The sequence below is a fragment of the Adiantum capillus-veneris genome, chromosome 1, assembly GCF_014529385.1.
Source record: "Adiantum capillus-veneris isolate H3 chromosome 1, ASM1452938v2, whole genome shotgun sequence".
Taxonomy (NCBI): domain Eukaryota; kingdom Viridiplantae; phylum Streptophyta; class Polypodiopsida; order Polypodiales; family Pteridaceae; genus Adiantum; species Adiantum capillus-veneris.
Window position 1 is genome coordinate 147,361,962 of NC_140931.1, and position 144,179 is coordinate 147,506,140.

Consider the following 144,179-nt stretch of genomic DNA (forward strand, 5'->3'; position numbering starts at 1 on the left):
AATTAACATGTCATTATGACCATCCCTAGGAGGCTATAGTAATAGACCACCATTGTTGATGGATTGGCGAGATACTTCGATTACCAAACTAATACTAAGGCAAAAAATAGTGGCTGTTGTATATGTTCAAAATTGCTCCATCTAAAAATTACTAGAGAAAAATTAAGATTCCTACTTGTAGTTGAAGCACCCACAACAAATACATATGGGCCAATGAGCAGAAGAAGCAACTTACTATTTTGAACCACTTCAAAGTCAAACCCAAGCATGATAATGAACCATCAAACAATCCTACCCGTATTACAAGGTTTATTATCTAAGTAGAGAAGGGTTGACGATGTACAAAGAAGAGCACTACTTGCACACAAGTAGTGTCTAAACTTCCAAGCCAAGTAGACCATAGAGAGGTTTTCTTTTTCAATGGTGGTGTAACCTTCCTATGCTTGATTAAACTATCAACTCAAATAGGCCATGGGAAAATTCATGTTACCCTGCCTTGGCTCAGCCAAATGGAGCCATTAGTACAGAGACTTTCCAAAACTTACAAATGAGCTTGGAGCACACCCCAAAATCCACCTAAACCACACATCAATGATTTTCATTTACCTATGTAAATATAATGGTGCCAAGAAACATGTATTAGCAAGCGGGTTTCATGAATCACACTACACACACCTAAATTAACATCTGAACTACTCATGCATTGTCTACTTTGACCTTGCTAAGATATAATGGCATTCCATACCACATACTATAATCTGAAAAAAAAAAGGGGTGTGAGGAATTAGGAATATTATGAAGTGAAACCATAAATCATAAACATCAATGACTTCTCAATCTAGCATATCACCTACACATAGCAATGCATGCATTTTCTACACTACTAACATAATTACTCCTTTCCACAAGCCCATAGTCAAAACATAGAAGACAATATTAGGCATTAAAAACTTGCACGCACATCTCTCGCCTACTCTACACAGACCTAAATGCTCCAAGAAAAGTGAACGAGGCATGCATAGCAAGCAATATAGCAGGATCTTAACACATTATACGAACAAAAATCACACTCTAGTACTAAAATATGAGAGCATTGGAAAGAAAAGTATATCCTTAAATTGACTAAACCAGTCACAAGCGCATGAGAAAGCTCCAGGACTGCACATGTAGGCAACATACTTGCAGGAGAGCATAGAATGGTCCATCATACAGTATGCTTATATCTTTACAAAGCTCCTATGCATAAACTTTTTGATTGAAAATGTTTGGACACCCCATATCTCCATTGCTCTAATCCGGAGTACAACAAACCCACTCTCAAACCAAATAAGTGCATGCCTTAACTTCATTGACAAAACAGCTAGTCTCTTTGATAGAGTCCATTCAGCTCTGGCATCTCCCATCAATAAGTTTATTATAAAAAGTAATAGAGATGTTTAGCCTCAGCTGTTGTCCTAAAGTGCCCGGCTTGATAAGCTACATGCACATACCTAATTCCTTGTTTGCTTGAAGAGTTGGAGATTCAAGAGAGAACAAACTTTGGCACCTTCTGGTGTAAAAACCAGTGACTTTTCTAAAGAGTTCAAACGAATTGAAAAGTCTACAACTATGTCCTTTTCTTGCAGTAGATCGTTACAAGGTCTTTGGTGAGCACTACTTTCATCTTAACGGATCATCTGTCCATGTGATCCACAGCATTAGTGTACTTCCTTCAATTGTAAAGAGAGGACAAACAGAACCACTTTTGCTCTTCCATTAACATAAATCTCTCTCCCTTTCTCATAATACAACGAAAATAGACAGCTTCCCTTTGTAAGAAAACACCTTCATTACTGCTGCTAGTTATGCTTTGCTTACAACTTCTTGGTATTGAAACGGGACATGGAAAAAGACTTTCCTAGGTAACACAAGCATCAAGACCAACGCAACTAGCTGCGGCGCCACGGGGGGAAGCAGGTCTAGCTAGGCAGCTTTCCCTAGAGGTTCCAACCATAATATGCTAAACAAGGAGTAGGTCTGTACAATTTCACAAAATAAAAGAACCTTACAAAACACCTAAAATGCAAATATGAAGGGTAATGGTCAAAATGAAGAGACTTTTGAATTTTCTTCATCTTTCGCTTAGTCGTTTTTTCTCCTTAAGAGTTTTTCCTTGGGAGTAAAGGAATCAGAATATTGTGGAAGTAGAGAGTCCATGCACAAACTGCATGTGACATCCAGTCTTATTTTACAATGCATTGAGCATGAGGGGGAGTGTTAAGGTATCTAGATCAACACATGGCACGCCTGGATGGCTGCTTGCCCACATTGCTCAATAAAATGCTTCTATCTGCTTTACTTGCTGTTTGTACAACATGAAAGCTTTCCACATCATCAAAGAGAAAATCAACTCCATATGAAAACAAGAATGTCAATTGCCAAAAAGACCCCAATCATTAATTTTGAAGGTTGCAAGCACAAGGTGGAAAATCTCGCTGGCAGGCATAACTCCAGCGGCTTCAGCAGAAACTGCAACTCCTGCACCAACCACTTTTGCACTCTCACTCTCTTCACTGTTTCAGGATGATGTTTTGTTAGTCAATCATTCACGTTCTAAAGTGAATGCAGTTTTGCTTTTATCAGAGAGAGAGAGAGAGAGAGAGAGAGAGAGAGAGAGAGAGAGAGAGAGATGGCCCATAAGCATGCGAGTACAAAGTGATTACAAAGAGTGGCAATTGTTGCAGCTAACACTGCATGCATTGTCATCTAAGGGAAGCCATCGAGGATGAAACATAGAGCTGATCCTAAGGAGTCTCATGCGTAAAAGTGGAGACAGAGAGAGAGAGAGAGAGAGAGAGAGAGAGAGAGAGAAGGGGAGGGGGGGGGGGGGGGGGGGGGGTGGGGGGAGAGAGAGAGAGAGAGAGAGAGGGGAGGGGGGGGGGGGGGGGGGGGGGGGGGGGGGGGGGGGGGGTTGGGTTGTTTGGGGATTTCCATTAGCATGCAGGCACAAAGTGATTATAAAGCCATAAAAATGTTTCATCGGCAATTGTTGCAGTTAGCATCGCGTGCATTGCCATCTAAGGGAACCCATCGAGGATGAACATAGAGCTGATCCTAAGGAATCGCATACATAAAAGCTAACATACTATTTCGCTTGATATCCATACACCTGCTATTCAAAAAAAGCACCATAAAAGCAATAATTTACCTTATCAGTAAAGGCTCGTTAACTGTTACAAGAATATCTGTGTTGACATTGGGCAACCGTATGTTTGCAAGATAAACCTGCAAAGTTTTACAATAACAGTCAAATAATCATGACCTTCATGCACTTACAAACTTTGTCCAATAGTGAGTTTGACAGCTTAGGCACCAATGAGCTCAGAAAATTGATGCAATAATAGAGGCCAGCCTCTTTATTAACAAAGGTGATTCTCGCTGTGCCCCCGTCTTCTGCTATGCACTTCGACATACTGCAGGCCACCTAACAAACTATAGCAGTGAGGATAGAAGAGTCGAGCGTATTTCTCATGAGACTGCCCACTGCCACCTACAGGAGATCCGAGCGCATGAGTGACCGTGGGCTGAGATGGGGCCTTGCCTAGCCAGAGAGTTCATGGTAGCGAGAGTCTCAGCTGAACCGGGAGTTTTTTGAGCTTAAGAAGCGGTGTCAGAATCATATATTTCAATGCCATGCTTCACAGTCGAATCAAGTGGATGATTGGATCACTGGTGTGCTGTTTGAGATCACAGGACCTAGGGACCCTCCCTCAGAGATAAGACATCTACGACGTTAGAATGATTCACTGGAGATTACAGAGATTGCGACAACATTTGACAGTGCTCTTCTATTGGCAGAGAAGTTTTCAGAGAAGCAGGAGCCCTATCGGACACAGGTACAGATGCATGCGAGACAGGGTGTTGTTGGAATTAGGGTTGCAGGGAAACACAGCTTGGAGAAGACGAATGAATCTCAAGGCACACAACAAAGAGTGTATTACTTAGTGTGCAATGGAAAGATAAGATAGCCCTAGAGTGATGGGCATATATACAATGCACAGGGGGAAAAACCTCCTAGTGAGGGAAAAAATGCCCCAGCAGTCTTAAGTGTGTTCACACACATCACTACCACATGTATATGGTAACAAATCCCCCCTGGGAGTGATGCGGTGAATGAGAGCTGGCACATAGAGTAAAGCAAAGTGCCATGCCCTATCCACAAAGGGGAGTAAGCCCAAAGATTTGCGAAAAGCTTCAAAATTCTCACAAGACAATGCCTTTGTGAAAAGATCCGCAAGGTTGTCCTGTGTTGGCACATAAGCCAAGCTGATCCCTCCTGCTGAGAGCCTCTCCCTGACAGTGGTAATGCACCTCAATATGCTTTGTGTGAGCATGAAAAACTCGGTTCCTAACTGCCAATGCGCTCTGACTATCAATGAAGATAGTGTTGGCAGTGTCCTATCCAACACCCAAATCAGCCATAAGGCGTCTGAGCCATACACACTCAGCCGTAGTTGTGAAGACTGCCATGTACTCGGCCTCACAACTCGAAGTGGCCACAATAGGTTGCTCCTTGCTCAACCATGATATGCATGAACTGATGAGCATGAAACAAAAACCAGTCGTGGACACTCGCGTGTCAAAACAACCAGCCCAATCTAAAGCATGGAAATCTGGCGGCAATGATTCCCTCTTGGGATAAAACAAGCCACGATGTAAAGTGCCACTCAAGTAGCGTAAAATCCTCTTGACAACATGCCAATGCTTAGACCTTGGGCTATGCATAAATCTACTAACCTGTGAGACTACAAACTGAATATCCGGCCTTGTGTTGCATACATAAATAAGGTAGCCAACAACAGTTTGGTAAATAGTGACATCGGTAGCATCACCAGCTCATGAAGACTCAATTTCAAACCTGTTTTCATGGGATTGGCAATAGGTTTGCAATCCTGAAGTCCAAACTTACATAGCAATGTCTCTATGTAACTTGTCTGACACAAGGCAATACCACCATCACACTGCTTAAACTGTACACCCAAGTAATGATGCAACAGCCCCAAATCTTTCATCTTGAAAGTAGCATTCAAATCAGCCTTAAATTCAACAATAAGTCTCTCATTTGGTCCAATGATCAACAAATCATCCACATAGAGAACGACAATGAGAACTACATCACCCTCACGCTTTACATACAATGTGCTTTCTGTTGGACTGTTACGAAAGCCTCGTTTGACCAAATGAGTATCAGCTTTCTCATACCAAGCACGAGGAACTTGCTTCAATCCATACAAAGCTTTCTTACATTTGCACACTTTATCCTCTTGTCCTTTCTTGACAAAACCGCGAGGCTGCGTTACATAAACTTCCTCAAATATGTCACCATTCAAGAAAGCAGTAACAATGTCTGATTGATGTACATCCCAACCAAAATGAGCTGCCAATGCACATAGAAAACGCACAGTGGTCATACGACAAGTGGGAGCAAAAGTCTCTTCATAATCTATGCCTTTTTGCTATGCATAACCCTTTGCAACAAGTCGAGCTTTATAGCGATCAATCTCACCATCCGGCTTGCATTTCAACTTGTAAACCCACTTCGTACCAATGGCCTTTTTTCCATGAGACAAATTACATAAAGTCCATGTGTCATTTTCTATAATTGCATCATATTCAAAGTGCATGGCAGCCATCCAATTTTCTGAATTTTGTGCTTCATGAAAAGAGAGAGGTTCCTCAACATCACATAAGCTACACACACCCAAAGCATAGCAATCTGATGCATAAGATGCATGGCGAGGAAAAAAGCTTCCAAGCTCGCACCTTGGAAACGCTCGCCGTTGTTGCTATCGCGCATGCCATCGCTCCCCTCCCCCCCTGCCTCCCCTCGCGTTGCCCTATCCCTGCCAGCCCGCCTCATCCCCCCCCCCCTCCCCCTCTCGTGATGCCCTCGGCTGCCCGCCCGCCCGTCCCCTCCCCCCCCCCCCCCCCCCCTTTCTCCTTGTGCTGCTCGTAGCCTGTCGCCAATCCCTGACTCCCTCCTCGGTACTTGCTTCCTAGTGGCATCGACTCGCCCTGCCACTTCACCTCGCTCTCATCGACGCCTTTGACTCCACTTCGTTCGCCTTTGCAGCAGCAGATACAGATGGAAGATTATAGCTCCGCCACAGAGGGACTTCATTGAAGCCCCCTCGCCCGACCCGCAGAACCCACCATCCAACTTGCCCTTTCGCCGACAGAGCAAGCGAGCTTAGAGACAGAGGTGGCGCGCCTTCAGGCCACCTCTGTTATCTGCAAGATTCTCAGCACAAGACACAGCAAAGGGTGAGGCATGATCTCCTCCAGGCCCGCCTTCTCGTAAGGGTGGGCAAGATCCTCGATGTTCAACTTCTCCAACGTGGCTACTACTAGATAGAGTTTGAGACTCCCGAGATGGCGTCCAAGGTCATTGCGATGAGCCCCCTGGCCATCCGAGCAGTTCGAGCTCATTTTCGACAGTGGCACCACGATTTCGACCTACCTATCGATGTTCTTGTCGAGGAGGCAGACCTTCCCATTTCGGTATGTTTCCCTAGCTTGAGGAGACAGTACCTTCCGCTCCTACCCAAGATTGGCTCAGAGATTGGGACTGTCTTGGAGACACCTCGAACGGCAGCCTTTGTAGCTGCCAAGGCAGCTAGCATTCCCACAGTACGTGTTCTGGTTCGGGACACCCACACCCTCCCGAAGGTCATTCTACTACCTCGGGTGAGTGGTGGTTGGTTCCGCTAGAGCATGGAGTATTCAGGCATTCCGAATCATTGTTTCATTTGTCGACAGATGGGCCATCTACCGAAGGCCTATCCACGGAGGAGGCCCCAACCTTCACCTCAGGCTCAGCCCCAGCCTCCTAGAGCTGGCCAGCAGTAACAGACAACCACAAGGCACTCAGGAAGACTCACCCTCCAAGCTTGGGGCTTAGGCAGCGAAGGGTTGACAGTAGGTTCGTGCTCGACGTCGACAGGGGCCACAACGTCAGCCTGGCCCTCTGGGTGGTCGCCACCCCCCCCCCCCCCCCCCCCCCCCCCCCCCCCCCAACCCCCCCCCCCCCCCCCCCCCCCCCCCCCCCCCCCCCCCCCCCCCCCCCCCCCCCCCCCCCCCCCCCCCCCCCCCCCCCCCCCCCCCCCCCCCCCCCCCCCCCCCCCCCCCCCCCCCCCCCCCCCCCCCCCCCCCCCCCCCCTGCTTCCTCATCTTCCCCCGCTTCTACCTCGTAGCCGACCCATGGGGTAGGACCTTCCTCGGCTGCTAGGAGATCTCTTAGTAGTGCTTTTGCCACGAGTCGCTTGACAAGAGAGGGACAGCCTTTCTTGCCAACCCCCCTTCTGATGCAGACGTTGAAAAGGGGGAAATGGGAAAACACCCAACACACAATCTGACTGCCTCTCTATAGCCCAATGATTCCACAGCACCCCTATCCTGTCACGTGCACATCTAACCCTGTGTGTACGTGGACAAGCTACTTCATGACTAGGGTTCAGTTCAGTTCAGATAGCCTAGCTTAGGAAGTGTTCTGGCACTTTTGTGAATCTGTTCGCAGACCGTGCATGTCCAGGCACTTAGAGTAGATGCATATCCTCTGGTTGCACACAACATGATCATCAACAATACCATCAGATTCCATCAGAAGCATTTTACAGTGCAGAAACTGGGTAGGGCAATTTTGACAAGCAAGTATATAAGAAAAGCTAGCGCTAGCACTTTCTGGCAGAAGAGGCAGCAAAGACCCAACGTCTGACAGGCATCTTCTCAGCAAGACCCCAACAAGATCACCTAGCGTTTTTACAGCAGACATCCCTAGCGTTTTTTGCAGCAACAGAGTTAGCGTTTTCATCAAGATCAGCCCCAGTGTTTTGCAATTGTAGATCAGCCGGCGGTAGCAGATTCGCAGCAGACATCCCTAGCGTTTTTGCATCAAGCAGCAGATCGGCCCAGCATTTGTGCAATTGCAGATACCATCTGCGTTTTGCAGATTCCCGACGACAGAAGTCCCCTTCGCATCAGCGTTTTGCATTTTTAGCAGAAAGACACCGCAGAATAGCCCCCGAACCTCGCAGATCTCACCTTCCCGCAGCAATTCCTCGCCGCGCGGTCAAATCAGCCAAAGTTTGCAGATTCAGCCTGCTATTCGCAAATTTCAGCATCTGCGTTTTTAGCGGATCGTCGTCGCGTCGTCGTCATCAGCGTCGTCGCCAACATAGAGTCATAATTCAGTAGATACAAGATTTGCAGATTTCAGCCATTAGCGTTTTCAGGTTTCAGCCCGTCTCGTCGCCGTCCTCATCATCGTCGACATTGTCGGCAAGTCCATTGAATTGTAGAGATTTGTGCAATCAATAGTAGACTGCTCTCGCCATAGAAAGTGGGGCCTTCGGAGGAGGGTTTGACAACATTCTCGTGCCATATTCTTCTCTCTATCTCTCAGTCTCAATACTTTCATGCACACTGTTTGCCCACTTTGTTTGTGATCATTTGCACTCTCTCACTATAAGAGCGGAAGGCTCTCCCTTCCGTAAGTAATAGAAACCCTTGAGCACAGTTCGGAGCACTCATCTTGAGCAAAGTTCAACATTCACTTCCGCTACACCTTACATTGGTATCAGAGCTTTGGCAGTGTTTTGTATCACTCAAGGAAATTTTTTGCTTGTTGCGGTCGCACGTAACCCAAGTCCACTGGGGCGTGTCGATTCCTAATCGTGTTTTTGAAGAGTGACAGGAAACCCAAGAAAGAAGGGCTTGTCCAACCTCCCCTTGTTTCTCTTTTCACTCATTGAGAGCGGACCGTGCACTTAGCGGCCGGCCAATCAACGTGGGGTAGGAAAAAGCAACCTTGGTGTGAGCGCAAGGCCGCCAAGGGGTGCGCCCGCGGGAAAGAGAAGAGCTCGGGTAAGAGAAGATCCTTCTCTAACACAGATTACAAGCTAAAGAAAGAACCTCAAGTCCCCCAAGAACCACAAGAACCCCAGTTCCTCGGGAACTTCAGAACCCAAGGTCTCAGTGTATGGTCATCACCCGAAGCGGAATGGATACTTTGCATGAAAGTGATGAGCGTGAAGGAGGTGAAGAAGAATTTTTCCCACCAGGAGGTTTTTCCGACCCTCCCACGGTTTGCACCAAATCCGATGGAGGCTTTGGCCAAGGCGATGATAGACATGATGATACAACAAGAAGCACAACGTGCCCCCTTGGAGCGCAAGCGCCAAGAAAGACGGGCATCCTTGGATCACGAGCGTGAACAAGCGCGCTTGGCGGCCGAGGAACAAAAAGAAAGAAAAGCAGAAAGAAAGGCCGACTTGGAGCGTGAGCGCGAGCAAGCACGCTTGGCGGCCGAGAAGCAAAGGGCAGCCTTGGAGTTAGAGCATGAGGCGCAAAGAGACGAACGCATGCAAGAGTTGATCCTACAGGTCCTTACCTCGGAACCCGAGCCGGTCAAAGATGTTGGTGGTTCATCAAGCGGCGCAAGCCGAGATTCGGACTCCAACAACCCCGTCACCGAGAAGTTGACATTCAATAAGTATGACAGTAAGATGGATGCCAATGTTATTCATTCTTGGTTGCATCAATTTAATTCTTATTTTGCAACAACTAAGAAGACAGGAAATAGCAAAGTTTTGACGGCAGCCATGTATCTTGCCGGAGATGCCATCAATTGGTATCAAGCATGGCAAGAGGAGCAATTGGCCGACACCTAGAGGAAGCCGAGGTCGGCGTGTCCCTGTCTTTCAGTTGGGCCGACTTCCAAGACAAGCTCAAGGCGCGGTTCTTGCCACCTCAGTACCTAGCGCGATTAAAAGAAGATTGGCACAATCTTAAGGAGAATGGTACTCCAGTCATGTCTTTTTCTAACCGTGTTTTGTAGCTTGGCACCCAATTACGCAAATCGGATGCGAAGCGCAAAGAGGCTTTTATGTTCGGGTTGGACGACTAAATCAGGTTTGATGTCAAAGTCCTCGACCTCGTAGATCTCAAGGCCATTGCTCTCGCACAGGAGATGAAGCACGACAAGGGAAAGCCTAAGGAGGACAAGACTTCGCAAAGTACCTCTTAGACTTCTCAGAACCCTCAGAACGGTAAGAACGGTAACTCTTCTAACCAATCTTCCTCTAGTCTCTCAGGAAAAAACTCTCCAAATGAACCCAAGAGTAAAGCAAACACAATTGCTAAACCTAAGCTCACTCCATATGAAAAGGCAGAACAAGGAATTTTAGGAGGATACATCACATCGGAAGAACAAAGCAATTATTCTAAGGAAGGTCGATGTTATCATTGTCACATCAAGGGTCACATAAAAAGAACATGTCCTAAGCTTGAATCTAATGAATCTAAAGAACACACAGAACCCACGTCCTCTATCAATGCAATAAATGAAAACACGAGTGTGACTCAAGTTTCTCACGATCCTCCCATTGATGAGTCTCTCAATAAGTGTTATGGTCATGTGAAGGGTCAACATTTTGTCATATTGTTTGACCCAGGCAGTATGCATGATGTGATTAGTGACTCTCTTGTCGAAAGAGCCCGCTTGGAGGTTAGCAAGACATCTCCTTTCGCGGTGTCGAGCTTCGTTTCCGGTATGGACTCTCTCATCACGCAAGAGTGCCTTGATGTTTTGTTCACTATTCAACAAGCGTCCTTCCGCAAAAAATTTGTAGTCTCTCCTCTCTCAGGATGTGATATGCTTTTAGGCATTCGATGGTTTCGTAAGCATAACCCTCTCATTGATTGGGCAGCTAATACTTTCACTTTCAATGCCAAAAGTGACTCTCCCATTGTCATTCGTGGGGAGCAAGTTGTTCATTCTTCATCTCTCATTTCTAATGTGCAGGCGAAGACTGAAAAGAATCAGGAGAAGGAGACTCTCTCACTCTTGTCTTCTTCAAAGCACGACACACATGATTTGCATGATAAAGATGTGATTATTCACGAGCATGATGATTTGCATGATCAAGATGTGATTATTCACGAGCATGATGATTTGCAAGATAAAGATGTGATTGTTCACAAGGATGATGGTTTAGTTGATACTTTGTCTAGTGAAGCTAACCTCATTACAGATTCGATCAATCACGGAGAACCGATCTTGGCTCTCGAGTCGAGGTCCAAAGAACCCCCACAGGAAGTATTATGTGTTCATATGATTAATCAGCACGCATTGTTCGAGTGTTTCATTCATGATGGTTTCCTGTATTTTAGTCACCGTCTTTATGTGTTCCCTTTCCATAGGCAAGCCATATTGTAAGATGAACACGATTCACTCATGAATGAGCACGGATATGCGGATTACTCATGAAAAGATGAAATGTTTGCACCCAGAGGGCTACAACAACCATGGTGGGAGACTCTCCCAATGAAAAAACCAGTATATGTACAATGGGGCTAAATCAAGAAATGGGGGGAGGGAAGAGCCACACAGGTGGTCGGTAATGCCGTCGGAGTACACCCTGGACTATGGTGTAAAAAGGCCCAGGACGCCAGAGTCGAAGGAAAGCCTTGCGGCGCTCCCGCATGCGGTCGAAGCTGCCCTGTAGTCCCTCAAGCTGTCCTCTGAGAGCATGGATCAGCTCTAGCCAAAAATCACGAACAGTCTCTGCTAGTGGCACAGGGCGAGCCTCAAAATGCGGAAGCAACGGGCCCGCCAGATGAACCAGAGTGTCAAGCCACTAATGAGCTCCCAACACTCCTCTCTCTCACTGCACCACTCCTGTGGAGTAAGCTCTGTAGCAGGCTGGAGTGTAGGTCGCCCCTCCTGCATCACTATCATCCTACTGGTGGAAGATAGCTCAAACTAAAGTGCCGGGCCCGTGAGGGTGGACCAAGCCGCTGCCCCCCAAGTGTATTGTCGAACCGTGGAGAGAGCAGGCATCGACCGAAGAACTCATAGCCACACCTGCTGGGCCGAGGGACAGTCCCATAGACACTGACGCTGACTCTCCACCAAATGGTCACATGCGACCGAGAGACCACTATGCACTAGCCAGCTCCCTACTGCTGTCGCTCTGTGTGCGACCAGCCACTAAAAGAAGGTGACTCGCCTCGACTGTCTGGAGTCCCACAGCCTCTCCCAAAAGGCTGCCAAGAACTCAACTGTGAGACCCTCCTCCTGCCAATGAGGTGCTGCAGCGGGGTGGGCCTCTCTCTGTGCTGCTAGTATATGACGTCCCAGTCGAACAGTGTACTGAAAGAAAGGGACTCCTAGGTGGTCTGCAAAAGAGAAGGGGTCCCTCCATAGCCACTCACCAAGATCCCACTGTACTCGTGCCAGTGGACAACACTCCCAAGCCCACAGCCTCCAGTGTCCAGTCTCGAGCTGCTGGGTCAGGGTCTATGACACAAGTCCTCCCACAGATGCCCACTACTCGAATCCTCTGAAAACAGCACTCTGCTACCTGCGGGGCCTCTACTGCAACTCGTTGTAGGCGTCCCCCACCCTGAAGCTTGAAGAACAGGGCTGGGACAGTCTCTGAGCAGGCCCTGATTGAGATGAGAACCTCCAGTCGTGTGAAGGCTCCCATCCACCGGGGCGCTACTGGCTCGAGAGGTGTGAGCCACTCAGATGGAACTGACTCTAAGATGTCCTGACACATGCTCTGCACCCCTCTCATGCCCTGTAGCTAGAGCCCCTGCACCTCCTCTAACAAACCTGTGAACTCTAGCCAGTCACCTAAAGAACGCGCTGGACTTGCTGGCATGGGGACCCAGGAAACATGAGGCCGACTACCAACCAAGTGGCCTCTCTGAGTGCTAACCATGGGGTTCCAGATGAGGGGCTGCCGTAGGCGCTCCTCCATGCACGTAGGTTGTCTCTGCTCCAAGCCACGCCGTAAGAGCTCCCAAGATCGAAGCAAACTCACAGCAAAGCGGTCCTCCAGTCTCCTGCTCAAACCAACTCTGCGCATCTCTGTAAAGATCCATCTGGTCGAAGGTTACCAAGGGCCTCCTGACTGAGGCACCCTAGCACGAAGCCCCTGTAGCAAGAACTCCTTCCAGGGCTCCTCACCTGGAAGAAGTCCTCTGACGATGAACTTCCCAAGAAGGGCTTTGCTCTGCTGTGCTGGATCAATGATCCCAAGCCCTCCATGTGTACAAGGAAGAGTGATGACCTGCCAAGCCACCTTGGCTCGGGCTATCTAAGTGTCACGTCCTGACCAAAGGAAGTTCCTGATCAGCCTCTCTACCTGGCTGATACAAGAACTCGAGAAGATCCAGCAGAAAGTGATGTACCACATAGTCACCAACAACACCTGGTTGGCAACTACTACTCTGCCAGCCAAAGAAAGTCGTTTTGAGCTCCAATGTAACAACTTTCTCCTAATAGACAGGACAAGGGGAGCAATCTGCTGCTCGGGAGACAAGTCCAAACCAACTTGAGAGCCCAAGTAACGAACTGCAATCCCTGGGGGAATTCACCTGAAACCCTCTCCTGGCATCCAATTTGGCACAGGAGCACTACCAACCGAGAAAGCCACTGTCTTTCTCCAATTGATCAGTGCACCCGATGCACAACAGAAGGTCTCCAGAGCCTGCTCACATCTGTGAAGGTTGGCCTCCTGGCCATCTAAGTACAAGGCTGAGTCGTCGGCAAACCCAGCGTCCAGTAGCTCATCTCCCCGAATAGGGAATGCTAAGCCCCGTAGACCAACCTGCTGCGACACCAAAAACCTGCTCATCACCTCCGCATAGAACAGAAAGAGGAAGGGGGCAAGACGACAGCCCTATCTGACCGAGCGAGTAAGCATGAAGCGATCACCTCTATCTCCTGCCAAAAGTACCTGACTATGAGCCTATCTGTACAAGGCTGACACCCCTCTGATCCAAGCATCTGAGAAGCCCATCCTGCGTAGAGTGCCCTCTAGAAAGTCCCAGTCAACTCTGTCGTATGCCTTCTCAAAATCAAGAAGAAGAATCATGAGGTCCTCACCACGGAGCCGTGCCATGGCAGAAGCCTCCCAAAAAGTAAAGATGTTGTCAAGGATACTGCGTTCCTTGAAAAACCTGTCTGGGTCCCATGTATAAGGATCTCTAGAAGTGGCTGAATCCTCGAACTCAGAGCCTTGGCAAGAATTTTGTAGGCTGAGTTGAGGATGGTGATGGGGCGCCACTGTCGAATCTCATCCAAGGAGCCACCCTCCTTGGGAATGAGGTAGATCAGGCCCTCACTCATGCTGTCAGGCATCACTCCTGTGTGCAAAATGTATTGAAAAGCACTACAGATATCTGGACCAAGCAGGTCCCAGTACTCCAAGAAAAAACTGGGAGTCAACTCATCCTCACCTGGACAGCTACCACGGGGGAGGGCCCTAAGAGCTGTGTGCAGCTCCTCAAGCTGAAGTGGCAGCTCTAACCTCTGACGCATCTCCTCAGTCACAAGACAAGGCATCTGTGCACAAACCTACTCCCTACATGCATCCTAACGCTCTGACTGGGGCTCTGCAGGCAGTAACTCACGGTAAAAGTCAGTAGCAACTACACGCATATCATCGGGCTCAAAAGCAACTGACTCGTTGGGCCTCCTCAATTGACTAACCTTGGCATGTGAGTGCCGAGGTCCCACTGCCTCAAAGAAAGCACCAGTCACTCTGTCGCCCACCTGGGTCCACTGAGATGCCTGCCGGTGCAAAACAAACTCATGTCGCCTCTCCTCTATACTAGCAAGCTCCTGTCGAGCCTGCTGTAACTGCTCCTCCAACCAAGGACTGTCAGGATGCTGCTCCTGCATCCTCTGTAACGAAGCAATGCCCCGTCTGAGACGCTGCTCCGCCTCTCTCGCTGCAGCCTGGCGAGCCAGAGACTCCTGGAGAAAAAAATGGCTAATCTCAGATTCTAGCTAGGCCTAAGGACACTCTGTCAGCAGGAGAATCCTGCCTGTCCATGCCCTCTGTCCAGAGAGACTTTTCCCTCTCTCTGAGTGTTGAGTCCAACAAGACCCTCTCTGAGATGCGAAGCATCGTGCTTCCACTCCTCTGCCTGTCTGCCACTGTGAGGATCACTGGTGCATGGTCCGAGAAGAAGGTCCCTGCCAGGATGACCACTAATCCTCCCAAGTCACTGAAGTGGTCACTAGTGTAGAAGCGATCTATCCGCGATAGATTCACTCCTCCCACTCTGCGGTTCGATCGAGAGAAGGCAAGACTGTCTCATAAAACCAGAGTGCTACCACGCATCCGAGACCCTCAGTGTCATACAAAACCTCTCCCAAGCTGCCAACTCAACTCCATGCACAGTAGCATGGCTACCACCAATCCTGTCAGAAGGGTCCTCCAACATGTTGAAGTCCCCTTCTATGCACCAATGTTCTACCTGCGACAGAGACTCAACAATCTCTGACCAAAACTTTGCACGAGCACTCGCCACATTGGGCGCATAGATGTTCAGGAAACCGACTAGGCTACCCTGAACCTGCATAATAATCCACTGCGCCCTGCCTGGCACAATAATCCCTCTACCCACAATGGCCTGCTGCAATGAGTCCGCAATAGTCATACATACCCCACCCAGGATGCCTCCAAGTCCAAAAGCAGCTGACCAAAAAGTATCATATCGTCCACGCAAAAGCTGACCACAACGTCTAATGCGGCTCTCACACAGATGGTGCTCCTGAAGCATAAGGAGATTAATCTCTCCTCCCACAAGGCAAGGCTGAAGCTCCTGACGCAGTCGGCCCCGCTGACACTGAAACTGGGGCCCACCTAGTCCCTGCACGTTCCATGAGACGATCCTCATGGAGAGGGAGAGAGAACAGGTGTTGCAGCAGCTAGACGGGCTATCTCCGAGGCTAGCTTGGATGGAAAGTAATCCGCATCCAAGCGTCCTCTAGAAGGCCGTGACTGCAACGAGTGCCTGGCCCAAGCCCAAGCAAAGCGAGCCGTACGTAAAGCAACCTCCTCTGTCCAGGAGTCCTCATGAATGTATACATAGCATGGCAAGCACTGTGTATCAGCAAAGAAGTAAACCACAATATGCCTACATCCTGCTGTGTCTGGAGGTGTCACTGCAAACTTGGCCAATGGCCACAACGTCTGAAGCTGTCTGTAACTCCTAGTTCTCCCATGTGGCGGGAGAACTCTACGACCTTAGTGTGCAACCATCCCAACACTGAGTCGAGAGTCCACTCTGTTTGGACCCTGCCGCAAAGGGGGAAGGAGAAACCAACTGCTGAGTCCAAGGCCTCTGTCCCCCTAGCGGCAAGGAACAGAACATGGACCCTGAAGCAGGCTGCCTCATGGTCTGCTGAGGGGTCACCGAGAAAACGAGTGAATCCGTAGTCGAAGAAGTCCCATCGGCGCCGGATGTCAATGCTCGTCAAACCTCGAGAGATAGCTGCAAGGGAAGATGTCTTCACCTACAGAGGGGGCCGTAAGAAAGGCTGACCCTCTCTCGCTAGGCGACTCATGGCAAAGGCGTTGCCAAGAGATCTCCTAGCCGCCGAAGAAGGCCCTGCCCCCTGGGTCGACTGTGGAACTGGAGCAGGAGGGGGGGGAGGAGCTGGGGGAAGCGGTGGAGAGGAGGGGCGGGAGGGGGGGACAGAGGCAGAGGGGCGGGGGGAAGAGGCGGCGGGAGCAGGAGGCGAGGGGGAGGATGAGGAAGAGGGGGGGGGAACTCTGGGAGGGACAGGGCTGTCGAGGGTGAAGCTGGGGTGGGGGCTGGAGCAGGGCCTCCTCCTGCTCAAGAGGACCAAAACGGTTCCCCGTGGGAACCCACTGCTACTGAGTAGGCGCCTGAGGACCACTCTGAGTGCCAAGCTGACATTGTGGCCCCTGTCGTCATCTACCACGGGCCTGCTGCCATCCCTCCTCCGCTGGAGCCCTAGGCTCAGAGGGTGGCTCTGCATGTGTGCGTTGTGTCTCTGTCTGTGGCTGCTGGCCAGCCCTTGCAGGCTGGGATGACAGATGCTTCAGATCGTGCTTCTGGTGGCATATTAATGCAAAATGACAGGTTATTGCATTCGATAGCAAGAAGTTTACTGCTATACAGATCCGTTATCCAATCTATGACAAAGAGTTTATAGCCATTGTCCATGCATATCGTACATGGAAACATTACCTTTTGGGAGCTGACTCTGTTGTCAAGACGGATCATCAATCATTACAATATATTTTTACACAACCAGTAATGAATCCTCGACAAGGACGTTGGGTGGAATTTTTGGCAAATTTCCACATGGTCATTGAATACATGCCATGACTTCAAAATTCGGTAGCAGATGCACTTAGTAGAATGCCTCAAGCTACGAATATGGCGATATCTACAGTTACATTCGATATTCCTTATTGTTTAAAGAATGAACACTTGATTGATCGAGATTTTGCTGAAGTTTTTCGAGTGCTTCGAACAAACACTCTTACACAGGTAGAAATGAACTTGGTTGCAGCATATACAATAGAAGATGATCTGTTGTATTATGAGGACAGAATTTGCGTACCACATATTCGCGTTTACGAAAGATGATTACTCAAGAACATCATGAAGTACCTTATGTTGCTCATGCCGGCATCAACAGAACGTACAAACTATTGACAGCTGTTTATTACTGGCCTCAAATGAAGCAAGACGTGGTGAACTTTGTCAAAGCTTGTCACTCTTGCCAAACTATGAAGGCGTCACGACAATTACCAGAAGGATTGTTATAGCCTTTACCAATTCCAAATGAACGATGGGAAAGCATCAGCATGGACTTCATTACAACGTTGCCCAAAATCTTCAAAAGACAATAATCAGGTATTGGTGATAGTGGATCGATTTTCCAAAATGGCACATTTCATACCTTGCAGAATTACTGCTTCAGCACTAGATATTGCTCCATGGTTTACCAAAATCAATCATTTCAGATTGAGATCCAGAGTTTACAGGACATTTTTGGACCTCCTTATTCAAATCGTTGGGAACGAATCTTTTATTCAGTTCAGCTTATCATCCACAGATTGATGGGCAAACTGAACAAGTGAATCAAATATTGGAGGAAATGTTACGACATTATATACAGACTCGGCTTAATTCTTGGGAAGAATATTTGGCATTGGTGGAGTTTGCTTACAATAACTCCTTTCACTCAACTATTGGCAAGACTCCCTTCCAAGCAACTTTCGACATACACCATTGATTCCTACAAATTTTGCGATACAACATAAGGTTGCTTTGGCAAATCGATTGGTAAATGAGATGCAATAATCAATTCTTATTCAAATAAAGGACAAGTTGGCACATGTTCGACAGACTTATCAAAAGCAAGCAAATAAACATCGTCGCCATACAGAGTTTCAAGAAGGTGACTTGGTGATACTATATGTTGCTTCGCATCGATATAAGACAGTGAAGTCTGTCTTTCCAAAATTACGGCCCAAATATTATGGTCCTTTCAAGGTTTTGAAGAAGTATTGTACAGTCAGTTACAAACTTGAATTTCCACCAGCATGGGGAAAGATTCGTCCAACATTTCATATTTCTTGGCTAAAGAAATATATTCAAGGAGATTCAATTATTCCAGATGTCTCATCCTATGTTCCAAAAATAGAACACCACTTGATTCTAGTTCCAGAACTTATTCTTGATGTTCGTCACAAGGAGACAAGACGGAAGATTACTACAGAATTTCTAGTCAAATGGATGGATCTTGATGAATCAGATTCTACACGGCAGACGGATGAAGAGATGCAACAATACCCTCAGCTTCTACAAGAGTTCTTTGATAAACGAATGCCTATAATTTAATACACATGGTTTTATTTTAAATGGGAGGGAGTGTCACAATTGTGACGTATTCTATATGTTTGTATTACCTTCCTCGCTTGGTTCTCTTGCAGATACGAAGACGTATCAGATCAGAGACCCCTATTCTCGAAAGGATGTGTCTCTTCGCCCAAGAGTCGCACCTATTCGGCAAATAGCCATGCCTCTTCAGCAAATGGTTGCACCTCTACACCGAATGGTCGCGACTCTACAACAGAGGGACACGACTATTGGCCTAGAGTCATGTCTTTTGACCTATGGTCATGTCTCTTCATCGTGTCTCTTCAGATTCTATATAAGAACGCCCTTGTAACACATTTCAATCAATCTAACATATTCAGTCTCTGAGTCTCCTGTTATCAAGTTCTGTTCAGTGTTCAGTTTTCATCTAAGTTTAAATATGAATACACACACATAGTAAGCGTGTTCTTCACAACTAGTTGCTTGGAGCAACTATGGAGTGTGTATAGCCACATTGCCTCTAAGAAGAGGAATCTCCTTGGGGTCGAGAGGGCCAATGATTTGGTGTTTGTGAGCGCTAACTTGCACATGCTTTCCAAGAGCGTCACACACAATCCCTTCACTGAGTGGGAGATGGCACAAGAGAATCCATCTATGGCCGAGACACTTTTGGAGGAGCTAGAGGAGGACTGCGAGCCTCACGAGGCCTCATATGTCGAAGCAGGTGTAGAATGGGCTTGACCATGGCCTCAAGAGTCTTCACCTCCTCCCACCAAGCGGCATCGTCGGCCCATTCTCGGCATTTCAACCATGTTGCTGATGTAGACTCCGGTATGGCATGGAGCTCATCACTGAGAAAGACGCCCCTTAAGGCTCCGCCACATGTAGACAAGCGGCCTAGCATAAGCCAATTGAATACAAATCTTGTCTCTGAATATTTGAGCAAGGACAAGTGGCTCCTCTTTGAGAACTAGTCGCGCACTTTTTGATGGTTGAGCACAAAGGACACAATTTGATTGGCGTCACTAACGGTGGGTGAAATTCATGACAAGTTCCCTATGTCCTTGAGGAGGTTGTTGAGGCAATGCACCATGCAAAATGTGACATGGATAGTGGGATACATGCCCTCAATGATAGCCCCGGCTGCCCTATTTGACGCCTCTCCATCTGCAACCATACAAAGGACATTCTCCGGGCCGATGATCTCTATGGTGCTTGTCCACTCCGCAACAAGCATCTCTGCGGCCTTGCCGCTGTCGGATGCATCATGTGACTCCACAAAGTACATTCCCCCCCGAGAGTAGGCCACCACTCCGTGGATGGACCGCTTGCAGGTGTCGTTCCATCCATCTACGAGGAGAGAGACGACATTGGTTTCCCACAAATCCTTTGTTGCTTGGGCCGCTTGCTCCATGGCAAGCTTCTCTTTGTCAAGGAGGGTGGTGCGAAGCCTCCGATGAAGATGGCACATAAGAGAGCCATATTCCCCTATTTTTGTAACCATGGTTCGAAAGTATGGAGACCTATCCACACAAAAAAGAGCATGTTGTGTTAGTATGGAAACCCCATAATGAAGTACAAAATGGGAGATTGCAATGTGCATATGCCATAAGTCACAATGCACACTCACCGCGAAGCATGGAAGGCAATGTGGTCATGGAAGAAGAATCGGGCAACCGACTTATCCACCTCTTCCTTCAATTTAGTATTCCAATTTTCGTTGAGGGAGCTTTGGTGATGCGCAATGGAAGCCCCCGATGTAGATGCATTTGTCTCGAACGCTTGAGAGGTGGAGCCAAGGTTGGCTTGCCTTTGCTCTCGCAGTGTCGCCGTGGCAGAGGGATCAACGGCAACAAAACGGCCTTTCTTGGCCGCTTCCGCGACCTCATACACCGCGAGCTTCTCAAGAAGCTCCAACCTCTTCTCGGGAGTAATGCGTGGGCAAAACTTCACCTCGTGGCCGGGTTCATGAAGAAGATGGGCTCGAACTTTGTTTGTACGGGCATAGCTTGCATATCCATGGTCTTGCACCGCCACCTTGACCATGCCCGGTAGAGTCGACTTCATCCCACCACGACCATGTTTGCACGGCGAGTCTCCTTCAAGAAGAGCATGCTTGAGAAGTGGAGTTAGCTTGAGATGACATGATGGTGGAGAGTCACGAGTGTAGGTGGAGAGAGAGTAGAGGAGAGCTTGAAAGTTGAGAGGGTAGAGGAGGAAGAGAGTGGGTAGAGAGGAAACTCAAGGGTAGAGGTCCGAGCCTCGAGGAGAGGGTAGACTGTAGAGACGAAGCGCCGAAGGTACCCAAAGGGTGGCTTTTATAGCCACCGGGTTGCTTCAAAGATCCAAAATATGGCTGTTGGGTTTGCAACTGGCCGTTTGAAATGGTCGTATTTTCAAATTTTTAAAAAAATGACCATTGACCGGCCGTCTGTCCCCGGCCGTTCCCTGCCGTCCCCGGGATGTTCCTCTGCGTTTCGACTTCGGCTCTTTCGAATCCGTCGGTCCCCGTCCCGGTTTCAAAAGTCCCCCGTCCCTAGGCTCCGTCCCTCCGTCCCTTGTGATTATGGATTATTCCGCATCCAAGACGGCCTCGAAGATAGCGCAGTTAGCTACTGCTGCAGCATCAGTACTTTCTCGGTCTCCATGAGGATTGACTCATGGAACGTGCAGGGAACGTGCAGGGATTAGGTGGGCCCCAGTTTCAACGTCAGCATTAGCAGGGTCGTTTCCGTCAGGAGCTTCAACGATACTCCCAGTCGAACAGTGTACTGAAGGAAAGGGACCCCTGGATGGTCAGTTGAAGAGAAAGGGTCCCTCCAAAGCTGTAAGGTGCAACGGAAGTGAATGTTGAACTTTGCTCAAGATGAGTGCTCCGGACTGTGCTCAAGGGTTCCTTTTACTTACGGAAGGGAGAGCCTTCCGTTCCTTTAGTGAGAGAGTGCATATGATCACAAACAAAGTGGATAAACACTGTGCATGAAGGTGATGAGACTGGAGAAAAAGAGAAGAGAATACGACACCAGAATGTTGTCAAACCCTCCTCCAAGGCCCCACTCTCTATGGCGAGAGAGGTCTATGCTATTGATTGCACAAATCTAGTACAATGGTCTAGATGCAATGGACTCGCCGACAATGTCGACGACAATGATGAGTGCATATGATCACAAACAAAGTGGATAAACACTGTGCATGAAGGTGATGAGACTGGAGAAAAAGAGAAGAGAATACGACACCAGAATGTTGTCAAACCCTCCTCCAAGGCCCCACTCTCTATGGCGAGAGAGGTCTATGCTATTGATTGCACAAATCTGGTACAATGGTCTAGATGCAATGGACTCGCCGACAATGTCGACAACAATGATGACGACGATGAGACGGGCTGAAATCTGAAAATGCTAGGGGCTGAAATCTGCTATCTGCTAAATTCTGATTCTAAGTCGGTGACGACAGCCATGACGACGATGCGCTGAAAATGCAGATGCTGAAATCTGCGAACAGCAGGCTGAAACTGAAAACGCTGTCTGATCTAGCCGTGCGGCGAGGATCTGCTGCGGGGAGGTGAGATCTGCAAGGTTTGGGGCTGGTTCTGCGGAGTCTAAGTGCTAAAAACTGAAAACGCTGATGCCTAGGCTGGTTCTGTCGCCAAGAAACTGCAAAACGCTAGGGCACTCTGTTGTTGCAAAAACGCTAGGCTGATCTTCTGGAAACTGCTAACGCCAGGGCTGATCTGCAAATCTGCAAAACGCCAGGGCTGATCTGCTCTTGCCAAAAACGCTAGGCTGGTCTTGATGGCTGAAAAACGCTAGGTTGTCCTGCCGAGTCTTGCTGAGAAGGTGCGCCGCCAGATGCTTGGTCTCTGTTGCCTCTTCTACCAGAAAGTGCTAGCGCTAGGGTTCTTATATATTAACTTACCAACTTTACCCCACCTAGTTTCCCAACAAAGTCACTTATTAATAATAAGTGAAAAATGGATAAAATAGAGAAAATGGGTTTTGTGCACTGTTAAATGCTCATGATTTTGTGTTGGAAGTGGTTTCAGGAATTTTCCTCCTCGGAGATTCTTGAATAAGTGGACCTACGTCCATAGACGCAGTAGGACCATTGAAGCAACCACATATCCCTTTGTGTCGCTTTCGGCGCGGCCCAGAGAAGCAAGCGTTGCAGACCTTTATGAAGTTCAAGAATCGTACGACACACGCATCAGAGGATTCCAGACGCCGTTGGCGATCTCCCTCGACGCCATACAATTCTGTACCAGTACCTCACTTTAAAAAGGAGGGGAGTCACGTGCACATCTAACCCTATGTGCATGTGGACAAGCTACTTCAGGTCTAGGGTTCAAGTCAGCTTAGGAAGTGTTTTGGCCATAGTTACCTAGAACGAGAACGGGAGGGTCCGGAACGGGACGGGAATAAGGAGGAGAGAAGGGGGGGGGGGGGGGGGGGGGGGGGGGCGGAACGGTCCACCTAGAGTAAGGCTTGAATTACCTCCATTCAACTTAGTCCCAAATAAACTCCTAAGCAACCCCAAAACTGCCCCCTAACCTGCCCTCAAACTGCACCAAATATGTTCCCCGAACAACCCCAAATCTGCCCCCAAAAACCCACTTGTTTTCCCACAAATGCCTACTTTTGCCCGTTCCGCCTCATGTTCCGCCTTGTTCCCTCCATTCCGGAACACTACCGGAACACCGTTCCGGTTACACCGCGTTCCGGAACGACGTTCCGTTCCCATCTCTGTTTCGGGAACGGCACTCGTCCAAAACACCGTTTCGGAAAGTTTGGGCTGTGTTCCCCCCGTTCCCTGTTACACTGGTTTTGGCACCTTTGTGAGCCTGTTCCCAGGCCGTGCATGTCCAGGCACTTACAGTAGTTGCATATCCTCTAGTTGGCATGATCATCAGCATTACAGGGATACCAATGTAAGGTGCAGTGGAAGTGAATGTTGAACTTTGCTCAAGATGAGTGCTCCGAACTGTGCTCAAGGGTTCCTTTTACTTACGGAAGAGAGAGACTTCCATTCCTTTAGTGGAAGTGAATGTTGAACTTTGCTCAAGATGAGTGCTCCAAACTGTGCTCAAGGGTTCCTTTTACTTACGGAAGGGAGAGCCTTCCGTTCCTTTAGTGAGAGAGTGTATATGATCACAAACAAAGTGGATAAACACTGTGAATGAAGGTGATGAGACTGAGTGATAGAGAGAGAAGAGAATACGACACCAGAATGTTGTCAAACCCTCCTCCAAGGCCCCACTCTCTATGGCGAGAGAGGTCTATGCTATTGATTGTACAAATCTGGTACAATGGTCTAGATGCAATGGACTTGCCGACATCGGACAATGATGATGACAACGAGACGGGCTGGAATCTAAAAAACGCTAGGTTGTCCTGCTGGGTCTTGCTGAGAAGGTGCACTACAAGATGCTTGGTCTTTGCTCTTCTTCTGCCAAAAAGTGCTAGCGCTAGGTTTCTTATATATTAACTTACCAACTTTGCCCTACCCAGTTTTCCAACAAAGTCACTTATTAATAATAAGTGAAAAATGGATAAAATAGGAAAAATGGGTTTTGTGCATTGTTAAATGCTCATGATGGATACTGACTGTAATGCTGATGATCATGTTGTGTACAACCAGAGGATATGCAACTACTCTAAGTGTCTGGACATGCACGGCCTGCGAACAGGCTCACAAAGGTGGCAGAACACTTCCTAAGCTGACTTGAACCCTAGACCTGAAGTAGCTTGTCCACATGCACATAGGGTTAGATGTGCACGTGACAAAAACCACTCTCCAAGATCCCACTGCACTTGTGCCAGTGGGCAGCTCTCCCAAGCCCAAAGCCTCCAATGGCCTGTCTCAACAGCTGCCGGGTCAGGATCGATGACACAAGTCCTCCCGCAGATGCCGACTACTCGGATCCTCTGAAAACAACACTCTGCAACTGTCACAAAGTGATGACATGGCTACTAACAACAGAAACCCTAATTTCTGCCAGAAACCCTAATTTCTGGAAACCCTAACCCTAACTACTGGCTGAAACCGTAAGTGGCTGGAAACCCTAAAAGCTGGCGCCAGTGCCACGTGGCAGCAGTGTACGGAGGTCCTGGAATTTACCGGAAGCTGAAAAAAAAAAGCAAGCGACGTTTTTTTTGGCATGATTTTGGCTACGCAAGGGAGATTGAGAGAGAGAGAATTTGCTTTATTTTGCTCTCTTCAGAGAGAGAGAGAGAGATTGCTTTTGAACTGAAAGCTTTTGGGGCTCTGCTTTTGGGCATCCCTTGTAATCTTTATATTCGGTGAGGGCCTCACTTCTCAGAGCATCTGGACGCAGAGTCTGAGAGTGATATCCTAACCGCTCTTTGTACTTTGACATTGATTTACTACATGAAGAAATACCGAAAGGGGCGCGAGTCTTTGGGGCCAATATCTCTAGGCACGGAACTCCGCCGGGCCAGTGCAAATCTATTGTGATCTGTGAATTGTTTTGAAGTGGTTATTTGGTGTTGTTGCGATTGATTTTTGACTTGGAGTGTCCAAGTCTGTTACAGTGGTATCAGAGCACGCCGATTTCTCTTCTACGGAAATCCGATCCCCAATTTTCTTTTCCGCGGCACCTATGGCTTCACGCAAGGATCAATCGACTCCCTCTGCATCTGGAGATGCGGGCAGGGATACAAAGAAGATTCCGGCAGAGAGTATGGCCCACCTCGGCTTACTCAGGCGGAGCAAAGAGAGATGAAGCGTCGTCAATTGATCGGCGATGCAACAAAGATGATGCTCAGTTTTGCGAAGGATTTGAAATTGGCAAAATATATCAGCGAGACTTCTTTTTAGGAAGTGCATGCGCAGTGACAGAAAACCACTACACCACCCTTGAAACCCGCTCTCAAGAAACCTTCTGATCACAAACAGTATTCAGAGAAGGAATTACAAGAGGTGGTTGATGCACGGATTGCTCAGCTTTTTGATGCGCAAAAGAAAGCCAAAGAGCACGGCAAAAAGTAGAAGAAAGGCACTGACTTGCCGGGATATTTGGGTCGTCAGTCGACTTTTGACAAGCCGAAGAAACAGAAGAAGCGTGTTCGATTTGAAGGAGTACCCAGTTCTTCTTCTTCTTCTTCTTATGACAGTTCTTCTAGCTCTTCAGATTCGAGCGAAGAAGACAGAAAAGGTAAAAAGCGAAGCAAGAAACAAAGCTTCGAAAAGGGCAAGAAAAAGGCAAAGAAGGCTAAATCTCGCCCAGAGACTGACAATTCTACAGAGTACTCGCCTACAGACAGCTCAGATTCCGATGCCGAAAACTTTTATGCGAACAAGAAGAATTTTTACAAAGCCAACCAGTATGACTTTCTCGAAGATAAAAGCAAGAAAGTTCGAGAGTTTAAGGAAGGTGGCCACTCGATCAAGTTTGATACTTTTTCAGGATACTCGGATGCTTCGAAGGCTTTGTCTTTTATACAGCAGTTTGACATCGCTTTCGCGGGAGGACGCTATTCAGAGCACTCCAAGATTCAAAGAGATGTCTCTTACTTTAAGGGAAATGCTCGCACTTGGTGGTCCACGCTTCTTTTGAACAAGACTGCGCCAGTTAAATGGCTGAAATTTAAGAAGCTTTTTATTTCTTCTTGGTTGACGCAAGAATATGAACGAGATATACGAGCTGCTTGGAACCATCTTCGGATGACCAAGAAAGATACAATCAATGCTTACTGTGAAAGATTCTGGAGCTCTTTTCTACCCGTCTCTTCATTCAAGAAGATCTCGTTCACAAAACAGATTGAGCGGTTCACCTTGGGTCTACCTACAGAGATCCGAGATCGGTGCTTGGAGCAGAAGTCAGCTTCTATTCACGAGTTGATGAGCATGCGAAGCGGGGCTTTGCCATTCACTCTGGTAGTCTGACCTACCCCACAGATGAGGCCATGACACAACGAGCTGAACAGACTTCTGGGAATGAAAGTAACAAGAAAAAGAGCAACCAAGAGAAAAAGGAAGCACGACCTAAGCTTACTCCTCAGGAGCGAGCTCAATTCATCAAGGAGGGGAAGTGCTTTGGATGCCGAGAACATGGACACATCTCCGCGAAGTGCCCTAAAAAGGCACAGAAAGGACAGAATGATAAGGACGACGACAAGCCTGAGAGTCCGAGAGCAGCTGAGGAACGTGGACGAAAAGGCAAGATGAAAACGGGACTAGTTCTAGATTGTGTGGGTACCGATCCCGACACCATGGACGAGAGTACAGGACTTTGCCAAGCTTGGAGCAAAGTGAAAGATCAAGAGGCCCAAGGCCAACTTCATTTCACCGGAATTGGAGGCGCGGCTCGAAATTACACCCGATCGGATGGGACCACTTGCAGAGGCAGTTCTAGCGGCACCCGACAGGGACGTAGCCATTACAACTGTCATTGGCAAACTTTGGTTGCATTGTCAGGGGTATTTGGGACATGAGGACTTCTTCATAATGCCTTTGGAGAGTTGTGATGTTCTCTTAAGGATTTCATGGTACCACAAGAAGAACGCTGTGGTCGATTATCGGGCGAGAAAAGCGACTTTGACTACATAGAAGGGCAGAACAATTGTACTAGATATTAAACTGAAGGGCGAGTCTCTCCCTATAGTATCGGCTTCGGCCATTTCAAAATTAATGAAATCCAGTCTATTTGTTTACTCGATCTTTTTGAAAGAATTGAGCGATAAGGATAGGACAAATATGTCTAAACTTGATAAAGAACGCCAAGATTTTCTCCACTCTTACGCCGATTGCTTCTCAAAGGGCCTACCATGAGAGTTACCGCCTGCTCGTCCAGAAGATCATACCATTGATCTGATACCTGGAAGCACACCACCGAACCGGCCACCTTACCATGTGAGCTGAGCACAGAATGAAGAGATTATGAACCAAGTGAAAGACCTCTGGGAAAACAGTCTTGTCCAGCCTAGTACTTCACCGTATTGCTCTCCAGTGTTGTTGGTTTTGAATAAAGACGGATCTTGGAGGATGTGCGTCGATTATAGAGCTCTCAACAAAATCACCATCAAGTACAGATTTCAGATTCCTAGGATCGATGATATACTCGACACGTTACAAGGATCCTCGTGCTTTAGCAGGATTGACTTGAAGAGTGGATATCATCAAATCCGAATCGCGCCGGGAGACGTCTACAAGACAGCCTTTCGGACTACTTTTGGGTTATTTGAGTTTTTGGTGATGTCTTTTGGCTTAACCAATGCTCTTGCGACATTTAACCGGATGATGGACAGGATTTTTCGAGAGTACAGGCTATTTGTTGGCACTTTCTTTGACGACATCATTGTTTTCTTCAAGAATGAAGCAGAACACAGAGATCATCTGCTTCACGTCTTTCAGGCATTACGAGATCACAAGTAAGTGATTAATGCAAAGAAAAGTGAATTTTTCGTACCAGAGATACACTTTTTGGGACACATTGTCTCAGCAGCAGGAGTGCAAATGGATCCAGCCAAGATAGAGACTATACGTGATTGGCTCGACTTGAAGAATGTCCATGAAGTTAGAAACTTCTTGGGACTGTGTTCGTACTACACGCGGTTCATACGAAAGTTTGCAGAGGTTGCTTCCCCTCTGTATGCAGTACAGAGGGGAAGCAACCTCTGCAAACTTAGTATGCGGTACTATGGACCTTTCCAAATCACTGAAAAGACAAATGATGTCTCCTTCCGATTGAAACTGCCAGATACTTGTAGGATTCACAATGCATTCCATGTGAGTCTCTTGAAACCTTTCAAGGGTGATGTACCTGAAGATGGGGAGCCTGATGAGCAACCCGAAGTGGAAGAAAACGAAGAGATCCTTGTTCCTAAACAGATTTTGGCACATAAAGATATGAAGACTAAAGGTACAGTCCAAAGGCGGTTCTTTGTTAAGTTCAAGAACTATCCTGCATTGGATGCGAAGTGGATGGAGGAGGAGGACCTAGCAGATACTCCTCAGATTGTGAAACTTTACCTCGATGCTTTTGGTTTAGCATAGTCTACTCCAAACGGAACCCAGAATTCAGCTTGGCCGGAGATCTGGTGCAATGGGATGCACAATAGGGGAGTTACTCCGCTCCTTTGTCAACAGATGCCTTGATTTAGATACTAGAGTCACTGATGTCTCTTTGAGCTTCAGGGATACTGACAGCTGACAGTATTCTGTTGTATGACTTTGATGAAATGGAATTTCTGATTATGATACTGATTTGTTCTTGACTTCTCTTAAGTGCAGGAACTGATAGACGAAATGACTGCAGCATTTTGGTCTGATTGATCTCGAATAGACATGGTTGCAATAGGGGTTAGTCAATCGGACATCGATGAGGTCCCGATTGGACCTAGATGCGATTGCTAGCTACATTGCCGATAAATCATGGTCTAAGATCCAAATGAATGTTGAATGTCATGTGATGTCCTGTGATGTCTAGTGATGTCCTGTGATGTAGTGTGATGTGATTGTTGATTGGTACATGTGCTGGATGTGTGTTCCTAGTACGTAGGTACTAACAGTCACTGTCTAGTACATGTGCTAGATGTGTGTTCCTAGTACGTAGGTACTAACAGTCACTGTCTGCTAAAACGGTTTATGGCTTCTGTCGGTTTTGCAGGCGTAATCGCGGTCGATTACAATGCTTTCAAGAGGGGGGTATGTCACAAAGTGATGACGTGGCTACCGACAACAGAAACCCTAATTTCTGTCAAAAACCCTAAAAATCCTGCAAACCCTAACTACTCCAAAAACCCTAATTTTGCAAAAACCCTAATTTTTGGAAACCCTAACCCTAACTGCTGGCTGAAACCCTACGTGGTTGGAGACCCTAAAAGCTGGCGCCAATGCCACATGGCAGCAGTGTACGGAGGTCCCGGAATTTGCGGAAGCTGAAAAAAAAAAAAGCAAGCGACGTTTTTTTTGGCATGCTTTTGGCTACGTAAGGCAGATTGAGAGAGAGAGAGAGAGAGAGAGAGAGAGAGAGAGAGAGAGAATTTGCTTTATTTTGCTCTCTGGAGAGAGAGAGAGACTGCTTTTGAACTGAAAGCTTTTGGGGCTCTACTTTTGGGCATCCCCTGTAATCTTTATATTCGCGGTGAGGGCCTCACTTCTCAGAGCATCTGGACACAGAGTCTGAGAGTGAAACCCTAACCGCTCTTTGTACTTTGACATTGATTTAATACATAAAGAAATATCGAAAGGGGCGCTAGTCTATAACCAGCTTGTACAACGTAGAGGGCGGTACTATTTCAATTACCTGTTAACTTTACACAGAGCACTGAGAAGGGAAGAGAACACAGTTGCGTCCAGCGACTAGAATGTCACTGCGCACACGAGACCGACACCCTGTAGGCCCCAAAGACTGGCGCCCCGTTCGGTATTTCTTTATTCAAATTAAGGTAGACGATCCGACCACTTCGCACAAGCTTTCACAAAGCTGTCCAAACTTGGCGAGGGCTGAAACGCAGGTTTTCGACCTGATTTTGACAGCATAACGGTGCAAAAACACCTGTAGGTCAAAAGCACCTGTCTAGGACGGATTCCCTCGCTATCTGGAAGCTTTCTGGTGAGCTGTCACAGAAATTCAGCGGGCTGTAATTCCCTGTTTTTCACTGCCGGGTGCCCAAAAGCCTGTACACGCATCCCAAGGCTCTCACGAGGCTCCCCCGGTGTTCCCTTGCAGTTTACGTGCGGAACCCTAAACCTGCAGAAAAACACAGCAGGCTGTAATTCGCTGTTTCAGATCGTTTTTAGCGGAGCGAACACGCCTACGCGTGTCCCAAGGGCTCCCGCACGCAATGGGACAGTTCCCCTGTGAATTGGACGAGTTTTCACGCGAGAAAACTCTCCGAACTCGCAATCTTTCGCGATGGAACTGTGCGTACCTGTGGGGGATTAGCAATTAGCTAATCCGGTTCCTGTTCAGAAGGCTCTTGCCTTGGCAAACGCGCATAAACCCCCAGAACTGTACATGTTCAACTGAGTAGCGCAACTAGTGGGGCATTACCATATGTGCCAAAGGGGAGAGAGAGATGCACGAGAGCAAATCATCACGCTACATGAGACAAAGGAGAAGGCAAGCTTTCCATTAAAGCTGTAGACCTGCACCCACTACTCACACACACACTGTAGGTCACTTATGAGTCAAATCAGACTCCCCTCTCAAATTGGGCGCCCCCTCTTGCTGATGGAAGTGGAAAACTGCACCAGGAGCCGCCATGTGTCCAATTTGCCCCTTTTGAGTTAATTCTCTAGTTCCCACTGACTTATAAAGTTGTAAGTGACTTTCCGAGTGGCCCAGATTTCATTTGGCGCACACAGGCTTCCATACTCATCAGAATTCAATGCTAACTAGCCCGACCAGTCCCAGACTGACCGACCCAGACTCCTGCTGTGAGAAACCTATTCGGCCGTAGCCGTTTCACACTGGCCATGCAATGTCCACTTGCACCTTTTCAAGGGTTCCGAGGAAAACAAGTAAAAATAAAAATAAATAAAAATATCTAGTACTTATTTACGGAAGGCAAAAGGAAAAATACACCTCTTGGTGACACACCCCACCCTTGAAATACTGCAAGCGACCTCGCTTGCATGCCAATAATACATGCAGTATCTCCTCATATCACATAAATTCTATGATGGGAATCCAAGATATACATACTTCCGGAAATGTAGCTTTGGACGATTAAACAATCCCACCAACCTGGCTACGACACGTATATCAAGCATAGAAGCCTTCTAGTGTACTCTGAAGCACAAACTTCTCTAGCTAAATTCTGTATGGAAAGAGTAGATACAATTGCTTAACTACTCTCTTGAGCATCATGAACCATGCTCTTGCCTTGCTCCAAAAAGACTACATCAAGTCACTATGGGTTCCATCTGAAAGGCTTCAAGATACAATTGCAATAGCTGAGGTGAATCAAGCAATTCAGACTCTTCCATCCATTTGGCATCCAATGATGGATAGTTCTTGAACTTCACCAAATAGCGTCTTGCAACCTTTCCTCTAACCTTTCTTTCTTTATGTGCCAATATTTGTTCAAGAACAAGGATTTCATCCAATTCTTCCACTTCGGGTTGTTCCTCATCAAGCATATTCTCTGGCACATCACCAACAAAGGGTCTTAGAAGGCTGACATGAAAAGCATTATGTATTTTCCAGCCTTCGGGTAGCTTCAACCTGTAAGCTACATCGCTGATCTTTTCTGAAATCTGAAAAGGACCATAATATCGCATACTGAGCTTAGGAAACAAACGTTCCTTGCCTTTCCTTTTTCTTAACCTGGCCTTTTCAAAGCGCAAAAGTACCCAATCACCGAGTGAAAATACAAGTTAACGACGGTGACGATCAGCAGCTTTCTTTTGCTTAGCCTGAGTCTTCTCAAGAGCAATCTTTATCTTCCTGTATGTTTCATCCATATCTTGCACATACTTGTCTGCCTCAAAAATCTTGTCCTTAGTCTGCAAAATGGACGGGACTTTCTTCCCTCCTTCCACTATCTCAAATGGTGCCTTATCTGTTGACGTATGCACAGTGTTATTGTAAGCATATTCAACCAATGGAAGATGGTGTTCCCAAGTTGCCTTGTGCTCTGACACATAACATTTGAGCAAGTCTAGAACAGTAGAATTTGCCTCTTCTGACTGTCCATCAGTTTGCGGATGAAACGAAGAAGAGAACTTTAGCGTAGTGCCCATGTTCTCAAACAATGCCTTCCAGAAAAGACTCGTCATACATGGATCCCTGTCACTGACAATTGACTGAGGCATCCCGTGATATTTAAAGATATTGCTCATGAATATCTTGACCATGTGTTCTGGCTTTATCTTCTTCCTCACAGGAATGAAATGGGCCTGCTTACTGAACCTACAAATAATAGTCCAAATCCCATCATTGCCTGTTTGCGTCCTTGGAAGATCAAAGATAAAGTCCATTGCTATGCTTTCCCATGGCCTATCTAGGATCTGCAATGGCTGCAACAATCCCGATTGCTTTTGTTTGTCAAATTTGACTTTTTGGCATACTAAGCATGATCTTACAAATGTGTCAACATCTTGACGTAAAGTTGGCCAATAGAAGAATGCCTCAACCCCTTTCACTGTCGCATCAATTCCACGATGCCCAGCATAAGGTGCAGCGTGACTTTCCATCAAAATCTTTGGCCGTAACTGTTTAGTAACGCATAACTTTCCATGCATCATGAGAAAGTCATTCTTAAGCATATAGTGCTCATGATGTTGCCCATCAACAAGCCGGTCATAGATCCTTGCAAAATCTGAATCTTCAGCATATTGTGTCTTCATTTCGTCTAGTTCACAATGGTACGGAATTGACACTGCTGAAATTTGGGGCTTTCGTGACAACGCATCAACCACCACATTCTTTTTCCCTTGCACATGCACAATCTGAAAATGGAACATTGACAAGATGTTTGCGCATCGCATATGCTTCTCAGACAACTTCGTCTGTGTGAGAAAATATCGCAAGGTTTGATGATCCGTTTGGACAACAAAATCAGCCCCTAGCAAATAGTGTTTCCAACTAGTGAGAGCATGAATTACTGCCAGCAATTCTTTCTCATAGACTTGCAAGTTCCTTTCACTCTTCAAAAGAATTATGCTCTCATATGCGACTACTCGGCCATTCTGCATTAGAACTGCACCAAGACTATGGCCACACGCATCACACTGAACCACAAAAGGTTTTGAAAGATCTGGCAAAATGATTACCGGATCTGAAGTCAGCTTCTCTTTCAAGTGTTTGAACGCTAAAATTTCCTTGGCTGTCCACTTGAAAGTAACTCCTTTTCCTTGCAGTGCATGGAGTGGAGAAGCAATCTCAGCAAAATTTCGGATGAACCTCCTGTAGTAGGAACATAAGCCTAGAAAGCTGCGAATGTCATGTACGGACTTCAAGTCTGGCCATGACCTAATTGCTTCCACTTTAGTGGGATCCATGCGTACCCCATCCTTTGAAACAATGTGCCGAAGGAAGTGAATCTCTTGCAAAAAGAATTCACTCTTCTTCGCATTAATGAGTAGCCTGTTCTTACGTAATCATTGAAAACTACAGTCAAGTGATCCCTATGCTCCTCTTTAGACTTCGAATAGACAATCATGTCATCAAAGAAGGTACCCACAAAGTTTCTATGTGGTCTAAAAATTATGTCCATCATTCTATTAAACGTGGCAGGAGCATTTGTGAGACCAAATGGTATGACAAGAAACTCATAGAGACCAAATGTTGTCCTGAACGCAGTCTTATGGACATCTTCTGGCCTAATGCGTATCTGATAGTACCCACTCTTTAGGTCTATTCTTGTAAACAATGACGCTCCCTCAAGCCGATCAAGAATGTCATCTATCCTCGGTATGGGGAACCTGTTCTTGATGGTATTCTTATTCAAGGCGTGATAGTCAATGCACATGCGCCATGAACCATCCTTCTTCTGCACTAAGAGTACAGGCGAACAAAAAGGGGATGAACTCGGCTGAATCAGCCCCTTCTCTAAAAGCTCGTTGACCTGACTCATAATCTCTTTCTGCTTGGCTGCACTAACCCTGTATGGTGGTCTATTCGGTGGACTAGAACCTGGCACAAGATCTATGGTATGATCCTCAGGTCTCTCAGGAGGTAACTCCCCTGGCAAAGAGTCCGAAAAACAATCACTGAAACCACTCAAAAAAGTTGACCTGTCTTTATCTAAGGCATGCCAAACCTGCTTCCCTTGTCATACCCATCTCCTCTGCACGAATGCCCAACTTTGATGCCAATTCTGGTGATATGAAATTTGCACGGGCTCCTGGATCAAAGAAAACCAGCACTGTCTGGTCTCTAACTTTGCCCCAAGCTCTGCACAGCTCCGTGGCATCTGTGTTTGGCTGGTCTCCAACCAAACCTGGAACAAGTCCTGCACTTGGCTTTGGCTTCTTCCCTTTATGGTCTGACTTGTCATCCTTATCCTGTGACTTCTTCTGTGGGCATTCATTTGCAAAATGTCCTTCCTGTTCACAAATGTAGCATTTCTTGGCCTCCCTAAGAGCTTTCCGTTCTTCAAAAGTTTTGCCAGAAAAATGCCTCTTTTGTCCTTGTCCTCGTCCCGAAGAAGACTTAGACTGCTTCTTGGACGTATCACCTTCTTCAATGGAGGGCTTCTTTGTGGGAGGCTCAGAAGGCTTTGCTGCAACATTGCCCTTGGCTGAAAACTGTTTGCCCTGGGACCCTTTCTTGTGGCTATTAAATCTATCGGACTCTCCTTTCGACAGATTGCTGGCCACTCTTGCATTCTCTATCAACTGAAACATATTCATGACAGTAGTCTTTGTGCAGTAGTCCCTGATTTTCTTGGGCAATCCGCAACAGTACTTCTCAATCTGTTCTGACAATGGCACAAACCTGTAAGAGGTGACTGGCAACAGCGCGGCCCAAAACTTTTTATTGTACTCTTCCAAGTTCGCACACTGTTTAGCATTCAACTCGTGCCATTCTGTCATCACATCCACTTCAAAAATGTTCGTCAACCATGCAGGCGCAAAAAGCTGTTTGAATTGGACCCACGTTGTTGGGGCTTGACCCTGGTTCAACAATGCGGTCCACCATTGAAGCGCATTCCCTTTCAAGAAAGTGGCAGCCTTGCGTATCTTTGAAGATTCCGTGAAGTTTCCTCCAACATAAGCTGCATCGAACTGTTGTATGAAGGTCAAAGCCTTCAATTGATCCTCGGTTCCTCTGAAAGTTTCAAACTTCACTCCCTGCCCACCTTCCTTGTAATCCTTAAGCTGACTCAAAGGAGCCACATTATCATAAACAGGTGTCTGTAACAGTGGTGCTCCATGATTGTTCATTCCAGCACTCGCATCAACTGTTTTACCTGTGGTATCTGCATTTGGTACGTATGGCTCTGAAAAACCAGCCATACCAAATTGTGTTCCAAGCACTCGAAACTGGCCATAGGCACCCTGAAAACCCGGTTGGACACCCATGTTCGCGTACATAGGGTTACCCATGCCTGTTTGCATTGTCCCGAACACATTCCCTGGCATATAACCTGTGGAAGGTCCAGCCATAGCTTGAAACACTGAACCACCTCCAAAATAACCAAGATAAGTAATAGGTAATGGAAGGGTCTCACGCATAGCGTGTTCATTACTCCCTTGACCATTCACAATTGGTTCCTGTCCAGCTAAAGCAAGTTGCTTTGGATCATTGGACACCGCTAGTTGCTCAACCACATGGGCTTTCCCTCGAGCATCATGAGTCCTCTGCGCATTAGGAATCTCCTTTTCCTGCAACGGCTCAGTCATGCCCTGTGTAGGAGGCTGAAAACCATGTGTCAGCCTGTAAGAACTCCTACATCCTTGGGTTGTTAGCCAACAGCTGAAACATGTCCATGCAGCAACGCAGTTGAGTTCTAAACAACCTGTCCTCTTCTTGAAGAGTTGAAGGAACTTTCTCCGTGCCATGTGAGGAAGATCCCTCTTCAGGTACTTGGTCTCTCTTCTATGCCATAACGACAAGCTCTGTGTTGCTTTCACCCACAACAATCCACGCTGCACTTTTTGAAGAAAAAGTGACTATCCCGGCGATGGAACCATATAACCGGCCTATACAACGTAGAGGGCGGTACTATTTCAATTACATGTTAACTTTACACACAGCACTGAGAAGGGAAGAGAACAAAGTTGCGTCCGGCGACTAGAATGTCACTGCGCACACGAGACCGACACCCAGTAGGCCCCAAAGACTGGCGCCCCGTTCGGTATTTCTTTATTCAAATTAAGGTAGACGATCCGACCACTTCGCACAAGCTTTCACAAAGCTGTCCAAACCTGGCGAGGGCTGAAACGCAGGTTTTTGACCTGATTTTGGCAGCATAACGGCGCAAAAACCCCTATAGGTCAAAAGCACCTGTCTAGGACGGATTCCCTCGCTATCTGGAAGCTTTCTGGTGGGCTGTCACAGAAATTCAGCGGGCTGTAATTCCCTGTTTCTCACTGCCGGGTGCCCAAAAGCCTGTACACGCATCCCAAGGCTCTCACGAGGCTCCCCCGGTGTTCCCTTGCAGTTTAGGTGCGAAACCCTAAACCTGCAGAAAAACACAGCAGGCTGTAATTCGCTGTTTCGGATCATTTTTAGCGGAGCGAACACGCCTACGCGTGTCCCAAGGGCTCCCGCACGCAATGGGACAGTTCCCCTGTGAATTGGACGAGTTTTCACGCAAGAAAACTCTCCGAACTCGCAATCTTTCGCGATGGAACTGTGCGTACCTGTGGGGGATTAGCAATTAGCTAATCCGGTTCCTGTTCAGAAGGCTCTTGCCTTGGCAAACGCGAATAAACCCCCAGAACTGTACATGTTCAACTGAGTAGCCCAACTAGTGGGGCATTACCATATGTGCCAAAGGGGAGAGAGAGATGCACGAGAGCAAATCATCGCGCTACATGAGACAGAGGAGAAGGCAAGCTTTCCATTAAAGCTGTAGACCTGCACCCACTACTCACACACACACTGTAGGTCACTTATGAGTCAAATCAGCCTCCCCTCTCAAATTGGGCGCCCCCTCTTGCTGATGGAAGTGGAAAACTGCACCAGGAGCCGCCATGTGTCCAGTTTGCCCCTTTTGAGTTGATTCTCTAGTTCCCACTGACTTATAAAGTTGTAAGTGACTTTCCGAGTGGCCCAGATTTCATTTGGCGCACACAGGCTTCCATACTCATCAGAATTCAGTGCTAACTGGCCCGACCAGTCCCAGACTGACCGACCTAGACTCCCGCTGTGAGAAACCTATTCGGCCGCAACCGTTTCACACTGGCCATGCAATGTCCACTTGCACCTTTTCAAGGGTTCCGGGGAAAACAAGTAAAGATAAAAATAAATAAAAATATCTAGTACTTATTTACGGAAGGCAATAGGAAAAATACACCTCCTGGTGACACAGTCTTTGGGGCCAATATCTCTAGGCACGGAACTCCGCCGGGCCAGTGCAAATCTATTGTGATCTGTGAATTGTTTTGAAGGGGTTATTTGGTGCTGTCGCGATTGATTTTTGACTTGGAGTGCAGCAACCTGTGGAGCCTCTACTGAGACTGTGTAGTCGACCCTCGCCCTCGATCTCGAAGAACATGGAGGGTACAATCTCTGAGCAAGTTCGAGCTACGATGAGGACCTCCAGTCGCGTGAAGGCCCCCATCCATCTCGGAGTTGTCTCTAAAGCTGGTATTGCCTCTGTGATGTCCTGACACATGCTCTGTACCCCTCTCATGCCCTACAGCTAGATGCTTTGTAACTCCTCTGGCAAACCTGAGAACTAAAGCCAATCGCCTAGAGTGCATGCGAGTGCATGGAGGACCCTCCGGCATGGGACCCCAAGAAACATGAGGCCTACTACCAACCAAGTGGCCTCTCTCAGTGCTGACTCAAAGAAGGGGCTGTCTCAAGTGCTCCTTCGTGCAAGTGGGCTGGTGTTGCTCCAAGCCTCTCTGCAGCTGCTCCCAAGAGCAAAGCAGACTCATAGAAAAACAATCCTCCAGTCTCCTGCTCAGACCCACTCTACGCATCTCTGTAAAGATCCATCTGATGGAAGGTCTCCAAGGGTCTCCTGCCTGAGGCACTCGAGCTCTAAGCCGCTGAAGCAAAAACTCCTTCCAAGGCTCCTCCTCTGGAATCAGTCCTCTAACAACAATTTCCCAAGAAGGGCTCTGCTCTGTTGTGCTGGGTCTATGATCCCCAACCCCCCCTGAGAACAAGGAAGAGTGATGACCTGCCAGGCTACTTTGGCCCGGGCTATCTAAGTGTCGCGCCTTGACCAAAGAAAGTTCCTGATCAACCTCTCTACCAAGCTGATGTAGGAGCTCAAAAAGATCCAACAAGATGTAATGTACCACATAGTAGCCAACAACGCCTGGTTGGCCACTACAACTCTGCCTGCCAAAGAGAGTCGTGCCGAACTCCAATGTAGCAACTTCCTCCTGATGGACAGGAGGAGGGGAGCAATCTGCTGCTCAAGAGACAAGTCCAGGCCAACCTGACAACCCAAGTAGCGAATTGCAGTCCCTAGGGGAATCCATCAAAAACCCTCACCTGGCAACCAATCAGGCGTAGGAGCACTGCCAACCCATAAAGCCACTGTCTTTCTCCAGTAGATCAGTGCGCCTGATGCACAACAAAACGTCTCTAGAGCCTGCTCACACCTGTGCAGGTTGGCCTCCTGGCCCTCCAAGTACAAAGCTGAGCCATCTGCAAACTTAGCAGCTAGTAGCTCATCGCCCCGAATAGGGAGCCCTAAGCCACGCAAACCAACCTGCTCTAAAACCAAGAATCTGCTCATCGCCTCAGCATAGAACAGAAAGAGGAAGGGGGCTAGAGGACAACCCTATTTGACCGAGCGTGTGAGCATGAAACGGTCTCATTTGCCTCCTACCAAAAGCATCTGACTGTGTGCACGTCTGTACAAAGCTGACACACCTCTGATCCAAGCATCTGAGAAACCCATCCTACGTAGAGTGCCCTCCAAGAAGTCCCAATCAACTCTGTCGTAGGACTTCTCAAAATCGAGAAGAAGTATCATCAAATCCTCACATCGGAGGCACGCGAGGGCGAACGCCTCCCAAAAAGTGAAGATGTTGTCAAGGACACTGCGCTCCTTGACAAAACCTATATGGGTCCCATGTATAATGCTCTCTAGAAGTGGCTAAATCCTCGAACTCAGATCCTTGGCTAGAATTTTGTAGGTTGAGTCGAGGATGGTGATGAGCCGCCACTACCGAATCTCATCCAAGGAGCCACCCTTCTTGGGAATAAGGTAGATCAAGCCCTCACTCATGTTGTCAGGCATCTCTCCTGTGTGCAAGATGTACTGGAAAGCGTTGTAAAGGTCTGAGCCAAGCAAGTCCCAGTACTCCAAGAAAAAACTGGGAGTCAAACCATCCTCACCGGGACAACTACCTCGGGGAAGTTTCCTGAGGGCCTCATGGAGCTCTAACTGAAGAGGCAGCTCAAGCCTCTGGCGCATCTCCTCAGTCACAAGACAAGGCATCTGTGCCCGAACCTTCTCTCTGCATGCATCCTGACGCTCTGACTAAGGCTCTTCTAATAGCAGGTCACGGTAAAAGTCAGTAGCAACTGCACGCATACCCTCTTGCTTTGAAGCAGCTGACCCGTCAGGTCTCCTCAACTGGCCGACACTAGCATGTGCATGACGGGGTCCCATTGTCTCAAAGAATGCCCCAATCACTCTGTCACCCACCTGAGTCCATGAGACGCCTGTCGATGGAAAGCAAACTCATGGCGCCTCTCCTCTATGCTGGCAAGCTCCTGGCGAGTCTGCTGCAACTGCTCCTCTAACCAAGGATTGTCTGGACACTGCTCCTCCTCCCTCGCTGCAAAAGTTGACCACATCGTCTAATGAGGTTCTCACAAAGATGATGCTCCTGCAACGTAAGAAGATCAATCCCTCCGTCCACAAGGCATTGCTGAAGCTCCTGAGGCAATCGACCCCGCTGGCGCTGAAACTCGGGCCCACCTAATCCCAACACGTTTCATGAATAATCCGCATCCGAGCGTCCCTGAGATAGGCGTGACTGCTGTCACGATTGTGACTATGTTAACAGCATTACATCTACTCCTAGTTGCAGATACGCGAAGTGCCATGCCAAGGAGGACCCCTGCGCTTGGATGGTCACACCCCTTCGCCCAAAGGACGTGTCTCTTCGCCAAAAGCCACACTCCTTCGACGACTGGTCACCCCTCTTCGCTCTACGGGTGCGACTCTTCGCCCAATGGTTGCAGCTCTTCGCCGAAAGGATGTGTCTTTACGTCTAAAGTCGTGTCTCTTCACCAAGAGACGTGTCTTTTCATTTATGTCTCTTCGTCTCCTATATAAGGAGCCCTTGTATCACACATTCAATCAATCAAACACGGAGTCTTCTAAGTCTTGTTCTAAGTTCTGTTTCAGTTTCTTAAGTCTTAATCATGAGTTTAAGAACTTAATTAAGGATTAGCACCTAGAATCCTTACAGTGGTATCAGAGCAAATTTTTTCCCGGGACCCGAAGGTTGTGAGCCTCTCACCCCTCCGCTACCCTCTCCCCCCCCTTTCCCGGAGTTGTATGGAAGCAGCAGAAAGATGGACTACCTACCAACATGTATGAGGTAACCCGAACCCTTCTCTTATTAAGTACATAACCAAAGAGACAAATATGGGTGTGTATGGCATACCTGCTGAAAATATTGCCGGATGCCTCTTCGTCGAAAAGTGTCCCTTCGTGCCAAAAGGTAGCAACCCTTTGCTGGCAGGCACCCTTCCGCATCACTGCTGAAATTCAGCAGCCTTGCACCTTTTGGATGAGAAGAATTGCACCCCTTGGTGCTACCTCATCACTGGCAAACCCTTAGGCGATGCCCCTTCACTAGCGCACCCTTTCCCCAGGTAGCGGCAGGCTGAATTTTGTAAACGCTGGGCTAAAACGCTGCCTTCTAATTTGCAAGCGCTGGCTGTTTTACGCTGCCAAGAGACTTTCCCTGGACTCTTTTACGTCATCTGCAGGCAGCATCAGCGTTTTAATCTTAGAAACTACCTTCGATTTTAATTTGGGCGCCCAGCCCCAAATTTTTAAAAGCCCTCATGTGAACTTACATTACACATTAACCCTTCCCCAAATTCACTTACGAGAAATACATGACGACCAGTAGGCAGCATTACAAATGGGCGCATGTTATACTGGAAATTTCTCTCACCAACGCTGGCTCCCAGCTTGTCCTTTGGACGCCACGGGAATCGCACCCATGGTAGACGATGCATTCGGGGTGCCCATCCCTTATCTTTCATATATAACGAAGTTCCCAAAGAAGCCTTACCGGCGAATCCTCTACCTATAAACGGAGCTTCCGCAAGTGCTCCCATCCCAAAACCTGTTCACAGAACCTGCTCCTGCACTTGTTTGAGTTCCTTTTGAGGCGTAACCATGCCAAATTCTCAAGATGGAGGTGGTCAATCTGACGATGCCCTTACTCTTATCAAGGAGCAGATGACCACACTTTCCATAAGCCTCGCATCACTTCACACTCGCTTGGATGAGATGCACACGGAAAACACTTCTCGAAGTCGACCTGTTGTTTCTCGAACTACAAATGCAACATCTTCAACACCTTCTTCCGAAGCTTCAGTGGATGAACCCAACGAACCAGATCCAACTGAAGAGGTAGACAATCGCGAACTTCAATTACTTTATAAAATTTTTAATGCTACACAGAAGAAGAAGCTTGATGTTAAACTGCCGGAACCGTACACTGGTCGCCGCGACAAACGCGTGTTGGACCAATGGCTGTTCAAAATGGAGATTTACTTATCGAACACAGACTTGGTCGAGAGTAAAAAAGTTACACTTACTAGTTCTCTGCTCAAGGACACAGCATTTCTTTGGTGGCAACGACAGGTTGCTGATGGTAAACACACACCTTCTTGGGATAAATTCCAGCGTGCTATTCGCAAGGCGTTCGAACCTGCCAATGCGGATTTTCATGCCCGGTCCTCTCTTCGCCGCCTGAGCCAGACAGGTTCCTTGGCCGCGTACATCACAGAGTTCCAAAGGCTAACTCTGGAGATAGAGACCCTTAGTCCCTCTGATAAACTTCACAACTTTATCGACGGACTCGAACCCAACCTGAAGGATGATGTGCACAAATACAACCCTACCACTTTGGATGCTGCAATTGCCTGTGTGGAGCGTCTTGGCGATAATCGGTGCCCTACACGGATCTTCAAATAGCGCTCGCTTTTCACAGCGCGATCGCAGAGACAGCTATAGCCAAAGTCAGCAACATCAGTCTCAATTCAGACAGCAAGCAACGCAACCTTATTCAACTTCAAGGTTCTATTCTCAAGATCGACAATCTGAAAGCAGATCTTCTTCACATGTTCCTCCACTTGATCGTGGTAAAGGACGTGATTTTTCTCAAGATCAAACTTCCAATACTCAACAAGGCTCTTCGTCAAATGCATCTTCGACTTCAAAGAAGGAAGGATTATGTACAATTTGCAGTGGTGACCATAGATGGTATCAATGTCCAAAGAGACCAAATCCGTCTAATTCGAAAAGAAATTCCAACGCGGAAACATCATCGAATCTTAACAACCAGATTCTGCTAAGGATAAAGGAAAATCTGTGGTCAATACGATTTGTGTCTCAACGGATACGAGTATTCTTATGAAGCATGCTCAGTGCAATTCTTCAGTTTTGGAGCCTCTCTCAAAGCAAGTTTTGAGCCTTCTTGGACTACTCAATGGTCGCTCCATCAATATTTTGGTGGACAGCGGATGCTCGAATAACTTTGTCAGCACTCAGATAGTTCAACAGCCTGGCTTACCAACTCAGAAGACATCTCACTTATATGATGTGGAATTAGCAAATGGATCAATTTTGACTTGTGATCAGACAGTTCGACAGTTGCAGTTCGAGATTCAAACTTATGCAGATCAATTGGATTTTGAAGTCATGCCTTTATCTTATTACGACATGATTCTTGGTCAGCATTGGTTATTCCAATATGATCTAGCAATTAGTTTTCGAGGACATACTATCAATTTGTTCAAAGATGGACGTGAATTGACTTTACACGGGCTTTCTCATGCGGAAAGAGTGATTCAAGCCTCACGTGTACAAGTCAAACAACATGATAAAGTGGATTATGAAACTAATTTGATCCCCGATGCAGATGCAGATATTATTATTGATGAATTTTTTAATTCATTAACTTCTCGTGAATCAATTGATAAAGACAAAGATAAAGATATAGTTGCACAATCCGAGTCTGAAGACGAATATGCATTCTTTGATTCTTTATTGGCTGATGATATGCCAATTGCAAGTCATGAAGTGACAATTCCTGAAGATGATTCTGAAGAATTTTGGGATTCATTATTGGAAGATGATTACAGGCTCAAGCCAAAATCCTCTCCAGTGATTACTAAAGTTGAAGTTACCCCATCTGAAGAGTATCTTGAGAAGATTTCCTCTTCTCCAAATATTTCGCAGCTACTCGAAGATTTTGAACCAGAAATCTTACATCGCATGAAGAATTTTGAAGATCAATCTCTTGTTGCAATCAACTTGATTATGCCAGATTCCTCTAAAAAGTCTTTGAACAATGCAATGATATGGGACTTAGCAGTCAAAGCAAAAAGGTTTCGCAAGAAGCAAAGGTTCAAGACAAAGGTTTCCGATAACTCAAAGATTGAAGATTTTCGAAGATTCAATGCTTTTCCAGAGTTCTAAGAATCCTTACAACTGCAAAGAATGTCTAGCCCAGGCCCAAGAAGAGTGTACCGTACACAGGGCAACCTCCTCTGTCCAGGAGTCCTCATGTATGTATACATAGCATGGTGGGCTCTACGTGTCAGCAAAGAAGAGTACCACAATGTGTCTACATCCTGCCGAGTCTGGAGATGTCACTAAGAACTTGGCCAACGGCCACAAAATCTAACCCAGGTCTGTAACCCCCAGGTCTGCCGTGTGGTGAGAGAACTCGAGGGCCTGTGCCTACAGCGACTCCATCACTGAGTCCAGCGTCCACTCAGACTCGTCCCTGCCACATAAGGGAAAAGAGAAGCCAAACGCTGTGTACACAGCCTCTATCCCTCTAGCTGCAAGGTATAGTACACGAACTCTCAAACAAGTTGCCTCAAAGTCTGGCGAAGGGTCGCCAAGAAACCGTGTGAAGTCGTAGGCGAAGAAGTCCCACCTACGACGAATGTCGAAGCTCGTCAGTCCACGAGTAACTACTGCAAAGGGAGACGTCTGCACCCGAAGGGAGGTTCCCAAGAAAGGCTGTCCCTCTCTCGCCAAGCGACTCGTGGCAAAAGCACTGCCAAGAGATCTCCTAGCAGCCGAGGAAGGTCCTGTCCCATGGGACGGCTACGGGGTAGGAACGGGAGAAGATATGGAAGCAGGGGGGCTAGTGAGGGATGGAGGAGTGGGGGGGCGGGGAGCTGGGAGAGAAAGAGGGGAGGTGGGGAGGCGATGGAGGAGGGGCGGAGGAGAATTCGAGGGGAAGAAGGGCTGGGACCTTGTCGTGCTGAAGAGGGTCGAGCCTGGCGACCACCCGGAGGGCCAGGCTGACATGGTGGCCCCTGTTGACGCCGACCACGAACCTGCTGTCAACCCTCCTCTGCTTGAGCCCCAGGCTCGGAGGGTGAGTCTGCTTGAGTACCCTGTGACTCTGTCTACTACTGCTGGCCAGCCCTAGGAGGCTAGGGTTGAGCCTGAGGTGAAGGTCGAGGCCTCCTACATGGACAAGCCTTCACAAGATGGCCCATCTGTCGACAAATGAAGCACTAATTTGAAAGGCCCGAATTCTCCACGCTCTGGCGGAGCCAACCACCACTCACCCGAGGTAGTAGAATAACCTTCGAGAGGGTGTGGGTGTCCCGAACTAGAACACGTACTGTGGGAATGTCAGCTGCCTTGGCATTCCCACAGAGACTATCGTGTGAGGTGTCTCCAAAATGGCAGCTATACAGAGGCTACCGTGCGAGGTGTCTTCAAGACGGTCCCAATCTCTGAGCCTATCCTGGACAGGAGCGGAAGGTACTCCCTCCTCAGGCCGAGGAAGCAAACTGAGATGGGAAGGCCTGCCTCCTCGACAAGAACGTCGGTAGCTGGGTCGAAACCATGGCGCAACTGTCGAAAATGAGCTCGAAACTGCTTGGATGGCCAGGGGGCTCATCGCAATGACCTTGGACGCCATCTCCGGGGTCTCAAACTCTATCTAGTAATAGCCACACTCAAGAAGCTGAACGTCGAGGATCTTGCCCACCTCTGCTAAAAGGCAGGCCTGGAGGAGATCACGCACCTCTCCTCTGCTAGGTCGGATGCCAATGATGTTGCAGATGACGGATGTCGCTTGTAGGCGCTCCACCTCTGCGGCTAGGCTCGCTTGCTCTGTCGGCGAGAGAGTAAGTCAGACGGTGGGCTCTACAAGGTCGGGCGAGGGGGCTTCAGGAGAGTCCCTCTGGAACGGAGCATGAGCCTCCATCTATGTCTATTGTTGTGGATGCTGCGGATGAAGAGGAACAGACGATGACAGTTTCCGAGAAAGCTCTGATGGTGAAGGTCAAGCCATCAAAGCCAAGGCGTCAGCAAAAACCAAGCCATCGGGTGGGGAGGACAGCATGTAACTGCGGGGCAGCAACGGTGCGAGAGGGGGGGGGGGAGAGTGCAGCACGAGGGGTGAAGGGGGGGGGGGGTGAGCGATGGCGAGAGGGGGGGGCACAGCAGTAGCGAGTCAGATTCTCTCTCTTTCTTTCTGTTCAGTTGTTTTGAAGTGCTAAAAGTTTGTTCCAGTCTATTTTTTTCAGTTGGCACGTGGTGCCATCCTGTTGCAAAACAAGACCCCTTCTCCAATCAGTTGCCTAACCCACTCAAAAATAAAAGAAAAAATTGGCCTAAAAGGTGAAAATTTCCCCTTTCTTTTCTATGTCAAACATTGCTCTTTTGCCATAGCGTCAGACCACCATCACTCATGCCCCCACCAGTGAACGCCAAGCAACTATTGTTTGGATCTACTCAAACTGTTAACTCCTCATGTAGGTAATGATATTACACACCCACTTGCATTGACTATCAGAATTTTGACCAGAAAATTTGCACACCCAATCTTGTTTACTTCTTCGTAGAATCAAGATTACGCATAGATCTAGATAATGCTCACATTCAGTTACAAAAGTGAAGGCCGTGTTCTCTATGAGGCAGAAATGCTAAAAACAATCTTTTTTATTCAAAGGGTTTCTTGCACTCTAAAGGACGTAGGGTAGCATACCAGGTAGTCACCAGAAAAATGTACAGAGATACTAGGATTGCAGTTCCCACTTCCTTTAGAGAGAGTAAATGATCTAGCACAAACCTCAACTAGGCCATGCTGATAAGAGGACTGCCATCATAACACTACCCTACATCTGTCTCTCCATATACAACATCCTGTGATCTTTTGCACAAAGAATTTGAAAAAAACTACCCACAAGTGACAATTTGTTTCACTTGCATTTCTAATAAACGTCAAAAGCACACATGCACGCTTACCATGCTGTGCCCAAAGTCCTGTATGATGGAACGCTTACACAATGTGAAATAATCTTTCGTAAATCCTACTCTTTCAAACAAATGGTGACAATATAAAGTACGATGAGATGTAAGTTCAAGGCTAGGGTTTACCCGCAACAGATTCTGAGCTTCTGCACCTTGCCTTCCCTTAGAAACAGCCTGCATGGATGCATACAAGGAATATAAATGTATATTAAAGATATGGTCAATGTTTCTTGGTCTCCTTGAAATGGTTACCATTCTGCCGACAGCTGCATTAACCACATACTGAGATCCAAGAAGAGGAGTGTCCGCCAAGGTCAATTCCTTCACATCTTCCAAAACCTTCAAAATAAATGTAGAACAAATACTTAAAGACACCCTTAAAAGTACCAAAGTTTGGTTCTATTCAGTAGAGCAGTTTAAGACATAAGGAAATGTGTCAGGTGATAGCAGGCACGTACATTAATAACATCACAGGCATCAATAGCCTACGACCAGTCCTCAGCACATCTCCAACCCATAGTCACAAGAAGCAAAATAAGACCGGAAATAGAAACGGAAACCGCATCGGCATGAACTGCCATTCCATGTGACTCACAATTGCCACATGGAATGGGGACTTGGCACGGGAAATGGAAATGGAGGTTGGGGAATCGATCTCCAAGCACCCTTGTGCAAGAATTAGAGCCTATGCATAGACAATCCCTCTTTCAACTTCAACGTCATTTTGCATGAGCATGCACATACAAGCCAGGTGCATATGTGCACGCACGCACTCACTCACAAAGTATTCAACGATCAAGTGGTTTGTTAAACTAGAGATTACGATGTAACTCTCTAAGAGAAGCTATTGGCAAAATAATCTGGACAATACATAAGAAGTTTTGGGAGGTATTGTTGCTAGTTAGCTCCTAGAAGGTTTTTGTCATTGTCAAAGAAGCCAGATAAATATTATTGTGGTTTGCCCAAGGAAATCAAGGACTATTGTACAAAGAGAAATGTGTCCAATCTCACGAAGTTGATAGAGAATGCTACGATGACAAAGGCTTTGCTAATATGTGCATCAAAGAAATTTAGAAGTAGCAAAAGAAAGTTGGTGATTTGCGAGCAAGGAGGAATTTTCTAGGTAAAACTTTTGCAAGCAAAGCGTCTATAGGTTATTGAAAGAACCATTCAAGCTTGCTGTTGCACAGAGTGAAGATCAGAAAGGCATTTTATAAGTAAATCTTTTGATGAAAAAATGTATTGACCAAAGTAAGGGAAAAGCTTTTTTTGTAAGTAAGGCTATGCATCTAATTGTCTTCGCAAGAAAAAGGCCATTGCCATAAAGAATATGACTGAAAAAAAAAATAGAAACATAAGCCTGACATCGTTCGTAATCAGTCAAACATAGCTGCTAAAATCTTCTTTGATCATGTATATTTTGTTTATTTTGAGTTTGCATCCCTACTCTAGAGTTACAATCCAAATTGGACACTTGTGGATACGACATGGATCCTGGTCTTTAGAAATAGGTGGGAAAGAATGATGACACCTTCCCTATGACATCACTATAGCTGCACTTTCTTCCGTGTGAGGACTCCCCTTTTCTTTCTATTCACAAGCAATCTATTCTCATTCATTTAATTTTTGTATACACAATTGTGTCAGTCAAAAATATGCAAACACAATCACTTATTAGAGACATTAGATTCTATCCATTATTTTGTTAACATTGGTAGAGTATGTGTCACCAATGGGAGCGCATAACAATATCAAATATACTATGATAAATAGACTCTATCAATTAGTTCTAAATCCAGTTGAGATAGTGAAAACTAGAGAGAGAGAGAGAGAGAGAGAGAGAGAGAGAGAGAGAGAGAGACGCAATATTGGGGCCCAGTAGAAGGGCTGCCCCCCCCCCGGGTAAAGAGTATTTATTACTCGGGAGACGTCATCATACAAGCACTTGAACCAGGTGTATTCCCACGTCTGTTCTATATCTCACACTCAATGGAACTCAGAAGCCTCTACTTCCTCATCTCAAGAGCCTCTCTTCCTTACTCAACATCCTTAAGAACCAAGGCTCTTGTCTTTGGAATACACTATCCAATCTCAGGGCATGGCATCCCTATAACTCTATTGTCACAAGCTGTGACAACCACTAACTTTAGTTGTTGGTTTCTTTCCCTTGATTTTTATTTAATTTTTGGGACCCTCTTGTTGGTCACAAATGGCCAGACATTCTATGGCCAATGTGAAATCACTGAAATGGCCGATGGCCGAGAATTTCACCCGCAACAGTGAAGGCCAGGTCGCCATGATTTGGTTGGGCCAAGCGGCACTGGAATCCAAGTAGTAAAAGGGTGGCTAGGCTCAGTCACAGTCATTTAGGCCCCATGCGACACTTTATAAGTTGGTGGGTACTAGGAAATTAACTCGAAAGGGCATAAGGGACACTTGGCGGCTCTAGAGCAAATTGCCAGACACCTCAGCAAGGAGGGGACCCAAAATCGATCAAGAAAGAGAGGGAGGTTGATTTGACTTCAGTGTGAGCCTACATTGTGTGTGTGAGCAGTGGGTGCATGTTTATAGCTTTAATGCAAAGCTTGCCTTCTCCTCTGTCTTATGTAACACGATGATTCCACTCTCAAGCACCTCTCTCCCCTTTTGAATGCAGAATCATGATGCCCAGCTCGAGGGCTATTCATCTGTATGTACAGTTCTGTAAATTTTACATAATTGCCGAGGCAAGAGCCTCTTGTACACGTACCGGATTAGCTAATTGCTAATCCCCCACAAGTATAGGTTGATTTGGAGAGATTTCTCGCGAGAAACCTCATCCAAATCAAAGGGCAAGTGGCTAGCCCTACACGTGCGGGAACTTGAGGGCTTGCTACGGATGCGACCGGCACGCGAAACGGAGCCCAAAACAAGAGTTACAGTTTGCTGTAATTTTCTGCAGATTTAGGGTTTCGACCCTTTTTGATGCCATAAAGTCCTAGGAGCTTCAAGGAAGCTAGGGAACTGCGAAACAAGTGTTCCAGTGCATCTTAGAGGCGAAAAACGGATATTTCAGCGTGCTGTATTTTCTCTAATGCGCGCGGGAAGTCACAAGACAATAAAAGTTTCCAAAGCCTTATAATTAGTGTCCGATCGTAGAGAAACTCCTACATGACGACAGCTTAATAATGGAAAAATCATTGGTAGCAATGATATCTTAAAGTGAGAAGATAGAGTGTATCTTTGTATCCATTATTGGCATCATCCAAAGCGAATTTATCATGTCTATCCTACAAACTTCATGCTTTTGAGATTTTTGTGATTACCACCTTGATGGTCATGATCCCTTCTGTCACAAAGTGATGACGTGGCGGACAGCAGAAACCCTAATTTCTGCCAGAAACCCTAAAATTCCTGCAAACCCTAATTTTTGCTAGAAACCCTAAATTCCGGAAATCGCGGAGGCGTATTATTAAAAAAAAAAAATGAAAATGATGAGCGACGCGAATTTTGCTTTTGCTTTTTTTTTATAAAAAAAAAAGAGAAAAGACTCTCTAAGAGAGAGAGAGAACTGATGCTTTTGATTTTAAAAGCTTTTGGGGCTCTGCTTTTGGGCATCCCTTGTAACCTTTAAATTAGTGGTGAGGGCCTCACTTCTCAGAGCATCTGGACGCAGAGTCTGAGAGTGAAACCCTAACCGCTCTCTTGTACTTTGATGATTGATTAATATAAAAAGAAATACCGAAAGGGGCGCCAGTCTTTGGGGCCAATATCTCTAGGCACGGAACTCCGCCGGGCCAGTGCAAATCTATTGTGATCTGTGAATTGTTTTGAAGTGGTTATTTGGTGCTGTCGCGGTTGATTCTTGACTTGGAGTGTCCAAGTCTGTTACAGTGGTATCAGAGCACGGCCGATTTCTCTTCTACGGGAAATCCGATCCCCGAATTTTTTTTTCCGCGGCACCTATGGCTTCAGGCAATGATCAATCGACTCCCTCTGCATCTGGAGATGCGAGCTGGGATCACAACGAAGATTCACACAGAGAGTATGGCCCGCCTCGGCCTACTCAGGCGGAGCAAAGAGAGATGGAGCGTCGTCAATTGATTGGTGATGCAACAAAGATGATGCTCAATTTTGCCAAGGACCCGAAGATGGCAAAATATATGAACCAGACCTCTTTGGAAGAGGTACAGACGGAGTGGCAGAGAACCACAACCCCACTCCCGAAACCCGCTCTCAAGAAACCTTCTGCCTCCAAGAAAATATACGGAGCAGGAACTGGAGAACGTGGTTGATGCACTGATTGCTCAGCTTTTTGACACGCAAAAGAAAGCCAAAAAGCACGGCAAAAAGCAGAAGAAAGGCACTGACTTCCCGGGATATTTGGGTCGTCGGTCGACATTTGACAAGGCAAAGAAATTGAAGAAGCGCGTCAAGTTTGAAGACCTACCCAGTTCTTCTTCTTCTTCTTCTGACAGTTCTTCTAGCTCCTCGGATTCGAGCGAAGAAGATAGAAAAGGTAAAAAGCGAAGCAGGAAGCAACGCTTTGGAAAGGGCAAGAGAAAGGCAAAGAAGGCTAAATCTCGCCCAGAGACTGACAATTCTACTGAGGACTCGTCTACAGACAGCTCAGATTCCAATGACGGAAAGTTTTATGCGAACAAGAAGAATTTTTACAAAGCCAACCAGTATGACTTTCTCGAAGATAAAAGCAAGAAAGTCCGAGAGTTTAAGGAAGGTGGCCACTCGATCAAGTTTGATACTTTTCAGGATACTCAGATGCTTCGAAGGCTTTGTCTTTTATACAGCAGTTTGACATCGCTTTCGCAGGAGGACGCTATTCAGAGCACTCCAAGATTCGGAGAGCTGCCTCTTACTTTAAGGGGAATGCTCGTACTTGGTGGTCTACGCTTCTATTAAGCAAGACTGTGCCACTTACATGGCTGAAATTCAAGAGGCTTTTTATTTCTTCTTGGTTGACTCAAGAGTTTGAGCGAGATATACGAGCTGCTTGGAACCATCTCCGGATGACCAAGAGCGATACAGTGAATTCTTATTGTGAAAGATTTTGGAGCTCTTTTCTACCCGCCTCTTCATTCAAGAAGATCTCATTCAGAGAACAGATTGAGCGGTTTACATAGGGTCTACCTACAGAGATCCGAGATCACTGCTTGGAAGAGAAGTCAGCTTCTATTCAGGAGTTGATGAGTCATGCGAAGCGGGGCTTTGCCATTCACTCTGGCAGTCTGACCTACCCCACAGATGAGGCCATGACACAACGAGCCGAACAGACTTCTGGGAATGAAAGTAGAATGAAAAAGAGCAACCCAGAGGAAAAAAAAAGGATGCACGACCCAAGCTTACTCCTGAGGAGAGAGCTCGCTTCATCAGAGAGGGGAAGTGCTTTGGATGCGGGGAACATGGACATATTTCCGCGAAGTGCCCTGATAAGGCACAGAAAGAACAGAATGATAAAGACGATGACAGATCTGAGAGTTCGAGAGCAGCTGAGGAATGTGGCAAAAAAGGCAGATAGAAAAGTAGAACTGGTACCACATGGCGTGGGACTTGCACCGAATCAAATGAATGAAAGTACAAACTTTGCCGCTTTTTTTGGGGCAAAGTGAAGGATCAAGAAGCTCTTTTGAAGGAGCCAAGGCCAACTTCTTTTCACTTGGAATTGGCGGCTCGATTTGGAACTACGCCCGACAGACTGACGCCACAGGCGGAGGTAGTTCGACTGGTACCCGGATGGGATGTTGCCATTACACCGAGCATTGGCAAACTTCGTTTGCAATGACAGAGGTGTTCAGGGCACATGAGTGACGTTCTACTCGGGATCCCTTGGTACCACAAGAACTACGCCGTGGTTGACTACCGGGCCGAGAAAGCGACTTTGATAAATGAAGGGCTTAGAGATTGTACTTGATGAACTTCAGTTTTCTTACTCATTCTTTTGGGAGAACTGAACGATGGATAAAGGTTGAATATGTTTTGACCTGAAGAAAAGAACGCCAAGATTTTTTTTCTCCACGCTCATGCCGATTGCTTTTGAGAGGGCCTGAAGATCATACCATTGATCTGATATCTGGAAGCACGCCACCGAATCGGCCACCTTATCGTGTGAGCCGAGTACAGAATGAAAAGATTATGAACTCAGTGAAAGACCTCTTGGAAAAGGGTCTTGTCCAGCCTAGTACTTCACCGTATTGCTCTCCAGTGTTGTTGGTTTTGAAGAAAGACGGATCTTGGAGAATGTGCATCGATTATAGCACTCTCAACGAAATCACCATCAAGAACAGATTTCCGATTCCTAGGATCGATGATATACTCGACAGGTTACAGGGATCCTCGTGCTTTAGCAGGATTGACTTGAAGAGTGGATATCATCAGATCAGGATAGCGCCAGGAGATGTCTACAAGACAGCTTTTCGGACGACTTTTGGGTTATTTGAGTTTTTGGTGATGCCTTTTGGCTTAACCAATGCTCCTGCAACATTTAACCGGATGATGGACAGGATTTTTCGAGAGTACAGGCTATTTGTTGGCACTTTCTTTGACGACATCATTGTTTTCTCCAAGAATGAGGCAGAACACAGAGATCATCTGCTTCAAGTCTTTCAGGGATTACGAGATCACACGTTAGTGATTAATGCAAAGAAAAGTGAATTTTTCCTACTAGAGATACACTTTTTGGGACACATTGTGTCAGCAGCAGGAGTGCAAATGGATCCGGCCAAGCTAGAGACTATCCGTGATTGGCCCGATTTGAGGAATGTCCATGAAGTTAGAAGCTTCTTGGGACTGTGTTCGTACTACAGGCGGTTCATACGAAAGTTTGCAGAGGTTGCTTCCCCTTTGCATACCTTGACACAGAAAGGAGTACCTTTTTCATGGGGACCCACAGAGGTGACTGCCTTTCAGACATTGAAAGAGAAATTCACTACGGGACCAGATTTGACTTTGCCGGACTTGCAGAAGTCATTTGAAGTATTTTGTGATGCTTGTGGTCGTAGTCTGGGTGCGGTCTTGATGCAAGAAGGCCATGTCATAGCTTACGAGAGCCGTTTGTTCTCTAGGCCGCAGATGACAGCACAGATCTATGGGAAAGAGCTTTTGGCGGTTATCCACGCTCTTACTCAGTGGCGGCATTACCTACTCGGAGCGGATTTTACTGTCTTTACAGACCATCAGAGTTTGCGCTACTTCTTGTCACAGAAGCAGCTTTCGGAAAAGCAGATGCGGTGGGTGAACATCTTGTCACAGTTCCACTTCCAGATTGTCCATGTGCAGGGACAGAAGAATGTGGTGGCAGATGCTTTGTCTCGGAAACCGTTGGTTCTGGCCATTTCCGCGATACATCATAGGAGCTTCGAGGATATGGTCGATCAGTGTGCCACACATACAGATTTTGCAGATATTTTCACACGGATACGAGATGGAGAGACAGTAGCTGGATACTCCCTTCGGAAAGGCTACTTGATGAAAAAGACTATGTTGTGCGTTACACAGCCGTTGAGGGAAAAGGTTATGACTGATTGCCACTGTCCACCTTTTACGAGTCACCGCGGCATTGCTACCACCATGAGAGGGGTAGAGAGAGATTTCTTTTGGCGGAGACTGAAGAAGGATGTGGAAGAGTTTGTGCGCAGTTGCTTGGTATGCCAGAAGGTCAAGTTTGACAGGCATAAGGCACAGGGATTGTTACAGCCTTTACCCATACCCACCCGCCCCTGGGAAAATATTGAAATGGATTTCATTTTTTTTTATCTCCCGAGAATACAGAATGATCACAATGATTTTCCGATTACATGGCACGTCTGAGACGATTCTCTCCGACATAGACCCCAGATTTATGAGTTGGTTTTGGAAGGCAATTTGGGAGAACATTGGCACGTAGTTGCAGTTCTCGTCATCGTTCCACTTGCAGACTGACGGGCAATTTGAGATTGCCAATTCAGTGATTTTAGATTTATTGAAGTCTTGTATCTCGCATCAGAAGACTCAATGGGAAAAGAACTTACCTTTGGTGGAATTTGCCTACAATAACACGATACACTCTTCGACGGGGAAGACGCCATGAGAGATTGTTGAAACTGTTGCGAAGGTTCCATCCTTCCTGAGCACGAAAGATTAGAAATTTGAAGCGGATGAATATTCGCGAGATTTGGATACGGCTTTTGCCAAGGTTCGCGAGACTTTACAGAAGTCTCAAGAACGACAGAAAAAGGCAGCGGATCGACATCGTCGCGACTGGAAACTGAAGGAGAATGATTGGGTGCTCTTACTTTTGAGAAGGCACGCCTAAGAAAGAAAAAGGGAAAGGAGAGGCTTTTTCCAAAGCTTAGTATGTGATACTACGAACCTTTCCAGATCACTGACAAGATAAATGATGTCTCCTTCCGATTGGAACTGCCAGATACTTGGAGGATTCACAATGCATTGCATGTGAGTCTCTTGAACCCTGTTAAGGGTGATGTGCCTGATGATGGGGAGCCTGATGAGCAACCCAAAGTGGAAGAAAACGAGGAGATCCTTGTTCCTGAACAGATTTTGGCACATAATGATACGAAGAAAGGTAAAGTCTGAAGGCGGTTCTTGGTTAAGTTCAAGAACTTTCCTGCATTTGATGCGAAGTGGATGGAGGAGGAGGACCTAGCAGATACTCCTCGGATTGTGAAACTTTACCTCGATGTTTTGGTTTAGCATAGTCTACTCCAAACGGAACCCAGAAACTCAGCTTGGCCGAAGATCTGGTGCAGTGGGATGCACAAGAGGGGAGTTACTCCGCTCCTTTGTCAACAGATGCCTCGATTTTGATACTAAAGTCACTGATGTCTCTTTGAGCTTCAGGGATACTGAGAGCTAACAGTATTCTGTTGGATGACTTTATGAAATGGAATTCCTGATAATGATACTGATTTGTTCTTGACTTCTTGTGAGTGCAGGAACTGATGCCGAAATGACTGCAGCATTTTGGTCTGATTGATCTCGAATAGACATGGTTGCAATAGGGGTTAGTCAATCGGACATCGATGAGGTCCCGATTGGACCTAGATGTGATTGCTAGCTACATTGCGGATAAATCATGGTCTAAGATCCGAATGAATGTTGAATGTCATGTGATGTCCTGTGATGTCTGGTGATGTCCTGTGATGTCGTGTGATGTGACTGTCGATTTTGTACATGTGCTAGATGTGTGTTCCTAGTACGTAGGTACTAACAGTCAGTGTCTGCTTAGACGGTTTATGGCTTTTGTCGGTTTTGCAGGCGTAATCGCGGTCGATTACAATGCTTTCAAGAGGGGGGTATGTCACAAAGTGATGACGTGGCGAACAGCAGAAACCCTAATTTCTGCCAGAAACCCTAAAATTCCTGCAAACCCTAATTTTGCTAGAAACCCTAAATTCCGGAAACCGAGGAGGCGGATTTTTTTTTTTTTTAAAAATGAAAATGATGAGCGACGCAAATTTTGCTTTTGCTTTTTTTTTATTAAAAAAAAAGAGAAAAGACTCTCTAAGAGAGAGAGAGAACTGATGCTTTTGATTTTAAAAGCTTTTGGGGCTCTGCTTTTGGGCATCCCTTGTAACCTTTAAATTAGTGGTGAGGGCCTCACTTCTCAGAGCATCTGGACGCAGAGTCTGAGAGTGAAACCCTAACCGCTCTCTTGTACTTTGATGATTGATTAATATAAAAAGAAATACCGAAAGGGGCGCCAGTCTTTGGGGCCAATATCTCTAGGCACGGAACTCCGTCGGGCCAGTGCAAATCTATTGTGATCTGTGAATTGTTTTGAAGTGGTTATTTGGTGCTGTCGCGGTTGATTCTTGACTTGGAGTGTCCAAGTCTGTTACACCTTCTATATTTATCGTCTCTATCATGGTCTTTATATTTGGGCTAGAGTAGGACATTTTCAGCCCAATAAAAATGGAGCAACACGTAGGAGTTTACAGGTTTTCAGATTTCTCCAAAGTTTAATTGCAATGAAGAAATACAGAAAGGGGCGCCAACCTTTAGGGCCAACGCAGTGTTGCCGTCTACTTTGGAGCACTCTAGCTGCCAAGTCGGGAATTGTTTTGAAGTATAAAATTCCAGTCACAAGTTTGTTCGTGAAGTTTCTTTGTGTTGTAAAGTTAATCAGTGTAAAGATCGAGTGAAAGCCAAAGTCTACGGCCCCTTTAGTGAGGCTACTGGCCGGTTTCATAGTTCCGTCGTCGGGACAGCATCACCTTTTTCTCAAGAAGTGAGCCTTGGTCTCTTTTGGGCAAAGACACAAAGTTGGAATTACACTAAGGCTGACAGGACGAATGACACTAGGGAAGAGGGTTCCTCTTCACAGGACAGACAGGTTGTTCCTCCAATGTTTCACGGCCACCATTGCATGTACCTTTTGTTGATGTGAATGTGCCACAAGTTCAAGAGTTTATGACTGGGCAACTAGACGAGGATGCGTTCAAGACACGGTTGGTTGCTGTTGTGAATGTGTTTTCTCGGTTGATGTAGAATCTCGGGTTTATGGAATTTCTACAAGCTCCACCGTCCACGAGTGTCACAGCAGACAAGGCAACTTTCTCTACAGTAGAGCCCGTTGAGGCTCAAGCCCAGCTCCCTTATGCATCCTAGCAGGGCTAGGAGCATTCGCATGTTGCGGAGTCAGTTTGGGCTCCAAGACAAACTTTTTTTGTCCACGAACAGGTGGTTAGGACACCAATTCCACAAGCTATACCAGTTCAGCCAGCCACCTTTCAAAGTCCAAATGTTGGTTTAAATGGACGGGAAGCTAATTTCCAAGCTATGCATCAAGTTTTTTCACCACCACGGTACATCCTGGGTATTTCCGAGGGTGGATCTGTGTTTCAAAGCATGGATGGTTATGCGCCTGGAAACCAGCAGTATATGCCAGGAATTATCTTTGGGGGCATGCAAGGCATGATGCCAAACCCCATGTATGGTAATATCGGCTTACAGTCAGGGTTTCATTGTGATCAGGGTGGTTTGAGGTGCAACAGGGAAATTTTGGTATGGCTGGTTATTCGAATGAGCAAGAAAATATGGCATCAGGAAGTCAAGATCCTAATGGCCAAGGGGCACAGATGATCTCTACCATTGTACCCATGTTATAGACACTTCCCTGTGATAATTTGGCAGTGCTCGACAAGCCAAAACCATACAAAGAAGGTGGTGCAGCTATGAAGTTTGATACTTTCGGCGGATTTGAGGACAAGACGAAGGCTCTTACTTTCCTCCAACAGTCTAATACAGCTTATGCGGGGGGGGGGATTTTACAGAGGCCTCCAAGGTCAGGAAAGCTACCACTTCCTTGAAAGCGAATACGTGTTCATGGTGGACCTGCCACACGGGTTTACTTCAAGCAAATGTTTGCATCTGCATGGCTGTCAAACAAATTTGAAGCTGATGTTATGACAAATTGGAACTAGCTCAATGCGGTTACTTGCAAAAGCTTAGAGGAGTACGATCAGAAGTTCTATAAAGCGCTGCTTTCAGTAACTTCCTACCGATTTGTGCCACTGACAGAGCAGACTGAGACTTATTGTTGTTTGTGGACCGCGTAAAGGGCTAGAAACTATTGTACAAAGAACAAAGTAGCCACCCTTACTCAACTTATGGAAGTTGCCAACATTGGTCATGCCTTGTTGAAGGATGAAGACAGTGGATTCCAAGGCAACGTGAAAGGGGGCCAACCAAAGAAAGCTCGGCTAAGAAGTCCATTGCAAAAGCAGCTCCTAAAGGGTCCCAAGGTCAAAAAAAGGCAAAGAAAGCTAAGGACTCAGCCGAGACATCTAGAGGACATGCTAAGAAGTAGAAAAAGAATCCTTTTGTGCACAAGTCGTTCAAAGAGAAGGCTTTAATGGCTGAGAATAAATACTTTATTTGCGAGCAGCCTGGTCATTTTGTTGCAGATTGTCCACAAAGAAAGAGGTCACCTAACTTAGAGGACAAAGAGGACAAGAAAGGGAAGATCACAAACCCACGGTAGGTTTAGCGCAAGATATGGTGGGCAAGAGGCCAAACTCGGATGTCAGTGAGTTATGCAGAGCTTGGGGTGAAGTTAGGGATCAAACAGCGCAGGAAAACTTTATCTTACCAATGTTGGCTATCAAGTTGGGCATCAAAGCTAAAGAGATGGGGTACAAAGCAGAGACAGGTTTGGCATGTCCTAGCTAGCAAAAAAAGATTATGAGCCAAGTAGAGGAGCTGTTAGAAAAAAGGGTTAATTCAACCTAGCTCTTCACCCATTTGCTCCCCAATTCTTCTAGTGCAGAAGAAGGATGGCTCCTGTCTAGGGCTGTAATTTCGAAATTTGGCCCCATTTCGACAGCATAACAGCTCTATAACCTGTATAGACCAAAAGTACAAGTCAGGGGTGACTTCCCATGCAATTCTAGAGCTTTTCTATGGGCTAGAGAGAAAACACAGAGCGCTGTTTTTCACTATTACAGCCTCTAAAAAGTACCCAAACACCTGTACAACCACACTCTAGCTTCCCCGAAGCTTCTGTGAAGTTCTGGTGCACTTTAGGAGCAAAACCCTACACCTGCAATTTTACACAGTCGGCTGTATTTCTCTATTTTGGGTCGTTTCGGAGGGAGCTAACGCATCAGCATGCTCCCCGAGACCTCCCGCACGCAATGGGACAGTTGCCATGCTATTTGGAGGACTTTTAACGCGAGAAAACTCTCCAAATTCGCGTTCCTTCGCAATGGGGCTGTGCGTACCTGTGGGGGATTAGCAATTAGCTAATCCAGTTCCTGTTCAGAAGGCTCTTGCCTTAGCAAACGCTCATAAAACCCACAGAACTGTACATAATCATTTGAATAGCCCAACTAGAGGGCATTACAATATGTGCCAAAGGGGAGAGAGAGATGCACGAGAGCAAATCATCGCGCTACATGAGACAGAGGAGAAGGCAAGCTTTCCATTAAAGCTGTAAACCTGCACCCACTACTCACATACACACACTGTAAGTTCACTTACTTGCAAAATCAATCCCCTCTCTCAAATTGGGCGCCTCCTCTTGCTGATGGACTAGAAAATCCACCTGGAGCCGCCATGTGCCAATTTGCCCATTTTAAGTTAATACTCTAGTTCCCACTTACTTATAAAGTTGTGACTTTCCGAGTGGCCCAGATTTCATTTGGGGCGCAAAAGCTTCCATACTCATCAGAATTCAGTGCTAACTGACCCGACCAATCCCAGACTTTGACATAAGACTCCCGACGTGAGAAACCCATTCGGCCGTAGCCGTTCCACACTGGCCATGCAATGTCCACTTGCACCTTTTCAAGGGTTCCTGAAAAACAAGTAAAAATAAAATAAAGAACATATTTAGAGAAGGCAACAACAAAAATACACCTCCTGGCGACAGAATTCCACCCCAGAGAGTATTGGCCCCAACCCTTGGCGCCCCTTTCGGTATTTCTTTATATTGCATCAACACAATACAAGCCAATACTCCACACTCTGCACCTTCTCCCAAAAGTGTGTCAGAGAATGAGCCCATGGCCTCATATTTAAAGGCTCTAGGCCCAAAAGCAGTTTACAAGAAAAGCCTTCAAACTCAAAAGCATTTGGTCCAAAAGCAATGCCCAAAAGCTGTCAACGTAAATCATGGAAATCTGTACAACTGCCACGTCAGCAACGAAAATCGCGGAAATCCGTACAGGCTGCCACGTCAGCATGTTATCGCAATTTCCGAGTTTTCAAGTTACCATGTCATCAGCTGCTACGCAAGTCTTTGTGTGTGTGTGTGTGGGTCCTGCTTTATTTTAATCCCTTTATGTCACTTGGGCTCCATCGAACAAGGTCCCATAAGTTGGTAAGAGTTCTTCTGTTGTTGCTTGTTCTTCTTAGGGTTTAAGCCCCTCGGTCGTGATCTGAAGGTTGGCTCTGCTCTTATGTGACTTGACACGTCAGCAGTTTGTGACATCCCTCCTTAAAAGAAAGTAATCATCCGCGATTACATCATATCTGCAAATCAATTCAAGTTAGCTCAAAATTTCCAAGGGTCATTCCGAGAGACAATCCGAGGGACAATCAGTTTGCTCTTTTTGTTAAGGAGTTTGCTTCTCCTTTCGGCTCTTTTGATCAAGGAGTTGGCTTCTCCTTTCGTCCAGATCGGAACTCTTCATATTCCGACGTAGTTAAATTAGCCATCACACCCAGACCGCACTGATCTTCCACGGGTGTCTTGATGCACTAAAATTACATACCTAGGCAATCTCATCCAATTAGGAATATTCAGCGGTTGACACATCACAATGCAACACAAATGCTCACATATGCATGTTAGAAGACATAGAAACATAAAGTCGCCGATGAACACTCCCCCCGCAAATAACCATCCAAGTCCAGGCCATGAGCTGTTCAACGACTCCCTCATCACTCCTCCCGCAAATAACCTAAAACGGTCCGGGCCATGAGATATAGAGGCCTTTTACAACCAAACGCCCCCCAAACCGCAACCTGCATCATTTGGAGGTGCTGAGAGTAACCACTGCTCAGACTTCTTAATACTCCCCTAGCAAATAACCATCCAAGTCCGGGCCATGAGTTACAACAACAATACTCCCCCCGTAAATAACCACAAGGGTCTGGGCCATGAGTATGAACAAGAATCTCAAAAACCATTTCTCACCACTCCACCCGGGAGTAGAAATCACCAATCATTGAAACCAATATTAAAACCAGAGTCAAACATTTCAAATCGGCACCAAGATAGGTTCAAAACAAATACCATCCATTTCAAACCAATTCCAAACAGGATCACCAAACAAGCTCTCAAATAGAACTCAAACTTAAAAAGCAATCTCGACATCAGTCGAGCTCGAAAAGTCGATTGACTTTCCATCTTGAAACCTGCACCAAAAATTAGGGTTAGGGTCCTTTCATAAGGTCATAGCCGACCTCACCATAGTCCATAAGCTCTTGGACAGACAGTGCTCCTATGGCAGCGATGGTAGTCCGAAGATGTAGCAATCACATCGGACCTAAAAGGTTATCAGCTTGAGAAGAGACATCTACTAAGAGATGTTCAGAAATTTCAAGATATAATCTGCTAGGGTTCCATGGCAAGCATTTCAGGATACCCCACTTTGCCAGAAGTTGCACTCCGAAAGAAGATGTCAGAAACCATATAACTTCTGACAAAAAAAAAATTTGAAAGCTTGCCAAGTCCTTGGAGTGTGCGGCTTAGTAGCTATAGAAATCAACATCAACATGGCATTGCTTTTGAGAAAAACAGTGACTCAAACAAATCTTGGATCCTTCTCTTGCAAGTGATCTTTTTGGCTTATGCCTTGTAAGACATGAGCAGTAAAGACGGAAGCGCGCCCGTTGAGCTAGTAAGCCCGGGGTCGGAGCACGAAGCTAAAATATCTAATGAACTTTGGAAGTGCGACCTTGCTCTGACTGCTCTTTGGAAGGACCAGTATGCTTTCAAAAAAGCACACGACTGATGCTCTGATACCACTGTCACAAGACAGGCACCACGTGCCAATAGAAAAGAACAAACTGAACAGACTTTTAGCACTTCAATAACAACTGAACTAAAAGAGAGACGACGCGGAGTTGCGAAATTCCACCCCAGAGAGTATTGGCCCCAAACCTTGGCGCCCCTTTCAGTATTTCTTTGTATTGTATCAACACAGTACAAGCCGGTACTCCACGCTTTGCACCTTCTCCCAGAACTGTGTCAAAGAATGAGCCCATGGCCTCATATTTAAAGGCCCTAGGCCCAAAAGCAATTTACATGAAAAGCCATCAAACTCAAAAGCATCTGGTCCAAAAGCAATACCAAAATCTGCCAACGTAAATCACGAAAATCCATACAACTGCCACGTCAGCAACGAAAATCGCGAAAATCTGTATAGGCTGCCACGTCAGCATGTCGGCGCTATTTCCGGGTTTTCCGTACAATTGCAACGTCATCAGCCGCTACGCAAGTCTTTGTGTGTGTGTGTAGATCTTGCTTTATTTTAATCCCTTTATGTCACTTGGGCCCCATCGGACGAGGTCCCATAAGTTGGTAGGACTTCTTTTTCTGCTGTTGCTTGTTCTTCTTAGGGTTTAGGCCCCTCGGCCGTAATCTGAAGGTTGGCTCTGCTCTTCAGTGACTTGACACATCAGCAGTTTGTGACACCTTCCGGTAGATCAGTCCCCGCCTAGGTCGTTTATGGGTTGGAAACTGAGAAAATTAGTAACTTATTGCGATAGAAACATGTAGGGTTAAGGGGGATGTGTTAGTGTGCCATTCATGGCATAAGTATGCTTTGGAGAGGTTAGTGTAGAGCTTGATAGAGAAACTATTGCACAATACAATATAGGGTATAATTGCAAATGGTAAAGCTTAATATTATTCAGCAGAACCTGCCTCTATATAGGCTTTACAAATAGGAAGCCTTTTGACACATGAGCACAAAAGGTGGCTGCCAATGCACAATACAAGTGGCTTTCTCTTTACAAAGGTTGCAAGAGGCTTTTCACATGGTTTGACACATAAGGCTTTTCTAGGTGGAAGAGACTGTTCACATAAGAGATGCAACAAAACCTTGCATCCCAACAATCCTCCCCTATGTGGGTTTTGGTTGCATATCACTCACACAATCCTCCCCTCAAAAACACACTAAGGTGAGGCACACAATTCACAAGCCTCCCCTTGAACAAAAAATTGTCTTCCCTAGACACAAAGGATGTAGGCGCACAAAACATCAGGATGTAGGCACACACAAGCCTCCCCTGGCACAAATAGAGGATAAGGTACTGTCACAAAAATACGGAAGCGAAAACTGACTGTTAAATGCAATTTATATACTCAAGAGACTTTGGAGAGAAAGAGAGAAAGCTTGACACATCATTGGGGACCAAAAGATGGACTGGTCCCCCCCCATAAAGAGAATATCTTTATTACTAAGGGAGAATTCTTTACAAGCACGGGAACGGGGCGAAAGCCCGTCCTCTATTCTTTCTTGTCCTTCTTCTTCTTCTGACTAAGAGAGTAGAAGAACTGCTCTCCTGACTACTAGGAGGATCTTTCCTCTTCTGTGAGATTTTGGGAAGCTCTCGTAGATGAGAGTCTATCTTCCACAAAACTCATCGGAAGCTCTCAAAAATGAGAGTCTATCTTCCGCTAGCTATGTCTCTTCGGACATAATCATTCCTGCAGTCAACCCACGAAGGAAACATGCAAAACACACGCACACACGCTTGCTGTAATTTTCTGCACATAACCAGAAATTGTTACCTGAGCGCGTTCCAATGCCGAAACGGAGGTCCTTTTCGCGACGGAAATGCTCCAAACTTTGTGTGTGTGTGTGTAGTAGGTAGAGAGGAATAGTTTCCTACTAAAGCTTTGCTGAAATTCACCCTAATACAGGTGATTAGGGGCTGAAAACAGAGAATTTGCAACAGCTAGTAGAGAGAGAAAAAGAGTTTTCTACTACTTTACGCGATGAAACTTCTCCCACAGCTGCCTATGACCATGAGAGGCCTTGTTCTAGGTGATGGGTGCACAGATGCTCCACATACACCACAAGGTGCTGCTCTCAAGCTTCAATGGAGAGCTTCACTGCGTAGAGGACGTTCAACTTAGGGGAGGTAGTGCACTGCCAACCTGGCAAGAGGGGGAGGGGCTGCTCTCTTATAGCCTCCCAGAAGAGGGGACGCTAGCATGAAGAGAGAGAGAGAGAGAGAGAGAGAGAGAGAGAGAGAGAGAGAGAGATTGCATGGGAAAGTGTGCCAAGTGGCACACTTACTTTAAAATTTAAAAACCATTCAACTTTTGACTTTAAAAATCCTATGCTAGTTAATGAAATGTGCAATTAAGTGCACAACTGCACACATAGATGCAACCAATTAAATTGTTAGCTACTCCCAAGCGCAATGCCGTACCGACACTGCTCTGGCATTACCTGTTCGTACTTGTCCGGCCATTTGGTCCAGCGCAAATCATTTAAGAATACTTTAACTAACTTATCCTAAGGCCGTAAAATAATCAGGCCTTAGGGTTATTATTCTAAGGACCCCATCTCATTCCTGTGCTTGCACTAGCGCGCGTAATTTTCTGAGCCTGAAATCTGAGGCTACTATCTACCCCTTCATTGAAGACCCGATTTCCCAATCGCTAGGGCTTCAGGGTATTTTGTGCTAGGGTCTCCCTGAGGTGCACTGGCCCAAACTTGGGCGCACCTGAGGCCCCAAAACTGCTAAATCTATTATGATGTGCACACAACTAATTAGATAATTCTTTTCTCGTAAATAAATTAATTATTTACAAAGTCTGACTTAGTTACAGGTACACGAGAGATAATGCTCACAGCACATGTCATTTGCTGTTTGTTGGAGGATTTTCTCCCCAGCACAAATTTACAAAAATTATTGTACTTTTTTATGTTCGCCAGTTGTTGTAGTAGCCAATATGTCGTTGTTCTGCCACATTGTGATGTTGATGGTGTTGTCGTCGATGTTTTGATCCAATGCCCACCTTTCAACCCTCCCCTTGGGCATGTCATACATAATGAAGACCCAACTATCCACATAGGATGACATGCCCAAGGGGAGGGTTGAAAGGTGGACATGGGAACTCCTTCCAACCCTCTAGAACTTGCCAGGCACAACAACTCAATTGCAACTTGGAAGCCTGTGCAGTAGCCGGCAATCAACAGCTAACAACAAGTCATTGAAGGTGCAAGCTCGGTCAACAAGTGCACATGCATACGAGGCCTGGCAAGTTCTAGAGGGTTGGAAGGGTCTTCATTATGTATGACATGCCCAAGGGGAGGGTTGAAAGGTGGGCATGAGAACTCCTTCAACACCTAGTTCATTTTTTATGTGACATATTACATATATGTGTGTAGCCTTTTGAAAAGGCACCTGGAGATATGAGCTGCCGAATACTGGCTGTGAGACCTTTTGTATATAAACACTTCCATTTGTATATGAATCATAATATATGTTTTGACCGGTGTTATTGGAGCTCATGCAACCGAAAGTCTGTTGCTTCTCGGACGGACATGGCGAGCAGACGAGATAGAGAGAGGGAGAGAGGGAGATAAGGCACGACTCGAGCAAATGAAAAAGAGGATTATCATCTTAGGTTTTAGGCCTTAAATACCTTTTACAAAATGTTCACATTCACATGGTCGCCAAGTGCAGGATGACCCTAACAATCGCCCCCTTCAGCCAAACTTGGTAGGGTTGTCACATACGTCCCCTAAAACTAGACTCGCCACACTCATGATACATGGAGTTTTAGGTGTACTCCCAGCCGTGAGTTTCACGTTTTCTCACAACCTAGTGCCACTATCGAGCTATCAATCACAAACGGGTTTTTGGTTTACTCCCAAACCCTAGGTTTAAAGTTTTACCTAGTAACCCATGAGGTGACAACATAATACAGATGCGGGCGTTCACAATTTATAGGGAAGGTCCATCGGCGTCATCATACTGGCCGAGGCAGTGTCTAGTCCCTTTACAAAACTCATGACAAATGCATTTACAATTATCATGTAATCATGGGGGATTGTCATCACTAAACGATTCCGCCTTTGTCAAGAATGTCTTGCTCAACCATGGTGGGAAGAACCTCTTAAGATGATAAGGTCCTTTATAAAAAAAAATTCACAATGTTGTGTGTGATGCAGGCCCAAGTTGCAGGATTCTCGAAAAATATCCACGCGGATAGCCTGTAGCTTTCCGCCTTGCTGCAAGCTCGCCCTCTACCATCTCCTCCCCCTCATTCTGCACATAGCAGCTGTACGTCACCCATCAACTGTCAGTGATTGCTACGCATTGCAGGCTCCTCCGGCTACTTCTCGGTTGCCTCTGTACGGAAGGTTACTGCAGATGGAAATGCTTGCAGGTGCCGATTGAGCATGTTGTGCTCCCGACTGTCCTCTACGCATTGGAGCCACTCCGTCATCATACTGACCGAAGCAATGTCTAGTCCCTTTACAAAACTCATCACAAATGCATTTACAATTATCATGTAATCATGGGGGGTTGTCATTGTACGGAGGGTTATTGTAGATGGCAGTGCTTGCACGTGCCGATGGTAAGACCTTCCCTATAAATTGTGAACACCCGCATCTGTATTATGTTGTCACCTCATGGGTTACGGGGTAACCTTTAAACCCAGGGTTTGGGAGTAAACCAAAAACCCCGTTTGTGATTGGTAGCTCGATAGTGGCACCCGATTGTGAGAAAACCTAAAACTCACGGTTGGGAGTACACCTAAAACTCCATGTATCATGAGTGTGGCAAGTCCAGTTTTAGGGAGCGTATGTGACAACCCTACCAAGTTTGGCTGAAGGGGATTGAATGGCACACTAACACATCCCCCTTAACCCTACAAAACAATCTCTAAAGGTACTTCTTCGGATGAACTCGTCTACTTGGTCATAGCATCGTCTGATACGCTTGGAGGAGCCATAGTTCCTCGACAATACCATCATCATAGCTCAAATCTGCAACAGCATGGGAGAGAGCTGGCAGCTTGCTTTTCTACCGTAATCTGATATGGAACTGGGGAGTTGGCTAATGCCTTTTCTAGACTCTGGGGGACCGCAAGAATAGAGTAAATCTCATGCATAGATGCAATGCTAACATAGACTCCTTTACACAAAAGCGTTTGCTTTCCGGAAAGAATTAAAAAGAAACTCGCTTTTCACAAAGCAGCTGGATTTCCTCAAAGCTTACTCAGAACCCATCTACATACAAGTCCTTGTCTCATCTCTTGTGCACAACCTTAACTCAGTTCGGAAATTCTATCGGCCATGCAATATTCCCTATCCGATACTCCCGACATCCACCATGAGATGCATCAGGAACACCCCTCACTTAAATCTTACTAAGTTATAGAACAGCTCCCTCGCAATGCTCTGTGTCACCCATCCCATGAGGCATTCGAGACGTCTGTTCCAGATGGTCGAATACTTCTTCTCAATGCTCTTTGTTGTCACCCATCCAATGTGACGCATCAAAAGTATCCGTTCTTGGTGGCCTAACAAATATTCCCATTCACAAAGCTCTCGTTATTCCTCTGAATGACACAAAAAATATCCGTACTCGGATGTCTCTAGCAAGAAAATCCTCTCATTTATGGATCCAATTATTTTCAAATTTTCATTTTCTTTCAAATAAAGTTGATTTAGCAACAATTTGCATGACCAAAGGGCAAGACAAGAAAGTCGCAGAGTCTAAATATTGTTTTCAACACAATCTTATGCACATCTTTACTCTTACATGTACTTAATGATATCCACAACAATAGATGCTACCTCTACTTGATGTAAAACATCATCAATCCTCGAAGAAGAAAACTTTTTTCCTCATGGTAGTCTTGTCCAACACACAATAATATATACACCTAGGTCAACATCCCTCCTTTGCCAACACTAGAGCAAATGCAACCGATAGAAAATTAACTTCGTGAGTCTACGCCATTTTGAAAGCTCATTCACCTAACTCGAAATCTCTTTCGATTGGGTTGCGTTGACTCCTTATGGTGGCCTATTAGGTGGACTACTGCCAAGCACTAGCTCTATGATGTCATCCTCATGCCTTTCAAGAAGCAACTCCCCTACCATCAAGAATGAAAACAATCACTTCCATATCTAATGCAGACAAATTAGACCCAAACTCATGTATATAATTTTTTGAGAAAAAACCCTACACTAAAGATAATTTTCAATACATTTAAGAAGCAGAAGCTGATACACTAGCAATAGTCCGATCTTTAAGATTGACAACAAGCGCATGAGCGTTCCATCTACAAGGAAAATAATTTTGTTGAAATTGTCCACCATAGCATGTAAGCTATGTGAAACCAGCCTACAGCCTCACTAAAAGGGCGGTAAAACTTCCGCTTTCACCCAATCTATAAGTTGTTTAATTTTACACGTACTTTACGACACAAAGTCACTTCACGAACAAACCAATAATTGAAATTCACCACTTCAAAACAATTTACGACTTGGTAGCTAGAGTGCTCCCAGGTAGACAATGACACCCTATTGGCCCCAAAGGTTGGCGCCTGTTTCCGTATTTCTTTATTCCAATTGACCTTGGAGAAAAAACTATAATCTTCTACGAGTTGTCCCACTTTTCTTAGGCTAAAAATCCCCTACTCTAGCCCAATTTCGGTAACATAGCGACAGTAGAAGGCTTCACAAACAAAATCCCCTTGTAATAGGTGACTTCCACACACGTTTCACTCTTACAAACCTGGCGAGAAAATACAGCACGCTGAATTCTCTGTTTTGAGCCTCTAAAATGCACCGAAACACCTGTTTGACAGTTCCCTAGCTTCCCCAAAGCTCCCGGGACTTTTAGGCATCAAAAAGGATCAAAACCTTAAACCTACAGAAGACTACAGCAAGCTGTAGTTCTCTGTTTTGAGCTCCGTTTTGCATGAGAACACACTTGAGGTAGCCCTTGAGTTCCTGCACCTATAGGACTACTTGCCCTTTAATTTAGACAATATTTCTTTCGAGAAATCTCTCTAAATTCCCAAAAACTAAATAAAAATCAAGGGAAGGAAACAAACAAATAAAGATAGCGTTTGTCACAGTCTCGTGACACTATGGCCCCAAGGCATTCATCACGACCTTCTAAGGATAATCTTTTCATTCAAGATGTCCACCATAGCATGTAAGCTATGGCACTAAGGCATTTCCAAAAGCACATCACAACCTTCCAAGCAAATAAAACGAAACCCCTTGACATCCACAATACTTTGAATATGCAAGTAGTGGGAAGCAGCTTAGAATGAACTTAAAAAAAGGCTCATCCTTGGGCAACCTTCAGAATTGTTTGCTGTTTTAAGAATCTTCTATCAAAAAAAAATTAATGAATTCCACTTTCCTTTTCTTGGTGGTTGAATTATAGCCAGTTTATAAGCCAAAGAATTGCTTTCTGAATCGTGGCAAACAAATTGCATCTTCAATATTCTGCACATTCTATGGTACACAGGGCTTCATGATGCCACCTAAGTGGTTCTTCAAGATGTTGAGAACTAATGTGTGTGTGTGTGTGTGTGTGTGTGTGTGTGTGTGTGTGTGTGTGTGTGTGTGTGTGTGTTGGGGATTGGAGGCTGAAATAGCACGAACTATTGCATGTACCAGGCTTTGACCAGCATCTTGCTCATGTGAGAGGTCTTGAAGAAACCAAACAGCACTCTGTGCATCTGCCACACTACCCTCATGTTCTAGAATCTCTACAATGATGCTCTCATCACGGCTGGGATCAGCATAAATTTCCTGTGTCTCCAAGAAAAAAAATAACATGAGTAACAAACATCTTGACTGTTTAAAACCAGAGCCATCAGAAGTAATAGTTTCAACCTGATTGTCTGGAACATCGCGGATGGAGCTCACATCCTTACAAGCCAAAACACTAAGTCAGCTTGCAGAAAGGAAGATTAACTGAGATGTACTCTACTACAGATGAAAGGAACCTGTTTGTCTCGCTCCATCTTTGCTACACATAGCCTCAGCGACAAAAAAAAAGCAAAGAGAATGCATATCATAGAAGACACACTTGCGTGCGCATGAGCTCTCTCTCTCTCTCTCTCTCTCTCTCTCTCTCTCCACACACACATGCCACAAGCTAGCATCACACGCGCCCACAAGAGATGCAGGCACGAGCTAAACTTAATGCACAACATATAGACAGAAAGCCTACCGCACAGCTACAGAAATGTGAGCTTGAATAGTAGTACCTGCAATCTACTTGGAAAAGAACAAGAAATGGCTCCGTTGAAGAGAGCGCGAGGAGAAGTGTCGTTCATTGCTCTTTGAAGAAACAAACCGTTTTAGTTCGGAAAATACCTGTTTCAAAGGACTTAAGACTCTCTCTCCTTACACAACGATAGCGAGCAACTCCCATGGAAACATCATTTACAATTTTGATGATCAGGAATGGACCATATACGGCACCCAAATCTTGGGTTTGAATTTTTTTAGGCTATATTGCAAGATTTTGTCTTTTCAAAATTGAAAAAATGAGTTGTTATTTTTATTGCAGTAGTAAATTTTTATTATTTTTATTATTATTATTATAATAGAAACTTTGACTTTTGGGCATGAAGAGAGTGTTTAGGTAAAGGCAGCATATGTCTTGCTAAAGGACGGATGTCCAGTGTCTGTCATTCATTGACCTACTCACTTATTTTTTATATACATAGAAATATAAGGAGTGACTGTTGCTTTAGGCTACTCTGCTCCACCCCACTGTGCTCTCTCTCTCTCTCTCTCTCTCTCTCTCTCTCTCTCTCTCTCTCTCTCTCTCTCTCTGCGCACATGCACCACATTCGCGAACCACTTCAACTAGTATCAGAACACATGGCGATCAAGGGAAAGCTCCGAGGCGATAGCTTGCTTGCTCTCAGCAGTGGAGAGATCAAGAAAGCTTGAAAGCTTTGTGAGAATGCAATGGGAGCTTGTGAGCTCAACTAAGAGTGAAAGTTGTTTATCCCTGGATTGTCTATGTGTGATTTCTGTTTGGTTTAGCAGAGGGTTTTTGGACAGTGTGTCTCTACATCTCTTGGTAGACCTAAATTGAGCTACATTTTGTATGTGCGAGTATCAGATTGCTGCGTTGATCATGGTTATGGTTGTGTAGTTGTCAAGTGATATCTCACTTTGTTGCCATTTTGGCATGGTTTATGGTTAAGATTTTGATTGAGGTTTTTGCTCAATTTACAGGAGAGACTCTACCGGTTTTCTCCCAAGATTTCTCACCATAGTTTTGGTTTCACCACCATACATTTTTTGTTGCATATGCGTTATTCACTAATATGGTATTTACCATGTGTGACGGTTTAGAGTCGACAGTGACAACTCGTGAGAGACGGCAGTCTCGTAGTTGTCGATATATGCAATGTTGGCATTGTGGTCACACAAGGCACATTAGGCATCGTTGCTTAGGACATATGAGGTAGCGACAGTGATGTATTTATGATATAGAGACGGTTTTGACACATGTTAGAGAGGTGGCCTCATATGTTGTTGACGATGATGTCACATTTACCTTTAGCATTCCTCTTACTTACATGGTGGCACTTCTCCTCGTTGGTTGCTAAATGAGGATGCACTTTTCCACGTCACACCACATCGTGAGTGTTTTAGCACCTTCTTTAGTGGGAGCTTTGGTCGTGTGCACTTGGCCGATGGTTCGCCGTTTGACATTGCGGGTGTAGGAGATGTTTACTCCTCATTATCTAGTGGTGTATCCTATACAGTACGTCATATGCTATATGTTCCTCAGTTGAGCTGAGAAAAATTTTGAAATTAGTGAGACAGTTAGCAGATTGTGGGTGTCAAATATTACTTAGAGAGCAATCTTTCCAGATGCATTGCAGATCGTTAGTGATTGCTAGGGGAGTTGTAGTGGCTTGGTATATCCTATGCATGTATCTAAAGTACAAGAGGACATAGTCTCGGTTTTGTTGCTGGCATGCATTGAGCGAGAGACAAGACGTGTCTCCTTTGCTAGTGAGCTCCACCATGCTCACAAGATAGAGCATGTAGCTATGTAGGACATGTCAATAGACTCTATAGTAACAAAGATAGAGTGATAGTGCTCTAGTGAGACACAACATGTGTCATCAGAGTCTATGCAGACAGAGGTAGAGCGGATTTGCTCCCTCAATACATAGGTAGAGATAACAGACATGGAGTTCTTTGATATGCTCATGCTAGAGGTTGATGAGTTGATGCAAGGACATATACTTCTAGCTATGGATGAAAAGAACATAGCCATCACAGTGGCGACGATGACACAACTATACATGACCATTAGTCTTAATGGTGCAGAGTATGTACATAGCGTTGAGGCTAGTATAGCCAAGTTTACATAGATTTCATAAGCGTTTAGATGCCTCATGTTCGACTTGTTAGTGTTGAGGCCCGACTTAGCAATTGTCGTGGAAGAATTTGCAATAGTAATTGTCAGTTGTATGATGATTGATGCTAGCATGATGCTTCATGCAACTATGAAAAACCATACAGAGATGTTTGCAAGACTTACATTCAGGCTCTGGCATGGATATACATGTTCGCCTATATTACTAGAGCCACTACGGGTGCATGTAGATCCAGTGAGTGAGCTAGTGGGCATAGCTTGAGCGAGTGTCTCACCTATTTTCTTGTACATACTAGTAGTTTAGCTAGTAGGAAGATCTTATTGATACATTCATCTTTAAGTGGGAGGTTGTTAGGGTAAAGGTGACATGTGCCTTGCCCTAAGATGGACGTCTAGTGTCCACTTCCCACTGACCTCACTAACCCACTCACTTATTCTTTATATAGGCCACTCTGCTCCACCCCACTCTATGCTCTATGCTCTCTCTCTCTCTCTCTCTCTCTCTCTCTCTCTCTCTCTCTCTCTCTCTCTCTCTCTCTCTGCACACTCACTACATTCGTGGAGAGTGAAAGTTATGCAACAAGGTAGAAGCTTTTGTGTATTTTTCATTTTAGGCAGCACATTGACGATTTAGGAAGCACATTTCATTGGTGTCAATTATTGATTTAGGCAGCACCAATTACAAAATCATGTTGCATTGGACTCACGTATATAATCGAAGAGATTTGGATTTGGATTGAGTTTTAGGTTTGGATTTGGTCTATGATGATTTCTTGTCGCGACAGTGTTTATGGTATTGGACTTCAAATATATGAGAATCAATTATTGAGCGACGTGTGAGACCAATGATATCTTGATACATCTGGATATAACAGATGTTTATTCTTATGGTATGGACTTCAAGAATTCTTTCCAATTGCATTTGATCATTCTCATTATTGGCAAAAGGAAAGATAGGGGATCACGAACAAATTGATCAACTTCACTTTGTTGAATCTTGAAGCCTGGGTCTAGTTTATCAAAACACAATCAACTTATGCTTGATATTCTCAATGAATCTCAAATTTCAAAGCAAAACGAGCCCCGTCTGTCACCATCATCTGTATTGCACAACCTCTCCTCCCCCCCTCCTCCATCGCCGGATTTGCAAAGGTCTCCCTTGCATCCATTGCCTTGCATTAATCCTTGCCTTGCCCTTCAGATTGACATGCATGATCCTTGCCCTAGTGTGCAGATTCATGCGCAGAGTGATTAGCTGCCCATTTGACCTTGTCAAACCCCACATGGAAGAGCAAGAGATTGCAATAATTCGAGAAGGGTGGTGCCACAATGGATGCATCACTATACCTGAAGTGCAAGCACTTGTCTATTGTACCTTTCAAATATATCAAGATGTTCTTCACTGCTTCTCAATGTTTACTGTCAAGATTTGCCATAAATCTACTAACCACTCCCACTAAAAAAGCACTGTCCGATCTCGTTGACTTCTAAGAATATGTCACCTTGGCCATTTTTTATTTCTCAACATCAGACTTGGGAGCATCATTCTTGCTATATGTCTGCATTGGAGTACTCAATGTAGCCTTTTCCTCTTGCATATTAAGCCATTGCAAGACTTTGTGGATATACGTTTTCTGAGACAACCCCAATATTCCACATTTTTATCCCTCTTGATATGCATATCAAGAAAGTGACTTGCATCTCCCAAATCCTTCATAGCAAACTATGGTCCAAGTGATTTCTTCATAATGGCAATCTCATCTTTAGACTTTTCCGCAATGAGTATATCATTGACATAAAGGATGAAGATGATAATTGAACCATTGTTAAACTTTCGAGTATACAAGCAGCAATCTTCTTGGCTCCTTTCATACCCTTGGGACTGCATGTATTTGTCAAACTTCATGTATTATTGCCTTGATCCTTGTTTTAAGCCATACAATGCCTTACACAATCTACACACCAATTTTTCCATCGTAGCCTTCTCAGGTTTGACTTCAAAATCCTTCGGATGTTTCATGTAGACATCCTCATCAAGATTCTTGTGAATAAAAAAATTATCTTCACATCCATATGGACCAATTCCATGTCATCAGTGGCTATTAGACCAAGCACGAGATGCAATGTAGTCAATTTTACCATTCAAGAAAAGATTGCATCAAAATTTACACCTTTCTTTTGCTTGAAACCCTTACCAATCTAGCCTTGTACTTAGGCTTCGGATCCTCTACAGTGCGTCTTCTTGTACACCCATTTGCAAGGCATGGCTTGTTTGCCCTTTGGCAACTCTATCAATTCCCAAGTTTCATTTGCCATAATAAAGTTGTACTCAGATTGCATTGCCTGATTCCACTTCATGCTATCTTCCATCTCAATAGCCTCTTGGTAGTAGGTACGCTCTTTGCCAGTGACCAATAGATAGTCTACTCCTAGCTAACACTGCTCATGAGCACAAGATACACGTGCACTTCTCCTCATTGATGGACTTTTCTCTCTCATGAGCATCATTAGCTCTTTCTGGAGCACTACTAGTAATAGGTACATTGCTAATAGACCGAGCTATTTCCGTAATTGGACTTGAAACCACATCCTTGAATCTCACTTTGTGATACTCGACCTCTTTCATGGGTTGTTTGTGCATCTTTGATTTACTAAAGATCACTTGTGAGCTGCAAATAACTCTCTGAGATTCCGAGTGCCAGAGACAATAACCCATCTCTCCATCTACACCATAGCCAATGCTCTTTAGGCACATGTGAGAATGCCTCACACCCAAACACATTTAATATATCATAATTAAGTTTCTTGTTTGTCCACATCTCTTGCAGAATCTTGTAGTTCAATTATGTACTTTGTGACCTATTGATTATATGCATTGCTGTCAACAGCCTCTCCCCAAAACTCTTGAGGTAAATTTGCCATAGATAGCATGGAAGTGACCCGCTCCTCAATATTCCTATTCATGCGCTCAGCAACTCCATTCTGAATAGGTGTGTATTACGCAGTAAACTATCTCCTAATGTTACATTTGCTACAAAAGTCCTTAAACTAATAGAGACGTACTCCCCCGTGATTAGTGTGCAAAGTCTTCAACTTCTTGCCTGACTAGTTCTTGTTAAGTATGGAGCCCAATTCACCCCTTGTAATTTTTAGTCTCAAAAATGCACATTTGTAAGGCCCCCATTATGAGGAGAAGCCATCGTGCGAAAGAAAAATCACCAAAAAACAACAAATTCATGCCACCAAAATATTCCTTTTCATCAGAGTATTATGGCCGGGGACGACGATCAAAAAGTGGTTGAAAAATGGCCGATCAATTGGCCAGTTAGCCGGTGGCTGATTTCTAGGCTGACTTGTCTTCTCAAGGGCGGCCACGCATGGGCGCATGGGAGAATTCAACTCAAACTTGTCTACACAAGGGCGGGTACACACGGCTGCCTCTCATGAGAGAGGGTAGCCCTTTTGGCCTATAAAAGAAGGCCTCTTCTACACACAAAATGCATTGTGAAGTTGATGAAACAAGTTGTGTGTGAGGTGGTGAGAGTGAAGCAAGGTGGGAGTTCCATCAAGAGTATAATCCCTTTGTAACCGACTTCTAGTTTGAAGTACTAAAGGCATTAAGTGGCTGCTTTCCCATGGACGTAGCTCACATTGGGTGAACCACGTATATCATGTGTTCTCTCTCTCTCTCTACTCTATAATTTCTTGTGTGTGAAAATTATCTCTCTCCATTAAGTAAACTACTCTAATATCTACTTAGCTACGCCTTGTTTCCTAAGAATTGTTATCAGATCAAGGTTCGCACATAGCTAAAGTATCTTAAGGAAAGGATTCCTTGAATTGAGTGGGAGCAATGGTAGAGTAAGATATGCTCAAGATCGATAAGTTCAATAGCAAAAACTATCAACACTGGAAGATGCAGATTGAAGACCATCTCTACCAAAAGGACCTTTATTTTCCACTAGGCGGTCTTGCAAAGAAGCCCCCAACAATGATAGATGAAGCATGGATTGTCCTTGACTGAAAGACATTAAGAACAATCCAGATAAGATTGGCATCAATGGTGGCCTTCAACATTTTGTAGATGAAGACCACGGAGGACTTGATGAAGTCACTCAACGGCCTCTACAACAAAACATTGGCATCCAATAACGTATTTCTTATAACGCGCTTGTTCAATCTAAAAATGGCAGAGAATGGTTCAGTTGCAGAACACCTAAACAACTTTAACACCAATATAAGTCAACTTCGATCAGTGAAGCTCAATTTCGACGATGAAGTGCGAGCCCTCCTTATACAATCGTCTCTATCGGATAGTTAGGACAACCTTGAAATGAGGGGAAGATCAAAGGAGAGGTTCAAAAATAAAAAGAGCCGTGATTGCTCGAGGCACACACAAAGTCAGTTCTTGAATGTTGGATCAAAAAGGATTGCTAGTCCAAGAAGAAGAAGGAGTCATATTCTCAAGACAACAATCCAACATCGAAGGCCAATGTGGTAGCTAAAGTAGAGCAAGATGCTCTAATTCTTTCATTAGACAATGTGTCTAATTCCTGGATAGTAGACTCCGTGGCTTCATTTCATGTAACACCACACAAGCAGCATTTCCAAGATTACACCAAAGGGAATTTTGGGTATGTGTACTTGGGAGATGATGAAGCTTGTGAAATTGTCGACAAAGGTACAAACTGCTAATGGAAACGAATGGAAGCTTAAAGATGTTAGGCATGTTTCTTCTCTTTGCAAAAAATTGCTCTACAAGAAAATTGGACGATGAAGGTCATAACATTGCATTCAAAAACAAACGTTGAAAGATCTCAAAGGGATCTTTGGTAAATGCCAAAGGAGAAAAGGTTGGTACACATTACTTGTGTACTGTCAACACACAATCTTCAACTTGTGCAACAGCTTCAGAAGTTGACAATGTGATGTGGCACTACCGACTTGGGCATATAAGTGCCAAAGGAATGCAAATCCTTCAATCGAAGAAGCTTCTACCAGGTTTGAAAGAAGTGGACTTAGAGTTCTGTGAAGATTTTGTTTACGGTAAGCAAAAGAGGGTAAAATTTCAAAAGGCAAGAAATGAAAGAAAAAATATAAAACTTGAATTGGTTCATTCTGATGTTTGGGGTCCTGCAAGTACACCATCCCTTGGTGACTCATTGTACTATGTAACATTCATAGACGATGCAACTAGGAAAACATGGATTTATGTAATGAAGAATAAATCCGATGTGTTTTCCATATTTCAAAGGTGGAAAGCCTTCATGGATAATGAAGCAAGTACCAAGGTTAAATGCCTCAGATCCAACAATAGAGGCGAATATTGTAACCAAGCTTTTGAAAGCTTTTGTGTTAGCAACGACATTCGGAGGCAAAGGACACCTCAACAAAAGTGCATTTTGGAAAGGATGAACAAAACAATCATGGAGCGAGCATGAAGCATGCGGCTACATGCATGCCTACCGGTTGAGCTTTGGGCGGAAGCAGTAAGTGCGTCTCTGTACTTAATCAACCTGTCACCCTCAACGGCATTGGACGGGGGAGTTCCAAATGAGGCATGAGTAGGTAACTCGGTGAATTATGCATTGCTCAAAGTGTCTGGATGCGAGGCTTTTATGCACATAGATAGAAGCCTAAAATCAAAGCTAGATGCGAAGTCCAAAAAGACTTTCTTTATTGGCTATGGAGAAGTTGACTTTAGGTATCGTTTATGAAATTCTGAAGATGGTAAAATCTTTAGAAGTAGGGATGTAATTTTCAATGAACAAAATATGCACAAAGATTACTTGGAAAGAAAACAAACAAAAGATGCATGTGATGAGTACATGGAGCTTGGTGAAGACTCAAGGAGTGCAAGCAATGACAGCGTGCAACAACGTTAACCAAATGAGGAGCCTCAATCCCCCGAAGATCTACGAGAGCAAGTAGACCTCCAGAAAGGTTTGTTCCTTCCTTCGACCATCTCTTGGTCTTAGATTCTCGAGAGCCAGAATCATACAAAGAAGCTATGCAACAAAAATCCAAAGAAGAATGGATGAAGAGCATGCAAGTGGAGATGGATGGGAGTTGGTTGAGTTTCTTAAAGGTAAGTGGGCACTGCATAACAAATGGGTGTACAAGCTGAACGAAGAAGAAGGTGGGAAGAGAAGGTACAAGTCCAGGCTTGTGGTAAAAGGGGTTTTTCAAAAGAAAGGTATTGATTTCAATGAAATATTTTCTCATTTTGTAAAAATGAACTCAATTACGCTTGACTTAAGTCTTGTGGCTGCTCATGACTTAAATGTTGAGAAAATTGATGTAAATACGACATTCCCTCATGGTGACTTGGAGGAGGAAATTTACATGCTTCAACAAAATGGATATGAAGTAAAGGGTAAGAAGAAAATGGTTTGTAGATTAAAGAAGAGCTTGTATGGTTTAAAGAAAGCATCAAGACAGTGGTACTTGAAGTTCGATTGATGGATGTTGGATCACGGATTCAAAAGATGCAACTCAGATAACTACGTCTACATGAAGAATTTGGGAGATGGGAAGCTCATCATCCTAATGTTGTATGTTGATGGCATGATTATTGCTAATGTTAAAATGCTTGATATCAAAGACCTAGAAGAGGAGCTGTTTAAATATTTTTCATTGAAAGATTTAGGTGATGCAAAGCGGATACTCGATATGAAGATATCAAGGGATAGGACGAAGAAGATAGTAAAGCTATCTCAAGAGGATTACATCAAGAAGGTACTAGAAAGGTTTGCAATGCAAGATGCAAAATTTGTTTCTAAACTTTTGGCTAGTCACTTTAAACTAACCAAGTATATGTGTCCAAAGACACTAGAGGAGATAGCCTATATGTCTAAAGTTCCATATGATGCAGCGATAGGTTATCTAATGTATACTATGGTCTCAGGCATTGCACATGCAGTGGGAGTTGTGAGTAAATTCATGGACAATCCAGGTAAAAAGCACTCGCAAGTTGTGAAGTGGATACTTAGGTATCTAAAAGGGACAACAACAAATGCTTTGTATTTTGGAGGCACTGATATTTTCTTGCAAGGGTATGCTGATGCAGATATGACAGGTGACAAAGATACTCAAAGGAGCACTAATGGCTATGTCTTAACAATTGGAGACACAGTAAAAAGTTGGGCTTCAAAGCTGCAGAAAGTGGTCTCACTTTCTACCATGGAAACATAATATGTAGCAATGATGGAGGCAAGCAAACAAATTCTATGGCTTCACAGATTCTTGGAGGAGCTTGGTTACAAGAAGACAATTGTGTCTCATACAATGACAGTCAAAGCGCCATTCATCTTGCAAAGAATTCAGCCTTTCACTCAAGGAAAAAGCACATTGAGGTGAGATATCACTTCATACGTACTCTTTTGGAAGAGGGATAGCTAAAGCTAGGAAAGGTGCACACAAGTGAGAATCTTGCAGACATGTTTACAAAGGTGGTCAACAAGGAGAAGATGAGCTTAAGCAGTCTCACAGGTTTGGTGTGGAGCCTGATTCACCCCTTGTAACTTTTAGTTTCAAAAACGCACATTTGTAAGGGGCCCATTATGAGGAGAAGCCATCGTGCTTAAGAAAAATCACTCACCGAAAAACCAAAAAATTCATGCTTTTGGAATATTCCTTTTTGCCAGAATATTATGGTCAAAAAGTGGTCGAAAAATGACCGATCGATTGGCCAAAGGCCGGTAGTCAATGGCTGGTGGGCGAAGTCTTTGGCCGGTGGGCTGATTTCTAGGCGGACTTGTCTTCTCAAGGGAAACCACACATGGACGCATGGGAGAATTCAACTCGGGCTTGTCTACACAAGGGCAACTACACACGGCTGCCTCTCATGAGAGAGGCAGCCCTTTTGGCCTATAAAAGGAGGCCTCTTCTACACACAAAATGCATTGCAAAGTTGATGAAACAAGGTGTGTGTGAGGTGGTGAGAGTGAAGCAAGGGGGGACTTCTATTAAGGGTATAATCCCATTGTAACCTACTTCTAGTTTGAAGTACTAAAGCCATTGAGTGGTTTCTTTCCCGTGGACGTAGCGCACATTGGGTGAACCACGTATATCATGTGTGCTCTCTCTCTCTCTACTCTATAATCTCTCGTGTGTGAAATTTATATCTCTCCATTAAGTAAACTACTCTAATATCTACTTAGCTACGCCCTATTTCCTAACATCTCGACCATAGCTAGGATTTAGAAGAGACTAAAGACTTCTTCTTTCCTCTTCAAGAGGTAGACCCACACCTTATGAGTTGAGTCATCATGAAATTTGGGAAATATAATGCCCCCCTAGAGACTTATGCAGTATAATCCCATATAGATCACTTTGAACCAAATCTAGAGAATTCCCTAACTTTTGATCTAATGGCAAAGTGGTAAGTTTAGTCTATTTCTTGCATATGCAATGCTCACATAAACTAAAATCACAATAGTTTAACACTGGGATATAGCCAAAAAAACTATAACTACTTCATTTCCTTCTGACTCATATGACCAAGCTAGCTATGCCACAACTCAGTAGAAGGTAGCTCAGCTACATAGATAGAATTCTCTTTCACAAAAGAGACATATAAGGAATCTAATGAGCCAAACTTTTGGCCTTTCAGCATGACCAAGTTACCTTTTTTGATGATCCAAAAACCATTGCCAAACACTCTAGTGTATCCAAGATCATCAATTTGTCCTACGAAAACCAAGCTCTTAGTTATCTATGGCACATGTCTAATACCTTGTAGCATGAACTCAGTATCTTTGCGCATACACAACTTCACATCTCCAATGCCACATATCTCAAGATGATGAGAATCACCCAGCTCAATTGAACCATGTGTGGAAGCATAACTAGAGAACCACTCCTTGTGAGGAGTAACATGAAAACTGGCACCTAAGTAAATAATCCAACTCTATGCATAGTATTCATAAACAGCTAACAATGCCTCTAAACTCAAATCAAAAGTGAATACTAGTACATATGATGACTGCGACATGTTAGGAACAACATAAACATGTGGAGACTCAATAACATTGATCTCCTCTATCGTCACACTACTCATAAAAGGTGTAGAACTTACAACAATGATTTTACTCCTCTCTCTTTGCAATAAACATCAATCCTTTTTCATGTGTCCTTTCTTGTGACAATGGTAGCACATTCAATGTTCTCATGTCCTTGCAATCCTAAGGACAATTGCAACTACAACTACGACCTCTCTACCTTTGATTGTTCCTCTCGCTACTTTCACTTGCCATATATGCATCACCATGTCCATTAGTGTCAAGAGACTGACATCGAATATCTTCCATGAGCAAAGCACTAGTAACATCACTGAAAATGAGCCTGCCCTATGTATGGATTTACTAATGGTAATGCTAAATTTATCCCATGATGCAGCAAGCAAAGAGCATAGCAAGAAAGTGGCTTTTATTTCATCTTCAAAATCAAGCCCCTTTGATGTCATCTGAGTAAACACGTTGTTAAACTCATTTACGTGTGAACTAACATTGTTACCTTCTTTCATGTTAAGATGCATAAGCTTCTTCATTTGGAAACACTTTGTTTGATGAACCTTTATCATCCCATGCTAAGCATAAAGACTCCCATAGTTCTTTAGCATTGGTCTTATCCATAATTGAAAAGAATATAGACTGACCAAGATGCACCTACTAGTTGTCATGGCAAGAGCATCAAGCTCTTCCCACTGATCATCAGTGTACAAGTCCTATTTGCACTTTTTCAATGGTGCTACAAGTCCTTTGTTGATTAGGACATCAAGGATTCTTTGCTTCCATATAGTGAAATTTGCGCCATCAAATTAAGAATCAATTTTCTTAATGTAGTAATCTTCTTTCTCAGAAGATCCAACCACACTGACAAAAGCTAACTACAAGAGAGTAATGCTAAGAACTTATGGCCAATTTTCCACAAAAATTTCAGTAGAGTCTTTTTTGTTTGAAGATCAAAGTCTCAACTAGAAAATCAGAAAAAAAACACTACAATGTCAAGGCAAAAGAGTACAGTAAACAAACTAGAGGACTTGGGAGAAAAATCTAGCAAAGTCTCCTTTGTACAAAGATCAAAATCTCAAGCAAATTCAACAAATCAATGCATAAACTATAAACAGATATTGACAAGGCATAAATTGGCATATACTCTTTAAAGAAACTGTCAAAAGTCTATTACCTTGGTACTAAGGCAACTATGCCCATCTATATATGTTCTATGACGAGGCCATGAAAGGGGATCTCCAGAAACCTAATCCACCTCACTCTGGGTAACTTGGCTCCAAGTGCTCGGTTTCAAAAAAACATCATGCAATGACCCTCACAAAAGGTTATGCAAACACGACTAGCCACACTTCTAGAAAGGGCTCTTTCGAATCGAGTCTCAAAAATGATGAAGACTGCCAAAACATGGTTCTACAATACAATGGCAATATCCACAATACAATGTACATCCAAAACGTGAAATTATTATTGCAAGACCGTAGGACGCGCTCAAACAGATGTCCATAAGATGGAAGCAAAATGTGGATCAAAGTGAGCTCCCTACGGGGAGTAAAATCTACTCTCAAGAGCACAAGCACACACAAGGTCCTAATCATGCATATCCATATGCATAAAGCTTCCAAAGAGAAGCAATCAATGGTCAGGAATCTCCCATTGAACTTGGAATCTATCAATTGTAGGAACAACAAATTTGTAGTGAGAAGCTTGCCAAGAAAACCTGTAAAACTTGCAGTTGTGTAGACCTGTGAGTCTGACAAACTGATGAAAACTGGTGACCTATGAGTCTGACAAACTGATGAAAACTGGTGACCTATGAGTCATAACAACTAAGCATCACATAGGCGAATTACAATAGGGATACATCACAAAAAATTATGTAAAGCAGGGTACTAAGGAGCCGAGCAATAACTGTAAAAATTTTGCACTCTGACAATGCCGTTAAAAACCATTGTGTCAATGTTGCAACAATTTTCGTTGCCAAATCTGGTGCTGATGTCGAGAAAAACCATCAAATGTTCATGCTATATTCTGCTATCAAAAGGAAACACCTCGCCGATGTTGAACACCCAGAAAGTAGATGCGCTCTCTCTCACGTTCTATATCAAAGCCATTGAGCTCAAAGATTCTTCATCAATATTGAAATCCAAAGAGATGATGCCATTGCCCCGATGTCGAAGAGCTGTGTATGTGTGTTTGTTTCTGAAATCACAACACTGATGTATGTGTGTATGTGTAGAGAATGCTCATGTCTTGTACGCTTCTACAAACAATGTGATCAAAATTAGATCAAATGGACACCACCATTGTGCTTGGAACATGCCAAAACCTCCAAAATGATGCCTGGGTTATGCAAGCATGAGTCCGTATGAGAAAATTATGGCCAAAAGTGTGTGTTTTGGACCAAAAAAAGAACATAGCACGTTTCTACTAATTTGCCACACATTGGATTGAATAAACACAATAAAATGGTCCCAAATCTCAGCAAAATCAATTCCTAAATGAGCTTTAAAAATTTGAAGGTCGCATCTCCATAATCCCATACCTGTAAAGTTCCTGCTCCAAATCATTGGTAAGCACACACCAATGCACTCCAATGTGTGTGCAATCAAAGGATAGCACTATGGCTGAATACTTTCATCTATAAGCACTCAAGAATGGCTGCAAATTATCTTTGGATAGTGGACCAAAAAAAGCACATAGCAAAAACCCGTTTCTACTAATTTGCCACACATTGGATTGAATAAACACAATAAAATGGTCCCAAATCTCAGCAAAATCAATTCCTAAATGAGCTTTAAAAATTTGAAGGTCGCATCTCCATAATCCCATACCTATAAAGTTCCTGCTCCAAATCATTGGTAAGCACACACCAATGCACTCCAATGTGTGTGCAATCAAAGGATAGCACTATGGCTGAATACTCTCATCTATAAGCACTCAAGAATGGCTGCAAATTATCTCTGGATAGTGGACAAATTACTCACAACAATGAAGCTATCTCGCTGATAATCAATCAGCTCTGATACCATTTGTGAAGAGTGCATGTGTGGATACGTCATTAGGAAAAAGATGGACATTGCATGGGCCTTTTAAGAAAGGTTACTTTTAAGTAATTAAATCTAATACTATGTATGGTTAAGTGGACAAGTGCATTTATTAGGCTATGTTTTCATAGGTTTCTCTAGCATTTTTTTTAGGCCTAAGTAGGGGATGGAGCTAAGAAGGCATCTTCTCTCTCTACCTTTTGAGAGTGATGGGAGGGATGACATTAACTCCCTAGTCAACATTCTCCCTTTTCCTTTGATAAACCTAATAAAAAACGTGCACAACTAAGAGCCAAAAAAATGACTTAAAAAAAAAGAACTCATTGGACCCATTTTTAGTTGAAATATATATATCAAAGACTTTTTAAGTTGTTTTTCCTACATCTACACACTCTAAATCGTTTTCTATTCCCTTTCTCTTCCTAAAATGTAAAATTCAAAGTTTGAACAATTTTTCCCCAAAATCTCCCCTCTCTCTCTCTCATGTATGTGTGTGTGTGTGTGTGTGTGCAACTCTCCATCTCTCTCTCTCTCTCTCTCTCTCTCTCTCTCTCTCTTAGATCTCTAAAAGCAAGACATGGCACAAGGTGGTGGACTCTTATGATGCTGGTGAGTGGTCTCATGACAAAGGCTCAAGCTTCTAAGCATAAGGCGACTCCAACACACAAAACTCTCCTCAAGATCCCATCACATCAAGAACCACCATGCTAACATGGGGCAACCCTAGTACGGCAATACAAAATCTTTCCAAGAGCCAAGGCAGCACACAAAACTCTCCTCAAGATCCCACTACATCAAGAACCACCATGCTAACATGGGGCAATCCTAGTACGGCAATACAAAAGGTTTCTAAGGACCAAGCACTCTTTCCTAAAATGGGGACATCCCTAGTAGTGATTGTTTATGTGATAGGTCACCAAGTGCACACTATGTCATGCAATGGATGCAAGAATTATGACAACACTACCCCTTGTGCACTTTTCGTGTCTGTATCTTTTAAAGGTTAATGTGAAGAAAGTTAGAATCTATTGTTTATTGTTGTGCAAAAGCACCCTACGTCTAGCTTATTTTGAGCTTTTTGGTAGCGTAAATTAGATTTGTAAACTACCACCATGCACTTGTGGCATCAAAAATAATCATCATGTTGTTGTATGTTGCTTGACCACAAAGTAAGGTCCCATTTTCCTAATATCTCTCCTTAAGCCCTTTAAGACTCCCTGGCCAAAAGTTTGTTGTGACTGCCCAATCAAAAGTCTGGTGCTACCATTGGATTGATTTCCAAAGTTCATTGCGCGGCTTGGTCAGGGCCTTTTTCTTGCATCCTCCCCAAGCCTCAAGCAAGCACGCGCAGCGCCAAACCACCTTGTGGTCATGGCTTTTTTTTGCATCCTCCCCAAGCCTTGAGCAGGCAGACATAGTGGACTTTGGAAATCAATGCAATGGTAGCACAAACTTTTGAACTGGCAGTCGCAACAAACTTTCAACTAGGTAGTCGCAGCAAACTTTGGACATCAAGGACCAGACTTTTGACGCCTTTAATTATAAATTTTGTTTCAATCTACTCTACATTCCTCCACCTAGAAACGAGTAGTTCATAAATATACCTCTACTCCCAACTTATTAAGATGATCCCAGTCTACCCAACAACTTCATTCTTACCAGACTTTCTTTTTCGCTCAATTGTAAGCAACATTAGCTCATTGCAATTAAGCTAATAAGAAGCGCACCACCAAGATATTCCACATTTACATTTGACCCTAAAATGAACAAGGGACTTATAAGCCCACAACTGGGAAAATTCTTTGAGCCACCAAGTTCTGCTCTTATGAGATTCCAAGCTTTGGGTATCTAAAGAAGATGTCGTCAAAGAAGGAGTAGAACTTATCAATGTTAGAAGTATTTTTGCAATTTTCCATGTATATTACAAGAAGCTTCTAGTAAGGAGCATCATATGATTATTAGTTGAACTCATCATTACAAACTTCCCCCCAAAACAAAAAGAAATTGAGTCTTTTGATTTCCATATGGATTCTAGACATTGTATGTATCCCAACACAAGCTTAGTATACAAATGCTGCACTTCAAATGTTACACTACCTTTAAAAATGCGAGAGAGAGAGAGAGAGAGAGAGAGAGAGAGAGAGAGAGAAGAATCAATGAAACAAACTCACTTTCATTGCAAAATAAGGGTTACATGCTACGCATTGTCGCAATTTATGAAGAGAGATACATCAATATAGAGTTGTGAGACGAGTTCAATACACACGTTGGGAGCTTAAGGCTCTGCATTTTGCTACGAATAAAAATTTACAAAGGGGATTTTTGTATTGCAATATAAAAGGAGCTTGCACAACTTGTCCTCCAAGGTGGCCAAGGTACTGAAAACCTTTGTCTTCAGCCTCCATGTCGTATTTCCATTTATGGTCCTCTATGGCCAACCAATGTAAAAGACTTTTATAGTTATAATGAGGCATGATCGGCAAAACAAAAAAAAAATATTGACAACCTACCTAAATTATATCTCAAACTACATGCATGGCAAGAACTTAGAATACTGAAAAATGAAACTACTCATTATATCAAGAAGTGAAAGTCTACCATAGCTCTTTGCACTCTAGTGGTGATAACATAGGAGTGTAAGTAAAATAAAACTTTACTTTGCACCAACTTGTTTGGGCAAAGGTTGAATAAAACCATTGATCCAACATTTGTATGAAGTCATTTAAATGTGCACAAGAGGATGTGAACTAACTTCTCCTCCGCCAAGGTAGAGGAAAAAAATAACCACAAGATAACAAAATCAAAATTAGGACAATGAAAATTCCTTACAATGTGACACCACACAAAAATCTATGTTGCTAGAAGAGGTACTCACAATTTGGTGGAAGTTTGCCTCTAAGCAAGTTGTTGCAATCACCTACTTGACATTGCAAAAGCATATTATAGCTATGCTCCTCTTGTCCTTTCAATTTTTCAAACCAAGGAGAAATCCCTTCCAATGGTGATTCAAGATTCCACCATCTCAAAACATGGTGAGAGCCAACATTTGGATGGTTGCATGTATACACTTCCACCTTTGATGAGATCTTGTGGCACGTAGACTTCACCTTGCTTGCTTCATGTCAAAAAGTGAGGTGGGAGGGGGAGAGAAAGGAGAGTAGCTTTCTTGGTGTGAGAATGGGAGGTGGAGTGGGAGAGAAGGGGGAGGAGCTTTTTTGGTGCTACAATGGAGGTAAGAGAATAAGGATGAGCTCACTAGGTGTGCCAATTGGGCAGTGGAAGAGGGAGAGAAGGAGGAGCAGATTGCATGGTGCTCACCAATGGAGATGGGAGAAGGTGAGTAGAGAGAGAAAGTTGGAGTAGAGGATGAATATGATTGTTGCGGCAATGGGGGGCTTGAGAAAGAAGATCTAAAAAGAGAAAATCATGTTTTAGCTATGGGATAGATTTGGAGGAACTTTTAAGAGTTTGAAATGATTTTGTTGGATTTCAAGTGCACTTTTCAAGTGCATGCTTTTTACTTTTAAAGGTCCAAAAATTCTTCTATGATTATAAAATAGATTTTGGGGGGGGGGGGGGGGGGGGGGGGGGGGGGGGGGGGGGGGGTTTAAGGAGGGAAAATTTTCAAATTTATAGGGTATTTTCAAATCCGGGCCAAAAATGGGGGGAAAGGAGGTCAAAGTAGTCCCCCACCTCCCCCCCCCCCGGCTCCACCTTCTCACTAGGTAAGAAGCCTTTAAGATGTGTAATACTACCTTGTCCCCCCTACTTTTTTGAGGGTATAGAGTATATACTGTCCACCACTCTCTTCCTATTGGGTGGCCTCTAATTAACCTTAATCCCAAAGGGCTCCTAGAGGGTTCATATTTTTCATAATGTGCATGCTCATCGTGTTTTGTGAGAAAGGAGAACACAGAGAGTTTTGGGTGGAGCTCACAATGAGGATTAGAATCCCTCACTTCTCCTTATTGATCTATATTACCAATGAATAGAGATAATATTAGGTCAATGTGATGGGTGTCTGGCTAGTTGGCCTAAACCCTAACAACTACTACTCTTATGCACTATTACTGCTGCTGTGTTAAAACTATAATGGGTGAAGAATGAAACAAGACAGTTTGCTTTTTGCCAACTGGACATTCTTAGCTTCTTCCCATTGCTCAAGCATGCAAACATATGTAAGGAACGAGATCATGGATGAAAAACCGATGTCTGAATGCCTACTCTCTATCCAGCCTTTGTCCTTTATAGGCACCATTGAGATGGGCACATGGCCTCAAGCCCTTGGCTTGACATTACTCCCCCCTTGGAGAAGCATTTTTGTCCTAAAAAACAAAAGTGGGAAATTTCCTCTTAGGAACACTAATGTTTTCCCAAGTGGCACCTTACTCAGGTTTGTCTTTCCTCTTAAGGCTATTGACGTACATGATGGTGCATATGTAGATCATGATAGTTGTGAATACACTCAAGCTCATGCAGTTGAGTTGGAGGTTCAATCAAATCAACCAAAATCTGTGGATCAATAATATTGTCATCCTTATGTAAGCATCTACGTAAACGACTTACATGGAATACCGGATGAGTGTGAGAGTGCATAGGTAACGAGAGTTTGTAAGCCATATCACCAACTCGCTCGAGTATCTTAAAAGACCCAAAATACCTTGGAGATAATTTAGGTGTTGGTCCATATAATTTTTGAAAAGCCAATCTAAGAATTTCCATGTGGTCTTGGAGAAAATCCCTTATATGCTGAAGCTTTTCAGTCATCAACCCCACTATAACTGGTGACCTAGGTTAAAAACCATACATAAGCATGAAAGGACTAAAAACAATTGTCACATGCTTAGCACTATTGTGAGCAAACTTTAGAGAAAAAAAATGGATTCTAAAGTGCCAAGCTCTGAAAAGTTTGGATAAGTTCTTTGAAAGTTATGCCATTTTTTTCAATGAGCTAGTTTTTTTTACCATTACAATAATCTAAAATCACCTTTTTCTAGATCTATATGAAGGCAATGTAAGATACATACATGATATATATCAATAGATAGCATTTGAGAAATAGATTTTAAATATCCAACCTTCGGCAAATTTGGATCTTATTTGTAAAAATTGTAGAGGTCCTGACTTTTTGAAAGCTATTCCACATCGACAATTTCTTACAAGGCCCAAAAATGAGCTCAAAATTTTCCTAATGGTCCATTCTTCCACCACTGTTAACGGAGACGAGCCTCTGATGCTGCTGCCTCTCTAAAAGGAGGACTAAACGCCACTTTTCACAAATTTCTATGTGAGTTTCTTGAGATGAAGAAAAAATGTACTTTGTTGTGTGCACCACCATGCTTTGCTTCCAATGAAAAAACAAGATGGCTCTCACTGTTGTAGAACATTGTCTTTCCCACCATCGAACATAGTGCGAACTGCGTTCCAATTGAATTGAGCTTCATCTGCCATGAATCCATGGAAATCCACTTTCCACATCCATGCCTCTCCATAACTTCATTTATGCACTCCTAGAAGAGAATTTGTGCTTTTATGTCCTCCTCTTTCATTTCACAAGTTGCAATAGTGAGGAGGTCTTACATGCTATAATGTAAGACATTCATATTAGTATAGATATTGATGGTCGTTTCTTAAGATATGTCAAACTTGAAAAATATGTTGCTAAATAAAAGAACCTTGGATCATATAGATGGCATGACATGGTCACTCAATCTACCACTCAGTGAGTGTGATTGAATTGCACCCAAGCGTGTCAAAGATCTCCAGTTCCACTTTGTCACATCCAATTAACCAAATCTAATCCAGAGGGGGTGCCAACCGTAGACATTTTGAACACAAAGCACCGTTCTCCTTTTTCCTTGCTAGTTTTGAAGAGCCTAGGGGGGTGTGCACCATGAGCACCCTTCCTTGGGATTTAATTGTCACCCCCTAAAGGGTGGCCTTGCTTTGGGTAGCCACCGTGTGAATCTAGTGCTCTCTCAGAAGGAAAGCAATGGGGGCAATGAACCAGGGGAAAATCTGCTCATCTTGCTCGCTACAAGCCACGAGGGCAAGTGATGTAGTGTCAAAATCTCTCTCTCTCTCTCTCTCTCTCTCTCTCTCTCTCTCTCTCTCTCTCTCTCTCTCTCTCTCTCTCTCTCAACACGACTCACCAAGCCCGTCTCCTTGCGTTTTAATGCTACTTGACGGTGACCCTTCTCCCTTGCTAAGCGACTCTGCATGCAGTCGTCCCCTTCAAGAGCTCCTAAAATAGAAACCCTTCATGCACAATACATTTTCTAAAATTAGCCTCGCTTTGATACCACTGAGAGACCGTTTTGAACACAAAGCACCTCCACCTCAAGAGGAGTCTGTGTTATAGTTACATCCATTTGTTCTTTTCCAACCGTCTCCACTTGAAATCCTCCTTCAAGCAATATCTCAACTTCTTCATCTGTAATATTTGTTCCCAGATCAATCGGCCAAATTGTCGATGGAGGAGCTCGCCTTGGATCTATGTTATGGTCCACCACTTAACAATGAATAACATGGTTGGAACAAAACCAAAACCATTGCCTAAGTAGCCCATTTGGATGTTTTCTATACCCCTCAAATGATGGTGCATAAGTCCCTTTGCTACATGCCACTATATTTTGTCCACATCTTTTTCCACCACTGAGGGTACACTACGTGTTACACGGCTACTGAGAGGAGTTCTTCTAATTGCCCACATGCTTCATTGACCTTCCATTTCAAAACACGAACCTTTGCCTTGTCTTTACAATTCTCACTCCCATCTCCAATCTCTGAATCCTCCCTGAAATTGATCTTCTTGGGCCCTCCATGGAATGTATGGTCACGTGTTTTTGCATTGTACTTTAGTCTATGCGTGGAATCATCTAAAACATCAATCACAATTGATGGCCCTCAATTTTGCTGAATGATTTCTTTGTCTCCTTGAAGAGGTGTGAGAGCTTTATACATGGGTGTTCCAAATGTAGCCTCATTTACTACTCTTATCACTTGCACTAGACTAGAGGAAACTCTCTCCTTTAGTCTCTCTCACGAAGGAACTTTCCAACATGTTTACCTTGAGAGTAAGAAACTGTCTTTGTGCTTTGTGGTATTGCATTAGACATATCTAAAGTACATGCATCATATAATGAGATTTTTTGTTTGAATCCCTTGCCTACGAGCCAACTCCCATACTTACTCTCAGCCAAGTTTGTTCTTAGAGCATTTGCTCTATCACTACTTCTCTCTACTGCTATTATGATGCTCTCCCAATGTCAATAATTTTGAGATTATTTTTGGGTCTTCTAAGGATGCCGCATCATCAATGTTGCACAAAAGACAGCAACCCGGTAAATCCCTTTAAATATTGCTCAAAACCCCTGGATATGACCTATCATTGGAAAGCTCTTGAAAAATGGATTCTAAAGAGCCAAGCTCTGAAAAGTTTGGATAAATTTGATGAAAGTTATGACATTTTTTTCAATCAGCTAGTTTTTTTTTACCATTACAGTAATCTAAAATCACCTTTTTTCTAGATCTATATGAAGGCAATGTAAGATACATACATGATATATATCAATAGATAGCATTTGAGAAATAGATTCTAAATATCCAACCTTCGGCAAAATTGGATCTTATTTATAAAATTTGTAGCGGTCCCGACTTTTTGAAAGCTATTCCACATCGACAATTTCTTACAAGGCCCAAAAATGAGCTCAAAGTTTCCCTAATGGTCCATTGTTCCACCATTGTCAACGGAAACGAGCCTCTGATGCTGCTGCCTCTCTAAAAGGAGGCCTAAACGCCACTTTTCATAAATTTCTTTGTGATTTTCTTGAGATGAAGAAACAATGTACTTTGTTGTGTGCACCACCATGCTTTGCTTCCAATGAAAAAGGCAAGATGGCTCTCAATGTTGTAGAACATTGTATTTCCCACCATCGAACATAGTGCGAACTGTGTTCCAATTGACTTGAGATTCATCCGCCATGAATCCATGGAAATCCACTTTCCACATCCATGCCTCTCCATAACTTCATTTATGCACTCCTAGAAAAGAATTTGTGCTTCCATGTCCTCCTCTTTCATTTCACAAGTTGCAATAGTGAGGAGGTCTTACATGCTATAATGTAAGACATTCATATTAGTATAGATATTGATGGTCGTTTCTTAAGATATGTCAAACTTGAAAAATATGTTGCTAAAAAAAAGAACCTTGGATCGTATACATGGCATGACATGGTCACTCCATCTGCCAATCAGTGAGTGTGATTGAATTGCACCCAAGTGTGTCAAACATCTCTAGTTCCACTTTGTCACATCCAATGAACCAAATTTAATCCAGAGGGGGTGCCAACCGTAGACATTTTGAACACAAAGCACCGTTCTCCTTTTGCCTTACTAGTTTTGAAAGAGCCTAGGGGGGTGTGCACCATGAGCACCCTTCCTTGGGATTTAATTGTCACCCCCTAAAGGGTGGCCTTGCTTTGGGTAGCCACCGTGTGAATCTAGTGCTCTCTCAGAAGGCAAGCAATGGGGGCAATGAACCAGGGGAAAATCTGCTCATCTTGCTCGCTACAAGCCACGAGGGCAAGTGATGTAGTGTCAAAATCTCTCTCTCTCTCTCTCTCTCTCTCTCTCTCTCTCTCTCTCTCTCTCTCTCTCTCTCAACACGAACTCGCCAAGCCCATCTCCTTGCGCTATAATGCTACTTGACGGTGGCCCTCCTCCCTTGCTAAGGGACTCTAAATGCAGTCATCCCCTTCAAGAGCTCCTAAAATAGAAACCCTTCATGCGCGATACATTTTCTAAAATTAGACTCGCTCTGATACCACTAAGAGACCACAAGGTGTTTGAATTCCGACTCCGCCCAGTCGTTGCCATTTATATGCACCCCCAAGCTATGTTTAGACCGTCGGCACGTGGCCTCTAGCCCTTGGCCTAACAATGGACTATATTTCTAGTAAAAAATTTACATGAATATGCTTGATAATGACTTAGGTATCCTCTCTCTCTCTCTCTCTCTCTCTCTCTCTCTCTCTCTCTCTCTCTCTCTCTCTCTCTCTCTCTCTCTCTCACACACACACACACACACACACACACACACACACACACACACACACACACACACACACATCCCACCTCCTTGTATCCAAGCCACCCCGTTAGAAATCCCCTCTGTTGCACCTCAAAACTCCCAGCTTTGTCCAAGAGCTTTACAGAGTGCCTTACCAAGCTCGTGTACTAAATTCTCCAACTAGTGTGTCACTTTCCTCAATTTGATAACTTGATAATTAGTCGGATTGGCTGCTTTTTCCAAGCAGAGGACCTTCTTGCTTCCTTAAAGACAAAAGCCCGAGGAAGCTTGGGGTTGTTTTAAGTAGAGGGATTGCTAAGCAAAGTCCCCCCCCCCCCCCTCTCCCCTTGACCATGGCATCAAAGGGAGTTGGGATGGAAGAGCTTGAGAAAAGGAAAGCCAAGCTTGCCGGCATGATCCAAAGCAATTATTAGCTACTCAACAACCACATCACCACCAATAGCCAAGAAGTGGAACCAAGCTTGCCAAGGTCAAGGAGGAGTTGGAAGAAGGGAGAAAGGAGAAGAAAGCATAAGAAAATGAGAGGGCCGTATGGAAGCAAGAGGAGTCATCCATGCAAAAATCCAATACCCAATATGCAAAAAAGGAAAGATTCAACGGACACAAAAGAGGTGATCAAGGAACAGCTCATCAAAGCCCTCATTGAGAGCATTGACAGGAAACTAGGAACCTCGAAAGAAGGTTGGGTCAAGAACGAGGCCAAGGAAGAGGCCAAAAGAGAGGAGATCCTACTCGTGAACACGATCATAGAAGAAGAGAAGATGTGACATGCATGCCACCTCAACACTCGAGTGACTAGAACTGATGAGAAGATGAATTATATCCCCAAAGAAGATGGAAAGGAACTATGTGTGAAGCTGACAGAGGATCCCTCCCTCCCCCCCCCCCCCCCCCCCCCCCCCCCCCCCCCCCTTGTCAAGGTTTGGAGATCCGACAAACACCTATTTGCCACCGAAGAATCTAGAACCACCTTCATATGCAAGTCGGTGATTCTAGGAGGGATCATGAACCAACCTATCTACCTTTATGAGGACCTCACCAAGATGAAACAAACATAGACGTTAATGTATGCGTAAGGTACACCAAGCACACAAGGAGGGGGAGGAGGGCCACCTATGGCAATGGCCACATCATCATCGAGAGAAAAACTATAGTATAAGGATTCATGGCCTATGAAACATTGTACGAGGAGATAGACATTGCAATCTAAAACTACAATTGAGCCTTATGGACAGACAGAGAGAGATTAGAGGAGGTGATATATGGGTACGGCATCATACTACTCACACACACACATGAGAGTCTAGAGCAAGGTTAGCTTCGAGTACAATATTATTATTGGGAGTCTCTACATAGCATATATGCCATAACACTTTGACAGACTCAAGTGGGCTGGCAACTCTATATCGCCGCTCACTACATGGCAACATATAGATAGTAACGTGTGACCCGGGATCCAAAGTCTTGCTTCATGTGGATATAGATTGAGCTATCAAAGGAGTACATTTTTTACATTGCTATTTGCTACTGGTGGCTCTAGATTCTCCAGGACAAAGGAGAGAGAGACAAAGATAGGCCAACTTACATGAGGGGAGGAGGAGGATGATTCACTATCACGGTACTCATGCCTCAGTGAGGGGATTATGGAGTATTCCAAACTAGGAGAAGTCTATCTCATGGGAGACTTCGACGCTAGGACATAGAGTAGACAATGTGAGATCTATGATTTTGACGACCTAGAGCTACTCACCACCATGGAGGATACCGAAGCCGAGAGGAAATCCTTGGACACCACCACCACCACCCCCACACCTTTTGGTTGCCACCTACTATGCCTAGGCGCAGAGCACTACCTCATTATTTATAACAGAATGGCGCAGTGACCAACATCCAAAGGATTGACATGCATGTCACCTTCCCTACTAGAGGGGGCCAATATAGTGGATTTCATCATTGGGCAAGAGAGAAATCTCACTTGCTCACATCTTTCACACTTCCACTAGTACCATACCTAGATCTACCTTTCTATGGCTCATCCATCACTTACGCAACACCCACATATACACTCCACCTTAACTTTACACATGAGCTAGCACTCTGTCTTACATGCATCAGTCATCAACAACTTTCCAAACACCACACTCAAGCTAGATAATCAAGTTGTATCCACTTCATGGGAACTTACCTTTAAACCATGCATTAAAATTAGAGGCTATGACTACATGCATAAAAAAGTGGTTGGACACAACTCTTTGAATATGTAATCTTTGATTAATGCAAATCTCTTCTATATTTGCTCCTACTTCGTCTCTCTCTCTCTCTCTCTCTCTCTCTCTCTCTCTCTCTCTCTCTCTCTCTCTCTCTGAGGGTCATCCTCCCTATCTACCATCTAGTTTTTTTGAACATGGTATCCACCATAGCCTCGTAGCCCTGGCTCAACAATGCTTATTCCACTTGTCTGATACTTGGAGAAAATCTTTAGATGACCAAGTATTCATTAAAGATATAGTTTATTTTCAACCACAAAGACACGTCATGTATCCAAGACGAGGGTAATAAGTTTAGGATTTTTGCCACAATTATTGCTATTTATGTTTCAAACTCTGTGACTACTTTCACTCTTGTCGGCAGACACAAACTTCATCAACCATGTCAAGGTCATGCATTCATGATGAACTACATGAAGAAGCTCATGGAGTCTACATGTAAATATAAAGCTAAAACTCACATCAATAACGTTACAAATATTTTTGCCAGAGTTATTGCTATTTATGTTTCAAACTTTGTGACTACTTTCACTCTTGTTGGCAGACACAAACTTCATCACCTATGTCAAGGTCATGCATTCATAATGAACTACATGAAGAAAGTTGAAGGAGTCTACACGTAAATATAAAGCTAAAACTCACATCAACAAAGTTACAAATACTTTTTGTAAATGCATATAGTAATACATGATTCTTATATTTGTAAAAGGGATGTAAGGATCGAGTGAAGCTCAAACTGCAGATTCAGACACAACAATTTGATTGTACTGCAGAATCAGACGCAACAGTAAAGTGATGGAGATGCACGTACAGAAGATGAACATAAGTTAGAGATAGAGAGAATAGATTTGACACATTTTTCTAAGCATACAACTCCTCAAGTCTAGTCCACATAGCATAGGCAGGATTCAACTTCTCTATGTTGAATAGCAAAGAGTCGAAAACTGAAAGCTCTATCGTAGATCGTGCAAGCTCTTCCAGATCATCCCAATCCGATTGCTCTAAGTTTGTTGGTCGTACCCCCTTTGTCTTTATAGACTTCACCTATTTCTTCTACACCAAGACATTGTAGCATTGTTTGTGCCGTATACAAAATTGTTGCATCCTCCTCAAGCTTCTTGATGTGCAAAAGATTGATGTTGTCATTGTTGCATGCCATGACTTCAGCCCAAAAAGAAAATTGAAGCCTTTGTTGGCCCAAATCTTAAACTCGATCTGCAACACTAATAGCCACTAACAAAGAAGCACAAGATCAGCTGCTCAGACTGTTTTGAGCTAGTCTCAAAATTTTTCCAGAATTCAGATTATTCAGCAGTCTGATTCAGTTGCAACAATCGGATTCACCTTCAGCAATTCGGATTTTGATCTTCTGCACTTCTGGAATAAGACATCTGAGAAATTCCAAATATTTAAAATCAGGTCTAGCCAGCACCGAAAAAAAAGGTTCTGGCACACTTTGGGAAACCCTTGCTAGAACCCTTACTGCTTGCCTAACTCGAAACTAAGTTACTAAGCTTAGAGATGTGAGAGCTCGAAGCTCATATAAGCACCTCAGGCTTGTGTACACTCTCCACAAGTCTGTTGCTCCACTTGCAAGACCAAGATGACCTTGCTCTGAATCTCACAGACTGCTGCAGTGACAAAGACTGCTTGCACACTTTGATGTTGAACGAGAGTTCTGATGCTAAACCAGAACTCTGCTACCGAAACAGAGCTCTAATGCTGATCCAAGCTCACCACACCAGCTTGTGAAACCACAGCTCTGATACAAGTTTGTAAGGATCGAGTGAAGCTCGAATTGCAGAGTCAGACTCAACAATTTGTTCAATCTGTAGATTGAAACTCAACAGTCTGCAAAATTTAGACATAGCAATGTGATTGTGCTGCAGAATCAGACGCAGCAACAAAGTGATGACATGAGATGAGCAAAAGTAAGAGATGGAGAGATTTCTTCGACACAGTGTTTGTGGGTACAAAAGAGTTATACCTCTTTAGGTTTTTCTTGATAGATATAGTGTAGGATTATACAGCCACCCGGTAAGGGTGCGGACGGACATGTGGCCCTTTATCCCAACAAATGATAGACACAAGCTCCAAGAGAACAGAGACCCCCTTTACAACACATCACATGCCTAAGCAAAAACCTTCTTTAATGTGTCATCTCTAAAGCTTAGCTAAGCTTTCAAAAATAAGAAGGATAAGCTCAAACAGAGGAATATCACATCTAGGGGGGGTAAAATCCGACAACAAAACGCAATCACAAACCTTGAAGAACCTGCAATGCACCTAAAAACCTTGTGGAAGCCACGAAATCAAAAGTGAATAGCCTTTGATAGGATGGATTGTTAAATAACCAAATTGTATCCACTTCATGGTAACTTACCCTTAACCATGCATTAAAATTAGTTGCTACGATTACATGCACAAACAAGTGGTTGGACACACAGCTCTTTAAATATGTTTTCAATTAACATGGCCAAACAACATATCATACAAGCTTACGAAGTGAGCATTTGATCAACGCAATAGGCACCCTAGCCCCCTTGATTGCACATCCTTCAACTGAGCTTCGGTTTAGAGGAGTGGACTATGCACACCATTGTACCTCTCCACAAATGAAGTGACACCCTATGTGTTTTGTTCAACAGGTGAGAGAGCTCCCTCCAAACAGACTCACATGCAAAGCTTTTGAGATATCAAGGCACCTCTCAGGATGGAGAGACCCAAGCACGGTCTTCATAGGTCTCAAAGTAGTTCAGATTCCACGGACCCGACATCACTGATGTACTAACCTTTCAATATGATCGTGGCTCCCCCCACATATGCCTTTCATATACTAAAAGAAATAAGAGTACTCAGATAGGATTTTCTGCAACTCTACATCTAAGAGAGGCACTTTGAGTACAAATGCAACACTTACACACGGATCCGAAGCAGACACTCTCATATTCAACCCAAACTATGCCAAATACTAGGGCCCAAAGAGACCACTGCCAGCTCAATCGCTTTCTTCTTGAGATACAACAAAAGGAATCCCTTCTGGAGACACTCAGCCACTTGAGACAGCAAATAGCCTGTTTCAAAGGACTATCATTGCTATACCACCTCAAGACCTTTAAAGGAGTCACTGAGGAGATCCGTGGTGGCAACCATCCACATGCTCATGGATGTAGATCACCATGACTACACCAACAAGAGATCCAAGTGTGCCAGTACAAAGCACTGGAGGAGAAACGAGTTTAGTGCTTCACTGATCCCTAGGCTATATATACTGTGAGGGTTCTTCACACCATGACCTTACACCTAGGTCTTGGTCCTAGATGGAGCTAAACCATAATTGCATCTCTCATGATTGTACTCCCCTCAATATATAGGACAACATAATTTTGCACCTTTTTTCCTTCATGGATACACAAACGACACCCACCATATGTACTTTCTGATTGTCTCCAAAACCGATTTTGGCCTCTAGCACACGTTAAAATTCCCTCTCTCTCTCTCTCTCTCTCTCTCTCTCTCTCTCTCTCTCTCTGGCGTGTGGTGTGTGTTAATAAAAAGAGGAAAATGGTATAACGTTTCTATCACCCAAGTGTGGTAGATTGTTTATGCCATTTCCCTCTTGAATAACAGGTCTTGAGTTCAACTCCTCGTCGGCTAGATCTCTAAGGTCTCTTGGGATAGTTTCCTACGACGCTAAAACTCTCTTCTTCTTCTTCTTCTTCTTCTTCTTCTTCTTCTCCTCTCTCTCTCTGTGTGTGTGTGTGTGTGTGTGTGTGCGCGCGCGCGCGCAAGTAAAACATTACTGATATCAAAACCCTTACACAAGGTAGAAAGGAAACCAAAGCTCTCTTATGTGGAGCCCACACAAACTTGGAAGAGGTCAGTCCACTAACTCCAAGGGGCTACAAAAGAGCTTCCAAAGTGGATCACTAAGGCCTCCATGTAATCACACATTATCCTACCATTAGCGTGCGTGCATCGAAAGCTTTGCTAACATTTTGTGTCTTACACTAGAAACTACAAGATGCTCGGCAAGCAGGCATAATACATTAGTCGGCGACCAACACACAATAGAGAGAGATTCCTGGTTTACTAAGAACTATGACTAGACGTTCGAATAGCAGGTTTGAGCATGAGTACATCGAAATTTTAAACCCTCTTAAGAGATGAAGACATGGCATTCAACTCCATGACTAGACGTAAGCACAAACGCACTGATAAACAATCTAGATTGACAATACATTTAAGAGTGAAAGTTGTCGACTAAGCTGACAGTTGCATTTCTGCAAAATGCTAAGTTTTGTACCATATAATATGAAGTGCCAGCATTAGAACTTACAGTAAAGCAGACTTACCAGCCTATGGTGGGTTGAAGTAAGGGTGACTAAATGTGTTACTTACTATTCATGGAAAATTTTGTGAAACTAAGGCGTCATTTCTGATACCAATGTGGTGTCATGAGGCACAAGCCTCCTGGAAGAGCTCTCACACATAGGAGAGTTGACCTCAGAACTGTCCACCCAACCATAGGAAACCCATATATGGTCTTGAACTGTTCAGTCTTGGTCAAACACTGACCGAGCATATGACCAAACCAGCTCAATAGGATTATATTGAAAGACATCAATTCAAGAATATACACCTTCATAAGCTCAGAATAGTCTGAACTTACAATTATAAGAGGGGGTAAAATACTCACAGAACTACAAAAACAAGGGACACAAGAAAACAAGGGGGGGAAAAAAACTAAATCACTTCATTTGCTACTAAACAAAACTAGATAAAACAATCCATTATTCACTTAAAAATGTTTTTAGAGAAGTCATAAGCAAAATAAGTTGAAGCACTTTACTTGACTAAAACTTGAAACAAGTACTCAACTTTGAACTAACAAGAATAAGACATCTCAAAGACTTAATCCTAGAAATCAGACTCCACACAACAACTTCTAAAGGAACAAATTCAAGAATGCTATTGCAGACTCCACACAACAACTTCTAAAGGAACAAATTCAAGAATCCTCAATAGCATGAGAAAGTTCCCATTGTACAATAAAACCAATGCACTTTCTTATTATAGAAGTCATCTTTCTTCTACTGCATTCTAAAAATATGATACAAGAAGAATGGAAGATTCTACAATGGGGCTCTTTAATGGTTATTTTCCCACTTACTCTACAAAAATGAAAACCCCAATTCTATGTACAGCTTAAACCCTTGAAATGCAAACCAATCCTACTCAGCAAAATCTTTTAGTATCCTCCTTGGAATGAAAGACGGTCTCGAATGTTCTCGAAAAGGTTCCCAGCTGATGTACTCTGTCCGAAAAACCTTAGCCTTCCTAAAAGCTCGCCATTATCTTTTTGGGCCTCAACCTCTGAAGCTTCATTCAGAAGACCAATGCGTCTGTATGCCTGTGAACAAACTCTAGTTTAGAGTGATAAGATGTTCACGTGCGAGCACCAAAAAGACATGCCCGTACCCACATGCACACACATGCACACGCACACGCACAGGTGCACATGCAGCTCAATTTGAGACACGTGCACCTCTGTGCGGCTCACACACACAGGTGCACGTGTAAACTTACATCAGCCTTTTCTTGCAGATTTGTAAGCTTCAGAATATACTTCATTGCTTCATTATTGTTGCCTCCCTCAATGCAAGCATCCACAAAGGGCTTAAAACCTGATGAAAAACCATCAAGACCCTTCAGTCTTAGCCCATACAAGATCCTTACACATACCCATCTTCAGAAAATCTCAGTTCCATACCAACTGGTGGCTTTTTTTCAGAGGCAAACTTCTCAAGTGCTGGCCAGTTATAAGTGGCAGATAAGGCCTTTATCTTGAGCAGGTAAAACCTCTCTATGGGTACCTACCACACAACTGCAAGTTAATTGATCCGTGAAGAGAATCAAAACGGCTATATTTGAAGGTAATTTACTAAAGCCTTCATTAGTTAACAAAGTTAATCAATTCCTTATGGGCTCATTTTTGTTCCACTTTGCCCCTAATGCATTACGATTAGATGATGAACATAGGTACATTCATAATCAAATCATTAACTGTAGAGCCTTGATTAATCACATACGGACCATGGAGGCTTACACACTTCACATTACGTTTGAATGGCAGGTGGACCTATTGTTTAAAACAAATCTAAATCACCTTAAAAATACTTCTCAGCTTCTCAGCATCTGCGTATAAGCCCATCGACAGGCACGTGCAGATTGTGTCACTCACACTAGAATCTACAAAGATGGCTTTACCCGTAGTTGTCTCAAGTCCATGCTGGAACCTGCAGAAAAGCATAATTAGATATATCTAAACAAGCCGTCTACGCATGGAGAAGAACTACCAGCTGACACCTGAACGACAACGTACTTGAGCAGTTTCACATGCTCCCCCACAGAATTTGCTTCGAGTTGATGATCCTTGGTGTCAGCATAACGCTTTTGGGCTTTCTCCAGTAAGCTCACACGCGGACCCAAAGGTACATGCTGTAAAACTCCAAGCTCCCGAGATTGCTTCTTTGCCCTCCGCACTAGCTCCCAAGATTCCCTCAGCATTGTCTCTGCTGCTGCCTGAAAGAGTGATGTACCTTGTATATAAGAATATAAACTCAAAGGGTTTTCTCATCAAGTGGAGATTCAAAAAATGCATCCCTATTTGCTCATAAGCTGTAAGACTGGATGCAGATCCCCAAGGCCACGAACACGAGCACGCACAGTTACTGTTTCTGAATGCACAATCACATGCACACGCAGCCCCAGGGGGGGGGGGGGGGGAATGGGATGGAACCTGGAGCTGTCCGGTGGAAATGTAAAACTGCCTTAATAATTCCAAATCGGTTTGCCTGTTCAAGCCATTCAAACCAATTTATGAGTCTTGTAGAGGCCTGCCTAAATCTTTCAATTTACATGAAAATTGTTGGCAATGCATCCTAAGATCCCTATCCAGTGTACCTTGTGAAGGAAACAAAAAGATCTCGAGCGAGCGGATTTGCAAGAATAATACGATGAAACTCATTCAAATCTTTCTGGACCATGGTAATGTTTGCAGGCATCCATTGCATTTGTCCATTCGCATTTGGAATTCGGAGTTTGCAAAAGAATGCATTAAGGGTGGGTGAGTTTGCATTTCTGACTGAACTTAAAACTTGTAAGTTGAAAGTTCAAGCAAGGAACTTCACATTGAAATATACGCAAAAATGTCAATACACCTAACTAGTGCATCAAAACAATAGAAAAGCTAAGTTTGTAGAAGCAGGCAAACTCTACATTTTCTGCAAATATTTGCATGCCTTGCAAGCGAGTTAGCAGGTCCATGGTAAAGAAGTAAGAGACATCAGGACCCTTCTGAGCGGTAATGTCACCATACCGTAGCAATCTGGAAGATGACGCTGTACACGAGATCAGTATCTCCACTTTGAACAGCTTTTGTTAAAGCCCGTTCCTCTTCCTTCATCTTGATCAAAAGAGGAATCTGCGGAATTTTTATTACACTACTTAGCAATATACAAGCTATTTGAATGCTGCTTGCACGCTAGAAAATGGTTGATGCGCCTAGATCAAAACCGATCTTGAAACAGTTTTTAAAGTTTTGACTGTGGCACCTGTTTTGAGGACTGAGGCTCATAATCCAAGATCATAGCAGCAAGTTTGTGCCTGCCCAACTCGTGTGCCTTTGCAGATACTGAAGCATAGGAGATAACCGAGCATGCCTTCAGCTAATTACCAGAAAAATCTGCTAAGATTAAAGTATCCCAAAACACTAACAGAAAGTACATAAACAACAATCACCTTGGCAACCAGCGAATCCAGCAAAGAAGCATCAGGTACAGTCAGGGATGACTCAATCTTCTTGGAGGCCCAATCCGTAAGCACCACTTCCTGAATAATGTCGGCAACATCAAGTCTAGCCATCCATCACTAAACTATATACAATGATTTTGATGCATCACAGGAATTACAAACCGGGCTTAGATCGAGATAATGACACATCCGGTAAGCAAGCAAGTGCCGATCAGCACGAAGCAATCTGACGATTAATTTTGGTACAGTAAGTTTCTGCCAAATTTGTTACATTGTATTTACTGAGGCAACCAAACTGAAATGCTGAATTCAAGTAAACCCTGCATGCATCGCAAAGGTGATGAAAGCTCACCTCTAGCTGTTTTACGCTCAGGGGGATGCCAATCTCAAAGTTTCGAACTGCATTAAGAACTCGGAGTGTTCTACACATTTTACTGAATCGATCTCGAGGAAAACCTCTATAACAGATTACAGAAGTTAGGAAGCTCGAAGACTCTTCAGAATTCTAGTCTAAGAAAATCCAAGAGAATAATGACAAGAAAAGAGACACTAGAAAACACAAATCCCCAACTAGAACAAAAACAAACAGCAAACACAGTTGGACGAGAAAAATTTTGGAAATATGAACGAAGTTACATGCTCATCTACATACTGAAAATACTTCAAAATTAATTATTATACTTGAAATAGAGCAATTGCTGAAAGGCTACTATCAAGACACTGGAAACCTTTTGTCGCAACAACTGGGGAAGAATACTAGAGAAGCGCTCAACAATACCGCTAGCAGTGTTTAGTGTGTCCCAACAGCAGCAAAACTTAAAGCCTGAAATGTGATGATAATGTCGGACAGAAAAGTGACTTGAGTGTGATAATATGTAGAACAGAAACGTGATTTGTATGGATCAAATAAAGTCTAATAACATTTACTCTCTGAGAACTCCCAATTACAGCAGCTAGCTCTCACGAGTCATCCTTCCAATTCACTTAAAGCCCGGCCCTCTGGTGTGGTAAGCTAGTAACCAGTGTACTATCTAACTTGCAAAACCTACATTCTTCTCCATGCTCCTTTTAAAAAGCACAATAGAAAACTCAATCCTAAATGGTGAAGTTGATCGAAAGTCTAAACATTGATGCAGCAGGTCAAATCAAGAAAACTTCCGTCACTTATCCCACAACCACAAACTCTGGAAACAAACAATGATGCCCTACAAACCTGCAAAAAGCAAGTCCATATGCTGCAGCACGCAGAAGAGTGCGTTGCTGACCAACGTCAAACTCATGACCAGCTGCACCAATACAAGAATCAACTGCTTCTGTGAGTGTTGGACGAATCAACCTCAAATTCTCATCTGCCTGCAAATAACCGTGATGGTCACAATTAGAGTCATGAAGTCATAAAATTCACCATACAACACTTTTCAGTAGTATGCATGAGTGAAGAATTGACAACTTGAAAACTGTTTGTCACAAGACGGGCACCACATGCCAAGAGAAAAGAATAGATTGAACAGACTTTTAGCACTTCAATAACAACTGAACTAAGAGAGAGAGAGAGAGAGAGAGAGAGAGAGAGAGAGAGAGAGAGCACGCGACACAGAGTGGCGCAATTCCACCCCAGAGAGTATTGGCCCCAAACCTTGGCACCCCTTTCGGTATTTCTTTATATTTCAACAACTGAGTACAAGCCGGTACTCCATCCTCTACACCTTCGTCCAGACACATGCCATAGAATGAGCCCATGGCCTCATATTTAAAGGCCCTAGGCCCAAAGGCAGTTTACATGACAAGCGCTCAAAAGCATATGGTACAAAAACATCTGGCCCAAAAAGCAGTCAGCATGATTTACGAAAATCTGTACAACTGCCACGTCAACACAACTACCGCAATCTGCGGAAATCCGTACAGTCTGCCACGTCAGCAATGCAAAATCCGAAAATCCGTACAATTCTACCACGTCAGCACAGCCAACGCAAAATCTGGAAATTCATACAATTCTGCCACATCATCAGCTCCACGTATGTGTGTGTAGAACTTGCTTTATTTTATTCTCTTGTGTCACTTGGGCCCCATCGGAAGGGGTCCCATAAGTTGGTAGAAACTTCTTCTTCGTCTGCTTATTCTTAGGGTTTAGGCCCCTCAACCGGGATTTGCATAGTGGCTCTGTTCTTCAGTGGCTTGACACGTCAGCAGTTTGTGACATTGTTATTCAAGCCATCCGACAGGTTTGCTGACTTTACAACTCTACAACAAGAACAACAGATCTTGGTGATGTTTTGAGCAGAAACATTTGATCATGACTCAAAAAACAAATACACAACCCTTACGGCACAATGAATATCCGGTAGGATTCATCATAGAGGTGCATATTGGTCCCTCTAAGAATATACCATCACAAACTCTATGAAGCTTATTGCCAGGTTGTTTCAAACTTCAAGTTGGCACTCATGACCCATATAATCCTACCTCAACGTCTCCACTTCATAATGCTACCCAATATGCTTGCATTTTGGACCTATGAGAGAGAGAGAGAGAGAGAGAGAGAGAGAGAGAGAGAGAGAGAGAGAGAGAGAGAGAGAGAAATGAAATGAAATGAAATGTTATATTAACGTCTTCAAAAGGCCATAATGACCTATGAGACCCGAAAGTTACAAAGTGGTGGATCTGATACAAAGTCAGAGTAACAAAATAATCTAACAACATTACCAAACAAAGATATCTACTATGGGGGCCTAAGCTGGTCGATGTGAGCCAAGCATAAAACTAAGCGGGAAAATTTGGGTGGCTTGTTGGGATGGCTGAATCACGAGAGAGAGAGAGAGAGAGAGAGAGAGAGAGAGAGAGAGAGAGAGATCAAATGAAATGTTATATTAGACGTCTTCAAAAGGCCAAAATGACCTATGAGACCAAATTGATACAATCTTGGTGGATCTAATACAATGTCTGGGTACAAAAATAAAATGAAGTAAAGTGAAAAACTAAAATCTTAACTGTTAGATGTTGTCACAAAAATACAGAAGCATAAACTGACTTTTAATTGTACTCCAAATACTCAAGAGAATTAGAGAGAGAGAGAGAGAGAGAGAGACTTCATTGGGGACCAGAAGATGGGGCTGGTCCCCCCCCCCATAAAGAGATTATCTTTATTACTAAGGGAGAATCTTTACAAGCACAGGAACGTAGCAATAGTCCTCTATTCTTTCTTTTCTGCTTCTGACTGAAAGAATGCGAAAGCTATTCTCTGAAGGATTTTCCCTCTGCTATGAGATTTTGAGAAGCTCTCGGAAACGAGAATCTATCTTCCACAAAACTCAACGGAAGCTCTCAAAAAAGAGAGTCTACCTTCCGCTAACTATGTCCCTTTATGCATAATCATTCTTGCAACAAAAACAAGGGAGAAACATGCAAAAATGCACGCACACATGCTTGCTGTAATTTTCTTCACATAACTTGAAAATAGTACCTGAGCACCTTCCAAAACCGAAATAGAGACCTTTTTCGCGATGGAATCGCACCAAACTTTGTGTACGTGTAGTGTAGGTAGAGAAGAACTAGATTCTATGTGTACTTTGCTAAAATTCATCCTAAAAGAGATGATTAAGAGCTGAAAACAGAAAATTTACAGACACCACACTCTACGAAGAGAGTGCCTGCTACAACTTCTCGCGATGAAACTTCACGAAAAGCTAGCTATGGCTATGAGAACCCTTATTCTAGACAATGGGAGCACGAGGCTGCCACATATGTCGCAAGGGGCTGCTCTCAAGCTTCCATGGAGGGCTCCAATGCGTAGAGCATACTCACAATAGGGGGGTTAGGAGCATTGCCAACATTGAGAAATGGGGGAGGGGGTGCTCTTATCAAGCCAACAAGAAGAGGGGGCGCTAGGAAGAGAGAGAGGATGAGAGTGAGAGTGAGAGAGCTAGTTTTGCATTGGTAAGTGTGCCACTTGGTACACTTACTTAATAACTTAAAAACCCTTCAACTTTCACTTTTAAAAGTTCACAAACTATCAATGAAATGTGCAAATTGAACCACAATTGCATACATAGATGCAACCAATGAAAATGTTAGCTGCTCCCCAACGCAATGCCGTACCGACACTGCTCTCGCACTACCTGTTCGCACTTGTCAGGCCATTTGGTCCAACACAAATCATTTAAAATAATTTAATTGGCTTATCCTAAGGCTGTAAAAATAATTCAGGCCTTAGGGTTACTTTTGTTCTAAGGACCCCATCTCATTCCTGTGCTCTAGCCCAAACTTGGGCGCACCTGAGGCCCCAGAATTGCTAGATCTATTTTGATGTGCACACAACTAATTAGATAATTCTTTTCTCGTAAATAAATTAATTATTTATAAAGTCTAACATGGTTACATCCCTCTTGGTTCTAAACAATTGACCTCAATTGTAGAGCGTCGACATAATTGTGCAAGATGTCTGGGTGGTCCTTGAGATCGAACTCAATCGTCCACTTTGCATCTAAAAGGGGTGTAATTCTTGAACTTGACTAAATACTTTCGATGTAGGCGCTGAGACTTTAGTTGTCTCTCAGAGTGGTGTATTATCTCTTTAGGTTGAAGGATTTTCTCAGTCTCTTCGCATTGTGCCTAAAATGACAAGTACTTATTCACATGGAGGAATTAACCTGGAAGATTTGCTACCTGGGAATCTATTCGAGCTTTGAAGACTCGGTTTTTCCCATTCATCGGGAGGAAGCAAGTTTTGTACACCTCCTAGGAGGCCTCAAGTCAATCAAGATGGATGTCTCGTATCCGATCGAACATCACTACGAACACAGCCAGAGGGGCTGGTAGCTTATAAAAGGAGGTCATACCACCACAAGCAAGACTCCATGACACTTGGATAACACAAGGTCACATCAAGAGGGTGAGGGCAAGTTATATCAAACGCTCTGAAACAGGTTTTAGGGTTAGGGTTCCTATGTCTAGACCGGATATGCAACTGATCACTAGGTATTTCCGGTCAATTACACCCTCTCGCCCCCTAGAAAGATGGTCCATGCCAATCTTTGAGCCATAGCAAGAATCTACTGTTTTTTCCATCTCACAACTCCTTGCAAAATTTCTCTCTAAAACAGAGCTGATTTTCCCTCTCTAGAATTGAAAACTGCTTTTGTTTTCTCTTTCTTGTTTTTCGTCCTTGAAAAACACTTGCATCTGCTTTTCCTCGACAAGCACTTTCTTTTTGCTTTTCTATCAGAAGCACCAACTTTTTGCTTTTCGTCAAAAATCACTTGATTTTTGCTTTTTCCCAAAAAAGCATGTGCTTCTTGCTTTCCCTTGAAAAGCACTTACTGTTGTGCTTTTGTTTTTAGAGTTTGTTTTTCTGCTAAAACATGTATGTGTGTTTAAGGAGGCCTAATAGAGCAATGTGAAAGGGAGTATCACCCACCCAGCTGGTCTACAAGGTCCTTAATTGTCCCTTCCAACGCAACGATGCTCCAATGCATCAGCAATATGAATGTTCAATTCAGCCTGTGCATTGGCATGATCATAAACTTACCATGAACCTGTAAAGTCAAGCACTAAGCATTCCCAGATACAATAAATCCTCTACCCACACAATGACATGAAGCCAGGAGTCTGCAGTAGACATACATAACTCTCCCCGAGCAATTCTTGAACTACCAAATCTATTGACCAAAAAGTCTCAAAGCAGGCACACAACAACTCACGGCCGCATTATGGCTATTGAACATGTGGTCTTCCTAATCATTGTGATGTTAACACCCTCCAGCAATCGAGCTCTATGGTTGCCACCTCAGTCTTGCATTAAAATGCACGAACTAAAGTCCATTGAGCTCCTCCAGATTCTATGAGATGATCGTCATGAAGTCAATACCAACAGATAGAGGTGGTTGCAGAAGCTAGATGCACAATCTTTGAGGTGGCCTTGGATGGAGAGTAATTCTTGTCCACTAGATTTTTATCAGTGCGAGAGAGAGAGAGAGAGAGAGAGAGAGAGAGGTTGCTTTTGGGCCTAGAGGAGGTTGCTGCCCTTCTTGTACAAAGTTGTGCGCAAAAGTCTCTGTTGTGTAAAGAGCACCAGGTTTGTATCGCTCTACATAAGCACTAAGAATTAATAAAGTAGTACACAAAAAGGCGATGATTTGGGCCGGAGCGTCCCTAAAAGTGGCACCCTTGCCACTGTTGTCTTGACATAAAAAGTTCTATTTTTCTGATTCTCTCTTTTCAAGTTGCTTGCTTGTATATTAGTGAGATTTTCTCTTTTCGCCTTTGAGCTTAAGATAGAAAGGAGTTCTAGTGCTCTATAAGGCGCAATCAAGTGAGAATCTCGCAAAGATTTTTTTAACTCCCAACCCTTACCAAAATGATGTGAGAGAAAATAACTCAGGTTTGGGATGTCTTCTCCACAAGATAAGTATACTTTTGCAGACAGGCAAAATGCCTCCAAAGTAAAAGCTTTAGGAATAGAACTTTGAAAACAACCATTCTATGTCACTATTAATGACATGAAATGGGTATGAAGCGCGTAACAAACTGCCATTCTTAGCACGTCCTTCCCTTAAAACGTACATTCTTTGTCATTATCAAGAAGTGTAAACGCAGCAAGCAGAGACAGAACTGAAGGAAGATAACCTACATTTGCATACAAAAACATGAGCCAATATTTGTCTATTTGGCAAGCCACACACCTTCCAGAAACCGCAACCAGTGTCCTTCTAACTCAACACCAATCATCACTTCAAATAAACACGAGAGAAATGCTCGATCTACTGCTAAAAACATCTCTAGACTACTGCTTACACAATAGGTCAAAGTCACACAAGCTAGCTTTTCTTCAAGAAAGACATCGTCGAGCCTGAGAGCAACGTGTACAAAAGATTATGGATCCTGGAAAGTACAAATTTAAAAGGCTCCAGCCATGAATAATATCACAACATTCACAACTCTACAATCACAAATGCAACCTGCTACAAGAACCTAACAGAATCTCCAGCAAAAAGGTTAAAAACGTATCTCTCAAAACATAATAAGCCCAATTTTCATTCTTGGTATGATGACGTTCCACTGGTTAAACTTGTCAGGCAACCTAAACAACTACAAATTTACTACTACCTAAGTGAAGTGAAGTCGTTTCTACCGATCTAAGAGAGATAAAAAACTAGGTCAGCATTGGAGCAGACTCAAAAGAGGAAATAACTCACTATCCACAAAAACAACTTATAATTTACACAAACCATCCTCTTGACGTTTTCAAACAAAACCAGCCATATTCACACTTTGTCTTAATCCATCACAAGGCCTGAGAAAAGATATCCAAGTAAAAAAAGACTCAAAGGATGCTTGGCTTAACGTTAGTCAACAAATATGAAATAAGTGCACAGAACAGAAAAAAATTAAGCTCTTACTTTTGCACTGCGCCTATCAAAATGATCAAGTGCATCGTACAACATTGCTGCCGGTGACGTGCTTCCAATTTTGAACACAGAAACTGTGGACTCTGGCACAAGTTGAAGAAACTCTGTATATGAGTTTGATACAATACGGACCCCATCGCATTCAGGAACAAGACAAAGGGATTCATCATAATCGTATTGTATAGAACGATTCTTTGGGCCCACCATTAGCAATCGATCCTCCCAATAGAGTAAGACACTATCACTGCCGCACCATGTAAGTTGGTCTGGAGGAAGTGCACTCTGCATGAACCAAATAGAAAAACAAATTCAATAAGTTTTAAGCAATTTATAAGAAGTAAGAAGCAGTTTATGGGTTAAGCAAATCTTTTAAGGATGCCCCAACATAAATAAGCCCAAGTTTACAAACTTACAAATCAACACTACCAGATGGTATATACATGCTGAACCCACATGCATCATGGCACCGACAAATTGAGCCCTCCTTCTCAAGGTTTGAAAAACAAGAAAATTATGTCTTCACTCTTTAATAATTAACCAATATTGTGGGATGACCTTCATGACACAAAAGATACCCATGGTTGAAACTTTGATGATGTTAAAATACATTGGTCAAAAACTCCATGGTAAAAGTCAAAATACTTTATTACAAGTAGCATGCACATTTGATAGTTGCCAACTTTGAAATCTATTTCTTTTAATCTCAATAATGTGTAAACTCCCCCACCAAACAATTCGACCCCATGAGCATCCAAATCCCGCACACAAGGGAAAAACAGCATACCAAGCAGCAACAGGCAAGCGCATGCGCCCACACCAAAAGATTTTAAGGATGGTGGGACGACAATAAAAATTTTCAAACTTTCTGAACTGAAGGATAGGAAGAAAGCCTTGCAATTCCTCCAACAATTTGACAACATCTATGCTTTGGGGAACTACACAGAAGAATGCAAGATTTCTGGAGTTGCGGGATTTCTCAAAAAGATAATGCTATGCAGTGGTGGAGCTCAATCGCTCAATCGCTCAATTGCTCCAAGGACTTGGCAAGCCTTCAAGACTTCTTTTGCACGAATTTATATGACCTCCCTGTTCGAAGCCCAAATTTTGTCAGAATGGAGAAACTTGAAAATGCTTTCCACAGAAACAATGGAAGACTGCAACCAAAGGTTCCTCGATGTCTACCTTCCGGTGTCTTTCTTCAAGCTGATTCCCTTGGAGGACCAATACGAGCGATATACAATTGGACTGCCATCACCATTATAGGAATACTTTCTTTCTAAACAAGTATCAACAATGCAAGAACTTATGGACCATGCTACGGTCAGATACAAGCTTATGAAAGTTAAGTTAAAGTTTTCCACATAAGGGCCCCCGCCAACAGATCAGCCTCAGCGTTCTTCATGGGTTTGTTCCCCGAGCCAGTTCCTTTACTCTTCTCTTGAGTATTGATGTTATGTTGTGTATTGGATATCGAGTGCACAGTTCAGTTGTGGGTATGTTCTCTTCAGCACAAGTGGAAAGAACAGTTTTGATGAAGATTTTAAAGAAGCAAGTTACAACAATGGGAGTATACGTGTTCTTCCAAGTCTATATGCAGTTTGGCATATTGTATTGGACTATACCTACAGGTTTGATCTTGGCAGATGCAGAGGACTCTTGGACATCTCGTTTGATCTGAGGGTAATTGCTTGAGTAGCTAGGTTCTTTTTGAACCCCGACGGCTTCTTTGGTAAACATGATCCTCAAGTGACAATCTTTTGTCACATGCACGTGGCTCTCTGTGCCACAAGGATAAGCTTCATCAACATCCAGAGCCAGTTTTCCCCTTCTTCCTAGATAGGAGTGTCTAGAATCCTACGAGAATTAGTACCGGTAATTCTGTGAGCCTGTTCACAGGACCTGCATGTTCGGACGAGTACATTAAATGAGGATCATTTTTACGATTTATTTGTTGGGTCCAGTGGACGGTTTGCCCTACCTAAGCCTTGGGAGGTCTATGACTTGTAAATTTCACATATAAAGGGAGCAAGAAGCTAGCGTTTGAAGTCAAAAGAGCCTAGTGCTAACCATCAGAAAAGAGCAGTTCCCAGTGTTTTTGCAGAACCTTGCATTTTCTAGGAGATTGCAGATTGCCTAGAGATTTGCCATCCTCAGCCTTGTGATCTCCATGTTTCAGCCCTAGTGCTACTTCCACAACAGCAAATCGGCCAGCGTTTTCATTTTCAGCCCATTCCGTCGCCGGAATGTGTCAAGACTGCAAGCGCTAGCCTATCCCAGATGCGGTCCAATCCTTCGGCAGCCCATTGAGCCTCCCCTCAGCCATTCCCTCGCTATCATCAAGTGCTCCACTGCTGACCAACATCGGCCTCATCGAGATCTGCGTTTTCAGCCCTGCTTTATGGGAGAGATCTGTCGTGTTTTACGCTTCAGATCTGTGATTTTGCAGCTAGAGCTTTCGGCGTTTCATTTCTCCCACATTGGGAGCGCAAATCAGCCCCAGATCTTCCCCTTGGTGACCATCCACAATCCCACATCAAGAAGGATCCAAAGGTGCATCAAATCAGCCCCAGAGGTGCTTCATCTTGAGGAGTTACCGCGGCGACATTCACCATTCGAGTCAATAGAGACTGCACTTGGGGTATTGCATATGTGTACATTCCATTTACGCAATCAAAAGCAAATACCGCATCCGCAATGGTGTGGGGGGCCCTTGAGAGGTTTGATTGGGACCCCATCGGGTGTCATTCTCCTTCTCTCTCTTTCTCTCTCCCTCTACACATCTCTACTGCATTCTCTCAATCCCTCTTTTCAGGGAAAGGTAAAAGGACCCATTGTTGCTAAATTGGCTCTATCTGACAGAAAAATAATTCTATATGAATTATTGGAATTTTAAGTGAGAGGGTTTTTCTCATTGGAGACATCCGAGTACATATATTTCTCGTGCGTCATTTAGAGTAATGACGAGAGCACTGTGAACGGGAATATCAGTAAGGCAACCAGGAACGGGTGGTACTTATGTGTCACATCGGAATCCGATGTGACAGGGAGCATCGGGAAGAAGTATTCGACCATCCAGGAACGGACATCTCTGATGCGTCATAGGATGGGTGACATAGAGCATCGCGAAGGAGATTGTACCGTAAGTTCGGTAGGAAAAGACTAGGTGAGGGTATTCCTAATGCGTCACAAGGTGGGTGACGGGGGCATCGGGAAGGGAATACTCCGTAGTTCGAAGAAAATTCCGAATGTGTTAGAATTGTGCACAAGGATGAGCAAATACTTTAATGAAGATGGGTTTAGAGAAACTTTGAGGAAAAAACCGATGCTTTTTGAAAAGCAGGTTGCTTTCCAGGAAAGGAGATGCTTTCCCGCGAGGAAGTCTATGTCTGCATTGCATTTGTGCATGTGGTTGCATTCACGGATGCCTGAGAAGTGTTGTGTGAGCATTGTCTTCATCTTATGAGGTTTTACTGAGTTTTTAATCAGGTTCATACCTTTTTTTTTTTTTTTAAGAGGCCGGCCGTCCACTTAATAAGTGGGCAGCAACTGTATACATAAAATAGCAGTAAAGCTGGCACCCCCTTTGGCCAAAAAAACAGCCAACAATCTCTCTCCTTTCTCTCTCTACAATTAGTGCAATCTCTCTCTCCTTTCTGTATGCTTTTCTAGCACCACCCCTTGCCTGCTATTATTGAAGGAAACCATTCAGCTATTCCTGCTGTCCCAGCAGCTTATAAAAGCCATACCAGCATCCCCTCTCAGGGGGGTGTGCAAGCGCTAGGGAGTAGAGCTCTACCACAAAGAAGACAGAAAAAAAGGCCAGCGCTAGCTACAAGAAGGTACAGCAGCAGATTTTCAGCCACGAAGTTGTGCCACCGGTGACCCTCATGGCTGCCCCAAGTGCACATAGAAGCCATCGCTAGAAGAAGGAAGCTGCTGCTGCTGCAGATTTCAGCCATGAAGTCGACGCCGCCAGAGAGTCCCATGGCTACCCCGAGTGTACCAGATGACGCCAAGCCGCGAATTCCATCGTGAAGAAGTGCCTAAGGAGCGAGTTTCCATCGCGACAAGCTGCTGTTTTTCTCTGTTTTCAGCCCATAGACGACGAGGACGGGGCTTATTTATGAGAAGGAACCTGAGAACACACCTCTTTTGTGTGTAGGATTGGAACAGACGTTTTTCTGTGCAGAGATCTCTTTCCGGAAATTGTTTTTGCGAGAACCAAGTTGCGTTTCGAGTGTCGAGACTTCAAAGGTAACGTTTTTCATGTCATGATCACTGAGTGTTAGTTTGCATGTGTACTTCCTCTACACGAGGGAGTAGGAGCAGAGGAAGGCATGAGCCTCTGGAGGAGAAAAGCACTCAAAGGAACTAGAGCCAGATCAGCCCAAGGGTTTCGTACCCGAGTTTTGGGAAGTGGTTGGACACTCCAAGTCAAGAATCAATCGCGACAACACCAAATAACCACTTCAAAACAATTCACAGATCAAAATAGATTTGCACTGGCCCGGTGGAGTTCCGTACCTAGAGATATTGGCCCCAAAGACTGGCGCCCTTTTCGGTATTTCTTTATGTATTAAATCAAAGTCAAAGTACAAAGAGCCCCAAAGTCAAAGCCCCTTTCGGTTTCACTCTCAGACTCTGCGTCTAGATGCTCTGAGAAGTGAGCCCTAATCCGCGTATTTAAATGTTACAAGGGATGCCCAAAAGCAGAGCCCCAAAAGCTTGAAATCAAAAGCACTCTCTCTCTCTCTCTCTCTCTCAATGAGAGCAAGTAAAATAAAGCATAACAACTCTTTCTCTCTCTCCAATTTCCTTGCATAGCCAAAAAGCAATCAAAAATTGCGTCGCTAGTGCTTTTCCCCTCCTCCGTGATTCACTCCGCAAATCTCGGAACTGATGCCACGTGGCACTGGCGCCAGATTAGGGTTTCCAGCCAACAGTTAGGGTTTCCAGAAATTAGGGTTTTCTGAAAATTAGGGTTTCTGGCAAAAATTAGGGTTTCTACTATCGGTACCCCCCTCTTGAAAGCATTGTAATCGACCACGATTACGCCTGCAAAACCGACAAAAGCCATAAACCGTCTTAGCAGACACTGACTGTTAGTACCTACGTACTAGGAACACACATCTAGCACATGTACCAATCGACAGTCACATCACATGACATCACAGGACATCACATGACATTCAACATTCATTCGGATCTTAGACCATGATTTATCGGCAATGTAGCTAGCAATCACATCTAGGTCCAATCGGGACCCCATCGATGTCCGATTGACTAACCCCTATTGCAACCATGTCTATTCGAGATCAATAAGACCAAAATGCTGCAGTCATTTCGGCTATCAGTTCTTGCACTCAAAAGAAGTCAAGAACAAATCAGTATCATTATCAGGAATTCCATTTCATTAAAGTCATACAACAGAATACTGTCAGCTTTCAGTATCCCTAAAGCTCAAAGAGACATCAGTGACTCTAGTATCTAAATCAAGGCATCTTTTGACAAAGGAGCGGAGAGACTCCCCTCTTGTGCATCCCGCTGCACCAGATCTGCAGCCATGCTTAATTCTGGGTTCCGTTTGGAATAGACTATACTAAACCATAAGCATCGAGGTAAAGTTTCACAATCTGAGGAGTATCTGCTAGGTCCTCCTCCTCCATCCACACCGCATCCAATGCAGGATAGTTCTTGAACTTAACCAAGAACCGCCTTCGGACTTTACCTTTAGTGTTCATATCTTTATGTGCCAAAATCTGTTCAGGAACAAGGATCTCCTCGTTTTCTTCGACTTCGGGTTGCTCATTAGGCTCCCCATCATCAGGTACATCACCCTTGAAAGGTTTCAAGAGACTCACATGGAATGCATTGTGAATCCTCCAAGTATCTGGCAGTTTCAATCGGAAGGAGACATCATTTGTCTTTTCAGTGATTTGGAAAGGTCTATAGTACCGCATACTAAGCTTTGGAAAAAGCCTCTCCTTCCCTTTTTCTTTCGTAGGCGTGCCTTCTCAAAACGTAAGGGCACCCAATCATCCTCCTTCAATTTGAAGTCGCGACGAAGGCAGTCCGCTGCCTTTTTCTATCGTTCTTGAGACTTCTGCAAAGTCTCGCGAACCTTGGCAAAAGCCGTATCCAAATCTCGCGTATATTCATCCGCTTCAAAGATCTTATCTTTCGTGCTTAGGAAGGGTGGAACCTTCGCAGCACCTTCAACAATCTCAAATGGCGCCTTCGCCGTCGAAGAGTGAATCGTGTTATTGTAGGCAAATTCCACCAAAGGTAAGTACTTTTCCTATTGAGTCTTCTTATCAGAGATATAAAACTTCAATAAATCTAGAACCACTGAATTTGCAATCTTAGATTGCCCATCAGTTTGCGGGTGGAACAATGACGAGAACTGCGACCGCGTGCCAATGTTCTCCCAGATTGCCTTACAAAACAAACTCGTGAATCTGGGGTCTCTGTCGGAGACAATCATCTCAGGCATGCCATGTAATCTGAAGATCTGGGCCACAAACAGTCTCGCTAAGTGATCCGGCTTGACTGTTTTCTTCACTGGAATGAAATGAGCCTGTTTGCTAAATCTGTCAATAACAGTCCAAATACCATCGTGACCACTCTGTGTTCTCGGGAGATCAAAAATGAAATCCATCGCAATACTTTCCCAGGGGCACGTGGGTATGGGTAAAGGCTGTAACAATCCCTGTGCTTTATGCCTGTCAAACTTGACCTTCTAGCATACTAAGCAACTGCGCACAAACTCTTCCACATCCTTTTTGAGTCTCGGCCAAAAGAAGTATCTCTCTACCCCCTTCATGGTGGTAGCAATGCCGCGGTGACCCGTAAAAGGTGGACAGTGGCATTCAGTCATAACCTTTTCCCTCAACAGCTGTGTAACGCACAACATAGTCTTTCTCATCAAGTAGCCTTCCCGAAGGGAGTATCCAGCTACTGTCTCCCCATCCCGTATCCGTGTGAAAATATTTGCAAAATCTGTATCTATGGCATATTGATCGACCATATCCTCGAAGCTCCTATGATGTATTGCGGAAATAGCGAGAACCAACGGTTTCCGAGACAAAGCATCTACCATCACATTCTTCTGTCCATGCACGTGGACAATCTAGAAGTGGAACTGTCACAAGATGTTCGCCCACCGCATCTGCTTTTCCGAAAACTGCTTTTGTGACAAGAAGTAGCGCAAACTCTGATGGTCTGTAAAGACAGTAAAATCCGCTCCGAGTAGGTAATCCGCCACTGAGTAAGAGCATGGATAACCGCCAAAAGCTCTTTCTCATAGATCTATGCTGTCATCTCCGGCCTAGAGAACAAACGGCTCTTGTAAGCTATGACATGGCCTTCTTGCATCAAGACCGCACCCAGACTACGACCACAAGCATCACAATATACTTCAAATGACTTCTGCAAGTCCAGCAAAGTCAAAATAGGTCCCGTAGTCACTCTTTCAATGTCTGAAAGGTAGTCACCTCTGTGGGTCCCCACGAGAAAGGTACTCCTTTCTATGTCAAGATATGCAAAGGGGAAGCAACCTCTGCAAACTTTCGTATGAACTGCCTGTAGTACGAACACTCCTGTCCATCAACCGGTTAAATGTCGCAGGAGCATTGGTTAAGCCAAAAGGCATCAACCGGTTAAATGTCGCAGGAGCATTGGTTAAGCCAAAAGGCATCACCAAAAACTCAAATAACCCAAAAGTCGTCCAAAAAGCTGTCTTGTAGACGTCCCCCGGCGCTATCCTGATCTGATGATATCCACTCTTCAAGTCAATCCTGCTAAAGCACGAGGATCCCTGTAATCTGTCGAGTATATCATCGATCCTAGGAATCGAAAATCTGTTCTTGATGGTGATTTTGTTGAAAGCTCTATAATCGATGCACATTCTCTAAGATCCGTCTTTCTTCAAAACCAACAACACTCAAACCAACAACACTAGGCAGGACAAGACTCTTTTCCAAGAGGTCTTTCACGTGGTTCATAATCTCTTCATTCTGTGCTCGGTTCACATGGGAGGGTGGCCGGTTCGGTGGTGTACTTCCAGGTATCAGATCAATGGTATGTTCTTCAGGACGAGCAGGTGGTAACTCACCTGGCAGGCCTTCTGAGAAGCAATCGGCGTGAGAGTGTAGAAAATCTTGGCATTCTTTATCAAGTTGAGACATATTTGTCCTATCATCATCACTCAACTCTTTCATAAAGATCGAGTAAACAAACAGACTGGATTTCATTAATTTTGAAATGGCCGAAGCCGATACAATAGGGACAGACTCGCCCTTCAGTTTAATATCAAGTACAATTGTTCTGCCCTTTTCTGTAGTCAAAGTCGGTTTTCTCGCCCGATAATCGACCACGGCGTTGTTCTTGTGGTACCAGGGAATCCCTAAGAGAACATCACAACCCTCCAAAGGCATTATGAAGAAGTCCTCATGCCCCAAATACCCCTGACAATGCAACCGAAGTTTGCCAATGACAGGTGTAATGGCTACGTCCATGCCGGATGCCGCTAGAACTGCCTCTGCAAGTGGTCCCATCCGATCGGGAGTAATCTCGAGCCGCGCCGCCAATTCGGATAAAATGAAGTTGGCCTTGGCTCCTCCATCAAAGAAAATCAGGGCCTCTTGATCTTTCATTTTGCCCCAAGCTCGGCAAAGTTCTGTACTCTCATCCATGGTGTCGGGATTGGTATCCACACAATCTGGAACTAGTCCTGTTTTCATCTTGCCTTTTCGTCCACGTTCCTCAGCTGCTCTCGAACTCTCAGGCCTGTCGTCGTCCTTATCATTATGTTCTTTCTGTGCCTTTTTAGGGCACTTTGCGGAGATGTGTCCATGTTCCCCGTATCCAAAGCACTTCCCTTCCTTGATGAATCGAGCTCGCTCCTGAGGAGTAAGCTTGGGTCATGCATCCTTTTTCTCTAGATTGCTCTTTTTCTTTCTACTTTCATTCCCAGAAGTCTGTTCGGCTCGTTGTGTCATGGCCTCATCTGTGGGGTAGGTCAGACTGCCAGAGTGAATGGCAAAGCCCCGCTTCGCATGACTCATCAACTCCTGAATAGAAGCTGACTTCTGCTCCAAGCACTGATCTCGGATCTCTGTAGGTAGACCCAAGGTGAACCGCTCAATCTGTTCTCTGCACGAGATCTTCTTGAATGAAGAGGCGGGTAGAAAAGAGCTCCAGAATCTTTCACAATAAGCATTGTTTGTATCTTTCTTGGTCATCCGAAGATGGTTCCAAGTAGCTCGTATATCTCGTTCATATTCTTGCGTCAACCAAGAAGAAATAAAAATCTTCTTAAATTTCAGCCATTTAACTGGCGCAATCTTGTTTAAAAGAAGCGTGGACCACCAAGTACGAGCATTCCCGTTAAGGTAAGAGGCAGCTCTCCGAATCTTGGAGTGCTCTGAATAGCGTCCTCCCGCGAAAGCGATGTGAAACTGCTGTATAAAAGACAAAGCCTTCGAAGCATCTGAGTATCCCGAAAAAATCAAACTTGATCGAGTGGCCACCTTCCTTAAACTCTCGGACTCTCTTGCTTTTATCTTCGAGAAAGTCATACTGGTTGGCTTTGTAAAAATTCTTCTTGTTCGCATAAAAATTTCCGTCATCAGAATTTGAGTTGTCTGTAGACGAGTCCTCAGTAGAACTGTCAGTCTTTGGGCGAGATTTAGCTTTCTTTGCCTTTTTCTTGCCCTTTCCGAAGCTTTGTTTCTTGCTTCGCTTTTTACCTTTTCCTGTCTTCTTCGCTCGAGTCTGAAGAGCTAGAAGAAGAAGAAGAAGAACTAGGTAAGCCTTCAAACTTGACAGGCTTCTTCAGTTTCTTTGCCTTGTCGAATGACGACCAACGACCCAAATATCCCGGGAAGTCAGTGTCTTTCTTCTACTTTTTGCCGTGCTATTTGTCTTTCTTTTGCACGTCAAAAAGCTGAGCAATCCGTGCATCAACCACGTTCTCCAGTTCCTTCTCCGTATATTTCTTGGAGGCAGAAGGTTTCTTGAGAGCGGGTTTTGGGAGTGGTGTTGTGGTTCTCTGCCACTCCGTCTGTACCTCTTCCAAAGAGGTCTGGTTCATATATTTTGCCATCTTCGGGTCCCTGGCAAAATTGAGCATCATCTTTGTTGCATCATCAATCAATTGACGACGCTCCATCTCTCGCTGCTCCGCCTGAGTAGGCCTAGGCGGGCCATTCTCCGTGCCGGAATCTTCGTTGTGATCCCTGCCCGCATCTCCAGATGCGAAGGGAGTCAACTGATCATTGCCTGAAGCATAGGTGCCGCACAAAAAAAAAAATTGGGGATCGGATTTTCCGTAGAAGAGAAATCGGCCGTGCTCTGATACCACTATAACAGACTTGGACACTCCAAGTCAAGAATCAATCGCGACAGCACCAAATAACCACTTCAAAACAATTCACAGATCACAATAGATTTGCACTGGCCCAGAGGAGTTCCGTGCCTAGAGATATTAGCCCCAAAGACTGGCGCCCCTTTCGGTATTTCTTTATGTATTAAATCAAAGTCAAAGTACAAAGAGCGGTTAGGGTTTCACTCTCAGACTCTGCGTCTAGATGCTCTGAGAAGTGAGCCCTAATCCGCGTATTTAAATGTTACAAGGGATGCCCAAAATCAGAGCCCCAAAAGCTTGAAATCAAAAGCACTCTCTCTCTCTCTCTCTCTCTCTCTCTCTCTCTCTCTCAATGAGAGCAAGTAAAATAAAGCATAACTCTTTTTCTCTCTCCAATTTCCTTGCATAGCCAAAAAGCAATCAAAAATTGCGTCGCTAGTGCTTTTCCCCTCCTCCGTGATTCACACCGCAAATCCCGGAACTGCTGCCACATGGCATTGGCGCCAGATTAGGGTTTCCAGCCAACAGTTAGGGTTTCCAGAAATTAGGATTTTCTGAAAATTAGGGTTTCTGGCAGAAATTAGGGTTTGCAAGAAATTAGGGTTTTTGGCAAAAATTAGGGTTTCTACTGTCGGTAGCCATGTCATCACTATGTGACAAGTGGATCCACGGATCCGAGAGAGGTAGACTCTCGAGTTGTGATCCAGAAGATGAGATTCCCAAGGAAGGACTTCGTGTCGAGAAAAGCAGAGTTATTCTACAGGCAGAGGACTCTGGGAACACAATCGGAAAAGAGTTGCAGGGATACCATGCATTGAGTCTGGAAAGTAAGATCCATAGGCGAGAACCTTGGTTCTCGAGGATTTGGAATAAGGAACAGAAGTTCCTTGGAATAGGGTTCTGTCCCTAGGATAGGAAGCTAAGGCTTCCAGGAACCATCAAGTCTTATTCTAGAACAAATGTGGTAATACATTTGGTTCAAGTGCTTGTATAGACTTCTCCTCAATAATAAAGATACTATTACGAGGGGGGACCAGCCCATCTTCTGGTCCCCACTACTATGTCAATCTTCTCATCTCTATCTCTCGCTCTCTCTATTTCTCTCTATATCCTTTGGCTTCAGTATTAAGTGATAAATACTATTTATCCAAGTATATTTTATATTGTTATGCGCTCCTGTTTGTGATAGAGGTATCAGAGCATGGTCTCCTCTCTCTCTCTCTCTAGAAAAGAGGACTCCTTTGGGAAGATACGGGAAGAAGCTGTAACAAACTGCTGACGTGTCAAAGCCTAAAGAATGGAGCCAACTTACAGATGTGGCCAAGGAGCCTAAACCCTAAGAAGAACAAGTAACAGAAGAAGTGTCACAAAGTGATGACGTGGTTGCCCAAGAGCAGAAAACCCTAACCCTAATTTCTGTCAGAAAACATAAATGCTGAAACCGTAAAACCTGCAAACCCTAACCCTAAAATTGCAACAACGTGGCTGATTTTTGAAAATTGCGCTGGCATGATGACGTGGCAGGCTGTACGGATTTCCGTGATTTACGCTGGCAGCTTTTGGCATTGCTTTTTGGACAAGAAGCTTTTGAGTTTGAAAGCTTTTCATGTAAACTGCTTTTTGGACCAGAAGCTTTTGAGTTTGAAAGCTTTTCATGTAAACTGCTTTTTAGGCCAAGGGCCTTTAAATATGAGGCTAGGGCTCATTCTCTGGCATGCTTCCTGGAGAAGGTACAGAGTCTGGAGTACTGGCTTGTACTTTGATGATGCAATATAAAGAAATACCGAAAGGGGCGCCAAGGTTTGGAGCCAATACTCTCTGGGGTGGAATTCTGCCACTCCGTGTCGCGTGTCGTCTCTCTCTCTTTCAATTCAGTTGTTATTGAAGTGTTAAAAGTCTGTTCAGTCTGTTCTTTTCTACTGGCACGTGATGCCCGGCCTTGTGACAGAAGCCATGACAAGTGTCACAAACTGCTGATGTGTCAAAGCCCTGAAGAATGGAGCCAACTTACAGATGTTGGCCGAGGGGCCTAAACCCTAAGAAGAACAAGTAACAGAAGAAGTCCTACCAACTTATGGGGACCTCGTCCGATGGGGGCCCAGTGACATATAGGAATTAAAATAAAGCAGGACCCATGCAAAAGCTGATGACGTGGCAGCTGTATGGACGCTCCGGATTTTCCGCTGACATGATGACGTGGAACTGTACGGATTTCCATGTTTTACGCTGACTATTGACGTGGCAGTTGTACGAAATTCTGTGATTTACGCTGGCAGCTTTTTGGCATTGCTTTTGGACCAGAAGCTTTTGCGTTTTGAAAGCTTTTCACTGTAACTGCTTTTCAGGCCAAGGGCCTTTAAATATGAGGTTAGGGCTCATTCTCTAGCATGCTTCCTGGAGAAGGTGCAAAGTCTGGAGTACCGGCTTGTGCTGAGTTGATGCAATATAAAGAAACACCGAAAGGGGCGCCAAGGTTTGGGGCCAATACTCTCTGGGGTGGAATTCCGCCACTCCGTGTCGCGTGTCGTCTCTCTCTTTCAGTTTAGTTGTTATTGAAGTGCTAAAAGTCTATTCAATCTGTTCTTTTCTATTGACACGTGGTGCCCGTCTTGTGACAACAAGCCAAGAGAGATGTAAGCAGGCGGAACCCTAAGATCTGCAAGAAAAAGCTCGTAGAGTTGGAAAAATTTTCTTTTTGCATGAAGTCGACAAGATTTGGGATTCTCTGAGAAGGCGACAAGAGCATGATGCTCAAGAACCTAGAGAATCCGAGAAGCAGAATGCTCAAGATCCTTCAGAACCCAAAAAAATATCCATGAACATCAATCCAGAACCATAGCCAAGAAATCCCGTCATTTCGGGAAGGATATAAAGAAGGTCTTTAGACCTCAGAACACTCTAGTCAAGTTTGATACTTTTGACGGAAGGGAAGGTGTCCCGAAAGCTACTGCTTTCATTCAACATTTTGAAGTTGCCTTTGCAAATCGCAATTTCTCAGAAGCATCGAAGATGAGGCATGTGACCAAATACCTCAAGGATATTGCAAGTACTTAGTGGTATACCAAAGCTCTGCAAGGAACTTACAACAAGACTTGGATTCAATTCAAGGCTGAATTTTCAGACAATTTTTTTTTCCTCTACACCTTGAGGATGGTATCAAAGAAGATTTGGAATTGATTTTCCCAAAAGGAGCATGAGCGAGTCACGGATTACGTGAATAGGTATTGGTTCACTCTTTCAAAGGTGGCTCCACTCTTGAACCCTCTCTGAGGAAGAAAAGATGAAGAAATTCAACGAAGGACTTTTGCCCGAATTTCGTAGACGCATCGACAAGATACTTTGCAGCAAATGGTGAAGTCAACAATACAAGCTGAAAGTGACTCCTTCCAGGGGTCCTCCCCTGGAAGCAGTCCTCTGACAACAAACTTCTCAAGAAGGGCTCTGCTCTGCTGTGTAGGGTCTATGATCCCCAACCCCCCCGAGAACAAGGTAGAGTGATGAACTGCCAAGCCACTTTGGCCCAGGCTATCTGAGTATCAAGCCTTGACCAAAGGAAATTCCTTATCAGCCTCTCTATCTGGCTGATGCAGGATCTCGAAAAGATCCAACAATATCTCATGTACCATGAGTGTCAGCAAACAAATGCACCACAATGTGTCTGCAACCCGCTGCGTCCGGAGACATCAAGCTGAACTTGGCAAGAGGCCAAAGTGTCTGTACAAGATCTGTCACCCCTAAGTCCCCTGTGTGTTGTGAGAACTCAGTAACCTGAATCTGGAGCCAGTCAAGAATTGTGCAGGGTCCACTCTGTGGGATCCCTACCGCACAGCGGGAAGGAGAAACCCACCGCTGTGTCCAAAGCCTCAATGCCTCTAGCTGCAAGAAAGAGGACGTCGACTCAAAAGCAAGCCTCCTCCAAGTCAGGAGGAGAGTCACCCAGGAACCGTGTGAAGCTGTAGTCGAAGAAGTCCCAGCATCTACGAATGTCAAACCTAGTCAAACCTCTAGGGACTGCTGCAAAAGGAGAAGTCTTCACCAAAAAAGGCGGCCCCACATGGGGCTATCCTCTCGAGCCACACGACTCGTAGCGAAAGCACTACCAAGAGATCGCCTCGCGGCAGACGTGTGTCCAGCCCCCTACGTATGAGGAGGAGTGGAGGAGGGGTCAGGAGATGTGACTGTGGGCCCCACCAGGGAGAGAGGAGGGACGGGAGGCGGGGGTGGAGGTGGAGGTGGGAGAGGGGGAGGAGGCGGGACGGCAACGTCTGAGGCTGGAGGAGGTGGAGATGGAGGAACAAAAGTGGACGGGGCCTCCTCAGGCGGGTCCTGCTGAAGGGGGTCAAAACGGTTTCAAGTCGGAACCTAGTGCTACTGAGCTGCAGAAGGTCGGCCACCAAGGTAAGCAGTGGGGCGAGCCCTCCCCTTTCGGCGGCGGCCAGGCACCTGCTGCCAACCGTAAGCTGTCTGATTGTGTTGGTCTCAGTCGTGGTACCAACCTGTGCGTCCTGTGTATCTGGCTGTTGAGCATGCTCAGCCTTGGGAGGCTACACATGCGTTGTGGGTCGAGGTCTCCTGTGAGGACATGCCTTTGCCAAATGGCTCATCTGTCTACAAATGAAACACTGATTCGAGAGACCCGAATACTCCACACTCTGTTTGATCCAACCCCCACTCACCCGAGGTAGCAGTACCACCTTGGGGAGCGAGTGTGTGTCTCGAAGAAGAACCCGCACAGTAGGTAAACCTGCGGCCTTGAAGTGAATCTTTGTCGTGTCGCGGTTGTTAGAGTGGTATCAGAGCACGGCCGATTTCTCTTCTACCGGTTATCCGATCCCTTTTCTCGCGACACTTATGGATTCCAAAAAGAATCATTCGACCTCTTCTGCAACCGCTGAGGCGGGAGGAGGTAACGCAGAAGATTTAAACGACTTAACAGAAGATGAGTATGGACCAGCACCGTTCTGTTGTTTTGAAGTGTTTAAAGTTGTCTCGTCTGTTCTTTTCCATTGGCAATGGTGCCTTCCCGTTACGTCAGTAAAAATTTTCACTCTTTCTGGAGTGAAGAATAGGAAGAAAGCCTTGCAGCTCCTCCAACAATTTGACAACATATATACTTTAGAGAACTACACAGAAGACTCCAAGATTTCTTGATCTGCGAGATTTCTCAAAGATAATACTATACAATAATGGAGTTCAATCGCTACCCAACCGCATGCTCCAAGGACTTGGCAAGCCTTCAAGACTATTTTTGCACGAAATTATATGACCTCCCTATTCAAAGTCCAAATTTTGTCAGAATGGGGAAACTTGAAAATGCTTGCCACAAAAACCATGGAAGACTACAACCTACGGTTCCTCGATGTCTAGCTTTCAGTCTCTCTCTTAAAGCTGGTTCCCTTGGAGGACCAACGTGCGCAATATACAATTGAACTGCCATTACCGTTACAAGAATACTGTCGACGTTGGAGTTTTCAAAAGAAGAGTCCCCCGACAAATAAGCAGGATCCTTCGCCACAACTGGATGTGACACCTAAATGATCTCAAAGGGGACAAAGGGTCACAAAATGATGACGTGGCAACCCTGCCTGGTACACACATAGTGACCTTGCGTCAGAAATGCCACGTGGCAACAATATGGACCCCTGCAAAACGCGCTGGCAGGCTAACGTGGAAAAATGTACGTAATCTCGCTTCTTGCGCTGGCTAATGACGTGGCAACTTGTACGGATTTCCACAATTTGCGTTGGTGCTTTTCTGGCAAATCTTGGGAACGATTGCTTTTTGGGGCTCTTTGCTTTTGAGTTAGAGGCTTTTGGACCAGTTTGCTTTTGAGTTTAACTGCTTTTGGGGCTCTGCCAAGGTTGGATCAAAACGTACGTACTGATCCGCTCCGTACCGTACGGACGTTATGTACAGATCTGTACCGTACGGAATGATCTGTACGCCGTGTTTTTTTTTTGTGGGGTGTGTGGGAAGCCCGTACAATGCCGATCTAAAATAAAAATCCAAATCTCTTGCAATAGTTACACAGTATATGGTTGTCTTGTAAAACGTGGCTTTGAATGTCTCTATAAGTTGTTGGCTTCTCTCTTGTTTTTTATTGGAAATGTCCTAGAAAATTTAGTACTTTGCGGTTTTTTTACAAGAGTATGTATTTTTACGTACGTAAAAACTTTTCCTGTACGGAACAACGTACAATACGTTTGGTACCACCTTGGGCTCTGCTTTTGGCACCCCTTGTAAGAATAAAAGAGCCCTAAGAGCCTCACTCTTCAGAGCTTCTGGATGTAGAGTCTAAGAGCCGAGGACTCACGGGATTTGTACTTTGATCAAGCATTAATATAAAAGAAATACGGTAAGGGACCCTAGTCTTTGGGGCCAATCTCTCTGGGCACGAAACTACGTTGGGCCGTGTCGACTAAATTGAACTGTGATTTAAAGTTGTGAAGTATTTTAAGTGATTCTCTCGTGTGTCGTATCAGATTCTCGACTTGGGGTGCCCAAGCCTGTGACAGTGGTATCAGAGTATCAGGCGTGTGCTTTTCTCAAAGCATATCGGTCCTATCAAAGAGCACACAGGGCACTTGGGCACAGTTTTAGAAATTGTTATTGAAGTATCTTCGTGGCCCGACCCCGGGCTTATCAACGACTCCCACCCTTACTTCATCGCGCATCGGGCACGCTCCCATCTTCATCGCTCTGTCTTACAGGGCATAAGCCATAAAGAATCCTAGATTACACATGGGTTCTCATGGAGAATCTGATAGATAACACCTCTCAGCGGGAAGGCAAAGAAAAGTTAAAATCCGACGCGAGAATTGAAGAAAAGAAAGAAGATTTGGGCAAATTTTTCGACGGCGAAGTTTGCCATAGCGAAGTACAAGCGTCAATTGCAGGTTGACACGTGTGTGAAAAGGTTGATCAAGCACTCCAGAGACCCGAGATTTGCGAAACACCTAAAGAATTACCCCATTGATGAGATTCACTCGAGATGGCATGAGACCATTGAGTCTCCTCTCAAGAGGGGGAGGAAAGCTAAAAGGACAGACGAGTGCAGAAAAGCGGAAGTTTTACTCGCAAGAAGAGCTAGAATAGAACTATTGACCAAAAGATGAACCAGATACTAGAAAGGACACTGAAAGGGATACAGATGTACTAACAATCTGGTTGTTTGTGACAGATAACCGGAAATAGGAGCAAGGAACTTGCATTTGTATGGATTGGGAAACATGGAGCTGGACATCCACTCTTTTTTGCAACAAGGTAAGCCATCTCCTTGCCTGTTTTACAGGTGAAATCGAGGATAAGATGGTGAGATCAGAAGCAACGGAAGCTCAAGAATGAATCCGTCGATTCAAGATAAGAATGATGAATTTGAATGAATGGATGATGACGTACGTAAATGATTCTAGTTGTCACGAGGACGTGGCAATTGCTAACCTTAGTTGTTGGTTTCTTTCCAATGCTTTTTGTTTAATTTTTTAGACCCTCTTTTTGAAGTTGCAAATGGTCGGACATTGTATGGCCTATGTGAACAGTAGTTTCATCCGCAGAGGGGAAGTTGGTCGGCACTGGAACTCGTAAAGTAAAAGGATGTCTGGGCTCAGTTCAAGATCATGTAGGTCTCCCCGTCGCACTTAGCAAGTTGGTGAATACTAGGAAGTGAACTAAATAAAGGCATAAAGTCACCAAAGGAAAGTATCCGACAGTTAGGCCACTGTTATAAGCGCGTATAGAGCTAGAAGAGAGCAAGTGGAGGCGCTCACAATGTACAAGAACTTGGGACTTGATGATAAGCTTAATCTTGATTACAAGACTTAATACTTTATTAAGAGAGCTAGATACAAGACTTTGATTACATGACTTGAGTACATGACAAGGCTTGATTGCAAGGACAAGACTTGAACATACGACAAGAACTAGAAGAGGGCTTTCCTCATAGGAGCCTCACAACTGGTGTTGGCAAGACTGAGGGGCTTGTGGCCCAAGACCCCTATTTATACTAGTGCTTGAGAAGGTTACTTGAGGAGGTTACTTGAGGAGGTTAAGACTTTCTAGGTTCTTCTTGAGGAGGTGAGAATCTTCTAGAACCTTCTTAATCCTTCTAGTTCTTCTAGAACCTTCTGGATCCTTCTTCAACTTTCTAGAGCTTTCCAGAAACTTCTAGATTCTTCCGGAATCTTCTCCAAGCTTCTAGAAACTTCTTGATGCTTCTAGTTCTTCTAGAACCTTCTAGATCCTTCTGGAATCTTCTCCATGTTTCTAGAATCTTCTAGATCCTTCTAGATCCTTCTAGATTCTTCTAGAGCCTTCTAGCGATGATGTAGGTGATGACATAGGCGATGATGCAGGCAACGACTGACTCTCAAGCATCCATGACATTACCCCCTCCTTTAGCAACGAGTTCCACGAGGAGCTGTGGTGTTCCTTGAGTTGGGCTTCCATGGATGTTGTTGATGGAACTCTTGGACTTTGAGAGATGCATGCTCATGTCCTTGAATCTCAACTAGAGGAGGTGGTTGTAGGGCTCTTCTTGGGATCTTAGATGTGTGACAAGGTTCTAGGACTGAGACATGAAAGACCAGATAGATTTTCATGGATGAGGGCAATCGGAGTCGATAGGTGACTCGATTGACTTGACGGATAATTTTAAACGGGCCAAGCCTTCGATAATCAAGCTTTTGACAGGGACAAGATGAACGCAGATCACGTCGGAGGAGCCACACTTTATCCCCTTCTTTGTATTTTGAATACTGCATGCGATGGAGATCTGCACTTTCCTTATACTTGGATTGAGCTTCTTGGATATGAATCGTAAGTTCTTTGTGAATTGCAGATAATTGTTGTGTAAGATGAATAGCAGCTGGATTCTTGACTTGATAGTGTCTGTGGATATCCTGTTTGGGATGTTGACCATAATTAGCAAAGAATGGAGTGTGACGGGTGGAGGCATGAAAACTGTTATTATAGGAGAATTCTGCTAGCGGTAGGAGCTCGACCCAATTATCCTGGTGATAATTGATACTGATAATTGATAGTACAGCGGAGATACTGTTCCAAACTCGATTTACTCTCTCTATTTGTCCATCAGTTTGTGGGTGATTGGCTGAGGAGAGGTTGATTTGTACTCCGAGTAGCTTGAATAAGCTTTTCCAAAAGCTAGAGATGAATTGTGGGCCTCGATCAAGAACTATGTCATCCGGTAATCCCTGATAACGATAGATATGCTGTAGAAAGAGTTTGGCCGTACCTTCGACGGTGATGGTTTTAGTGGTTGGAATGAAGTGTCATTTTTGTAAACCGATCAACGACTACTAAAATGGAGTCAAATCCTTGTGACAAGGGTAGCTCTACAATGAAATCCATGGAGATGGATAACCATGGTTTGGTTGGAATGGGCAAGGGATGGAGTAACCCATGATGACGATGACGAGGGGCCTTTGATCTACTGCAAGTGTCACAAGTGCCTACTCCTTGACAAGCTTCCACATTTGAAGCCACCAAAAGTCACGGGAGAGAAGCTCAATTGTCTTATTAACCCCAAAATGCCCTGCTGATGGAAGGTCGTGCCGTTGCTGAAGTACCTCCAAGCGTGTTGGTCCTGGCGGAATATAGAGAAGACCCTTATAGTAAATTAGTCCATCAATTTCTTGAAAGTCCTCATTAACCTCTTGTCCTTGTAGTTGTTGTCTAATATTCTGAGCAAGTGGGTCTTTGGCAATTTGCGTCTTCACCTTAGAAAGAAAAGTAGAATAATCAAGAGCTTGGCTCATGGTGGCGTTTAACTTAAGCTGCTCACGATTCAAAATCATTGACTCTTGTCGATCAAATGTTGCGTCGCATTCTCTAGGTGCAAGGTAGGATCTTCTTGATAAGGCATCTGTCTTAGCTTGTTGACGGCCAGGTCTATAAGAGATAAGAAAATCAAACCTTGATAGGATACCACTCCACCTGGCTTGGCGACGATTCAAGACGCGGGATGTCATGAAGTATTCCAAATTCTTGTGATCTGTATAGATAGTGATCTTATGAGGGGCTCCTTCAAGTAGGTGATGCCAAGTGTCAAAGGAGTCGCTAAGAGCTCTTTGTTATGGATTTCATAATTGATTTCTGCAGCTGAGAACTTGCGGGAATGAAAAGCCACTGGATGTACTCGACCATCCTCTCCTACTTGGGATAGAATAGCGCCAAGGGCAAAATCTGAAGCGTCTGTTTCTAGGATGAAAAGCTTTGTAGGATCTGCCTGAATTAGAATGGGTGCGGTCGTGAAAGCTTGCTTGAGATTCTGAAATGCTTTCGCGGCCTCTGAGTCCCAGACAAACTTATTATGGCCTGTCAACCTTGTGAGTGTTGTAACCACCTTGGAGTACCCCTGTATAAAGATACGATAAAAATTTGCAAATCCGAGGAAACATTGAACATCTCTTACCGAGGTGGATGTCTCCCAATCAAGGATGGTTTGAACCTTCTTTGGATCCATGGAGATTCCCTTTTCAGAAATTACATAACCAAGAAATTCCACCTTAGATTGATGAAAAGAGCACTTCTCCAACTTTACATATAACCCTGACGCACGAAGCTTTTCAAGCACTAATCGTACATAGTGCTCATGCTCTTCTTGATCCTTGGAGAATATCAAGATATCATCCAAATATATTACCACAAAATAATCCAAATACTCCCGAAAGATATCGTTCATTATATGTTGAAAAATAGCTCGGGCATTTGTGAGACCAAATGGCATGACGGTATAGTCAGAGTGGCCATACCTTGTCCGAAACATAGTTACCGGGGAACGCCCCCTAGCCCCCATTCCGGCGTTCCGGGGTGGCAGTTCCCTTCCCGAACGTTCCGAAACGTCCCGAAACGTCTGACGTTCCGGGTGGCCAGTGCAAACCGGAACGGCCGTTCCGGAACGTTCCGAACGCCCCCAAAACGTTCCGGAATGCCCCTGGAACGGCCAACGGCTACAAACAAATTTGGCAAAAAATGAAAAAATTGAAGTAAATGTTTGGGCTTCTTTTTGAAGTGTGCAAGGCCTCAAGGACTCATAAAATGCACCCCCCTCCCCCTTTCTCTCCACAAGCTAATCCTCAAGGCTCAAGCTCTCTCCCTCTCACACTCTCAAGATCTCTCCCTCTCAAGACTCACTCTCTCAAGGCTCAAGGCTTTAAGCCTTCAAGCTCTCTTCCTCTCCCTCCCACTCTCTCAAATCTCTCCCTCTCCCTCTCACTCTCTCGAGTCTCTCCCTCTCTCTCTCTCTCTCTCTCTCTCTCACATCATCTAGTCATAGCAAGATTGAATGGTCTTCAAAACGAGTTTTTTGTGAGTATTAGAGTCAAAGCACTCTAATACTCCTTGTATTTAAACACAAGAAGCTAAAAAATACACTATTTGGGTATTTTTTATACCTCCCGTTCCGCGCCGTTCCCGTTCCGAACCCCTAGCCGTTCCCCCGTTCCGCGGGGATCCCGTCGCCGTTCCCGTTCTGCGTTCCGGGGAACTATGGTCCGAAAGGTTGTTTTCCATTCATCACCTTCTTTGATTCTGACTAGGTTGTAAGCACCACGAAGATCTATTTTTGTAAATATTCTTGCTTTGCCAAGGCACTCAAGAAGCTCTGGGATCAAGGGAAGGGGATAGCGATTCTTGACAATGATCTTGTCTAGGCCCCTATAATCCACGCACATCTGGAGAGTTCCGTCCTTCTTTTTTACAAAGAGTATTGGAGCTCCTGCTAGGGACTTTGAATGCCGTATGAACCCCTTAGCAAGATTCTCATCAATATTTTTTCGTAATTCTACCAATTCATCTTGAGATAGCTTGTATCTTGGACCAAAAGGGGGTTGGGTTCCCTCCTGAAGCTCTATAGCACAATCATAGGGTCGATGCTCCGGTAAGAGATCTGCATTCTTCTTCTCAAAAACATCATTGTAATCTTGATATTGTTGTGGCAATGCCTCCATGATTTTTGTTGTCGATGTATCCGTTGGTGTTGCAAATATCAAGAAAGTTGGATACTTTTTGGCTCCAAGATATATAGGCCTATTATGCCTTCCCTTCTTCTTTTGGACTTTTCGTGGTTCAATTCTCCGAACCCTCCAATCGATATCAAGATTATGTAATTCAAGCCACGGTAGCCCAATAACAATTGGATTGCTTGGGCTTTGTATAATATTGAACGCTATTCTTGAAACATGCTCCTGCAATGTTACTTCTATGGGGCAAGTTTCATACCTGACATCCCCTGAAGCGAGGGGACGACCATCAATGAGTTCTACAATTGCTAGATTAGACTTCTCCACAAGTGGTATGCCTTGTTCTTTTGAAAATTCTTTGTCCATGAAGCACGCCGTTGCGCCTGAATCTAGTAATGCTTCACAATCCATGTGCCTACCCGGCACATGGATCTTGACTGGTAGCATAAAACTTGAAGTGGAATCAGCGGGAAGAAAGAGACCTTTTTTGCTTGTCTTTCGTCCAACCGATCGGTCTCTATTGGGGTTGGACGTCCATGTTTTCCGAACACGTTGAGACCATTGCACCATGAACCTTCATCCTTCTCTTCGTTGGACACTGTTGAACCATGTGCCCCTGCTCTCCACAATACATACATAAGCCATTAATGCGTCGCCTTTGCTTCTCCTGGGCTGAGAGAGGTTGAAACCGTGCTGAATCAATTTGCATGGGCTCAATGCTTGATTCATGGCCCTGTCGAGGTGTGTAGCCATTATGTGTCACTTCTGTTTGGGGTCGCAATGGTGCCCCAAGACGCCTCTCTTGTCTCCTCTCAAATAGTCAATTATCACATTCTATTGCTTGAGAGATGAACTCGCTTAGTGTGTGAACCTTTGGCATAGTCAATAAAAGATCTTTTACGTCATCCTTTAATCCCCACCGAAATTGGCTAATGAAAAAGTCCTCATGCCAAGTCAGATCACAAGTGAGCTGTTGAAATTCGGATGCATAGACGGATGCAGGTCTCGATCCTTGGCGGAGATTTCTAAGTTTGGTTTCAGCAACCCTTGCTCTATTAGTATCCCCAAAGGTTGCAGAGAACTCCCGCACAAAAGCTTCAAAGTCATGGAAAAGAGGAGATTCTTTTTCAAGTAAGGGAGCAAACCAAGAGAGAGCCGTACCCGAGAGGAGGGTCCCAATAAGGCCTACTTGAGAGGCATCATCTGGATAACGCTCTCGTTCCATTCGAATGGAGAGGCGCACTTGTTGGAGAAAACCTCTAAACTTTGATCTAGTCCCATCAAATTTTTCAGGCATGCTGACCTTCGGCTCCTTCTTATGTTGTTGAGAATAGCTGTATCTTGCAGCTTGTGCTTGATGTGTGCTTGTCTCTTGAAGCTCTTGAATTTGACGTTGAAGATTTTGCAACACCGGTCCCAAGATTAGGGGTTGCCCTGCTTGAAGTTGAGCATTACTCTCGCGAAGTTCTTGTAACTGAGCTTGGATGCTTTGCAATGCATTGATGACACCTTCCATCGTCGGATCCATGATGGTTTGAGAAGATTAAGAGATGGTAGTCTTGCCAAACTGTTATAAGCGCATATAGAGCTAGAAGAAAGCAAGTGGAGGCGCTCACAATGTACAAGAACTTGGGACTTGATGATAAGGTTAATCTTGATTACAAGACTTAATACTTTATTAAGAGAGCTAGATACAAGACTTTGATTACATGACTTGAGTACATGACAAGGCTTGATTGCAAGGACAAGACTTGAACATAAGACAAGAACTAGAAGAGGGCTTTCCTCATAGGAGCCTCACAACTGGTGTTGGCAAGACTGAGGGGCTTGTGGCCCAAGACCCTTATTTATACTAGTGCTTGAGGAGGTTACTTGAGGAGGTTAGGACTTTCTAGGTTCTTCTTGAGGAGGTGAGAATCTTCTAGAACCTTCTTGATCCTTCTAGTTCTTCTAGAACCTTCTAGATCCTTCTTCAACTTTCTAGAGCTTTCCAGAAACTTCTAGATTCTTCCGGAATCTTCTCCAAGCTTCTAGAAACTTCTTGATCCTTCTAGTTCTTCTAAAATCTTCTAGATCCTTCTTCAACTTTCTAGAGCTTTCCAAAAACTTCTAGATTCTTCCAAAATCTTCTCCATGTTTTCTAGAAACTTCTAGAATCTTCTAGATCCTTCTAGATTCTTCTAGAGCCTTCTAGCGATGATGTAGGCGATGATGCAGGCAGCGACTGACTCTCAAGCATCCATGACAGCCACATTGCATTTTTGGATGCAGGCCCAATGAGGATAGATGGTCAAAAGACCAGTGGGAGCCCAACGGAAGCATCTCCTAAAAATTAGGGAACTGCTATTTTGGACCATGAAATTTGTTTGCGTCATTACCTCCGGAATGACAAGGGGAACATATTATTACTTTGCTACAAAGTCAACTAATGCGCCAGTTGAGGGATTCTTAAGCAGGAAGCCCAATGCGGGGAAATTGTATGTATGAGTGCCAAGTGGCACTTTTTGGTCAATTTACCAAGTCTGGGAGAAGAGAACTCGTAACTGACTTTTTGGAGCAGTTTTAGAGGCTGATAACTCTGATTTTCAGTCAATTCTCTCCATTTTTGAGCTTCTCGTGACTTTACCTAGGACCGAGGAGGTCATTTTCAGTATTGGAAGGCATCAGATGCGTGTTTACAGGGCTATTTTGCTGCGTTTTCAACGATACGCAGGTTTTGGCAGCCATGGAAATTCTTCCCCTTTTGCATCGATGCTAGGGGATGCTTCATTGAGAACCTGTCACAAATTAAGAGCTATGGAGTGCTTTCTTTCCCTCTCATGTACAATGTGGTGCTAGGAGTGATGCCCTGCACACCACATTGCTCTCTCTCCCCCCTATGTTATGTGATGCTCCACAAGAGGGCTCTTCATTTGACTGATGTACAGCAATGTAGTTTCATGCTTTTGTGTTGAGGCAACAGCCTCCTTGAGCAAGAACAGGGGTAGCTAGCTACTACTCCAAAGCAGGCACCGGTGAGGGTCATAACCTCACCGTACAGGTGCGTTTTCAGCACTGTGTATGTGCTGTAAATTGACTGTTTTTCAGCCATACGGATGCCAGAACCCTTGGGAATCGTGCCCCACTGGCAGAGGACAGCTAGGGGACTGTTTGGGGCTAAAAACAGGGCAAAAACCAATAAATACAGCGTGCTGAATTTACTGTTTTTGGGCAGGAATCAGACGGTATACGCCAGTGGAAGTGAGTTCTAGTAGGGGAATTGTTTTCGCGCAAGTTTTGGGACTGTTATGCTGCCGAAATTTGGCAAAAACAGACGGTATCTAGCAGGATACAAGTGAAGGGATTCCCAGGACTCTACTTTGTAATTTACCCTCCTAAGGAATAAAGAAATACCAAAAGGGGCGCCAATTTTGGGGCCTACAGGTTGTCGGCATCTACTCGGAGCATTCTAGCTTCCGAGCCGTGTGTGTGCTTAAGTGTTAATTAGCCGTGTGTGTGCTTAAGTGTTAATTCCCGTCGCAAGTTCCGTTTGCAAAGTACACTCTCCCTCTCTATGTGTGTCTAAAGTAAAGAATTTCGGGTGAAAGCCGAAGCCTATTGCCCCACGAGCCGGTTTCAAGGTTCCATTGCCGGGATATCAATCACTTTTTCCTCAAAGAGTGAGCCTCGGTTGTTTTGGGTAAAGACAGAGAGTACAGGAATGCGGGATTACACTATGGCCGACAAAGGGAAGGGCACTATGGAAGAGGGTTCCTCTTCACAGGACAGACAGGAAACTCCGCATGTTCGCCCTGCCAAAAGGTGGTCAAATTAGGACTGATTTTCTGCTGCGTTTTTAGGTTTGCATGTCACGTGATACATCCAACCCTATGTGTCAGTGGACAAGCTACAGCATGAGCAGGGTTCAATTCACTCCAGTCAGTCTAGATTAGAAGTGATCTGGCACTTTTGTGAGTCTATTCGTAGACCGTGCATGTCAAGACACTTAGTGTAGATGCATATCCTCTGGTTGCACACAGCATGATCATAAGCATTCCCATCAAAATCCATCAGAATCCTTCAAGGGAATTTTCCAGTGCATTTAGCCTATTTTACCTATTTTTGACATTTTTCACTTATTATTTTTAAGTGACTTTTGTTGGAAAGTAGGTAGGGCAAATTGAGTAAGTTTGTATATAAGCAAACCTAGACTGGCACTAATTGGCAGAAGAGGCAGAAGGAGCCCAAGCTCAACAGGCAACTTCTCAGCAAGACCTTTGGTGGACTTTCCTCCAAGCAAAGATCCTCTCTCCCCTAGCGTTTTCCATCAAGCATCATCGCCAGCAGATTTGCAGTCCCTAGCCTTTCCAGCAACAAGGTCCTCATCGCCAAGAGTTCCCACAGCCTATCGTTTTTGCAACAGTTGCCATCGCCAGCAGATCCCCATGCCTAGCGTTTTTCAGCCCATATCACCCTCCCTTCTGGTTGGCGTTTTTCAGCACTGAAGCAACAGCAGATTCAGCCCTAAAAGACCTGCAGTTTCAGCCCAAAGAACATCAGTTTTCAGCCCTACAGTAGATGCAAATTTTCAGCCATAAAGACCAGAAAAATCAGTGTTTTCCACAGCGTTTTCGGCAACAGCAAATTTCAGCCCATAGCGTTTATGAACAGCAGATAAAAGGTTGCAGATTTCAGCCCTTAGGTTGGTCTCGCCATCACCGTCATCATCACCAACATAGCCTAGACTTGCATCAGTCACAGGCATTCCCATTGTACCAGTTTGTGCAATCGATAGTAGACCACTCTCGCCGACGAGAGTGGGGCCTTCGAGAGGGTTTTACAACGTCTCTGGTGTCGTATTCTCTCTCTATCTCTCAATCTCATACACTTGCACGCACAGTGTCCATTCACTTTGTTTGTGATCATTGCACTCTCTCATTACGAACGAAAGGCTCTCCCTTCCATAAGAACAAAAGGAACCTTGAGCACAATTCGAAGCACTCATCTTGAGCAAAGTTCAAACATTCATTCCGCTGCACCCTACATTGGTGTCAGAGCTTAGGCAATGTTCTGTATCACTCAAGGAAAGAACCACAAGAACCGCATAATTTTTATTTTTGCTTGTTGAGGTCGCACGAACCCAAGTTCGCTTGGGCGTGTCGATTCCTAATCGTGATTTTGAAGAGTGACACGAAACCCAAGAAAGAAGGGCTTGTCCAGCCCCCCCTTGTGTCTCTTTTCACTCATTGAGAGCGGACCGTGCACTTAGCGGCCGGCCAATCGACGTGAGGTGGGAAAAAAGCAGCCTTAGTGTGAGCAGCCTTGGTGTGAGCGCAAGGCCGCCAAGGGATGCGCCCACGGAAAAGAGCAAAACTCGGGTGAAGAGAAGATCCTTCTCGAACACAGATTGCAAGCGAAAGAAGAACCTCAAGAACTCAAGACCCCCAAGAACCCCAAGACCCAAGACCACAAGAACCCACAAGAACTCACGACTTCAGAATGGTCATCACTCAAAGCGGAATGGATACTTCTCTTGGAGGTGATGAGCATGAGAGAGGCGAAGAAGAATTTTCCCCACTAGGAGGTTTTTCCGACCCTTCCCCATCCACGCCAAGGATTGCACTAACTCCTATGGAGGAGTTGAAGCAGATGTTTCTAGAAAGGAAGTTAGAACGCGAAGCAAGAAATGCAGAAAGAATGGCAGAAATGGAACGGAGACACGTAGAAAGAAATGCAAAAAGAGAAGCAGAAAGAAAGGCAACCAAAGCAAGACAAGAACAGAGCGACCGACACAGGAAAGAGTTCTGGCGACTCTTTCCTCAAGTTCAGGCACAGATGCAAGAGATTTGGGGAAAGGAGACTCTCTCAGTCTCTTCTTCTCCCAAGCATGACATACAGGATTTGCATGATTATGAGAAGTATGATGAATTGAATGACAATGATTTGCATGATGATTTGAATGACAATGATTTGCATGATGATTTGAATGATAATGATGAGCATGATGATTTCAATGGCAATGACAAGCATGATGGTTTGCATGATCAAGATGTGATTTCTCACAAGCATGATGATTTGCATGAAGATGACGTGATTGTTCACAAGGATGGTGAGTTAGTTGATGCTTTTTCTAGCAAAGCTAACCTCGTTGCAGATTCGATCAATCACAAAGGATCGATCTTGGCTCTCGAGCCTAGGTCCAAACTCCAAAGAACCCCCTCAAGAAGAGCCGATCTTGGCTCTCGAGCCTAGGTCCCAAGAACCCTCACAGGAAGTATTATGTGTTCGCATGATTGATACGCACGCATTGTTCGAGTGTTTCATTCGTGATCGTTTCCTGTATTTTAGTCAACGTCTTTATGTGATCCCTTTTACTAGGCATGACATATTGTACGTTGAGCACGTTTCACTCATGAATGAGCACGACTGTATGCGGATTATTCATGAAAAGCTGAAAAGTATGCATTCAAGTCACATTTCATGTCTCTTCCTTGGCACGACACAGTCGTAGAAAGAACACATGAGAGTATGAGCACCAAGCATGGGCATTTCCATTGTGAATTGCCACATTTGATTGTTTTAGATCAGAAGAGAAAGATTTGATCACATTGTTTGCGTGTATGTCTCCCAGACATGGTAAATTGACCAAAAAGTGCCACTTGGCACTCATACATACAATTTCCCCGCATTGGGCTTCCTGCTTAAAAATCTCTCAATTGGTGCATCAATTGACTTTGCAGTAGAGTAATAAAATGTTCCCCTTGTCATTCCGGAGGTAATGACGCGAACAAATTTCATGGCCCAAAATAGCAGTTCCCTAACTTTTAGGAGATGCTTTCCTTGGGCTCCCACTGGTCTTCTGATCATCTATCCTCATTGGGACCGCATCCAAAAATGCAATGTGGCCTAACTGTCGGATACTTTCCTTTGGTGACTTTATGCCTTTATTGAGTTCACTTCCTAGTATCCACCAACTTGCTAAGTGCGACGGGGAGACCTGTAAGGATCGGGTGGTGTGTGCAGAGAGCTTAAGGTGGTTTGAAGCTTGGAAAAACCATGGTTATACACAGTAGAGAGAGAGAGAGAGAGAGAGAGAGAGAGAGAGACTCACACTCAATAGACCATAGTGTATATACAATATAGTTACAACATATGTTATCTTTCATACACAAAAGGAAGTGTTTATGTACAAAAGGTCTCATAGCTAGTATCCGGCAGCTCATATCTCCAGGTGCCTTTTCAAAAGGCTACACACATATATGTGAACTCAGTACGCTGAACTTTGTGTTGATGTATGCTCGTGTGTGTGTGTGTGTGTGTGTGTGTGTGGGGGGGGGGGGGGGGGGGGGGGGGGGGTGTTGTGTTTGGGAGCATATGTTAGTACCTAGTTCTACACCCACTATTGGGCACTGACGACATTAGTGGGGATGTCGTGGTATTTAGTCAATACTATGCATGATGGAGCTGATGGTTATATTGTCTTGTGGGTGACCACCATGGGTCTATACCTTGCACTTTCCTTTAAGGGTGAATCTGGGCTTATCCTGGATTCATCTAGGTATATTTTTTAGTCATAAAGCGGACATGCAGACTTCACATTGTGAAGTTTTCGTCCGAGTTATGACCAATTGATATTGTGCTAATTCTTTCTATCTTTTGTGGTGCGTATGCCCTATCAACTACCTCATTTTTGTGCTTATTTTTTCGATTTAATGCTTCTTCTAGTGCTAGGCTTCATTATGGCTGAGTTTGCCCTTGATCTCTGGAGTCATGACAGAAACTCACTACGCTGAACTTTGTGTTGATGTATACTCATGTGTGTGTGTGTGTGTGTGTGTGTGTGTGTGTGTGTGGTGTGTTGTGTTTGGGAGCATATGTTAGTACCTATTTCTACACCCACTATTGGGCACTGACGACGTAGTGGGGATGTCGTGGTATTTAGTCAATACTATGCATGATGGAGCTGATGGTTATATTGTCTTGTGGGTGACCACCACGGGTCTATACCTTGCACATTCCTTTAAGGGTGAATCTGGCTTATCCTAGATTCATCTAGGTATACACACATATATGTGATATGTGTCACATCAAAAATTGAACTAGGTGTTGAAGGAGTTCCCATGCCCACCTTTCAACCCTCCCCTTGGGCATGTCATACATAATGAAGACCCAACTATCCACACAGGATGACACTATCGACACAGGATGACAAGATCTATCCACACAGGATGAAAATACTTGAACTAGAGAGAGTAGAAACGGGTCTTCAAAGTACATCTGTAACGAAAGAACTTCCTCTTCATCCTCAACTTCTTCTTCTTGGACTGTATGTGCTGCTCCTCTCACTGGCTTCTTGCCTTTGTTGTTATTGTTGCCGCTGCTATCTTGAACTTTTGAATAGCACCTAGAAGTAGGATGTCCTTCTTTCCACAAGTGCTACAAAATTTATTGATATAGAAGTCTTTAGCTATATGACCCATTTTACCACAGTCATAGCATTTTCGAACATTGAAAGATGATATGAAATCTATGGATGATTTGCCTTCTCTTGCTATAAAAACCCCATTTATCGGTGTAGGTAGATTTTTCTGCTTCCTTTCTTCTACCTGAAGTGAGCTTACCACATCTTGAAGTGCAAGAGTTGGCTCCTTTTATTCAAGAATAGTGACAATATGGGCGTAGTTGGAAGGAAGTGCACTAGTTTTGTCGTCTTCTTCTACTTCGCATTGAATGTAGGTCAATTGTGTAATCATGCTTTTAAGCCTATTGACCAAACTCGCTATGTCTTCCCCCTTGAGCATAGTAAGTTTGTAAAGTTGCCTTTTCAAGCTAACTTTACTTTGTTTTGCTTTAGCTTTAAAATTTTCTTCTAGAACTCGCCAGGCCTCGTATGCATGTGTGCACTCATCTATAAAATGTACATAATTGTCATGGAGTGCAGTAATTATGATGCCAAGTGCGTGTTCATCTTTTTCTTGATTGAGTGAAGTAGAAGCCCTGGTTTGTGTGCCTTCGTGAATACTGAGAGATGTTTTTACTATGGCCCATAATGTTTTCTTCATTAAGTATCCCCTTAGTTTAGTTTGCCACGTATGGAAACCCTCCCTATTAAATTTTATGATTTCTTTCTCTTCCATGGTGCACGTGCTCGTGAAAGATGCCAGGGACTTGGTCTTACCGATAGAGAGACTCTCTCTATGGCAGTGTCTTGCCCAATTTACAAAATAGTGCAAGTGCAAGCTTAATAATTTTGATTCATGAAGTCACTCTTCATGAATAAGAATCATGAAGCACCTCTTCACACGAACTTAGTGCCCTTTGCTCTCGCCTTGAAATGCCAGCTTGATTGATGATTTTAATTGCAGCTTGGCTATTGTGGTTTAAAATTGACTTCATCTTGGAATGCTTGTTTTTGAACGTTGAGAGGAGTTATCAAGCTTGAATGTTTGAAGTTGGGAAGTCGTTTTTAACTTTAAAGCTTTTTTGGTCTTTGAAGTTTGCAATAAGTGGGAAAGGGTGACAATGCCTTAAGAGTGGGAGTTTTAAGCTTGTATGGTCCGTGGGATCAAGCATTACTTTAGTACATGTGATTACAAAACTCACAGAAATAAACCTAACGATTATCGACAGCAAACAGAAGCCATCCACTGGCGATTTCTAGCTTTGTCGCACTCTGAGGGTGGTTAGGAGGTCGCCCCACTCTCGGATTCACATCCGTGAGGCTTGATTTTGGATAGGAGCTTGAGTGGCGGCAAGTGTGTGTGTGTGTGTGTGTGTGTGTGTGTGTGTGTGTGTGTGTGATGAACGACTCCAAGTGTTGTGACGTGGAGCTGCCAAAAGACGGTTTCAATGGCCAAGGATGGCGCTACTGTGGAGGACCGCCTTAATCACACGAGCCCTTGATTAAGCTCTGATTAATGTTCCTCACTTGCCCTTAAGAACTGTAGCTGAGAAGTAGGCAAGAATGGGCAGGGCTGTGGGCCTTGGACTGTGGCGGCAACAAGTATTACCTAAATAGAGCCAAGATGAGTGTGGCAGTAGATACTTGTCAAAAAAAAAGAGGCAATTGATAGCAGACAGGATTTGCTCTGAGTAAAGCCATGTGTCTTGCAGGTAATACCCGAGATTCTTCTCAAGCAGATTTGGAGCAGTAGTAATGGACGTTGCATCTTGTAAAACCAGTGCCAATTAGCTGCCTCAAAACTTACCTGCACATCCAGCCCCAGAGTGCCTCGTCGCCATTATCTTACACCCAACGAGCCAGCTGTCACAAGCCTACATATGCGGCACTCTCGCTGGTTGAAGGGGCTCGTTGTTGTCCTAACTTGCTCACTGAACTCTTTGGCTCCCACTCTTCAAATTGTTGCCCGTTTTTAGCTCGTACGGCTACCTGATCCGAGTCGTACTGCTCTCGATTCTTCTTGATCTTGCTTTCGTTTTCTCCTGCATCTTCGAACTCTTAAGCTTCAAAGCTCCAAGGGGAGCTGCGCGTGATGATGAAAGCGGAGAGCGGGAAGCGAGGCTCAGATACCAGTTGTAAGGATCGGGCGGTGTGTGCAGAGAGCTCAAGGTGGTTTG

General features: G+C 44.3%; 2 protein-coding genes across 3 annotated transcripts in view; both read right to left on the bottom strand.

Moving 5' to 3' along the window:
* Nucleotides 1-2,079: 2,079 nt before the first annotated feature.
* LOC147465761 (uncharacterized) lies at nucleotides 2,080-70,687 on the bottom strand. 2 transcript variants are annotated; one of them, XM_086521628.1, is made up of 8 exons: nucleotides 70,501-70,572; nucleotides 70,237-70,259; nucleotides 70,124-70,159; nucleotides 69,902-70,039; nucleotides 47,040-47,126; nucleotides 46,914-46,961; nucleotides 3,188-3,264; nucleotides 2,080-2,552 (listed from the first exon to the last, which is right to left on the bottom strand). In XM_086521628.1, exons 2-8 carry the CDS (start codon nucleotides 70,252-70,254, stop codon nucleotides 2,411-2,413), a joined length of 546 nt encoding a protein of 181 aa, XP_086377754.1. In that variant the 5' UTR covers nucleotides 70,255-70,259; nucleotides 70,501-70,572; the 3' UTR covers nucleotides 2,080-2,410. The 2 variants fall into 2 exon arrangements, with proteins under 2 accessions (XP_086377754.1, XP_086377751.1); XM_086521625.1 differs by lacking the exon at nucleotides 70,237-70,259 and having other exon boundaries at nucleotides 70,501-70,687.
* A 30,371-nt stretch (nucleotides 70,688-101,058) lies between these two features.
* The window catches only part of VCL1 (vacuoleless1 (VCL1)), a 53,833-nt gene continuing 10,712 nt past the window's right edge, over nucleotides 101,059-144,179 (bottom strand). Inside the window, exons 2-15 of the mRNA XM_086521632.1 lie at nucleotides 111,270-111,560; nucleotides 105,089-105,228; nucleotides 104,228-104,333; nucleotides 104,038-104,130; nucleotides 103,864-103,953; nucleotides 103,677-103,790; nucleotides 103,442-103,546; nucleotides 103,027-103,100; nucleotides 102,863-102,917; nucleotides 102,446-102,645; nucleotides 102,230-102,359; nucleotides 101,834-101,936; nucleotides 101,650-101,747; nucleotides 101,059-101,473 (exon numbers count right to left, since the gene is read on the bottom strand). Of these exons, the coding sequence (XP_086377758.1) occupies nucleotides 101,312-101,473; nucleotides 101,650-101,747; nucleotides 101,834-101,936; nucleotides 102,230-102,359; nucleotides 102,446-102,645; nucleotides 102,863-102,917; nucleotides 103,027-103,100; nucleotides 103,442-103,546; nucleotides 103,677-103,790; nucleotides 103,864-103,953; nucleotides 104,038-104,130; nucleotides 104,228-104,333; nucleotides 105,089-105,228; nucleotides 111,270-111,560 (1,761 nt within the window). The 3' untranslated portion in view covers nucleotides 101,059-101,311. The remainder of the gene's footprint in view (nucleotides 101,474-101,649; nucleotides 101,748-101,833; nucleotides 101,937-102,229; nucleotides 102,360-102,445; nucleotides 102,646-102,862; nucleotides 102,918-103,026; nucleotides 103,101-103,441; nucleotides 103,547-103,676; nucleotides 103,791-103,863; nucleotides 103,954-104,037; nucleotides 104,131-104,227; nucleotides 104,334-105,088; nucleotides 105,229-111,269; nucleotides 111,561-144,179) is intronic.

What these genes read in the sequence shown, in the direction of transcription:
- LOC147465761 (XM_086521625.1), bottom strand. Translation starts at nt 70,569, where the DNA reads ATGAACGACACTTCTCCTCGCGCTCTCTTCAACGGAGCCATTTCTTGT. An exon ending in GCGATGTTCCAGACAATCAG is followed by an intron (nt 70,040 to 70,123) that starts GTTGAAACTATT and finishes TTGGAGACACAG; the next exon opens with GAAATTTATGCTGATCCCAG. An exon ending in ATGCAGCTGTCGGCAGAATG is followed by an intron (nt 46,962 to 47,039) that starts GTAACCATTTCA and finishes GCATCCATGCAG; the next exon opens with GCTGTTTCTAAGGGAAGGCA.